Source organism: Rhododendron vialii, chromosome 8a, assembly GCF_030253575.1.
Source record: "Rhododendron vialii isolate Sample 1 chromosome 8a, ASM3025357v1".
Lineage (NCBI taxonomy): Eukaryota > Viridiplantae > Streptophyta > Magnoliopsida > Ericales > Ericaceae > Rhododendron > Rhododendron vialii.
In genome coordinates, this window is record NC_080564.1 from 33,694,110 (window position 1) to 33,830,605 (window position 136,496).

The 136,496-nt window shown below is 37.7% G+C and overlaps 6 protein-coding genes and 1 long non-coding RNA gene across 12 annotated transcripts; 1 reads left to right on the forward strand and 6 right to left on the reverse strand.

The window, feature by feature from the left end:
- Positions 1 to 6,023: 6,023 nt before the first annotated feature.
- On the reverse strand, positions 6,024 to 6,916 carry LOC131299284 (uncharacterized). Its single transcript, XR_009190672.1, has 2 exons — positions 6,561 to 6,916; positions 6,024 to 6,454 (listed from the first exon to the last, which is right to left on the reverse strand). It is a non-coding gene; the product is annotated as an uncharacterized LOC131299284 (long non-coding RNA).
- Positions 6,917 to 15,969: 9,053 nt separating this feature from the next.
- Positions 15,970 to 24,434, forward strand: LOC131299230 (putative leucine-rich repeat receptor-like serine/threonine-protein kinase At2g19230). 2 transcript variants are annotated; one of them, XM_058324862.1, is made up of 9 exons: positions 15,970 to 16,221; positions 17,451 to 17,544; positions 18,041 to 18,563; positions 19,722 to 20,308; positions 20,446 to 20,642; positions 20,739 to 20,865; positions 21,250 to 21,312; positions 21,400 to 21,589; positions 22,453 to 24,434. In XM_058324862.1, the coding sequence occupies exons 1-9, from the start codon at positions 16,105 to 16,107 to the stop codon at positions 22,868 to 22,870; spliced, it is 2,316 nt and encodes a 771-aa protein (XP_058180845.1). In that variant the 5' UTR covers positions 15,970 to 16,104; the 3' UTR covers positions 22,871 to 24,434. The 2 variants fall into 2 exon arrangements, with proteins under 2 accessions (XP_058180845.1, XP_058180846.1); XM_058324863.1 differs by having other exon boundaries at positions 16,088 to 16,221; positions 17,439 to 17,544.
- Positions 24,435 to 30,775: 6,341 nt separating this feature from the next.
- Positions 30,776 to 34,591, reverse strand: LOC131299261 (inositol oxygenase 1-like). 2 transcript variants are annotated; one of them, XM_058324905.1, is made up of 11 exons: positions 34,175 to 34,591; positions 33,869 to 33,977; positions 32,866 to 32,947; positions 32,555 to 32,759; positions 32,251 to 32,310; positions 32,088 to 32,140; positions 31,849 to 31,971; positions 31,672 to 31,741; positions 31,472 to 31,550; positions 31,254 to 31,335; positions 30,776 to 31,118 (listed from the first exon to the last, which is right to left on the reverse strand). In XM_058324905.1, the coding sequence occupies exons 1-11, from the start codon at positions 34,203 to 34,205 to the stop codon at positions 31,092 to 31,094; spliced, it is 921 nt and encodes a 306-aa protein (XP_058180888.1). In that variant the 5' UTR covers positions 34,206 to 34,591; the 3' UTR covers positions 30,776 to 31,091. The 2 variants fall into 2 exon arrangements, with proteins under 2 accessions (XP_058180888.1, XP_058180889.1); XM_058324906.1 differs by lacking the exons at positions 33,869 to 33,977; positions 34,175 to 34,591 and adding an exon at positions 33,101 to 33,288.
- A 9,062-nt stretch (positions 34,592 to 43,653) lies between these two features.
- LOC131299263 (mediator of RNA polymerase II transcription subunit 6) lies at positions 43,654 to 49,527 on the reverse strand. Its single transcript, XM_058324907.1, has 6 exons — positions 49,465 to 49,527; positions 49,058 to 49,427; positions 46,834 to 47,008; positions 45,142 to 45,211; positions 44,781 to 44,890; positions 43,654 to 44,109 (listed from the first exon to the last, which is right to left on the reverse strand). The coding sequence occupies exons 2-6, from the start codon at positions 49,315 to 49,317 to the stop codon at positions 43,948 to 43,950; spliced, it is 777 nt and encodes a 258-aa protein (XP_058180890.1). The 5' UTR covers positions 49,318 to 49,427; positions 49,465 to 49,527; the 3' UTR covers positions 43,654 to 43,947.
- A 1,063-nt stretch (positions 49,528 to 50,590) lies between these two features.
- On the reverse strand, positions 50,591 to 103,321 carry LOC131299227 (probable LRR receptor-like serine/threonine-protein kinase At1g05700). Of its 4 annotated transcripts, none has more exons than XM_058324858.1 (13): positions 103,184 to 103,276; positions 80,201 to 80,747; positions 75,102 to 75,592; positions 73,934 to 74,069; positions 73,783 to 73,854; positions 54,298 to 54,369; positions 54,119 to 54,199; positions 53,627 to 53,802; positions 53,297 to 53,523; positions 53,053 to 53,179; positions 52,407 to 52,469; positions 52,122 to 52,311; positions 50,591 to 51,305 (listed from the first exon to the last, which is right to left on the reverse strand). In XM_058324858.1, exons 1-13 carry the CDS (start codon positions 103,248 to 103,250, stop codon positions 50,870 to 50,872), a joined length of 2,685 nt encoding a protein of 894 aa, XP_058180841.1. In that variant the 5' UTR covers positions 103,251 to 103,276; the 3' UTR covers positions 50,591 to 50,869. The 4 variants fall into 4 exon arrangements, with proteins under 4 accessions (XP_058180841.1, XP_058180837.1, XP_058180839.1 ...); XM_058324854.1 differs by lacking the exon at positions 103,184 to 103,276 and adding an exon at positions 81,971 to 82,128; XM_058324857.1 differs by lacking the exons at positions 50,591 to 51,305; positions 52,122 to 52,311; positions 52,407 to 52,469; ... (7 more) ...; positions 75,102 to 75,592; positions 80,201 to 80,747 and adding exons at positions 91,838 to 92,557; positions 93,359 to 93,581; positions 93,680 to 93,742; ... (7 more) ...; positions 97,639 to 98,138; positions 102,365 to 102,917 and having other exon boundaries at positions 103,184 to 103,321.
- Positions 69,908 to 72,769, reverse strand: LOC131299260 (probable LRR receptor-like serine/threonine-protein kinase At4g29180). The gene is made up of 4 exons (XM_058324904.1): positions 72,356 to 72,769; positions 71,714 to 71,776; positions 71,429 to 71,618; positions 69,908 to 70,609 (listed from the first exon to the last, which is right to left on the reverse strand). The coding sequence occupies exons 1-4, from the start codon at positions 72,618 to 72,620 to the stop codon at positions 70,186 to 70,188; spliced, it is 942 nt and encodes a 313-aa protein (XP_058180887.1). The 5' UTR covers positions 72,621 to 72,769; the 3' UTR covers positions 69,908 to 70,185.
- A 9,156-nt stretch (positions 103,322 to 112,477) lies between the features above and the next one.
- Positions 112,478 to 123,553, reverse strand: LOC131299228 (putative leucine-rich repeat receptor-like serine/threonine-protein kinase At2g19230). The gene is made up of 13 exons (XM_058324859.1): positions 123,412 to 123,553; positions 122,563 to 123,121; positions 119,528 to 120,033; positions 116,474 to 116,609; positions 116,324 to 116,395; positions 116,119 to 116,190; positions 115,939 to 116,019; positions 115,469 to 115,621; positions 115,012 to 115,207; positions 114,789 to 114,915; positions 114,342 to 114,404; positions 114,065 to 114,254; positions 112,478 to 113,218 (listed from the first exon to the last, which is right to left on the reverse strand). The coding sequence occupies exons 1-13, from the start codon at positions 123,497 to 123,499 to the stop codon at positions 112,792 to 112,794; spliced, it is 2,670 nt and encodes an 889-aa protein (XP_058180842.1). The 5' UTR covers positions 123,500 to 123,553; the 3' UTR covers positions 112,478 to 112,791.
- Between the last annotated feature and the right edge of the window lie 12,943 nt (positions 123,554 to 136,496).

The following is a 136,496-nucleotide window of genomic DNA, read 5'->3' on the forward strand; positions in this document are numbered from 1 at the left end:
TAACATTTAAAAAAGAGCCGGGAAAGTGGTTGGGAAGATAATGAATGGTGGCATAGGGAGTTGCAGACACTGGATGGTCAGTTTTAATTATGGACATTGACATTTGAGTTGAGTTCATTACTCATTTACTACAAGAAGCATATGGTTCCATGCTAACTAAAGGGAAGCACTTATTCCTCTTACCCCATAACAGTTGGGTGATTGAAAGAAAATCTCAAGACCCTGCTCAGTGGTGTGAGCTTCATAAGGGAAAAAGGCCATTGATTGAAAGAGTTGGGCAGAGTTCTGCTCCATGAGAATCAAGATCTCTCGGTTAATCTTCATGTGATACGAAAATGAGACTCGGGTACGGTTTTACTTGAAGATCCAAGACGCTAATTTTGCGAGTCTAGATGGCTGTGCCAGCATGCAAAAAAAATCAGATTGATTGAATTTATGAGGAAAAAAGAAAGGTCTATTCTTATAGCAGTAGATTTTTTTTTATGGAGAATCCTCAAACACATTTAAAAGCCATTGTAGTAGTATGAGTAAAGAGTAATGTTATTCACACAATTTTTGGGCATAAAATCGGACACAAGTTTGTTTGGAACGGTCCTACTCATTCAATGCACGTGGAGCCGATACACATGTGTGCGCGTACGTGAGAGGGAGCGACGACGCGGCCATGAAAGCCTCTTTCAAAATTATCTCGAGCTACTAAATATTCGGGAGAGCAAGGTTCGAGAGTGCGAGTGCAAAACGAGGATATACAGCAACAAGAAAAGACATGGGAGATTAGGTTGAAAAAGAAAAGCAGAGGGTTCTACTGAAATTTATGTGGCTAATCCCAAGAACTTGTTCGAGGGAGAGCATGAAATTAAGGAACTTATTTCTAAGCTAAGTTGAACTCTCTCGCGAGCTGGAACTTTTTTGGGCTACTATATATAGGTTTACCCCATAAATAATTCAGAGTTTTGGAGAGCATGACATTGTGGGTTCTTGTAAACTTTTTTTTCTTCTTCTTCATTTTGTGTATTTTGGTCATCTTTTTTGAATTTTTTGTTACAATTGCGTTACATTTTTTGGATTAATTAACATTTCGACGAGAGGAGTCTAAAAAGTATAAAATTATAACCAAAAACAAAAAAAAAGTTCACTAAGGACGAAAAAAGTATCAAACAGCAGTCTATTTTTTGTCTAAGGTGTCGTCTTATATGAACTTTTTTCAACATCGATCCGTATTTTTATATTTTTCTGATTCTCATTAGACGAATGATTAACCCTAAAAATTACGACGAAAAGTTGACAAAAAATTACGAAAAGTAAAAAATACCGAAATAAGTTTACAAGAACGCAAGCAAGGAACTTGTTCTTCTAAGAGCATCCACAATGTAATAATCAAAACCAAAAGGTTGCTAAAGTTAGCAATATTTGCTAAAAAAAGGCTCACATTGTAATAACCAAATTTAGCAACCTCTTAGCAACTCATCAAATTTTGATCTTTGAATAACCAAACTTAACAACTTTTACCAATAACTAAAACTCAATAACCAAACCCAATAACTAAATTCATAACTAAAAAATTAAAAAACACCTCACATTAAAATCGTCTCATCGAGACGAATAAATTGGTGTGGTCGGGTGCGTGATTGGAACTCGTTTGCAATTGGATATAGGTGCATTGCGTATTGTGGGGGTTTTTTTTTATAGAGATACAAAAATAACCAATGTGGAGATCAAGTTTGTTAGGTTTGATTATGAATTAAATGGATAATCAAATGCTGACGTGGCACATTTTGGTTATCGATTTTGATTATTCCCATTGCGGATGCTCCAAGCTTGTAAGTTGAACTCTCACACGAGCAATAATTCAAAATTTCGGAATTAATTGAGGTGCACCTAAACTCACCTAACACCCGGTTATTGAAAAGGAAATTAGATCACCAAATTAATGGGCCATATCTATCTGCTGTCAACGTTGGGTTGGGGGAGGAATTAGTGCTGCTTGAGCTGTGAATTGGCTCTCCAAAGTCTAAACTGCACAAGAGAACATTAATGCCACTGCACCCTAAATTTATGCAACCCATCCTCGGAGAGAGAGAGAGAAAAATTTAGCCAGTTTTATGTTGTCTTTTCTGAAAATTTTAAAGTTTAACCAAACGTAAGAATTAAGACAATCTTAAAAAATAATTAATTCCATGTAATTATGCAAACATCTTGGAGTACTAATTTACTTTGACAATTAACCTTTGTCCTTCGAGACAAAATTTTTGGGTGCCAAGCGGGTACGCCACGATCTCAACCGTCCAAAAGTGTTTTAGACTGTCCAAATTTATTACCTCTCTCTCCCCTCACCCAACCACTCTCTCTCCTCCTTTTCTCTCTCTAAAATCCGGACTGTACAAAACACGTTTGGACGGCTGGAATCTTCGAAGCACCCAAAAACTTCTCGTCTTTCTAATGCCAAATCTGGTCCAAACCATCAGTACCAAAAAGAAACAAGCTTTATATCCAACTGAACGTACAATTTTTTTGTACAAAAGACAATCTCATGCTAATATAAAACAAAAAATTGTCCGGAGGTTACAAACGTCCAAATCCCCCGGAGCCCTTTGTTGGGTAACAAAATCACAACATTCGGATTATCCATGTGGGTTGGGTAGACACTTACCAAATACATGAAAATAAGTTACATGCAGGAAGAATACGGGAACGGTAACAAAAATGGCAGCGGTTATTTGAATTTACTAAATATGCACTCTAGGAAGCCCAACAATGAACCAGTTTAATATTCCAAAACCTTTTTAATTTCACAATGCTTCTATAGTGAACTGTAAAGTATATAACCAATGCTCCTCCTAGACAATTTTCACAATTTTTGGGCCCCGTCAATTACATGTCATAAACTCGATTATGGCAACAAATTACAAAAAAATCTCACTTCTCCTTCCCATTTGCATAACTCACACCTCGTACCATCGTCCGCCATTTCAAAATGCCCTTCCCATGTTTCGAACATTGTGACAACTGCTTTCGGATGGCGGCAAGAACTTATTCGCCGGTCAACAAAACGGTTGTTGATTTTTTTCCGGCATTCTTGGAATATATTGAAGCCGCGGCCGCCTGATTTTGAACTACTAGTATTAATCTTCTCCTTGGTGTTTAGAAGATTCAAACCATGCACGCTTGGTTTCCCACCCATACAAAGTAGGAGAATTCCATAGACGTATGTGGCTTCCGCTTGCTCTCCTCAAATTCTCAAGCCCTGATTGCGTATTTGTGGGAGTGAAATATTCAACCTATTACATAATGACAAGGTAAGCAACCAGTGGCTGAGTCAGAATCTCTAATCACGTGCTATTTTGTGAAATCTATTATATACAATTGTTATGTTTGTTTTATTTGCCAACTAGAATATTCTTATATCTATCTTCTATTACGTGTCATGTAAAGATTATGAAAAAACTTTATAAAGTAAGGTGTTTGAATTGAGGACAGAACTAAATTTGTTTAACTTTTTAGACATGATTTTACTAAAAATATCATAAAAATATTTGAAAACGTACATGATGTAAAAATAAAAAGAATGTAAAATTTGGAACCAAGATGAAAAGGGAAAAAATAAATTGAATTATCATTTCTTGTCTGTAGAGTGCCTCTGGGTTTCCAGAGCCCATGCAACGGTTCATGAACCAATTCACTTGGCAACTTCTAAGCCATTGATGTATCACTGGGAATTTCTCAATACACATTTGCTGAAGGATGCCATCTTCATCTGCTGCTCCCCTGAAATCTCTGCAGCTGCTCATGCAAAGCAACAAATAACTTTAGGAACACGTAACATGATAAATAAACATATATAGTAATATGTATGGAAGAAGTAACGTACAAGGTAGACACAGACCACTCACAAAAGGATGAACGTATAAGGTAGACACAGATCGGTTAATGAATAATTGCTTTGTTACTTACATTGAGAGTCATATTTGACTATTGATAATGAGGGTATTATATATGCAGCGGTTTCAAAATATGAAATCGCGTCGAAGAAAATTGTAATATAATCATTTGTCCCAAAAAGTTAGTCCACTACATGCAATATAGGTGCAATTTTTGGATAGAAAACAAAGTATTTCTATGCATAATTTTTCAAATTTCTACACACCAAAACAAATTTAATTCGGTACGAAAAATTCAAGGGCTTGTAAATGCAATTATAGATATATATATATATATATTGTAATAAAGAGTGTATACTTTCCTATTTTTTAGTGATATTATAGATTATTTTTTTATACACAGTTGTGATTTTTAGAGATAATAAAAATTTTAAACACCCTTCTTAGTTTTTCTGGAGCCACCACTAGAATTGGAGGAAGTGACTGACCATAATTTGGAATTGAAGAGGTCAGTGAAGGTAGAGGTGGCAACTCGAGCAAGAACATCGACCAGCAACTCATGAGGAAGAGAGATGATATTGGCAGAATCGTAGTCCATGATTCTTTCAAATTCTCGAAAGAAATTAAAAACCTCTCGAATTCGTGTTTATTGTATTAAGGCTAGCCAGCGCTGTTCGGTTTTTATACAAGTTAGATGTTTTTGTGGTGGCAGCTTCTAAATTTATTTGTTTCCGGAAATCTAAAACTGAGTTGGAAAAGGAAACATTAATTTACTGTACTAACTAGAACCTCCCAAGTCCTGAGGACATATATACCCGATCAAGGTATATATAGAAACTAGCAAAAACCTGCCATATGCACGAGACGAATCAGAGTGCACACGCTCGATGTGGTCTCTATTTTAAAAAGCCAGGGTAAATCGGAATAGGAAACATGACAGGAATTAGGAAGTCCCTTTTTTATGATGGGACTCCGATACTATTACAAATTTACAACCGACTGCTCCATAGGTGGTTAATCTTACTATGTAGAGAATTTAACCAATTTTTCTAATTGGGTCCTTCAGGTGGATAGTCCTTGGTTTCGCAGGCGGGGGCTTTTCGGTAAAACGACTTCGGTTGTTTAATCGGGTACGTACCGGATGTAGCTGTCAAAGGTTTTTTTTGGGTCCATTGAGAAGTACACAAAGCAAAGCAGTAGTTTGGTTTTGGTTTTGTTTTTGTTCCTGTTTTGGCGTATCCATATCCAAACACGTAGGGTATGTTTGTTCCAACTGGGCCCTTAAGATGTGTAGCTAGTTCCTGTTAGGGGTGAAAATATAATCGAGAAAACCGAATCGATGAAACAAACGATCGGAAAATTCAGGGTTCGAACTGTCTAGGTTTGGTCGCGATAGGGGTTTTGATATTTTCAGTCTTACAAAGGGGTTATGATATTTTTTGTAGTGTTCGATAGGATTTTGGTATTGGAGAAGTCTTGAAGCCCAACCCGAAAAATTTGAAATACCCGGCCAAACTAAATCATCTCGAGCCGATTTTGGACCTTCCTACATTTTGACTGGAGTTGGTTTTCATCATTTGTAGACAGAACCGATCGGTCGGTTCGATCCGCCATGTTCGATATTCCTGGCCAAACCGAACCGATCACGCCCGTAGTTACTAAATTTTTTTAGGAAAAATAATTGTCATATATGACACTAATAACTTTCTCAATCTCATTAGGAAAATATTATTCTCCTTTCAAACTTTGAATTCGAAAATAAAAAATCATCAAGATGAACTGGGCTTGATTTTTCCTAATTATTCACAGTTGAGTTTTGGATTGAGGCTGTGAGGTTAAATGATCCAGAGACAATTGTTTAGTAGGATCATATTAAAAAATTGGACTTTGTTTTGAAATTCTTAACACGGGCTAGGGAGCTAATCGGCCCAATTTTAGAAACCATACGCATTAATTTTTTTGGGGTACAAATGGAAGTGTAGGTACTAGGTATGGTACCAGTCACTTATGTCAGGAAGTACTTTCTCGTCACACTACACAACACCACTATTTGTAGGGACACCAGGGCCGAACTTGGCCCTTGCCCAATTAATTTGGTCCTGCCATGGCTTTTACATGGGAGATAGAAATAAAACGAAAATCATGAAAATTGACTTTCAAATGGTTCCAAACTTGCAATAGTACTAGAATTCATTTTCTCGAGAATCTGACGGTTATAAACATAACCCTGGTACAAAACAAACAAACAGAAAAAACCCAACTTTTCATCTCTCTCTCTCATGAACCCTCCTTAAAAGGACATGCTTTATTGGATGACATGCAAACATATATATTTACATGGAAGATGATCCTGATTTAAAACCAAACAACGTACTCTCCTTCTATTTGATTAATTATTATCCTCTCACTTTTTCGTTCTCATTCGGAGGATTCTTATTTCGAACGACCATCTTCAGGTCATGGTGACGCGTTATTAGGTTGACTGGTAGTGACAAAACAGGCGCAGTAGCAACATGGTGGCGGTGGTTCAACCTTACAACAATTGCAAGCAGGACAATAAGGTCTGTTCTTTGGCTCTGCATCATGAAACAAAACAAAAAAAGTTTAACATCAATAGCGAAAAATCAAATGCGAACTTGACAAGCTAAGCATCAGGTGATAGATTGTGTGATGAAATTCTACCTCGAGGGGTCGAGTTAGCTGCGTCACAGGGTAACGCCGGAGAGAGAACGATAGCGATGAGGAACAATGCAAGAAGAGAAAACCTTGGAGAGTAATAACTTGCCATTGCTTACAGTTTTTTATTTTTTCAATCTAAATAGATGTTGTTTTAAGGTGATGATTAAATTCCTGGACACAAATTGAAGCATATTTATAGGGACTCCTGGTGAGGCTTTTGGTCATGAATTTCCGTTACGCGTTGTTTGAATTGGAATTCCACTTGTGGAAAAAGAAACGAAGACTTTAAGAACTCCATTTTTCTCGCAATAAAGGTTGGGTTTTTGCTTTGAGTAAAACTTATTCACGGAGCTGCGGTAATCAAGCTGTTTACAGCGGGGGTGCATCTGAACCGTCCAAGAGTATTTTGTATGGTCCGGATTTTAAACAAACTTTTCCGGGGAAAGGTTTATAAGAAGAGTTAAACTTTTCCCTGGAGAAATTTTTTTGAAATCCGAACCGTCCAAAACACTTTTGGACGATCTGAATTTACGTCCGTAAAACTTATTTAAAGAACCATATGTAAATAACTTTTTCTCTTTTGCTTTTTGAGTTTCACGTTGAGACTCCACCAAATAGGGCAATTGACTGGAAGTTTGCTTGAGTCAATACGTCCTCTAGAATTAAACATTAATCCGATCCCAAGGCCTTTGCTTGAAGGTTTTGGCCCGGAACTTAGAAATTCGTTTTCTCTTAAAATTTCAAGTTCGATTTTTCTTGCGAGCAAATCTTTAAGGAATTGTAAGATATAAGTCCAAAGAGCCCGCAAGTTGATCCGGTACAACTTGCATTACCGAAAGAATAGTAATTCATTTGGTTTTTGAAAAACGATTTTTGCACCCTAAATTATTCCTTTAAGCTTACTCTACAAATGGTATTTTATTGCTTAAAATTAAGAAGAATACAATTCTCAAAGCCACTAAAGATAATTTTGGAATGTATTTATTATTACTACAAAAAAAAAAGAAGCAAAATCGCTTCCCTTTGCCTTTTATTTTTCCATTTTCGAGTGAGGAGGGGAATTGGAAAATGACCTTGAAAAATCCCGTGTTGATCAAGATTGGGCTTTTGCTTTCTGAGTTTGACGATGAGAGTCCACAAAACAGGGCCTGCAATTGCCTGGAAGTCTACTCGAGTCTATTCAAACCCAAGGGTTTGGCTCCATGGTCTTGGTCCGGGACCAGGACTGAGGAGTTTGCTCTTGTAAGGTCTCAGGTTTAATTTTTCGTTCTCAAGAATTAACATCAATTCGAACCCAAGGGTTTGGCTCGATGGTCTTGATCCGAGACCGAGACTGAGGGAGTTTGCTCTCGTAAGATCTCAGGTTCAATTTTTCTTCCCAAGGCACTTGCTTCATTATCAATCCTCACGAGTTTTGCGAGGTGGCCAATGGCCCCCACAACAAGTCAATTGACTGGAATTCACTTGTCTCTTCTAGTATTTTGTTACTTTTAATTTATTTTTGTATTTCTTATTTATATGTTTCCTCTTACCGCAACATAATTACTATAAGGCTCCGTTCTAGAAATCTTTTTAAAAAATATGCAGTTTATTTCACATTTTCAAACTAAAAAATAAAGCAAATGAAAAATAATTTTTCAAATTTTTTTTGCATCGTATAAAAGATCGCATCAAGATTTTCCAAACAAGATCCATATTGCATATTTTGTAGATTTCAATAAGACCATAATTTTTGAGCTTGAAATTGTCTTTTTAAAAAATAAGGACTTATTTTGGTTTCCGGAACGGAACCTAATTCCTTGTTCCCAAATTGTTTAAGTTTTTTTAGTTAAGGTATGCCCATAATCGATTTGAGACGTCATAGGTGATAGGTCCATTTGCTTCGGACTATTTCGGTCCATTTTGTGCATCCGAATCCTCCAAAAGTGTTTTAGACGGGTTAAATGAACAGGATCGAAGTCCTATAATTTAGCCATATAGGGGGGGTGTATTCAATGTGTGTGTTGATAGATATGCTGCATATGCATACTTGCATTTCCGTTTTTCGGGCCTGAAAAAAGAAAAAATGAAAATTGAGAACATCAAGTTTGACCATAGTTGTTAATCCCGTTCCGTACCGGCCGGTACCGGCCGGTGCGTACCGGTTTTGAAGAAAACCGGTACCCTAACACCCCAAAACCGGTTTTGTAGAGGTTTTTTTTTTTTCTGGAACGCTTTAAAAAATGTTTTTGTTTTTTTTGTTTTTTTTGGTTCTCTGGACTTAAGAAAATAATAATAATAAAAAAAAGTTGCTGGTTTCAGAATTTTAGCAAAACGTGGGCTTAATCATAGTACGTGTGCGAGGCTTAAATCTCGGATTTGCACCCCCTCTGCGCACGAATAACCCGTGACGCGCACCCGGTTAATTGGTTTCCGAATCAGTTTTTCCAAATTGCCTTCGGCCACGGCATATTTTTCCGAGCGCGCGAGACCTCTTATTGGGTTCTCATTCACAAGATCACTAGTGTGCAAAGTCATTTAAAGTGGAAAAGAATTTTGTAACTAAGCAATGTGGAGCTAGAGAATCTTTAGTAGAGATATTTTATGATGAATTGTATGATATGGGGGATTTTTTTGAATTATAATTATATATAATTATTATATATATTGTAGTTGCGGTAAATCCGAAATGGTACCCGGTACCGATACGTACCGTATCAGTAAGAAAACTGGTACCCTGTCCGAAACGGTATTCAGAACTATAAGTTTGACAATACAACGGGTACGGGTTCATCGTCATCGTCTTCATCACCAGTCAATGTCAACCCTTGGGCGGCTAATGACTAGATAATGCATTTGTGACCTTGCAGTACTATGTCACGGTGGTACCACACGGAGGTTCCGTTATTCTTTCTTTTTAAAAAGAAGTAATTTTAAGTTCAAATATAATGAAAATGAAAAATAATTTTTAAATTTTTTATACACCGTTTAACAGATCTCAATAAGATCTATCAAACAAGATCCACATTTATAAAAAAATTATTTGCGTAAACACATGATTTTTGAACTTGAAATTACCTTCTTTTTTTAAAACTTCATTTTCTTTCAAAACTGGAACGGCACCTGAATACATTTGTGACCGCGAATTTTCATAATGTTTACAATATGTTTGTGTTAGTCTTAGTCCTATTTATTAGATGTATCACCTAGTAAACTATGGTCGTCAGCCGCTTGATTCGAACCGACCCGAACCAGACCGAACCTTGCAATGTTATTCCACTACTACAACTTCCTTTAGCCCAATCCTACTCCTTTGAAAACCCAAATTTTAATCCCTGGCATTTGATAGCCCAAATTCAAGCCCATACCACTCTTATCTAATCCAATAACCCACTTGGCCCAAACTAGCTATGAACCACCCATGGCCTTTTTGTATGCATAAGAAACCCTGCAATCTGCGGATCAAAAAAAAAAAAAAAGAAACCCTGCAATCTTCGACAACGGGACAGAGCGGAGGAAGAGGTGTGACGGAGTGGAGGAGACGATGTGGTGGAGGTGGGACTGTGGGGGTGAAGGTGGGGCTGTGAGGAAAGGATGAGATGCTGCGTGTTTCATATTTGAAGTAAACTGAACTAGTCAACCCTATTTCAGTCTAGACCCTATATATAAGGGTATTTTCGGTAGTTTACTTAAAATGGGGTTTATGTGAGATGAGCTTGACATGCGGTGAATTTGGACGGGTAGGCAGTGACATAAGGGGACCGGCTTGGAAGAAGCCCATCTTGCGTGCAATGTTCAATGATCTCTCGACGTATTTATGTTTTACATTTTTAAAGTCATTATCTTATAGAAATATTTGAGATCAATCAAATAAGATTCATCGGGGCGGTTCCGGGGACACCTACAAAAACACCCCAAAGTTGCTGATCAAATTTTAATGATCCGAACCGTTCAATGTGTTTAAAACGTGTTTTTAAGGGTATCGGCAAGAAATCAGCTCATAATATGACCGAGAAGTGCTCGATCCAAACAATTTCCCAAAAAACAATAAATATATATAGACATTTTTGAAAAAAACTGTTTGGATCAAGTACTTTCCGGTCATAATTTGAACTGATTTCTAGTGGGTATTCTTAAAAACACTTTTTAATTTTTTATGTGTCCCCAAAACCGTCCCGAAAATTTATACTATATAGTTTTAACACTATACAGTGGGACATATAGGCAATTCCTAAATGACGCGAAGAACTGTAGTGGACATTTAAAAAGGAACGGACCCACATAGTCCAATGGGCTTTGCAGATCCAAGCCATACCATGTTTTTCTGTTCCTTTTATGGTTTGATTTTTGTGACTCGTTTGCGATAGGGCCTCAATCGTTCAAGTCAAGAAGTTTAAAGTTGTGTCTGATTAGAGCAAAATTCTGGCATTCTGCTGGAGACTTGAATGCCGGTGCTCCAAACAATTTGTAATTGTCCTAATAGTCGAGATTTCTGTTATTTTTCAGTTAAGGGATTCCTATTATCATTTTGTTTTCAATCTGGATAAGTAGTAATGTGCAATCCAATTTCCGGACTCCAGAGAACCTTGGTCCGTTTCGTATGTCATGAACTTTCTATTCAATGCCCCCGCGATTCATATGTACGTACTTTGCATCTATACTAAAGTCACGAGTACTTAAACGCGCCGTCAAAAAGGTTATACTAGATGACACCATAAACAGAAGTTCAAAATTGGTCTGAAGAACTTTAAACCATATATGCTTCTAATATATACTTGCCAAAGAAAGACCCGCAGTATTGCCTCATGATCCGTCAATTTTTCCTTCTTCTTCGAAATCTTTGGATTTTCTCATCTCATTCGGAAAATATTACTCACCGTTCATATTTTGAATTCGAAAAATAATAAATCATCAAGATGAACTGAGCTTTGATTTTTCCGAATTATTAACAGTCGAGTTTCGGATCGAGGCTATGAGGTCAAATGAGCCAGAGACAAACGTTTGGTAGGATCATATTCAAAAATTGGACTTCGTTTTGAAATTCTTAATCCGGTCCGGAGAGCTAATCGGCCCAATTTAGTAACCATACACATCCGTCAAGAAGTATTACTCCATCACACCACCACTATTAGAGGACATGCTTTATTGGATGACAAACATAGCTCTTTTCTTCCATTTATATTCTTACATATGATCTTGATTTAAAAACGAACAACTCTCCTTCTATTTGATTATTATCATCATCTCTCTTTTTCGTTCTCATTCAGTGGATTATGATTTTGAACGATCATCTTTAGGTCATGGTAACTCGTTATCATGCTAACTGATGACGACTAGACAAGCGTAGCAACAGGGTGGAACCTTACAACAATTGCAAGCAGGAGGACAATAAGGTGCATCACAAGGTAAAAAAAGTAGGACAATAATCAAATGCGTCAAAGGATCTGCATGGTTTTTTCTTTGGCTCTGCATCACGGGAAAAAGAAGAAGAAGGATAACATCAATAACGAAAATCATATGCGAACCGACAAACTAATAAGCACCGGGCGATAGATTGTGTGTTGAAATCCTACCTCGAGGTCGAGGAGCCGATTTAGTTGCATCACAAGGTAACGCCGGAGATAGAATGATAGCGATGAGGAACAATGCAAGAAGGAGAAACCTTGGAGAGTAACTTGCCATTGCTTACAGTTTCTGTTTTTATTTTTTGAAATCTAAATAGATGTTGTTGTTGGGTGATGAGTAGATTCCTGGACACACATTGAAGCATATTTATAGGGACTTGGTGAGAATTTTTTGGTCGTGAATTTCCGTTTCCGCGGTGTTTGAATTGGAAGAATTGGAAATTTGGAATTCCACTTGTGGGGTAAAAAAAGAAAGACTTTGAAAATAGGGCAATTGGTATTTACCAAAAAAATAAATAGATAAATAGTGCAATTGACTGGAAGTCTGCTTGAGTCAATACGTCCTCTAGAATGAATATTAATCCGATCCCAAGGACTTGGCTTGATGATGGTGTTGGCTCGAAACTTAGGAATTTATTTATTTTTTAAAATTTCAAGTTCGATTTTCTTTATTGACAATTCTTAAAGGAATTATAAGATATGAGTGCGAAGAGTTTGAAAGCAGGTTTGGTACCGCTCGCATTACCAAAAAAATATAATAGTAATTCGTTTGGTTTTGGAAAATGATTTTTGCACCCTAAATTCCCGTAAGTTCTACAAATTGTACTATCTTATTGCTTAAAATTTAAGAAGAATAGGATTCTAAAAGTCACTATATATAGATAATAAAGGAGTAATGCTACTGATACAGCAATCTGTGCACAGATTTTGTGGTGGGGCCCACCACGGGTCCCACACAAATGATTCGAGCCGTTCATTAAATGTAAAATATTTTTTCAAGAGTCCCCGTAGAAAATTCGCTCAATCTAATACCTATAAGTATGTTTATAGGTATTGGATCAAGCATTTATAGGTATTGGATTTATAGGTATTGAAAAGTTAGAAATTAGATCAAGCATTTATAGGTATTGGATTGAGCTGCTTTTTACAAGATATCTTGAAAAAATGTTTTACATTTAATGAACGACTCGAATAATTTGTGTGGGACCTGTGGTGGGCCCCACCACAAAATCTGTGCACAATCTGTGCACAGAGCATGGGTTGGAGATGCTCTAAAGGAGGGTGTTAAAACGATTTGGCTATTTTGATTATTTTTCCAATTTTACCCTCTAATTGGAGGAGGCTCTGCTGTGGGATCGTGGGTATTTTGATCATTTCGTCGGTTTGAGTGGTGGGTCAATGCTACTATTCACGATTATTTGCAATTTACTTTACAAGGTTTTCTGACTTTCCTTACCTCTCTCGCATGAAAAGTTAGGGTTTGATTCTTGTTAAGAGCATGAGTACTTGTAATGGTTGATGCCTTTTAGACTTGTTCCACCCGTATGTTACTTAGTGGTATTTTTTTTTATTCCATTAAAAATAAGCTAAACATTTATCGAGTGAAAAAAAGGAGAAGAAAAAAGAACGAAAGACTTCAAAATTCCGTGTTTCTCACGATCAAGATTGGGCTTGAGAGTCCCACAAAACAGGACAATTACCTGGAAATCTACTTGAGTTGATTCGTCCTCAAGGATTAACATTAAGTGAAAATGACAGCCAATGATGTGTTTTGATAATTAATACTATCCGTCAAGGACATGCTGAGAACATTTGTTAATGCTAAAAATGTCTTTAACGGGTATTAATTATTAAAACACGTCTTGGGTCGTCATTTTCCCTAACATTAATTCGAATGGCTTGGAAAGTATGATTTTCTCATTCTTCATCCACAGAAGGTTGAAAAATCACCAACTATTGGGCTCGAGTTTGAAAAATGTGAACTTCAACTATTGAGGGGTTAATTCAGTGCGGAAAATTCAGACTTGACAAGGCTCAGGTTTGAGCCCCTTATTCTAAAATAGGGTCGAACGACATTGTTCGTTTTGGATTTTGAAGGCGGTTTTAAAGAGTAATGAATGGAGAGAGATAAATAGAAAAAATTTATTAGAGATTGTGCATTGGGATTTTGAGTCACCCTAACGAACAAGGCCTTTCGAAGAAAAAAAGAAAGAGATGAGAGTAATACTTGAAGAGAGAGAGAGGGGTTGGTTTTGTAAAATTAAAAGCTAATTAAAGTTCAAGTTTTTTTTACGAAATTTTATTTTTAGGAACATTTGTTGAAGGACTGAGTTATAAATTTTGTCATGTAGAAGTATCTCCTAGTTCGTTAGGAAAATAAATTTGCATGTGGACTCCAACCATACTGCACAAATTTAAACGCAAGGTCGTCCCCACCGACCGTTGACGCGACAACCCGTTAGCTAACCTACTCTGAGGCTCCATTCTAAAACACTTTCTTAAAAAATATTCCTAAGTACTTATTTCATATTTTTAAATTTAAAACTAATATAAATGAAAAATAATTTTTTGATTTTTTTTACACCGTTCAAAATTTCAATGAGATCTACCAAATAAGAACAAGATTTATATTGCTAGAAAAATTATTTGCGTAAACATATTATTTTTTGAGTTTGAAATTACCTTTTTAAAAAATACTCCATTCGTCCCATTTTCATTGTTCATTTTTGAATTGCGTGTTATATTTTAATTGCTTATATCTTTCAATCTATAATATTTTTCATAATTTTGAAAACTTTGTATTATAAAATTAATTAAGATCTATCAAAAAGGATTTATATTGCATATTTTTCAAGATCCACACTAAAAGTTACAGACAAAAGACATAAAAGAGACAAACAAAATAATAGACAATTAAAATTGGACGGAGGGAGTAAGTATTTAAAATTGGTTCCGGAACACACCATACTTTTCTCAACTATTTTCCAACTTCCCAATGTGGGACTTTAGGGTCTCACAATCTCCCTAACCTTATGATGCAAGGTGAGCTCTTGTACCATATTCTTCCATCGTGTAGATCAGAATTGTGCTATGATATTCTAATTGTGATGGCTCGCGCTAACTAACCCCCATGTGGTGTACTAATCGTACTTTTCTACACAAAAAGACTTTGGAAATTTGAGGTTTTAGAGTTGAATAGTAGTAGGGGAAAGATTATAATACACCTCATTTATTTAAATGTGTATCATATGTACTCTCAAAATATTATGAATTATAGAGGAAATGTTACGAATCGTATTGCTAAAAAGTTACGAATCGTATAAAGGTTATAAGATATATCAAAATGTTGTGAATCATAATGAAAAATGTTATGAATCGTACTGTTGAAAAGTTATGAATTCTAAAACAAAAGTTATAAAACATGCTAAAATGTTATGAATGAACCATAAAATAAGTGCATATAGTACACCATTTTAAGGAGTGTATATTGTAGACTTCCCTAGTAGTACAGTATATCGGTAGGGGGAATGCTAAGGATACATCAATATGCCACAGTCCAATTACACCTCTCTCACATACATGTATGAAAATTACATAATAAATGCTAGGGACCCACATGTATGTTGCGGGAGCTAGTCGAACCCAAAATACTCAAATTTTCGAGGACGACTAGACTAATTTGAGGAAAGATCATTCACGAACCGGAGTAGAAAATATATCTCAATCCGTAATGGTCCCTTTCCTATAAAGGCGTTCGCACTCAGCAAAGTGCGGATGTCCCCTTTCCTGATCGAATTTCAATGATTTGAGCTGCTCAATGTGATCAGAATGTGATTTTAAAGGTCATTGCAAGAAATCAGGAAAAAAAAAAGACCGGGAAGGGCTTCATCCGAGCAGTTTTCATTGAACGGTTAAAAAAAAAACCTCTCGGATGGAGCTCTTCCCGGTCATTTTTTCTATCGATTTCAAAACTGTATCCTTAAAATCACGTTCTGAATATATTGAGCGACTCAGATTATTAAAATTCGATCAGAAAAGGGAGGTCCGCACTTTGTTGAGTGCGGACGCCCTTATAGAAAAAGGGGACTGACACACACATATATAGTGATTACTCGAGGTTATATTATATCTAATCTTTAATTGCTATAGAAATTTGCGTTTGCATGCTTATGTTACTACTACTACTAAAACAAAAATCGCCCGCGAAAAATCCCTGGTGTTTGCGAATTGCTGATCTGATCTCCACATTCAAGAAACCAACGACTGACGGATTGGATCAGGTAAGTAACCACTTATATATCTACTTCGAATCGACATTTTTCCCTCCTGATAAACTGCAGCTAGTTTATGAAGGCACAGTGTTAATTTGTGATATATGCGAGTTATTGAGTGGGTTGTGTGAATTGATTAGATGATGGGTAGGCTTGTTGTTCTGTTTTTTATTGTCCAAGGTTATTGTTCGATAAAATTCTCCAATGAGAAAAAAAAAAAAAAAACCATGTACCTATTTTTTTCCCTAACTCATGCTGTTTGGGATAGTTTACGAGCGCGTAGAAGACCAATCATGTTAGAACATGTGTGAATGTTGAGTCTCACATCGGATAAACAGAAAAAGAGTTGGACCTTAATATACAATTGGATGGCTCACCACTTATAAGGCTTAGCCTTTTAAGTGAATATGGGTCATTCAATGTATATTGGGCCCAAGTAATGTTGTGGACTCTTTGCCGTTACTCCCTCATAAAATTGGGCCTTGAGCACGCAGTGGCGGGTCGAGGCATCGGACAAACTCCCAACAAATCACGTGGCCAGGCCCAATTAAAGCCCGTACAAACTAACTGCATAAGAGTTGATAGCACTTGGTTGGTTTTGAAACTGAGACTTCAGATTGAAGCAAACACCAAGTCACAGTTGGTCGCCAGGCAACTCTTGAGGGGTTAAACCCCCCTATATAAATGGTTAATTGAGATCAATACAGGACCTAGTGGGTTTCATTTTTGGTGGATGTTGCCTTCAGTTCATCTGTTTCAACCATAGCCCAAATTAACTAACATGAAAACTGTGGGATTTTTGGCTCGATATGTGTGTTCTCTGTAAATCCCGCCCGGGCGGTCAAATCAGGTTTTGACTCCAGTGCTCTCCAAAAATCCCACCCAGGCGGAAATCACGCGGTTTGGCCGATTTTGGTTATATTCTGGAATTCCTAAATATTGGTTTTGGACTCCATATATAAAGGAAACATATTTTGGTTGATTTGCTAGACTGATGTATACTCCAATGGGCACACACAAAGATTCATCATTCAAGTGAAGTTTTCATCTGATAATCGTCCAGCTTAATTGCTTGGACAAGTTTTTCCTAATGGAGTTGTCAATTATTTGATTTCCGTATGCAATGGTTTGTGCTTTAATAATAGCTGTGATAAATGTAGGCTAACGTAGCATGCGCCTGACACAGTAAAATATTAATTCTGAAAAACAATATTCATTCATGTTAGGCTGATTATTAGGGCACAATGGCGATGGTAACGGGTCTCGTCTACTCTATGCTGCTTGCTTGTTTGTCTCTCACAACTCAGATTCATGGCCAGGAGGACAAATCAGGTAACTCACTTCTATATACACATGGTATTTTTCTTTCTACTTTTTTCACTACATTGAAACTTGAAATACTGTTGTGTGACCTTACGTGTACAATTTCATTATATTGCTGACAAAAAAGTTGAAAAAATTAAGATCTCCTCTGTTTACAACATTTGATGACTTCTTGCATTTTCTTCAAAGATTTTTCATCCACACTAAGCTGAATATACTTTATTTCGAAACTCGATGAAGTTTCAACCAACCTTTTCACAAACCGTACTTAGTCTTTGTCATCAGAAAAACCAAGGGGTTGGCCTTGAGGTTGAGGCTCTCCCGTATGCAATATCCTACCTACGATTGTTGTGTGTACCAACATATTTAAATTATCATGTTCGCCCATTCATGCGTATTCCCAAACATGCCTGAGTTTTTTAAAGTTGCTCCGTTAGATGTTTATCCTAATATTGTATATAATAGACATACTGAATGTCGTCATTCTGGTTGTTGAATTTGAAAGGTTTCATAAGCATAGATTGTGGGATGCCAGAAGGTCACGTTTACGAGAACACATACTACAGTTCTGATGACACGTTTGTTAACACGGGCATAAACAGAAACATATCAGCAGAGTACAAAGAAGAAAATCGACTTTTGGACAACCTAAGAAGCTTTCCTCAAGGAAAGAGGACCTGTTACACCTTGACACCAGAACAGGGAAAATACAATACCTACTTGATCAGAGTTTGGTTCTGGTATGGCAATTACGATGGGCTGAAGAACCCACCAAAGTTTGATCTTTATATTGGTGTCAATCTGTGGGAAGAATTAGATCTGTCTAACGACACAACTGCCAAAATGTCAGAAATCATGTATGTGGCATCCACGGATTGTATACATGTATGTCTCTTAGATAAGGGTGAGGGAACTCCTTTCATATCTGCGCTGGAGCTAAGGCATTTGAATGGTCCCATTTACAAGTCAGAAACTCGATGCTTGGCTTACTATGAACGGAATTTCATGGGTTCATCTCGGGAAAATTGGTAAGTCTCCTAAAATAATGATGGAGGATATTTGAGTTATAGACATGGATTTCTGTTCCCAATATTCTCATGTTTCCATGTCTCACTACAGCGAAAGGAACACAAACTTCATTAGGTATACAAATGATTTTACACGCACTTAATTGCACTTGCTAGTACATTGACAACACAACAGACGCTTGGATGGTACTCCCTCATTTTGGGTTCTCCCTACCTCACCAAAGGGACCACACGAATGAGGCCTTCCATCCTTTATAGAAGGCTCAATAATCTTCTTGAACTCTCTGGAATCTTCTAGCATCCTCAAGGCTCTTGTCACAGTATGGGATAGAGAGTGTTGGAACACTGAATCCCATGGTACCCAACAATCAATGTTCTCTTTTGTTCGATAACCTTAACCCCTTTTTTTTTCCCGAGGTGGAGCTTGGAAGTTGAATTGTTGGATTGTGTTATGACCAAACGCTGAGTAGCATCAACCTCGTTATGTTGTCAAATATTAGACCGGGAGTTGGACTGATCAAGGTGCATAGTCGCACAGAGGACATCCCAAGGAAATTTTGTTCGGATCTGCAGGTTCTTTTTAGGGTCCATGGCTGTAGTCACAGAGCATTGGATTGCATATCTAATTTTGGTTGAACCTATTAGTCGCATAGTATTAGAGCATCTCCAACCCACTCATTTAATTTTTTTTTTTTATGGTATATATCTTTGGTGACCTATGTGGCATTTTGATGACTCATTTTTGTAGTGTTTAAAATTGTGACTTCGACCCATCCTTCAAACTTTATTAATTCATTCCCCTTTTAAAATCTTTTTGCTATTGTACTCTTGAATTGATCATTTGAGGAGTCACTATATTTGAAGAGAGAGAAACTTCTGCAAAGAGTATGTAGGAGATTGGTTACGGGTTGGTAAGCAATCATCTTTGGTTCGGGTTGGTTTGGTTAATCATCCAGTCGGTCACCGAACCTAAATCAAAACCAAATTGATTGGTTCTTATGTTCTCGGACTCAGAATTAATCGAACCAATCCCTAATGGAAACTTAACAAATCCAACTCATGACAGTGAGTTAATTCCATTGGAGAGTCATACAGTTATTTTGTGCACTTCTAAGAGGAGCAGTACTGACACATCTTCTATGGTTGAAAAATCTTCAGGATCTTAGATGATCTTGGTCGCAGTTGGTCTCACAAAGCCGTGAATGACTCCAAGAATATCTCGACATCTCTCACGATTAACCCCGAGAGCAGCAAAGAATATCAATTGCCGTCGTCAATGATGAGAATAGGAGTTGAAGCACTCAATGCTTCCAAAATTTCCTTACAATACTCCCTGGACGTGGGCGGGGATGACTCTAAGTTCTACGTCTACTTGCACTTCTGTGACGTTGAGGAAACCGGGAATGACGAGTTGCGAGAATTTAACATCTTACTGAATGATGATCCCTGGCCAGAACCCGTTCGACCTAGTTACCTGACGACAACCACCGTTCCCGTTAACTTCTCTAGTAGGGGAGAGATTCGGCTGAGTCTTGTGAGGACAATAAGGTCAACCCTTCCTCCCATTCTTAATGCTGTGGAGATTTACGTGGAAAAAAAGCTCCCCCGATCAGACTCTTGTGAACGGATGAAGAAGAAGAAGAACCGGAACACTATTGCAATAATAGTAGCTTCTGTTGTTCCATCGATAATACTTTTAAGATCAATAGCTATCTTGTGGAGCTTAAAAAGGAGAAGACGCACAGGTTGTGTATCTCTTCATTGCCTGTATTACCTCATGCAGTTATTTGGGTTACATTCTAGAAATTATTTCCTCAAGTATGTAAATAAAGTTGTAGTAATTTCATCTTTGCCATTTGATTGGTTCTGCAAAATTTTTTAGAGGGAAGAACATTAAAGCCAAAAAACCGAAGATTCACGTACTCTGAAGTTGTGACTATCACAAATAACTTCGAAAGAGTCATCGGGAAAGGAGGATTTGGAACAGTCTATCTTGGATACTTAGAAGACGGCACTGAAGTTGCTGTGAAGATGTTCTCTCGACCGTTAAGCCAAGGATCTGAACAATTCTGGACTGAGGCAAAACTTCTCGTCGCCATAAGTTTAGTACTCTCTTTCCCGCATTATGAAAATAATCCTAATTGTCTCCCGCTGTGTTTCTTTTTTGGATTACAGGCTGAGCTCTTAACGACCGTTCATCATAGGAACGTGGCTTCTCTGATTGGGTATTGCGACCAAGGCTCAAATACAGCACTTCTATACGAGTATATGGGTAATGGGAACTTGAAAGAATGCTTACTAGGTGACTAAAAATCATGCCTTCTTTCCCGTATTTTGAGTTTGAATTATACCCACGCAGTTGAATCAAAGTCTCAAATAAAGGGAAAACAATTAAGAAAGGGACCAAAACAACTTACTAAATGAATTTAATTGCACAGTTCATGAGCCAAACGGGCCAAAGGCCAAAACCATAGCAGTTTCCATCTCTTTCTCTGCGCTTATTGCCATCTTCATGTAAGCAATATCCATACTATCAAGCTAAAAAGATTTCAGGCATAGGAAATTGTTTCCCAAGTATGAGGTGAATGTGTGTGAAAAGGTGGGACGGCGAATGTCGACAAAACAAATTCATCTTAATTTTTGTGACGAAGACAGAAAATTGAAGATCAGTAACTTGTAACTGCAGACCAAAATAGGGCTGTTCTAACGTGGAAGCAGAGACTTCAGATAGCAATAGATGCAGCACACGGTTAGTAACCAGCTGGACAGGAAGAGAATTTCATTTTGGTGAGCATTTTGACTGAGTAGCAATTTTTTTTGGGGACAAAATTTGCAGCATTGGAGTATCTGCATAATGGTTGCAAGCCACCCATAATCCACAGAGACATCAAGACTACCAACATCTTATTGACTGAAAATTTGCAAGCAAAAGTTGCAGATTTTGGATTGTCCAGAATCTTTCCTGCTGAAGATGGAAGTCATGTATCAACTGAAGTAGTCGGAACATTTGGATATCTTGATCCTGAGTAAGTCTCCATAACTGGTTTTTCCAAAGAGCTTCAAATGGTGCCATTTTGCCTTGCGTTTCCTCCATGTGGATGGTATAATGAAGAAAATGTTGTCTGCTTTCAAGTGGGGATTTTTCCTTGGGTCCTGAAGGGTAGTGGTCATTTGAAAGCAAACAACGTTTTCCTAATCAAATCCTCGAGAAGTAGAAAACTCAAAATATGTTATATATGTATTGGGCTTGAATTCCTGAAGATGCGCTTATGGATCTGCATCCATTATTCTGATTGTTTTCATAGGGATTACCTGTAATTTTCATCGATTTGGATTTTGCGAACATGCATATGATATCTACCTGGGAAGACTCACTATGCCATCATATTTACAACACAAAAATCTACTCATGTGACATAGTTAGTCTATAGCAATATAACTTTATAACTTTATATTTATTACGTCAGGGTTAATAACTCCTTTTGGAATATTGTTATCAGTACTAATTTCCTTTAGTTGAAGGTTTCATGTTGAATTATAGGGCTTCCTACTCCAATACGTATCTTGTTTATGGAAATTGGTTTAGTTCTTAATATTGTAATTACCTTTCCAGTGAACTCGTACTTTTTATTAGTATTCTCTCTCTCTGTGATATTGGTGGAGAATCAACCTTTTCTCCTGTATTGTGGCGGTCTTGCTACGCTGATCCCTGAAACTTCCTTCTGCATATGGCAATTTTCTTTGTGGGTTCTTCGCATTGCATTTGTAGCATACAAGTTACACTACAATTGGCAGTTTTTATAACCACATTTCTGGCCTTTCAGTTTGTGGTGAAACTTCTTTAATCCCCAAATAAAGACGAAGCTTCTCTTGGAATGTTTCCCTGCAGGTACTATTATACCAAGAGGTTAACTGAGAAAAGCGATGTTTACAGCTTTGGTGTCGTTCTATTGGAACTGATCACAGGCCAACCTGCAGTCATAAAAAGCGAAGAGAATGTTGACCACATAGTCCAATGGGTTATGCCGATGCTCGAAAGAGGGGAAATTAGCAGCATTGCAGATCCAAGGTTGCAAGGGGATTTTGAGAGTAACTCTGTCTGGAAAGCATTGGAGACTGCTATAGCATGTATACCATCAAGTGCCGTTCAAAGGCTATCCATGAGTCAAGTATTAGGGGAACTGAATGAGTGTTTGCAAATTTATCTAGCCAGTGAAGGACCTTTGGAAATTTCAGAGGGATCAAACAGTGGAATTGATTATTCGCGCAATCCGCTGGATCTTGAATCTTCCATGAGCGGTCCATAAGCAAGGTAGATGGTACACAAGCTAAACAACTAAGAAGATCCCTTGGTTTCACAAGCAAGGAAGTTGACTCCAACTTATTGGGACTTAAGGCTCGGTTTGGTTTGGTTTTGTTCGTGTTTTTCTCTCCTTTTTACCGTTAAAACTTTTGTGACTTGTTTGCAATAGTGCCTCGATCGATCAGGTCAAGAGTTTAAAGTTGTGGCAATTAATGTTTGAACTTTTTTCTGATTAGAGCAAAATTGCTGGAGACTTGAATGCTGGTCCTGCAAACAATTTGTAATTGTCTTAATAGTTGAGTTCTGTTATTAATACATCAGTCAAGGGATTCATTCCTCTCCATTTTGTTCTGAAAGTGGATAAAATGTATTGTACAATCCAATTTTCGGACCGCTGGGAACCTCAGTCCATTTCGTATTTACGAACTTTCTACTCAATGCTCTGACAATTCGTATCTACTTTGCGTCTGTACTAAAATCACAAGTACTTAAACACATCATCAATAAGTTTATTGATGACACCATAAACAGAAGTTGAAAACTGGTTTGTAGAACTTTAAACCATACGCTAATCCATCCTTGCCAAAGAAGACCCGAAGTATTGCCTCATGATCAGTCGATTTTTCCTTCTATGAAATCTTTTTTTTTTCTTTCTAAATAAGTACTTGTATGAAATCTTGGATTTTCTACATATGTTATCAAGGAATAGCACAGGCACAACGACAGCAAGAGGGCGGCGGTGGAGAGGTGGATGTTGGAGGGGCGCAGCATACACAATTAGGGCAAAAGGTTCTCTGAAGGAGTTCTGCCATGAGAAGAAACCAATGAGAAACAAAATCAGAATCTAGTAAGTATTGTTTTAGCCTTTCTGAAAATTCAAACTTATAAAGTAAGGACTGATAACTTAGAAAAAGTGAGTTGGGCAGTTGGCCGAATGATCTTGTAGGAACACGAACAGGTCTTTTGTTTGAGTCGATGGACACAGAGGTTTTCGTTATCCTTTCAACGAGTCTAATTTTTGCTAATCGACTATCATACCTATGACAGAAAGAATAACTCATTGTTGAGTTATTTTCCAATTTGGCAACCCTCCTCACCTTTCGCCGCCAATTTGCTCATTTCATCTATCCCATCTCTTCTCTCCAAAAGAAGTTTTGACAAACACCGGGTGTGCCTCGAACATGTTCTCTGTTTCTTGTGTTTTGAACAAATTAAACAAAAAGTTGCTTCCTTTCTAATGCAAAGCTGAAAATTGGAAACACGTGTGCCACGAAACTGGAATGTTAAGATTGTGACGAGAATTTACCTCGGCCACGATTCAATCGAGCAGCATCACATGGTAAAAGAGAAGACAGAAAGATGGCAAATATGATAATAATAAGTTTCACCATAACAGACCTCGGAGAGTAAGCTGCCATAGTGGGCACTGAACTCTATTGTTTGAATCTTCCTTGGGTGAAATCAGATTATGCATATTTATACAAGTTGTGTTAGGGTCTTTTGGTCCAGCGAATCACCAAATTACCCCAAAATTCTTGCTGTTTGGATCCGAAGATGCCATTCATAGTGAACTCATTGACCCAAGAAAACAAATTAAGGGTTTTGAAAGAAAATTAAAATTTAATTTCCAATTGCCATTGTTGACTACTATTATGTAAACAGGCTGGTACATGTACATTACACAAGTGGCTGATCAAAAGGACATCTTTGGACGTCTATTTCAACTGAAAGGTTGAATTTCGCGGTTGGGTTGAAAAAAAAAAAAGAGATTTGTTTGAATTCCAAACTTTCAGTTTTTTTATTTTTTATTTTTCCCCGTATGACAATTATGAAGGTTGAATTTGGGAGTTTGAAGTGAAGTCCTTTCTAGAAAGAAAATGAAGGGCGGCCATGCACTTAAACAGTGTTAGGTAAAAGCTAGACTTGCAAATGACCATAATCAAAAACTTTTCAGGTTGAAAGTATCAACAACGCTAGGGTATTCTATGAAAGTGTATAAAACCTTAAGGTACCCTATTAAAGTGCCTAAACCACTAAAGTTCTATAATAAGAAAGTGCACCCTAAAATACTATAAAAATGCCTAAACATGTTTTGGTCTTATGACTAAAAAACTCAAAAAGTTGAAGGACCTCCACTGAAAACTATTTTACTAACGTTCTTCTCCTAAATGAAAACTAGTTTACCATTCTTATGGCTAATTTTCCCATATAAGAATGTTGTCTCCCTACCCAACAAAATTCACAAAGTACTGTTGTGAGAGTACCATGTTGTCATTTTGTAAAATCTCGAAGGTTCACAGTCGTATAGTCCAACCGGCTCGTGCTCTAGCAAGCTGTTGATGCATGCTTTTATGGTTGCCGACAAGATATAAATTTAATGCACATTGCAATTTGCACATTTTGGTAATGGAACTATATGGATATGAATAGATATATTTAAAGGGATTTTTAGGTCCCACACGCAACAGAAACGCATATAAAATAAGCAAAAACACACATCACCCTCGAGCTCCTAACCCCAGGGGACATCCCCGCAGGTAATGGGGGCTAATTCGAGCATAGCATAACTTCTTGGTATCGGGTACGGGTATCCCAATACCCGCTCCATTATCATCCCTTGTTAACAAAATTTTATTGAAGTTCTTAAAGAGTTAACACCTCTTGAGCGTAGGGCTGTAAAAGAGCAGAGCTGAGTCAAACCTTCTCGAGTTCGAACTCGGCTCGTTTACTAAACAAGTCAAAAATTCGAGCTCGAGTTCGGTTCTAGCCTTAGCGAGCTGGGCTAAGTTTTTTACTTAACGAGCCTCTTTAATCGAGTCGAGCCACTCTTAATAAGCCGAGCTTTTACCGAATTAACCGAGCTGAAAAATTCAAACTCAGACTCGAGCTCGGTTCAATTCGTTTACCGCCCTACTTAACCACCACATAAATGCAAGTTGCCAAAACCAGTTCGATTTTCTACCTAACATGGACACTAATTGCTCCAGAAATGCTAACTTTGGCACACCATTCAAGCAAAGATTATTTCAGCGTGGACACATACACGAGCATGCAGGGTAGAAACTAAAAAGGAAATCCACTGGGCTTAGCAACTGGTGGGGACTAACTGCAATTTTGCAAACCGCAAACACTAGAATTCATCGAGAAACAAAGCAAGGAAAAGAGAGATTCTAACAGTAGGGCATACATACTTAATAAGACACAAAAGGTGCCATACAGTTTGCAAGGAGATCACCAAAAGTAAAGTCGTCGGTTTCAATTTCTACTTCAAAATAAAACTGCATATAAACTAAACCTCACTCACACAATTTATCGCCCCATCCCTTTTGAGTTTACCCTTGGCACTTTAAAACCAATATTGCAACCGCAACATCTGGGTATTTGGAGTGACGTTACCCTCCATCGCAGCTAAGGGTCATCATCGGGCCGGGCCGGGCCGGCCCAGCCCGCCAAATCGCTGCCTAAGTCCGCCCACGGGCCGGGCTGACCGGGCTTTTTCTTTTTGGCGGGCCGGGCTACCTACTATAAATTGAAGCCCAAGCTCGGCCCACGGGCTAGCCCAATTGGCAGGCCGGCGGGCCAAAAGCCGGGTAGGCTTAAATTTCCTTGGGCAAAACTAAACCAAGGGAAAAAAAGGGTTTTGTGGGATTTTGGGCTAATAGGCGGGCCCGTTGGCAGGCTTTTGGGCAGGTACCATAGGTGGGTTGTCAGGTGGGCTCACGGGCCGGGCCTACGGATGGGCCGAGTAAAAATTCATAGGCCCGAGCCCGCCCATTACAAACTACGGACCGGGCTAGCCCGCCCGTTTTACGGTCTCGGGCCGGGTAGGCTTTGAGCGGGTCGCGGGCCTTCGGACTAAAGGATGATTCTTAATCGCAGCAGCTTCGTTACCCTCCACCGCAGCTATGTTACCTTTTGGATTCGTAACACCCTTCAACAAAATGAAAGAGAGTGACTTCTCCGGTCTTAAAATCAAAAAAAGTTGGAGAAGTAGAGGCTCATGATGGATTCCCGAGATTCACTGGCAGCGGAGATTAGGCTTCTCTAGGGCGCTCCTGTCAAATCCCCACACGTTGCGAATGAATGTGAAGCACTACTCACTGTAGACACTCCATTCTGGACTGTCCAGATAACGTTATTTGTCGATCTTTTATTTCCCCAATGACGATTAATGGTCGAGAACAGTCTGAGTATGATGGTGTGTTTGAGCTTTGAGCATCCCGAGCCTTTTTCAAACCCTTCGAACCAGAGTCAAACAACCCGAGCAAAACCCAAACTGGCTTACTCCATTTTTACCCTGGCGCACGCCAGTTAACTGCCACGTGTTGGTCATCGGCCGTTGACTCAGTTTTTACTGGCGCACGCCGGTACATATGTGGCGCACGCCAGTCAATCCCAGTCAAATCAACTTTATTCAGCCACATGGACGAGACTTTTGTGCCACCCTGACGTCGGCTACAGTCTCCTTGATGATTATATCGTCCAGGCCCGTTCCCCCTCTCTCCTACACCCCCCACAAGGCAAGTGTCATGCATTTAATGCATGGGAGGCTCTCTTCTTGTTCCAACCAGCCAAACAGCCCTTAGCCCCAACTGATCTCAGTCCCTCTTTCCTCTATAAATACCCATATTGCATTCATTTGCAAGGGGTTAATCACATTGAAGAGTGCAACCCTTCTTCTTCTCCTCTCTCTTGCTCTCTACCTCTCCTCCTCCATTGAAAGAGAAATGAGAGAACCTCACACCATTACACAGCCATTCTTTCATCTCCCATCCATCAACACTCAAGTTCAAAGCTCAAATCCATCATCAAAACTCAATCCAAAGAGGTATACCACCTTTTTTGCTTACGTTCTGTTCTAACCCTTGAGGGGGGCTAGCAGGGTCAAGGCTGGTAATCAATACCAGTCCTAGCCCTAAAGCTGGCCTAAATTCAAGGATTGTAAAGAGTGAACAATGGCGCACGCCAGTAATATCAAGCCGTACGCCAGCCCTGGCGGTATGCGCACACTGGCGTGGGGATCATTGATCATCCATTTCTTGCTTATATTTTCTCTCATCACCTTATAGCATGCTAATAACCAGTTTTACAGCTTTCTGCATCCTAGAACTGTTTAGCTATAACATTCAATATTTGTTTTCATCTGCTTTAGAAGGCCTCCGGGATCCTTCTGGTCGTGTTCCAGAGAGCCCGGAAGATGCAAAGCCAAACATTGGACAAATGATGTTACTGGCGTACGTGGTCTCATGACTGGCGTATGGCAGTGATGTCACGACCCAGTGGTTGGCCCTTGTATCTCGCCTTGATCTTGGCCTCTTGCTATTTCCCCACTCTGTATATGGGGTTTCCTGTCTATTTTCATGGCTTCAAGCCATTTCATCTGTTTGTAATCTGTATATATGCTGCTATTAAGCTGTGTGATTTGTCCTGGGTGTGCACTGATCCATTCCAGAGCCCAGAGGTTTGAGAGATAGGAGCTGTGGGTTTAGACCTACCGGCGCACGCCAGTTTTGAAGTGGAGTACGCAGGTCATCTCCGTATGCAGTCGCCTGGCTAGTGCATACAGGTTTTCTCCTGCGTGCATCACGCTGGATCAGTGTGTTCCAGTTTGTTTAAAACACCCACAGGTCCTTGTTCTCAATCTATATTCGTTGTTTCAATCAATCATCCATAAACATTTTATCACATAAATGCAACTTGTTACAGTGCTTTAATCCCCATTATCTGCTCCCCCGCCCTAACTGGCTAAAAATAATCAATGAGAGAAAAATGCAAACACTTTACAAAAATGCCCGAGTAGAGACCGATCTCCGGATTGGGCGAGAGGGGGTGCCATAAAACCCTTCCCTTCTCGTAACATGGCTCCCGAACCTCAAATATCGAAGGTGACGACGGACCGGTCTACGCCTTTTTCAAAATCAAACAAACGTAGTAAACGTTTTCGAGTTCGGTTCCTTGGGTGGTTCACCGCTAAAATTCGAGTGGCGACTCTGAATCGAAGCGTTTCGCCGCGCTTTTCCAAAGAGGGCCGCACCCAAATTTTATAAGCGAAAATTTCCGGGGCGCGTGCCCACACTCACGGAACTGGTTAGAATCAAAATTTGTTCTCCCTAAAATGATCTGTCACCTCCCCAACAAAACACCACCAGCATCACCACCCATTCGCAGATTACAATTTCTTCAGTCCGGCTTGTAAAAAAAAATCGCAATAATTAGAAGTTGAGAAGAAGCAGAAAACGGTGGAATACCCACCACATTTTGCAAGTCTTCGAGCATATGAGCATGGTTAAGAGAGGGAATATGAGCAGTATTTTTTTATCAAGATACGTATTATGTACCTTTTTTCAATTGTATAGATTATATCGAGATATGTATCGCGTACCTTAAGATACAGTTATTGAAAGAATATGAGTTATTGTTTAGTTGGACAATATTTTTTGAAGAGGAAGAATAGTAAAGACAATAGTGGGAAAGAAGAGTATTTGTATTACACTTAACCTAAATTTTGTTTTTGGCTTGATATAAAATGGCTGGAATCCATCCTTATTTATACTACTCCGTGGTAGTAGGGGTAAGTATGGTCCGGATTGGTTTGGTTTTATAATAAACCAAGAACCAAATCAATACCTACAGATTTTAAATTTAGAGAATCAAACCAATCCACAAAAGGCATAGAACCAAACCAATCCAAACCATTAAAGTACGGTTCTGTTTCATTTTTAAACGACAGTTTGCTTTGAGTTAAGCTATCATTTTCAAAAAATATTTAAAGTACTTAAAATTACGAAGAAATTAAAAGAAAACTTATAATTAAAATCAATTCCATTCAAATTATCAAAATACACTAACATCAACCAACTAATTAAGAGTGGAATACCACAATTGCCTCAAGTCTTGGTAGGGAAGAAATTATAGGAATAGAATTTAGAGAAATTTAGGAATTGGGCAGTGCAAGTTGACTGATCTGGTGATCTCATGTGCTTTATGTGTATGATTAAATTAATAATCATAGGAAATTAAGAATGAGTTGTAATTTATAGAAGTTTAGTCTAAATTATCTTGGCAGAGAATGAAAACTAAATATTGTGGAGAATTTAATAGAATCAATAAATTAGGAAAATAGTTGACTAAGGCTCCCCATATTTATTTGGTGAATCATAATTAAATTATATGTATATATATATATATATGTATATATATATATATATGTATTCGGTTTGGAACCATAACCGTGAACGTGATCTACAAACCAAACCATGTAATGCGGTTTTTAATTTTTTTAAACTATGACCAAACCATACTACTAAAAACCCAAACCAAACCTTTCGGTTTAGATTAGTTTGGACTGGATTTTCGATTTGACAGATTATTTATCCACCCTGGAAGACTCTAGTACAAAGATTTTTTCTTAAAAAAAAAACTCTAGATATTTTACTAGGATATTCTAGAGTTTCTAAAGTTAGATATTTTAGAGTTTTTGAAAACTAGATATTTATATCTTCTTCGATAATATCTTCGATCTTTGGGTTTGGTCAATTGGACTTGTTTGAACTTAACTTTCTTGTGCCAAAATACTAAATTGCAATAAGGCTTTTTGTTCCCTCTGTTGGGAAAGAAAAGTCAGGCAAAACACAATCAAAGTATTGTTTTTTTCTTTTATATAAACCCTACACTGACCTTGAATTTCTAACAAATGGTTTGAAATATGCCATAATTACATCAAACGACTTAGATTAATGCATTTAAAATTCTACTTCTTGAAATAAGGTCTGAATTCTTGAGTGTTACAACAAATCTTCCACGCTCAGGGAATCTAATTTTCATTTGTTTTCGTATAAAAGGCTTGCCAATTTATTCACCTTTCCGAAGCTTTTCAAGTTTTTGGAATGTTGTTATGGCTGCCGAAAAATACAAATGAACGAGATTTTATTCCACGAGAACCATAATTACGATATTATTCCAAATGAAAGGATCATACTATCCAACATTGGGAGGAACAAAGCATACCATTCAACAAATGGAAAGAAACAGTAAATGAGAGAGAGAGAGAGAGAGAGAGAGAGAGAGTAGATGTGAGAACAACAAAATGAAAGAAATGCTTCCGAGTCTCCGAGGGGCACTTGATAACTATCAATTCATTCAGCTACCACTGGCACCTTCATCACCGATTCCCCAATCGATCCACCATGAAATTAACCCATTCGACTTTCACAACTCCAGATTTCTTACCACCTCAGCTTCTCGGGAAAATACTGCAACACCGACATTCCGGTGATTAAGTACGATTCCCATAAACATTTGAATAGAAAACAAAGGAGAAATTTACATGGTATGGAAACGACGAAGGCATAGAAAACAATAACTTGACCACAACAGAGGCTGCAAACCTTTTGAATGAGAGAAAGATAGTATGGCTTGACTTCTTCCACATCAACCCTAACTTTGCTCTTGCTGTACAGATCATACTTGCTGCACACCAGAAATTACAGGGGAAAAAAAAATGAACGTATTAGATTACTTGGGTTGTTTTAATAGCATACAGAGTTAAGAACAATTTCCGTATAATAGGAGTGTTAAACGCATATCAAGAACAGATTAGCCTTACTTAAACACTTGGAGCCACTTTAGGTTCTCATTGTCTTCCTCATTCATCAAGTGTTTGTATGCTCCTGACTTGTGCAAAGCTGAAATATGCAACAAAGCGATTCCGGTAAATATGTTGCTATGACCCTAAGATAAACGTTAAGAGTATTTGCAGAAGCTTTCTCCTCTCTTTTTTTCTTTCTTTTTTCTTCTGAAACTTACCGTAGAATGAATGGTATCTGATGATGAAAAGAGCTGCTGAAGGTAAAGTGGCATTATTCTCCTTAGCCACCTACAAATTGAGACACAAAAGTCAGGCTTTTAGTTTCCACAATCGCCAACAATCCATAAATCAAAAATGAAATATTTGCTCAATTTAGAAAGGATCGGAACAAGTACCAAATACATATAGTCGTCATGCCCCCATGACATCATGACATTGTTGAGTCCGCATCCCTCGGAGTAAACTCCGAATTTGGTGTTGTAAGCTGCATTGTCATAGTCCTCGTTTTGGGTGAAGTACTGCACCGACAATCCAAAAACATCTCGTAAATTTCAGAGACAATTATAGATAGATGTAGGCGTTTCACGTCGTAATTTTCCACCGGTGTGAGTATGGAATTTGTAAGGAGACCAACCTTGTGATGGACAATCGATTCGTCGAAAGCACACCCAACTGGAAATGTGTCACCTACATTAACATGATATTAATCTAGAATGCCAAGTATTATACAAATGATGTATAGAAGAGCACAAGTTTTTGACAATACAGAACCAAATAAATGAAATAATGATACCTACCCACAACAGCCCATTGAGGAAGCTCGCCGAAGCTAGGAAGAAGAAGAACCTTGCCGAGATCTAGAAAGCCATGCATATAGACCAAATTAGAACACCTTTGACATATACTTCGAAACAACTAAATGAAATTCTTATTCCAACTATTGGAGGCTTGCCTGCCTACACAGGCAATACTAATGGTTCTAAATCGCCCTAGAGAAACAAATAACAATAATGGGCCGATATTCAAAACCAAATTTCAAGGATTCTACTTCTACCATCAGTTCCCATAAACTGTAAGGCCAAGTGCAGGGGATTTACACACCATGGATAAGGGCAGTCAAGTGCAGCCAATCTTCATTGGGATAGTCTTTCCGAATAGCTTCAGCCGTTTGCAACAAGTGCTCAATCTGAGGTTCATCCAAATCAGGATCACTCTCGTCGACGACGTCGTTGAGAAGCTCACAACACTCCCAAATGCTCATCTCCACCTTGTCCACTTTCCCATATTCTTCTCTCATCCTCTTCACCTATAAATTCGTAACATTGCATTTATAGTAATTTATCAAGTCTAAAACAACAAGATGCAATTTCAGATTCAAAAAATGGAATTTCTCTGGCAATCATGCTTCTTACAAAGTCGAAGGTTTGGTTAATGTGATTGACCCTGTAAAAGTTCTCCACCCCTTCTTGCCTGACACTTTCAGCATCATAGTCCCTATTTTAACACCTGATGTGAGAACAAGTTTTGCTAGAAAAAGCTGAAAACATATGCAAAATAAACTGGTAAAAGAAAACAAAAATTGGAATTTTAAGGTGGGGGAGGATGGGAAAATACGACAGGTACACATAAAAGGCAAGAAAAGCTCACATGAAGTGGGATCCACATCAGTTTTTGACTCCACAATTCTGGGTATTTGGTTTTTACATGTGTGTAGGCCAAGGAGAGGGGTGAAAGGGCTCATTTCAAGAGCATAGGTTGGTCTCCCCAATGGCTCTGATTGAGAAAAAGATCTGGCTTAGGCTTGCCTTTCCTTTTGCCTTTTGTTTCAACCTCATTGAGCATTGCGGCACGTGGTTTTATTTTTTAATTTTTTTTAAGTAAAAGTGAGTTCAAGGCTACAAAAGAGAAGGCCCGGTATGGTTCACCACCACATTCAAGGAAGATCGATAATGAAAGGCCGTGAAGAACTCCATTCTATCTCTCCCTCGTTGCGAATCCCGGTTGTAAACTCGATCCCTTCGTTCTACCAACCCTTGTAGATTTTGAACTTCATTCGCAAAGGAACCGGACTTTTAAGGGATAAATCTTGTGCCGACATTTTTTCACATATGCATTAGAATGTTCGTGTTCCAATTGGAATTGATGCATATAATGTAGTCCTCAATTGAGCATCAGGATCAAATGTCGCCATTCAGTTTGGCAAAAACTATTTGAATCTCCGTATATCCCAATTGTGGGATAGAACAGCAAAAACAGAACAAATCTTGAAATGCTAGGGTCAATTTGGAATTCTGGCTATGGACGAATTAGACAATGAATCCAATCCATCATTTCGTCCAGCTCAATTTACCAAATAAATCTGGCTTATTCTCTGTTAGGTTCAAGCCTAACAACAGTAGAGAGAAAGAGTAAAACCTGAAGTTTTGGCCAAATGAATTGGTCTCCGGGACCAAAAATCCACCATCCAAAGTCAATTCATTTTCGTTGGCTGGGATCTTCTTCTCCTCAGCCTCAATTTCAACTCCTGCTTAAAAATAATCAAAAACCATAATACAATGAAAATCTAGTTTTTGGGTCTCAAGGGGATATTTCTAAAAAAAGAAAAAAAAGAAGAAACAAACAAATAATATTGGAAAAAAAGGAGGAGGAGGAACAGATCTGAGAGGAGTAATGAAAAATGAAGAATAATTAAGGGGAGGGGGGGAAAAAAAAAAGAATTACCAAACTCGGGTTGAGCGATGGGGATAGTCATCCTGAATCGAAATCCAACCTCAGAAACCCAACCACAAAGAAAGAGGAGAGAGAATCAAGGTGGGTGGGGAGTGATGGATTAGGGTTGGTTGACATTTTTGGGCTCTGGGGAAGATCCGTATTTATAATGGCCGGAGAGTCCTTCCCTGAGAATTCGGAGGAGTTGTGTCCTTCCCTGAAAATCTGAACTTTCTCCATCCCTTCTTTTACAATTATTATCTTTTTTTTTGACACCTAATACATACATCACCAGAATTGAAAATAGTAATTAGTGGGGATTACGTAGATTATCCCTTATAACACACAAACTGTTCTACAGAGAGAGAGAGAGAGAGAGAGAGCTGGACACAGCTAGCCAGCCATGCAAGTTGGCATTGAACCGAAGCAAGCGTAAAACCTCTCTCTGTCTCTCACTTTGGATATTTATCTGTTATGGGGTCCACGGCCTTATCAGATGTGACTCAGCTTAACGTTGGACGGTTCAGAGCCCCGTTGAAGTCAACATCGGATATGGCCCACTGACGTGGCATCTAGTCAAGGACGAACTCTCTCTCTCTCCCTCTCTTGTTTTGGACAAATTATAGTATATATTTTTTATAATCGAAAAGGGTGGGAACGAAGACTAGCGTAGCAACTTCTCTTGAGCGTGATCATGGGGGCTCCCTACCCGTCAATAGAATATTCGGTTTGAACCATAGCTACCGTTCAGGAGAACGTGCCGTCACCGCCGCACCACTTTAGTGCACAATTGGTGAAAACTCTCGCCCTTTGGTCCGCAGACAAGGTTCGAGTTCCTGCTGGGACTCGAACTCCTGCATGGGTTAAGGGAGGTAATGAGCCTCACCAATTAGGCTACCACCTCAGAGGTGACAAATTATTATTTGCTCCCTTCAATTTACATAAACTTGTAGGCCCTACTTCTAGACTTGTAAGCTTCTAAGCCACAGCTCTCGCCCACTCCTCAGACACTTCTCTCTCACAAAAAGTGTCTGGGGAGTGGTCGAGAGACGTGTCCCCAGCATTTTATCCTCAACTTTTGGATTATTGAGACCAATCATCCTGTTTTTTGATCCGCAAGACCAATCATACTGTTTGGTTAATTTGACTTCTCGGTTGAACATAGAGAATTTACTTGTTAAATTTGACTAATTGGTTTATTCATTTTTTAAAAGAAATTAAACTAGGCCTAATTGTGTGAATCGTATACAATTTTATGAGAGCGTGAAATAATAGTGTATGTTTGGGGCATAGATCAAAAGGGGTCGTACGTGGATCTACTATATAAATTAAAATGGTTTAACATACAAATTACTACAAGATAATCATATATCTCAATGGAAGTTGCTACGAGATAATGAAGGGTTCATTTATGTCGAAAGGTCGTGACAAGTATGTATCTGGATTTATACACATAAATATATGTACGAAGCATTTCTCACTTCTTGTATATTCATAAATAAATATCCAATTAATACACTTTATCTCGAATGAAATAAGTTAATTAGTACATCGGTCGAAAAATAAAATTTTCCCAAATTAAATACGTTGCGCTAATTGATATTTCCAAAGATATACAGTATAGTTTTAGCATGAGTAATATTTCTAATAAAATACAAAAATGAACAATTTTAATCAATATAAAAAAAAATATAGGTTTAGAAAGGACCAACAAAAGGCACTCAAAGGAGACCCTAGCTTCTAGAGGGGAAACCCGTATCCTCTATTCCTCTTTTGTGATCGGGCGATTTCTACTTCCACTCCATTTTTGGCAATTACCAAACCGCTGCCACGTGATGTATACGATCGTCGGTCGGCAATCATTGGGCGCTAGCTACACACGTGGGGCTTAAACAATCCAGTTTTCGCGTCGAGAGCATATTGCTTTTCGACACGTGCGTGTGTGTATGGAGAACTTGGGGAAACGAGTTTCGCTACAATCGAACACAAACACTTATATAAATTTCCTCGCATTACAAGTGAAATTTACACACATTACACACCTCCAATGTGTGTGGAGGCCCACACGTGATGTTGGTGAATTTGTTTAAGTGTTTATGTATTTTTTGTGTGGTTTTAGAATTAGTATTACGTAGTAATTTCTTCTTGAACCAGCCAGGGCTGGGTGGAAATACATTCAGTACGTGTTTGGACAAGGTTCAGGTTCGAGTCCCTATAAACACAGTAGTATCACCAACCATATGTAGTGTAGGACTTTAGCTTCAATTCTGACAAAGGTGGGATGGGCTCTCCTACAGGTAGTGTTGTTGCGTGACGAGACAAAATTTTGTGACGGAGTACACCATGCCTACACTTCTATTTTTTTGACCACAAAAATATACCCCTACAGGTAGTGTTGTTGCACGACGAGACAAAATTTTGTGACGGAGTACACCATGCCTGCACTTCTATTTTTTTAACCACAAAAATATAGTAATTTCTTTCCTAGGAGCCAATAAACTGTTGACAACTGGCAAATTTGTTAAAATCGGATTATAAGAAGTCCACGTAAAGAACATCCAATAATGCAAGAGTCCGTTCAAAAAATAATAATAATGCAAGGGGGACACAAACTTATACAGTACATGGTTAATTAAGAACTTTTTTTTTTTCGCTTGTGAATTTGCACAACTGCGGATAGACCTTTTTAATATAATAACTTCACATACTTCCTTTGTCTCTATTTAATTGTTCACTACGATTTTGTGTGCATTTTCAATAGCTTATAACACTTGACGTATATTATGTTTTTTGTTTTTGAAATCATTGACTTATAGAAAAAATTGAGATCGATCAAACAAGATCTATATTGCATATTTTTAACAATATACGTCGAGAGATATAAGTCGTTGAAAATACACGCAAAACCGTAGTGGACAATTAAATGGAAACGGAGGGAGTACAAAAGAACAAAAAAAGAAGTTAGAGAGGACACCTGGGTTAAACCTAGTGGGCAGTGAGATTGGACCGATTGGTCATCTAAGATTAATCGATGTAAATGTAAGTCGATTCGGAGACCTGAGTTGCAGTAAAAAAAAAAAAATCATCAACCACCATAGATGGTTAATTATCTCTCTCACCAGCAAGTCCTTTTCTTGACTGTACTCAATCATGGAAAATATCTTGGTATCACGTTAGAGCGAAGGATTAATCATTTTATGATTACATCTAATTAACTACTGCTAGACAGAATCCAATCCTTATGAAGTAAATTCTGATTAACTTCACACTTTAAAGACTTCTCTCATGTCTTGGCCCTTGCTACTAGTATTTCATTTAAAACCTAGTTTTCCAAAAAATCTGGACTTTTCTTTTTTGTTTTGTATTTATTCAAAAAAAAAAATCGCACCTGATTATTTTGCATTAAACTTTTGTGGAATATTAATTCATCTCGATAAGAAGAATCGTAAAAATAAAAAATTATAACTCTTACCGTTTTTTTGGAAATATCTATAATTTAGCACTTTTGGGCCATGATGCATATCAAAACAGCATCTTTTTAACGCACCACATGGTTTTCTGTTAATCATTTTTAAGTTTAATTTTACGACATGAACAAAAACAGAAGCTGAAGTTAATTCAAACACAATCGTAGGTTATTAAAAAAAAAAATCCAATTGTCATATGATTCTGATTATCTTGGTCCACTTTTAAGGTGAATGCAAAAAGAAAAAAAGGAAAAAGAAGAAGACAGGAGTCCGGAGATCATGTAGTGAGCAAAGTCATTACAGAATTGTAGTGAGCATCTCAGTTGTCTATCTCGGCAATCAACGGTCCGGATTTAAAGCAAACTCTTAGATGGAGGAGAAGAAGAGAATAACTTTTCCGTGAAAACACTTTTGAACAGATGCGATCTTCACGACAATCCTGTAGTGAGAAAGAAAAGGCATAAAAAACTATAATGACCCTTTTAATGTGCAAAGACGAGAGGAACCACTGCCTAGTGCAGTTGGAGCCCCTCCGTGGGCGGTTTGGGGTCAGGGCTATGGATAATTCCTGCATCCTCTGTGCTAACCTAACACACCCCGTTAACTCCTGGTAATTATATCGTGTGGCAAAAAAAAAAAAAAATTGTGCAAAGATGGAAAAGGTCGCTGCTCTTAAGTTTTGAAACAAAAAAGGACTTATAATAAATTTTCTTGTTTATAAATTTTAAAAATCATATAGGTTTTTCAATCCCAATAACATTTTTAAAAAATCCTACACATTTTTTTTAATCAAGAAAAAAACCCGACACTTCATCCTTGATTATATTCGCCCCTGTCAAGAACGAATCTTCTCCATGTGAATGTCACTCATAAATGGTAAGATGCTAATCCTGTTATGTAACTTATGTGTGCTCATTTCAAGAGGAGTTAGCACATCGATCTGACATAAAATTTTGAAATGCACATGGGGAAGCACCACCCCATCTTCCTAATGATGATTGAAATTGCGGAAGTTTTTTTCTCGGAGTATCACGGGTCAGCTTGTGTGCATTTTGAACTAATTCCTGCAGCAATTTTCATAGGAATTTCACATGCTTGCATATGATGTGAGACATTCCTAATATTCTTGGTAAGAAAAATCGAATCTGAGACTTTTGGATGAGAGAAAATTCCTCCATCCCAGCCAAGAAGACCAGGCCAACCCGGTTGGAATTGCAGAAGTCGCAACAAGTTGTACGTCCAACTTGTTCCTCTCTGGCACTGGCTGATACCATATATTCAAAGATAATATACCATTTCTTAATATATCATATTAGTCCAATGTCGTCGGTGGAGGTATGGAACGTAACAACTTAAGTTTTTTTTTTTATAAAATCTTTAAACTAAAATTTAACAGAAAGTCTACTGGCACAGCAAAACTGTGCACAGATTGTGCACAGATTTTTATGTGGGGTCTACTAAGGGTCCCACACAAGTCTATGATAAATTAGACGATTAGATCAAGCACTTATAGATATTGGATTGAGCTGATTTTTTGCGGAAGCCCTTGAAAAAATATTTTAAACATAATGAATGGCTCGGATCACTTGCGTGGGATCTTTAGTGGACCCCACATAAAAATCTGTGCACAGATTTGCTGTGCCAGTAGACTTGTTCAAAATTTAAAATGAGGTGCACATTACATGCAAGGTTGTAGTGCAAATAAGATAATTTTATTTTTAAAGAAAACTAACTAGGTGATAATTTGTGGGTTTAGACTACCTTAATTCGCTGGAGTATTTTATTCATCAGGATATTTGAGGGTTTTTTTTTTAAATTTAAAATATTATTATAACACGAATTGGACTTGAAAATAATCATTGAAAGACAAAATAAATAAGAAATGTCTTTGTTCTGGTTTATTCTTTGTCTTTAATAAACAATGCTTTAGCTTTTGATCATATTTTGTACTAATTTTTCGATTTTGTTTTGTCAAGATGTATTAAAATGTAAGAAGTAAAATCCAAGATTCCGTAAAAATTCAAATAAAGAAATCCCCCAAAAAAGTCGAAACTTCAATAAGTACTTAGGGCAACACAACTTAGCCTCATATTCCAAATTTCAAATCTTGGAGCCAGTCCCGAAGTTCAGGGTTTATTTGATTGTTAACTTCAATATCCTGAATTATTCGAAATGCGTGCAAGTTTGCTCGGTCTGGTTATACAAAAAGCACAAGATAGCCTTACTTGATCAATATATACGTTGACCTTTGGAACACAATTTTTTAATTTCTACTTATTTAATTGTTTCTACAACTATACAAGTTATGGCCACCATGTTAGTTGTAATTTTATAAATACATGCTTATGAATATAAAACAATTTACGAGGGAGAAGAAACGTACCTACTTCGGGTCGATGTCCAGGTTTTGGGAGTACTCCTCAAGGTTTGGAATTCGATTTCCCACAGGAGAAGTACCTTACAGTAAATGGGGGACCGTGACTGGTGTGGTCGCGCTAGCTCCCCCTAAGGCTTGGATATTGTGAATTGGCGGTAGAGTTGTTCCTCCGTTACTAAAAAAAAACTAATAAATATATCTTCACGTCATCGGATCAATTAAGTTGGTGAAGAAGATCCAAATAGGCATGGTGATGAGAATGTATATAGAACTTATGCACACTCTCATAAGCGGCCACTGGGTATTTATTTGGACTTTGTTGCTCAAATATGTGAGTTGCAAAACTTATGCATTTGGCCCCCCATATATTATTTGTAATTTTGCCTCTACGAATCAAAAAGTAATACTTACTGATGTTTGTTGGAGCTGATTTTTTACAGGAACCCATAAAATAATATTCAAAAATTTATGGATATTTTTTTAGATTTTTGTGGAACCCAAAATGGTCCCAAACGCGTTTTTCCTTGCGTCGTTCCTTGCAAATCTTTTTTTGCGAATAGCAGGACTCACAAGATTTATGTCTTACAGAAAAGAAAATAGATTATACATTGCCCGATCACACTTCTCTCGTAATGGGCGAGTTCCATTCATAGTGATCATGATCAGAATATATATAGAACTTATTATGCCCACTAGCTAGGCCACTATCTTGACACTTCTTCCATTTACCATACTATAGGAGTATATCTTTTGTTGCTCGTTGCCATACGAAGTAATTTTCACATTTTTATTTTTTATAACTTAATGTCGTTCTTTCAAATGTGAAAGAGTATACAAATGAAATGTTAACTTTAATTTGTAAATTCACATCCCAAGGGGACACAAAGAGAGCGTTGCCATAAATAAAAATAAAAAAAAGAAGTGTAAAAACCAATAACCTATATTCGTTGACAAGATTTACGCCTTATAGAAAATAAGATACATACACATTGCCTGCTTCTCTCGTCATGGGTGAGTTCCACCAACTTAAGCATGTAGACCTTAAAACTCACCCATATAAATGGGGTGTATTCAAAATTTTGTCTATTATTTACACAAAGGCCTGTCAATAGACCGGATTTGATCCAAAAAATCCGATCCGAATCCGATAACGTTGATCTGATAATCCGAATCTGGTAATTCAAATACGGATCGCATCGGATTAAATCCGTTATCAATCCAATCCGAATTTTTTTTATAAAAAAAATACTGTAAATTTTTTATTTTGAAAAAAAAAATGTTTAAGAAGTTGTATTTTATTTTAAATTTATTTTTGGAAAATAATTTTTTTTGCTAAAATTTTTGAAGTAAGAAAGTTTTCGGATCGGATTTGGATTACCACTATCGGATTCGAGTTTTATTAGATTCAGATCGGATTAGGATTTGTCGGATCGGGCTCATTGACAGGCCTATTTACACATAATTTCAATTTCATATGGGTGATTAGTCACCATACGATATCACATTAATTTCATGACACCTAAGTGCATGTGTGATCATCTCAGCATTCCTTTTAGGATTATTCTAACATCCGCCCAAATGATGTAGGATAATAGGTATAAAGTGCATTGATATTCCAGAAACAAAAATGCTAGGGGTACATATGAAATGTACATATTATGTACATATCAGTTTTGTGGGGCCCACCTCGGGTCCCACAAAAATGATTCAAACCACCCATTATTTTTCAAACATTTTTTTATGGAGCTCCGTAAACAATCAGCACAACCCAATATCGGTAAGGATTTTTTCTTAATTTGTGGAGGCGAAACTACTTAACTGCTTAGTTTCGCCCCTACAAATTTAGAAAAAATCCTTACCGATATCGGGTTGAGCTGATTTTTAACAGGGCTCCATAAAAAGATGTTTTAAAAATAATGAGCGGTTCGGATCATCTTTGTGGGACCTGGATTGGACCCCACAAAAATCTATATGTACATTGTATGTACATATTGTATGTACCAATAGTAGCACTCTTCGAGAAAAGTATAGTAATATTTGTGAAAGTGTATTAATATCTATAAGATATGCATTGATATCCGAACTTGTTTGAAATTATGTGTTTATTATCATCCGCCTAATGGGCAGAGGTTAACAAAATTGTTTACTAGTTTCTTATGATGCATGCCTTTCATACTCTTCTTCCATTATGTTGTAGGTTAGCTAGGTAGTGCTCATATAATCCAAAGTCCTTACCCTGGATCCAACCCAGCCCACCTAAATATATATCCTTTCCAAGGGGAGAGCAGCGGAACAAAGTGGATGACACACATAGACAAAGCTTTCTTATTATACCAGAAAAACAATATAGTGGGTTTTTGTCATACCCAATTCCAAATTTGTTTGAATGTGACCCTAGCTAGGCATGGCAACCAACAATTTTCCTGGCCAAACATGCAAATGGTATATATGTCAATGAGCATCATATCTAATTACTAAGATGTTTTTTTTTTTTACATAAAAGGGAAGTGCAAGCATGGTACCCGTCACCTCCGTCAGAAACTATTTTTCTGTCACGCCACATCACTATCTATAGGGGACCCATCGCATCTACGTCAAGACCGAAGCTTGACTCACCACTTGTGTGTCGTATTAGGAATATGTTTATTTATTTAGCACCAATAAGAGGCTATAGAGACTCGAATGCGGGCCTTGTCCAACCAAGTCCGAGTTTCCACCACTGAACCAACTCCTCGACTAATCAGTTTAGATATATCAAATACAAAGTAACTCAATTGCAAATACAAAGTAACTCAATTGCAATAGATATCTCATTCTAATTTTTGATTTAGTTCAAGAATCTTATCTAAGAAACATTTGTTAAAGATAGGAGTGTGTGTGTGTGTGTGTATATATATATATTTATAGACGCATATTGATATAACAATGTCTGCAATAATTTGCACAAAAAGTTGATGCGGCACTGAATTATTGACAATTGGAATTACCAATCCTGCAGTGTGCCACATTCTTAGTCGGGATCCCTAGTAAAAAATATCTGTTTCGTAATTATCTGGTATACACACTAAGGGATTTTTTGGGGGCACATTTAAAAAACAATTTTAGACAAAATAAACTGCTTGGATCATATATGTGAGACCTCGTCTCTTCTCGGACCGGGGGTGGCACATGTCACCTCCCCCGCTGAATAGCTTTGTCTCTTCTTGGTCGGGGGTGGCACGTGTCGCCTCCCCCCACTGAATAGCTCTACCCCTGAATGGAGTAGCTAACATAAGGTTGCTCCCCCACCAGTCTTGAGTTCGCTACTAGGGACCAAATGATTGGGAGAGCGGGCTCTAATCTAACTTGCACTTTGGTGGGGACTTGGTGACGAAGCCTGCGACGTGGTGACAACTTGGGACTTTGGAACTTTGACAATGTGGTGGCAACTTCGGAGATGGGGCTCTAATCTAACTTGCATTTTTCACCCAAGCCGGGTTAGTTACGACTTAAGTCCAAACATTCTGAGTCGGGTGGGTTCACCAATTAATTGGGAGGTCGTTATGCTGGTTCAATCCAACCCACCTTTTTTTCAAGGTGGCTGATGGTACTGCATGTTTGTGCCCAACCAAACACAAATCCAAACCTAAAACGTCAACACAACAAAAAGTACAACATCCACGAGCAGAATGTTACTTTCACAGGAAAAATATCCTCGAATAGCACCATTAATTAGATACATCCATCCATCATTTCCTATCTAACTTCCCGCAGCATAGACTTCAAGCTGCACCTCAACTGGTAAATGAGGAACATTAAAAAGCAGTCGAGACTATACATGAAAAGTACTGAAACAACAAAGGCCAGAAACTAAAATGGATAATTTCAATGAGTGAGGACTTTTTTCCTCCATCCATATAACCCACTCTATCGGGAAATGTCAGCGGCGTACGTATCTAATCTCAAACTTTCATTCTTTTAGGTGGGCCTTGGTCTATAATTGGATCAACTGGAGGGACTTGGGCCTCTGTTCCTTGCTGAGCTTCAGAGCTGTTCTCTCCTTCTACAGTAGGAGGAGGTGCATATCCTTCTGGAAAAGGTGGTGGCGGAGGGGCGGGTGGTAGCTGCACAAATGCACAAAATCATAATGTATACTGATATGGTACGATTAAATAACCCCCAAATCTTCAAAGAAGAAAATGATCAAATTCCATGAATTCCTTAGCTTCTGGAACCAAACTCGAGGATAAACCCACATCTTCAAAGTTTTTCCATAACTTTGGTCAAGCTTTACCCAAAATCTTAGATGAGTAGCGTCCCCTGCTGTAGCCCCAAGGGTTAGTCTGGTTGGTTGGTGGGTTTGCTCCCCACACAACTAACCAGGTTTGAACAAAAAAAAAAATTGCCCTACTCCGACACTTCATGCCCTATTGATTATTTCCCTTTTCAATGAAAGTAAGGTGTTAAACAAGTAAATCAAGATCCTTTTTCTTTCTTTTTTTCGCATGCCGCAGCACCCCATGCCACGCCTTCCCTTGTTACCTAAGTCATTGTAGTTTAAAAAGTTTTTTTTTTAATTTTTTGCTTTAAGCCTTAAATAAAAAGCGAATATTCTGGCCTCAATCCTAAAGAGAACAGGTGGTGGTATCAACAAAAGTAACTACATCATAACGGCTATATTGTGGTTGATCACAAAGCATCAGAATTCTCGTAAGGGTACAATTTCTGGAACAATTTATTGTGTGCAACTCTCAGCAATATAGAAGCATGGGAAAAACTTTGTTAGACAAGTTACCTTGCGCTGTAATGAAGCAAGAATAAGATCCATTCGCTTAACTTCCTTAAAGTCAATCGTCTCCTTTCCCACCTTAGATTCAAAGGATGCACCTTCATTGTCGGCATCTACTGTGTCAAAACATATGTAAAACTTTAAAAGAAGTATTAACGCCAACAATGCACTACACCCATTAATTAGCAGAAACATTATGAAGTGATTGTCCACATGCACAAACAATATGGTCTATACTTCGGTGGCACAGAAACTATTTACTTAAAGTTATCTACATTGTAATAAGTGCGCTTAACCATTTCAGTGTTAATCACTAATCATACTACTCTCATTATAACCAGGACAGGAATGGTCAAGATTCAGATACCATATCCAATCTTCTCTAGTTTTGAGGCTGCAGTATTGAAAGCCTTCGAGATATGATACAAAGCCCGACCCTGTCACAAGACAAAATACAATAGACTAAGTCCCTAGAATCATGAAAATATATGTATTAATGCTGTATTATCATCATCCAGCATTTACAATGACGCGCATTCTCAACTTGAAGTACAAACTCCACACACGCACACACACACAAAAATAAAAATAAAAAATTCAAATCAAATTACAGCTTCTATACAGTAGAGGGAAGCAGAAAGCATCAACTAGATCAATGAAACTATGGCATTAGTATTGTGTAACAAGCTTCTCCACTGGTTGTGTGTAGCACAAAAGGAAGAAAGAGCAGGGGCAATTAAGAAAATACCAGACTATCTCTATGTAACCCTGAGCAGTTAGATTGACTGATATACCCCACTTGTGAGTTGTAGTTGGACATTTATACGTCAGTCTATGTACCTACAATAAGATACCCACACACAAGAAGCACTACCTGTATTAAAAAACCAACACAAACTATGACAGGATCCACCCTTAATTCTCCAGAATAGTGCTTCAGACGGTTCTCTGACTAGACTCTAACCTTGTATTCTGTCCAAGCACTCCCAACTCCCAAGTATTAGAAAAGAGAACAAAAACCTTCCTAATCTTTGATTCTGTGCCCTTGGACACCTAAGGCCTCTTTACTCGAATTTGTACCGCCTATAAATGGGGGAGAAAGAGAAGACAAAACCAAACAAATCAAGCTCAAGGAGCCAGGAAAACATAACTCCAAACTCCAAAGCAAGAGCATATAGTGGAACAAGGTAAATTGCAGCGACTTATGAGGTGCACAATAGGCTACGATGTGGAAGAACAAAACCTATTCTATCAGGCTGGTAAAAATCAAAACAAAAAAATATGCAAATGAAAACAGAAAAGCACGCCTGGGCAACACTTTCAAGATTAAATACACAACCCAAAAGGGAACAATTGAGAAAAGTTTTAAAAATCAAATATTAACCAGGAAATCGCCCTTTGGATCCAGGCACCAATGGGGGTCCTCCCCTCCCTTTCAAAGAAGAGCAAAGGGACAACTCCGAGAGATCATGCACTCATCATGTTTCCCACAAATTCTTAAGGCAAAAAAATCAGAGGCATCATTTAAGATTTTGTTCGATCAACCATGCGGCAGTCTGTAACTCTGGATGTCCTGAATAAGCAAAACAAAGAAGACCTAATCCTTGAGGACCTCTGAAGATACCAATCAGACAAAAAATGCCTTTGCTCAACCTTACAAACCTAAATGCAGGTTAAGCTCTTCAAGTGTCCAACGAAGAAATAAAAGCAAAGGAAACATGATTCTGCATAACAAAAAATCATTTTCTATCAAACATCTCAAGTGGGAAAGGGATACCCAATGCGACTTCCTAGAAGAGCCCTATTAAGTAAGGCAGATGCTTAATCTCCACACTTTCAATTGTCAAATGGGCAAACCTCATATACGACATGAAAGAAGAATAACGAGCCTTTCCCGATGAAATTTGTGATCACGTATGCAAGTCTGACAAAACAAGGCATTGGTGCCATGACTACATTTTGCATTTATCTAAAATGTATGTCTCCGTGTTGCACAGTATTATTTAAAGGTAAAGTGGACAACAAATGAAAAAGATGCAAGGAGAAAAACAGAACTTACAACTCGGGCAGCAAAAACATTACAAAGTTGTGGTGCTTGGTATGTAGAACCATCCAAGACATAATATGTAAGCATTGGTGTGACTTTCTCAGGACTATCCCTCTTCTGCTTACGAAAGACGAAGAGGTGGGGCTCCATAACTTCGCTCAGCATGAATTCCGTGCCTGTCATTTTCCTGCAGAACTACCAATCATATCATATGCAATGCCTTTCCAAACTATACGGCGAATCAGCGATAGGAATTATCTCCACTGTGAAATGACATGTGTTTAGTTAAAGATAGAGATGTAGTCTATGGCATTCATAGCCTAAAGAAATACAACGATTCCAATTCAAAGGAGGCGATCGGGCAGGTCTTTACAATAGAAGTGATACAAACTTCCAGTTGCAGCACTGGGGTTGGAGGAGATGGGTGATTCAATTCTCTATATAGCAGTGTTCTAAAAGTCAGCCGCCTAGGACTATTAGTCCCTGCCTAGGCACTAGGCGGTGGTCCAACGCCTAGATTAGGCAGCTGACTAGTCGGGCGCCTAGGTGCTAGGCACCGACTAGGCTCTCTTTTTCCGCCCGAGTAGCACCTAGCCTTTTTTAGAACATTACTATATAGTAACCTGATGGTTCTGTTCGAGGGACAGAGAAAGCCTAGTTGGAAAATAAACCGTTATCTGTTGGAGGGTTGGGATATATGGGGTAGCGGGGATTCCGAGATTGAGGAGTTTGGGAATTTGGAGAGGGGGGTGGGGAAACAAATGAACACTGCATGGAAGGATGCATGTCCATCAATGGCAGAGAGATTGAGGAGAAGGTGGAAAATGACATTTGTTTTGCTTGAAGTTTTAAAGAAGCCAACTTTCCTTTTGTGTAGCTTTCATACCAGTATGGTTCCCCCCTTCGTAGTAGGATCCTTCTAAAATGGGCGCGCTTCCAAAATGGGAGCTCAAATCAGCGCTCCTTGACAGGAACTCGCACCTAACTAAGATGAGAGCTTATAAGGCAGATATTCTCCTACTTTTAAGGGAGTTATGCCATTGTGGAAATAAGAATATGAAAATCATATTAGTAAGAAGTTTTGCAAATTGAAAATATCTAACTTCCAATAATTACCCTTTAAGATCAGGAAAATGCTCAATGAGTATCACTTTTCCTTCAATGATTAAGTAGTTGAAGAAAATTACATACACATTTATGGATTATCTATACTCCTTGGCCACTCCCAACCTAAGGAGCTTCTAAGTGCCTCCGCTCCCCCGCCCCTGCTTCGTCCTACTAAGGTTTCCCCTAAAGGAACTTTTTTTTTTCCGCTCCTCATCTCAACTCAATGTGAGGGGAAAAAACCCCCCGACATCCTCATCTCTAACTTTCTTCAACTAGTGAGTTGCGAAAACTATTCTCAATCACAGATCTAAAAGATTTAGCTCTGACTGAAAAACCTACTTTTTCATCTCGCACGATTACGAGTCAACACCTTTTTCTTCGTAAGTCCCCAACTTTTAAAACAAACCCTATCACCCTTTAACTTCTAAATTAGCCCCCACTCTAGTAGTCGCCTAAAAAAATGCCGAAATTGCCTAAACATAGTGTTCTTGATCAACTTTTTCATTTTTAAGCTGAAATCCGCCCTTCATCATGCAAACCGCATACTCTTCATTAATAATCTATGGATGGAAGGCCAAGGAGAATAACCTACATTTCAATTACAGCTGTCCTGCAAACTCAATGACAAAACTAGCTGAAGAGCTTCGTTATATGTGTGCATTTGGACACCAAACTTTGTCACATTGAGGCAACTTGCAATCAATCTATGTTACAAATATACATACATCTATATATCACATATATCTCTATCACTGTCATAAGGTAACACCCCTTTTGGTGTGAACATCAGTTATGAGGCTGGCTCACAATATAGTTTTCCAAATTACCCCCTTAACTGCCTAAGAAACTGCAAACAGAAAAAGAACAGCCATCCTAATTTGCTTCTCCCCTCTTTTTTACACGATGAATGTGCGAGTAGATTGTTTTCATGACAATTACATCAATCTGAATATTTCAAATAATGAGAAAAATCCAACTATATCTTTCACAAGCACTACAATAAGTCCAACTATTAGATTACTACTACAAAAATAACTCTGAATAAAAAGGCAAAGCCTTCAACCATAGGTATACAAACATATACGTAGAGAGAGAGAGAGAGAGAGAGAGAGAGAGAGAGAGAGAGTACGAGAGGTGAGAGATGTCGAGAGGATGAATGGAGCGCATGCGGAGGAGCTCGTTATTGCAAGAGAAGTCGTAGAAAGGAGAGAGGGCGAAGTAGTCGAACACCAGGTTTCGGTCGAGCGGATACGAGTTGAGCCAAAGTTGATCCCTGAAGCATATTCCGGTCATGTCCGTTCCCGGAGGTGGTGGCGCCGCCGCTTGATTCCCCTCGAAGTTAGGGTTTCCGGCCGCCGCGTTCGGCGGCACCATCGGCGTCGTCGCCATCTTCGACCGCCCCACAGTTCGATTCGGCGACTTTAGAGAGGTTTCAGTAATTGGCCATGGTTGACCACATTCAGGGTTAGCCTGGACCGAACCCGACCTAATAGGGCTTCGGTTTCGACCGAACTGGGCTTCGGGTTGGGCGGGGTGGGCTACCCAGTGCTACTGACGGGCAAGCAAGCCCGGGTAATTTCCAGTTTCCACCTTTTGAGCAGGCCCATTGGCCCTCCATTTCTTATCTCTCTTGTAAAAAAAAAAAAAAGATAAGAAAATCTAGGAATTGATATTCACACCCCTTTTTTTTTTTATCCACATTCCCTTTTTTATGTTTTAATATTGAAAGTGCATTTATTTTTTTTGCTACAAGACAAAAAAGGAGGATAAATATCAATTCCTAAACTTTAATGCGATAACACACATTTAAATGTATGTAGATTGAGTAAAACCTCTATTTGGGCATAATGGTAGTTTTTTTTTTTTAATCATCGAAAGGGTGGGAGGGGGCAACAAGCGTAACAATCCCCCTTGGGCGTGACCATAAGGGCTCTTTGCTCGCCGATGGAATGTCAGGTTCGAGCCATAACTACCGTCAGGGAGGACGAACAAGTCACCATGGCACAACCTGGTACACAGTTGGCATAAGCTTCTCCCATCAATGGTCCAAAGACTCATTTGCAGACGTGAGGCCAAGCCACCTGCCAGGACTTGAACCCACGTCTTTGTCGAGGAGGATAGTGAACCCTGTCAACTGGGCTACCACCTCAGTGGTGGCATAATGATAGTTCATAAAATGGTTTTCCAGTATTTGAGCAGAAAAAGGGAGTATTGACACAATTTCCACTCTAGTAGATCGAGATACATCACATGTATCCAATGGTTTGCCACACTACTTAATACCACCCCTAGGTAGTACATAAGATAGTCTCTCATATGGGTAACCTAATGAGTCGGATTAGCATGTCTGGAATCAAACATGTCGTTTGGCTACAATTAAGTTCAAAAGACTATTCCTATATAGCTTAGGTATTTGAGCCAGCTTTTGCGCACCTCGAATAATTCTGAGGCCAATTCTACTGTTCATTTACGAGGGATCCCGATTAAGTTCATCAAATAGTTCTACGGATTCCAAAGTAAAATCATATGAGCGGTCGAACATGGCTTTATATGCAATCAGCCGAACATGCAAAATACAGGTCCGAAATATAAGCTCATCCAGTCCAAAATTAGTTAACAGAGTACTATCAATTTGGAACCTAACATTTGTTGCAGGGTACAGAGAAGAATCATTCACACTCGACTCTGATTTCATTAATCTTTAACAAAATCCATACAAATACAACTTATATTCAACCCTAGCCACACAAATAAACCAACTCTCAACCCAAAAACTTAAAACACCAGACAACCCAACTCTCCTCCAGCCTTGGCTTCCATCTCCTTTGCTCTCACCTTCTCGTATCTCTCCAATCAATCACACACAAGCCCCACAAACAATAATCAAGATTATTGCTCGACAACATTCTCTAACACAAATTCACAGACTACTCTTAATATTCTACCTTGCAGAAGGACCACCAACCGAACTCCCAAGTGTACTAACATAAACTGTATTGCCGGACTCAGAATTGTGCACTTCATTCTCCTTCCAAACCTTAACACGGGCTTTCTCCATCTCCAAACAATCTCTTAAATTTGCCACAACTTGTCTCATCACCAGCCTTTGACTTAAATTGCATTCCACACATGCCATTGCTGTCTCCAAGGCCTTCCGAGCGGAGTTGGTGTCAAAATCACTATTCAATCTCAAATCCATGATTTCTTTGATTTCAGCTCTCTCAACCATAGGCTCGACCATAGGCACAATCCAGTCGACCAAAAGAATGTTTTCAGGGGTTCTTAGTATTGCAGGTTTCCCTGTGATTAATTCCAATAGCACAACTCCAAAGCTGTAAACGTCACTTTTCTTATTCAGCTTACTGGATGCTATATACCTACAACAAGAATGATATATACTTATAACCTTCAGTTGCGAATTTCCATTTGACCGGGAAAAAAATAACCTTCAGTTGCTGAAAAGTATATAGATGATTATGGAAACTTTTATCTTTGGTTTCTTTCTAATCTTTAAATGGGTTGCAAGTCAATGATATGTTACTTATGTTATTGTTGTTTGAAATCCAATACCACCCATTGAGATGCTTCTTAAAATGTTCAAAGTATCCATATAGAGTTTCTCTTGAACTTCGCTTCTCTGTAGACTGCAGAGAGTAGTCCATGCAATCTTAGCTGTTCAAAAGTATTTTTGATGGTTCAGAATTCAAATTTGTTAAGAGACTCTGACAAATTGTTGTAGTTTTATCGGTCAGAGTTTTCAAAAAATTTGGACCATTAATTGTTGAGATGTGCGGCCGAGATGCAACTACTTCCAGCAGTCTGGGTTTGAGCTGCATGAAGTCGGGTCTTTTCTCTTTTAGCAAGATTCTCAAAGAGTAACACTAAACCTTTTTGACAAGAATAAAAGCAACATATCAACCTGCAACCCATTTAAACATATACGAAACAAGCAAGTATACGGGTATTGTATCGGCCCATTTCTTTTAGTATCATGAAGTCAACAGAAAGACTGAGATCTAATGGAAACAAGCAAGTATACAAATATTGTATCGGCCCATTTCTTGCAAGAAATCTAGGTAAGTTTAGTTTTGTCAAATAAAGGTCGTGGTCCAATAGTACCGCAAAATAATATGGATATCACCATGTTGGAAAAGCGGCATATGTGAACCGAACTGGAAAACACAAAAACTTACTTAGGGTCCATGTATCCTCGTGTGCCAGCTACTGAAGTTGAGACATGAGTCCCGCCGTCAGAGGGCATTAATCTGGATAACCCAAAATCAGAAATCTTTGCTTGCATATTTTCATTCAACAGTATGTTAGAAGTCTTGATGTCTCTGTGAATTATTGGCGGCTTGCAGTCATCATGCAAGTATTCCAATGCTGCAAATTCAATATTGTACTGTGTTAGCTTAAAGGGATTCTAGAATAAGGAAACTCAAACACAACCACTAAGATATGAGAATTAGTTTACCCACCTCGTGCTGCATCACATGCAATTTGTAGTCTCTTTTCCCAACTCAAGATATTTGGATTTTTCTCTGTACAAGATAGAAATTGCCATCGAAGTTAAACTGGAAAATGTCGAAAGTAAAGCATACGATAATCTAGATTGGCATAATACCTATTTTAGTGAAGAAAAATTAGCCACATTACAATATCTTTTAAAGCTTTTTTCACCATCAATCTCCTTAGAAGTTCCTAGGAAGGACAGAGACAACGTATGTACCGTGTCCGACATGCCCATATATGTTTATGCATACAACATTTTTCTATGTTGTTCTAGTTGAACACAGCAGGGACACGTGAGGCTAATTTTAAAACGTTAGGGTAGGTTAAACCTGCCATCCATGAACACTTACTGACTTTTTTTTCTTGATGTCAATGTTATTTTTGTTTGTTGCTCCACTTGATATGACTAATATTTTTAACATGAATTTATAAAACCAAAACCATATATTTGTCATATTCAACGTGTACCCAATGTATGAGTCCTAGTTTTCAAACAAATATATTGTTTTTGTCCTTGTCTCGTGTCTTATCTGTACCCTTGCTTCTTAGGTGGTTACTTTAAATTATGGTCATGAAATCAAGATGAACACATAAATTTAAAACAATTCATACCTGATAAACGGTCTTTTATGGTTCCATTAGCCATGTATTCGTATATTAACCCCATGTGTTCGCCTTCATTGCAGTATCCCATTATAGCAACCAAGTTTCCGTGATGGACTTTTGTCAACAACCTAGCCTGCATTTTCCAATGCACATCACCTTATTGCAAAATACAACAATTGCTGTAGTGTGACTGTGTGACACCAGCATCGATATGAAACTAGAATCATTGAAACGGGTAATCGACACTTGCCTCTGTTTGAAATTGCATACGCCCAACATGAGTTGTCGGTAGGGAAAACATCTTCACTGCAACGTCTTTAGTATCAGCAGTCAAATGCCCAGCGTAAACTGATCCAGAAGCTCCATTTCCAAGTAGTTTTTCGAAGTTGTTAGTGATGGTCATAAGCTCAGAATACGTAAACTGTCTTCTCTTCTCCTCCACCATTTCATATTCAGGGTTGGACTTTACAATGTGTGCTGATAAGCAAGATCAGAAAAAATTTCACGTATAAGCATACACTATACCAAAATAATTTCAATGGAATTTGCCATTTAACTCAAATCATCCACAGATAAGTACCTTCTTGTTTCCTTCTTTTCAAACACCACCAGATGGCAAGAATCACGGCCATGATGACTAGACACGAAGCAATAGATGCAATCGCAGGTACAACAAAATTTTTCTTCCTAGTACACGAGTCTGCATGGCATTTGGATGATTTTTCTGCCTGGAAAAGATGTAGATTCCCTTCCATTCTATTTGGAGACAATCGGAATAATATCAGATGGCTTCATTATATTTAACTTATTCCCAATAATCTAGGACATATCATCAGATAAGAAACGGAATGCAAGGGAAGTGGAAGATTACTAAATTTTTTTTTCATTGCAGCTCATCTATGGATAAATCTATTTCTTCTGCATTTCTAGATTTTATATACATACATAATTGACTTTACACCATCTTTAGTAACTTAAGCGTTTAGATGAATGTGTTAGCCACCAATCACCATACTTTTTGAAATATGGTTTTCATTTGGATCCATTTTAAAAACTAAAAAACTGAACTGACCTCAGTGTAAGGGATCCACTTTTTGATTTTTCAATGAGGGCCGGTGGAATTGAACCTGTGAAATTATTCCGTGACAAGTTTCTGCAAAAGGCACGTCGATTCCAGATAGCTTGTACCTTGTCAGTAACCAATAAATTTGCATTGGTATTGAAAGAAAAAAAATTGTTCTATAGACTCACAAAGTCTTCAAGGAAGGAAGTTCAATAAGAAAATCGGGCACTGGTCCATTTAAATTGTTGTTTGACAAATCTCTGTAGCATTAATAAACAATCATCAGTTACTTAAGGGGATACAAAATAAACTCTACAAAACGTAAACCACATTTAACAAAGCAGCAAGTTCCATATGGTAATATTTCTCTACCATATAGTTATACTTACAAGGACTCTAAGGATGTGAGATTGGAGAAGGAAAAATCCATGTTGCCAGATAATGAGCTCGACGAGAGGTTCCTAATTTATAAGTTGGCAAGAGTCAAGAAAAATAGACAGTAAAATAGCCAACAGTTTTTCCAATGCAGACACTCACAGTGAAATGATTCTAGCGGAGTTTCCATCATAGTTGCATTGAAGGTTATCCCATGAGTAATTCATTGGGACACATGGATCTCCTTGCCAGTTCCTCTCCACCCTGTATGCCGATTTGATATTCCTGATAGCCTCAACTACCATAGCCAGAAGTAAAGGGAAGTCATCCTTAACCGTCTTGAAACAACTATGGCAAGAACTAGTTCAAATAGTAATCTTTATGATGGCAACAACAATAGAGAAACAGAAACAAAGACACAAAAACACAAGGATTTACGAGGTTCCAATTTTGCCGGGCAAAGATCATCATAGAAATCCCACATGTCCCGAATCTATCATAAAAAGATTCGGCTCCCTTCCGTACCCCGTCTTTCCTTGCTCCTCTAAATTCTACTTTATGTGCCCACATGTCCTAAGCTCTCATCAGAAGGTTAAGCTCCCAAGGTATCTTCTTCCCTTGCTCCTCCAAACTTTACCCATCAAGGGCCCACGTTGATCATTCGAACACTACAATTTATACAACCCGCAAAGAATATTTGGAAACAAATGATCTTGATCGGCCATCAATACACACCTGAATATTTGTGTTTTACTTTATGCTATGCTGCACCGACACGGATACGGACACCGAAACCGACACCAGGACACGGAAATTCTAAAACAATGGAGACACGGACACGGCGGGGGACACGCAACGTGTATATTTATTTATTTATTTATATATAAAAATAATTAATTAATTATAGTTTAACACCCAAAAATTTTAAAAAAATTATAATTTGGCCCCAAATTTTTTTTAAAAAATTACAGTTCGACCCCCAATTTTTTCAAAAATTACAGTTTGGCCCCTAAAATTTTAAAAAAATTACAGTTTGGCCCATGCTGTGTCCCCATCGGTGTCCCGCCGTGTCCCCCTCAAAATTTAATATTAAAATATGGGACACGCCACGTGGCGTGTCTCGTACGTATCTCCGAGGTGTCCCCGTGTCCCTGTGTCCTGACACTGTGATTCTTCGACGTCTAGAGGTGTCGGTGCTTCATAGACTTTATGCGATATTCAAAAGTAAACTGTTGACACAGCTATCGATGTCCGATTGAGGTAACTTTTTACAGGGATGTACTTCTATACGGGACCTATCATATGAACCTTTCGAATAACTGGAGTGGGCTCACAATGAATCAAGCTGGCCAAACTGGAGGGAGTAAAATTGGACTTGAGCTTGGTCCCTTTACTTTGCTCCTCCAAACACTGCTTTCTGAGACCACATGTTCCTAAGCTCTCATCATAAGCGTTACACTCCTCTCCATGCCTCATCTTTCCTTGCTCCTCCAAACTTCACTTTTTGAGCTCATCAAGGACCCACATCTATGATTCAAATTGCTCTGTGCCTCATAGAGAAGAACATATCTGAAAATAATGATATTGATCGGTCATCCATAAACACATGAATAACTCGTGTTTGCTTCATGCAATACCATAAAGCAAAATACGAGTTGTTCATGTGCTCATCCTTCTTCGATCAAGCTAATTTCTTGCATAAATGTTCTTCAATGGAAGGTCTATGAGTGTTTGGATTATTGATATGGGCATGCGATATGGCTTACAAAGTAAAATTTGGAGGAACAAAGGAAGATGAGGTATGGAGGAAACTGTTGGGTGGGTCCCTCACTTGGTAACACGTGGACCTATTTTATTGGGTCAAGAAAGTTGTGGAGTTATCTTGTTATTAGACAGTAGCAAAAGGGATGAACTTGTGATTTATCACAAAAGAGACTCACAGTTCCTTTCCTGCTGCTGCTGGAGAGACTTCGAGAGTTTTTGAAAAAGGGGCAAGGATTTTGGTCCAAGTTCAAGCCAAGATCGGATGTTCGTCTCTATTTCGATTTGTTTATGCAATATATAGAGAACGGAGAGACTTTTCAGAAAAGGGGCAAGGGTTTTTGTCCAAGTTCGAGCCAAGATCGGGTGTTCGTCTCTACTCCGATTTTGATGGAATTTTAGCACCTGCTTCACTCTGACAAGCTCTATGCGTTTATTGGAGCGGATTGGCAAGTTTCTCTCGGGATCTTCGAGTTTGAAAAATCCACTTGGTGAGACCTAAACTTGTAACTTTTGTTGATATATTGTTGAAATCCCTCTTAATGTGATATTTGTGCCATGGCCATTATCGTTTTGCTTGCTAGGGAAGAACTCTTGCAACCCTATTATCGCGTGAATGTACCTTTAATTTAGGGGAAAATGGGAGCTTGGTCCCCTTGTGCAGAGCCAAAATCAATCCCACCGATTTGATACCATTTGCAAGAGCATCTTCAATTCTTACTCAATTTATTACTCATACCCCAATTTATTACTCATTCCCAAAATTGGAGTAAAAAACTTAAAACTCATCTCCAATATCATTACTCATTTGCCTACCCATTCTGAGTTCTATCCATTTCTTCGTCTAAACTTGGAAAGACTCAAACCCATACCTATTTTTTTCAAACCCTTTGTTCACTCTTATTAATTACAAATGTATCACTCATTAATTACAAGCGTGTCATTCAATAATAGATTTGGGTAAAAATATGAGTTTAGCATTCGGAGATGTCTTATCCAAATTAAGCTTTTGACTCAAATCTCTACCCAAAATTAGATTAAAAATGAGTAAGGTTTGGAGATGCTCTTGACCCGTCTTGCTTAAAGTCTACCTAGCTAAGAAGTTCAGAATTAAGTTGAAAAGACAGATAAATAGATACTCACATTCACTTTGGTGAGTTGGAGTCGGAGATCGTAACTCAAGGACCTCGTAAAATTCAACGGCGTTGAGAATCGGGGGAAGAGTGGACTCGTCGGTAGCACGGATAGAGAAATTCAGTTGCAAATCTGCGCTCATGGAATACGTGCTAAAGATGGTGACCGGTCGCATGTAGTTAGTAACAACACCCGGGGACCAGGACGCATCGTTGATGTAGATGTCGAATTCTCTTCGGACCGTGTCAATCTCTGCAAAATGCATGTACACGTACAGCTGCTGTCTCGGATAATCTAATTTAACCCAAAAGTCCAACGAGTTACGTCCATTGACGGGTTTGATGGCGGTGGCCATGACCGGGTACGGAGGTTTGTAGTCGTTGGCGCTCAAGGCGTCGGTATTATAAGATGAACGGAACGCTTCCCATGCAGATGAAGTAAACCCCTCGAGGGTATCTGGAATCCAAATCCTATCGTAGACATCATCATAATACCTGAAAATTTGTAAAGACACAAATTAAAATGCCTGCCCTTTTTATGGAGCGCTCCTACTCAATGAAGTAAATCTGAACCATATGATGTGGAGTAACTTTTACCTCAAAAATAAAAATGCTTCTGGGAAAAAAATTTACAGCATTCAAAAGATGTCAGTGACTACTTTATGCTTCTCCTACCAAAGCTTTTATATCAAAATTTGTTCACTGTTTAGTTATTCGTGTTTTTTCACCGTTAGTACTTTTTATATCATATTTTTATTTATTTATTTTGCTTTTTAGATGTATATAGCTTATCTAGCCATCAAGCCAAGAAGTAATTTCACTTACCTCCCCTAAGGTTTTTGACAATTACAAACACCTCATCTCAAATTTCTAAAATTGCACTTATCTCCCCTCTGCTTTAGTTGTCGGCTGCAGTTTTTACCCTCCGTCAGTTGACCATCACTAAGTATGACAGGAAATTGCTGACATCATTAATTAAAACTATAATATTACCCATTTTACCCTTGAGTCATCAATTTTATTTAAGCCATTTCAAAATATAATTTAATATTGTATAAAATTACTCTTATCTTCAAACTAAACTTAAACTTAACTTAAAATAACATTTTTGCTCTAAAAAGTGGTTATTTCTCAAAATACTTGTGTAAAAGTGTCAAAATTTTACTTTTCCTCATTTCTCTCGTCTAGACGAATCAATAACCAAAAAAAATTTGACGCAAAACTAAAAAATGGAAAAAAAAATTCAAATAAGGACAATTTTCAGATTTAAGCAAAGTTCAAGTTAAGTCCAAGAGAACGCAGCCTAAACCAAGACAACATAAATATTTTATTAAATATGAGGGGAGGTATCTATTATTATTAGAAACCCTAGGGGAGGTCAACGAAGGGGTAAAAAAGTAAATTCACTTTTCACGTTAAAGTCTGTTAGCTCCTAACTCTGACAGGGGAGGTAAGTGCAATTTTAAAAATTTGAGAGGAAGTATCTGTAATTGTCAGAAACTTCATGGGAGGTAAGTGAATTTATCCTAAAAATTAACTAGAATTGAAAAAATACATAAACTTATAGAACTTTTTTTTTTTTTTATCTCACAATTGACAAACAACTAAGGTGATCTGCAAGTCTTGGGTGTCCTAATTCTATGATTCTACAAGAACTGAGTCGTTTTCTTGTCTATTCTTCAAAACTGACAACTTGCGAAATATTGGAAAAGTGCGTTACCTGACTGCCTCATCTGTAGTTGAGCCGACGTCGATCCGATTGAAGAGTTTCAATGATCCAGAATTCGTTTGGTATATGGAATTATTCAATTGCCTTAGTTCAAGTCCTGATATAAAAGGTGTTCCATGTCCAGTATCCACAAGGCAGACATGGATGTAAGCCGTTGTTGCAGGAACATTGTGTATGATTTCTAAGCGTACGACATGCGATGCATCATCAAACCTTACTGTATGCCACTGATCCCCATCGAGGTAGAGCGCAAATTCTGGTGGCTGATTCTTGGAGTCATAGTTACCATACATAAATAATGCCCTGATCAAGCACTTGTTGCCTGTGTCTTGCGGTAGGGTGTAACAATTCCTGATTCCTTGGGGAAAACTTCTCAAGTTTGAGAGCCTCGGAGAGTTGGACTTAATATACGCTGAAGGGATGTTGTAATTTGTCCCGGCATCTGTGTACGCCGCATCAGAAGTGTAAGATATGGTTGTTCTTTTATCTTTGTAGTCTGAACCCTCAGAAATTCCACAATCAATACTTAAGAAGCCTGCAAAATTTAGTGTTTGAAATTAATCCCTAATTTGTAAAATACTACAAAATAGATCTAGTTGAAAATCAGACGATGTGAAACTCGCTTCGTGTAACGCTCCGTCCCACATCGGAAGTCTACATGGATGATCTTGGGCATATAACAAACCTTGTGGGCTACTACTAGTACCTTGTGCTTAAACTTTTAGGCCATGTGGTGTGACTTGTGGATTAAAATCAAGGTGTTGGGCTAGTGGTCTACTTGGGGCGTTACAGGTGGTATCAGAGTCATTCATGTGCACGACCATGTGGGCCTTTGGAGTTTGGTTGGATTTGGTTGTTGGTTTGATTAGTATCGGTGATTATAGTGCTCAACCCCTCGCGGTTATAAAGTTGAGGAGATTGAAACATCCCGTCCCACATCAGAAGTCTATATAGATGATCTTGTGCATATAACAAATCTTGTGGGGGCTACTACTAGTACCTTGTGCAAATCAACGTATTGGATCAGTGGTCTACTTGGGGCGTTACACTTTCGAGCAGGGGAAAAGAAAAACCATTTTTTTTTTGGGTGAATAAGAAAAACCATTTTACTCGTTACAAAACTTGCCTTTTCAGTCCTAAAATCCCCGTTTTTTTTTTGGCTTGTGTCATTTCCACAGGAGTCCGTTTTGTAAGAAATATTTTTAAGGGCCCACCTAGTTACATGGGTTATTAAGTTTTGCCCACTTCCATTATGAGATAAGTGGCGGCTAAGAAATACTCTTTACTAATCCACTTTCTCAATTATGTTAACTTAGTTTTCACGATGGAGGAAGATTGCCTATGATATCCATTATTCTAGTCACTCAAATCTTGCATAGGTTTTTTTTTTTTTGAAAAGCAAGTTTTGTATAGGTTAAAAGACACCTTTATCTAATGAGTGTGAGGGTTGGTGTTCCATGACTTGAACAACAATGACTAGAGGTTAATTATATTTTTCTTGCTAATTAAACGGATCCTTAATATCCAGACATGGAAAACTAGCTCATTTCTAACGTAGGTGAAGTACTAATATTTGGTGCCTTTAGGGCAGTTTTTGAAAATCAGAAAACACAAAGAAGAAGAAAAGAACTAATATGCAGTTTTAGTTTTTAGAATTAGGCTAAGTTCTGCTAAGGTTTTTTTGGGCCTTTTGAGTCCATAAAAATTCAGTGCAAAACTAACTAATGCAATTTTTTTTTAATAAGAACAAAACTCGATCCCAAAAAGCCCAAAAATCTTAGCTAGCAGAACTTCAGCCTTAATTTTGCAAGGCAGTTCTTGTAGTAAAATAGGTATGGGTGATGAATTCCAAAATTTGTTTCTGTAGAATTCTTTCGGAGAAGTACACTATAGTTTTTTTGCCTAGTTGTTTGTCTATTATTTCATCTTAAAATGTCCTAAATTAATGTTTGTTCTCTTCATAAAAATAACAGTAAAGATACAAGTACAGCAAATGATGCACAACAGTCACACACAGATCGCTTTTGTGCCCGGCTAAATTTTGAAGCAAAGTTGGAAGATTCATAAACGCTCTTCTTGATATTGGATTGAGGTGATTTTTTACAAGGATCCTAAATGAAGTATTTTGAACAAATTGAGTGGTTCCGATCATCTTTGGGGGACCCGAGATGGGCACAAAAGCAATCTATGCGTGGTTGTTGTGCATCATTTGTTGTACCTGTAGTAGCGTTCTAAAAATAAACTATAAACTCATTGGAATCTGCTCAAAGGAGTAAGACTGAAAATGGAAATTGATGGAAAGGAATTTTCTTAATTTGAATTCAAGTGTCAATACTATATTTGTAACGCCCCGATTTTTCAAGGAATTTCGGAAATATTAACCCTAAAATACACTGAATTTTACAAACTATTATGCCCCTATTTATCCTTATACAAAAATTACAATTTCAAAATAATACAAAAATCTATGTACATTTATTTAACAAAAGCAACTCCAGAGCGACTCTAGTTTTGACAAGAATTCCAAGCAACGTTGGCCCAGACTCCGTTTTAGGGGTCCCATCTGTATCAACTGCTCCACTGTGGAATCCTACACACTCTAACAAATTGAACGCCGAAGCAAACGATTTGCCAGGATACAAACGTATCCTGAGTGATAATTCACTAAGTAGAAATCTTAAAACCCAATATCACAATATGCAAATCAACAATATAATAATTCATAATACACGGAAGGTACAAAATAATAACACATCATCTTTTTTTTTACTATCCATCATCTTACATGTAATCTAAGGATTTCCTCCGCGAAATCCTTTCCTCCCACATCCATTAACTACAATCGTCTCATGGGTCCACCATTCCTCTTGCCTATCCTGCACCAGGGTCCTAGGTGAGCTCACCTAAGTTCTGTACCGAGTATGTTCTCACTTAAGACCATAACAGGAGGATCGAGTCATCCCATGATGTATCGTACATTAGGGTCGAACATCCACTACCCCACGCTAACTATAACCGTCTCATGGGACCCATTCCCTTCCCCAAAGAGAAATTTCCCATGACGTATCATACATTAACATCTCATTAACTATAACCGTCTTATGGGACCCATTCTCTTCCTCGAAGAGAAACTTTCCATAACGTATCATACGTTAGCGTCTCACTAACTATAACCGTCTCATGGGACTCATTCTCTTCCTTGAAGAGAAACTTTCCATGACATATCATACGTTAGTGTCACAACACTAGGCCCCGTAGGTAACCCATTTCAACACAAGGCCCCATAGGTTACACTTGCCATCGCCATGGCTCAATTCACAATCCACACAGTACTCACACTTTCAACACTTTACCATTTTCTATTTACTTATCATCGTCTATATGATTCACTACTCGTAACCACCTCAGGAATCTATTTGTCCAATCTACAACCATAACAAAATACCATATGGTTCAATATTTCAACTAAAAGTACTAACATGCTAACAACACATAACCATGCGATAAAATTTATCCTGCCATAGAATTAATCATACGAGTAACAAAATAATATTCAGTCAAACAATTAATTACTACACTTAAAATTAAGTCTATTTCTCTCGTTTAGAAATTTTATAAAATATTTTTACTATTTAAACATTATCTTTAACTCTCATATTATTCATAGATTTTATAAATTAATTTTTTATTGAAAAATACTTATTGCTAAATTTAGTATTTACTAACTATATTAAATATTAATATGAAATTTTTATAACAACAAAATTATGAGAGGCTATTCTAGTCAATATTTATTAGAGTTAAAGATTAACTAATATATAATCTAAAATATTTTTTCTTTACAATCTAAATAAATTTTTACTAGTAACATATTCTTGTTAATATTTCATAAACATTTATCTACCCCAATAATTTATTAAACACGTAAACGTCCACTCAAATACAAATCAACAATGCATCATCAATAGTAATTTCACAATCAAACACTTGTTAAATGATCATAAATTTTCACAGGGTATAACACTAATCATTCCAGAACAACTGGACTCAATTTTAATATAAACAGGACTAAAAATAAATTAACAATTTAATAGCAGGTCATCATCTTCAATAAACTTTAAATCTAAGTAACTCTATTCAAATGCAGATAAAGGTTTCGGATTTCCGAAAAACTATCTCAAACGCGATTCTAAGTCCGAATAAGTATTGTACGGTGTCCGCAGATCGCCGTGGTGGTTTTGAAATCTCGAGGCACATCCGGCGGCACTCCGACAGGGCCCGCAGCGACGGTGTGTCAACGAAACTCACGGTGTGCATACACCTACGGCCACAACTCTCTCTCTCTCTCTCTCTCTCTATTCTAGACTCAACAATAGAATTGGGAGTGAAATAATATACTGGTGTTCAATTTTCGGATTTATGTGGGTATGTATAATGAGAGAGAATAAGGTAGTAAGATGATGAGAGGATAAGTGTAGAAGTGGTGGAATGAGGAAGGAGAGTGAATGATAGGGATACTGATAATGATAAAAGGATAGGAAACAAGTGCCACATTTGGAGGGTTTTCAATTCTAATGTATGTAGACGCATATATGTACAGGGTAAGAATATATCTGGACGCGTGTATGTATAGGATGAGAGAGAGAGAAGCGGAGAGTTAATTTGAATAGAGTTCTACCTAGGGCTTAGATAGGAAAGATAAGAGATGAATATGAATTCCTGATTCCCTGTATATCTAAAATTTAAATACATATCTTATACAATAGTGCAAATAATATCAATTGTACACATAATTTTTAATTATTCAATCTAATTAATTATTGAATTAAAAATTTAACAATATAAATTTGTATTAAAAAAAATTGGGTCGAAAATCCGAATCGTGACAATATTTCTCCTGAATAGGTTAAAACACTAAAGAAACCAACATTAGTGGATGAAGGGAGAGTTCATCTATATAAAAAAAGGGTGCTGCTAAATACAACTGTGAATTTACTACAGGTAGCTAATTCATAAAAGAAAATTTTTGAATTCCTTTTTATGAATTAACTACATGTAGTAAATTCGCAATTGTATTTAGCCGGGCCCTAAAAAAAAGAGGAAGAATGGAGTATTCTCGAAAAAATTGCATGAGATTTCGAACTAGTGTTTAGTAGTAGCTTTGAAAACAAAGCTGTTCATTTCTAAGAGCAAGTTTATCAGTTATTTTGTAAAATTGCTAGTAAACAGTGTATTTTTTTCATTTTACCTACTCACATATCTCTCAACACTACACCAATATAATCTATTTAACCTATTCTCTATTAAAATACTATTACTTTTATTATCCTTTTTCTTTTTTTTGGGGAGAGTGAGAGTCAGAGTGAGAGAGAGAAAAAGTAATAAAGAAATGAAAAGCCTTATGTACAGGACTCCGGTATATTTACTGAACCATTTCAGCAAAGTCAATTTACCTCTTTTTTTAGCTTCTCTACTGTTGCTTGTTTTTAGTGTTTTCCTTATGTAAAATAGCTATAAAACCATTTTACCTGATGTACTTGCTCTAAGGAATAAGAAAGCATTATAAACATCATGAGAGAGAGAGAGAGAGAGAGAGAGAGAGAGAGAGAGAGAGAGAGAGACCTGATTGGGCTTGTACATGAACCAGCAATACGAAAGCCAAACACCCACAAACCATGAATAACGACTTCATTGTTCTGCTTAATTGGCTCATCTTCGGTTCCGGGATTTGTGAATATATAATAGAGATGGATGAAGACTCACTATTCTCGTCAACTTTAATTTTGGTCTTTTTCGTATTGTGTATTTTGTTCGTCTTTTTTGAATTTTTGTTGATTTGCATTATATTTTATGAATTAATCATTCATCTCGACGAGAGGAGTCTAACAAGTTACTCCAAAAATTATGTCCAAAGGGGAAAAAAAGTTCACTAAAGATCGAAACAGTTATTTTTTTCTTTTTGAACAGCAAAAAAATTTCATAAACTGGAAATTGTTACATGACAAGCAAGGAAATAACGTCTTGTTTAGAGGAACAATCAATCCAATCTGAGACCCAATACCTAAATTGGAAAGAATCCAATTGAGAACACTCAATGGGACAAAACCCCACTAAAGGCCGAACAACTGTCTTTTTTGTCCAAAGAGTTGTCTTGTATGAATTTTTTTCAACATCGGATTACATTATTATACTTTTTTGATTCATCGAATATATAATGAACCCTAGAAATTACGACGAAAAACTAAACATAAAATTAAAATTACTGTAAAAAGTTAGTTTTAGACAAAGAAGTTTAGACTAATAGACGCGTTTAACCATATGTCCCGTAAACAAGACGCACGCGGTTATTTACGTAATGTAATTATATGGTAGATTTTCAAAGCTGGATCGATTTGCTTTATGTGATTTTCAAACTTTTTTACCATTCCCACTGAAAGTTCCTCGGCCAAACTGTCGTGTTCACTTTTCTTGTACAGAATATGCAGAAAAATGGTTCTCTAGAAAACTTTACTGAAGTGATCATGTGAAGAAAAATAAAAAGAATTTCTTACATGGGTTCATTTTTTTTTTTTTTTTGATCCGCTACATGTGTTCATTTGATAAATTAAAGAAAGTTGTGGGAAAATTAAAATGCTAATTGTTTATTCAATTAATTCCAGGCATCAAACACATGCATAATCCACCATATGAAAAAATACACGTTACAGTGCAGAAGCACTTAAAAATAATAATAGCAATATTTATAAGTGTATGTGCATTTTTATATCAACCGGATATGCTGCAAGAAAGGGATAATGTGCAATTTCAAGTTGCTAATTAATACTGTATTATAGGTATCTCGATCTGTCTTTTTTTCCTCGGGTTCTGCTTCGAGTTGCCTTTCTATGAGGGTATCCATCCAAGTTTCTGTGAGAAAGTCAATCGAGCTTTCCGGCATCCTCCCATTTCGAGGACTCACAGAAATACTTTGGACAGTATCACAACTTATTCAACATACAACAATATGTTGAACTACTCCAACAAGTCTGAACGTGAGATATCCAGCATCGGCTGTTTGTACAACAGTATGAATTTTCTTAGAGCTTGCTTTTCAATATCCTATCTGGAATATATTGTTGTAGAATTTAAGTTTTGCAATGAACACCCTGACCAAAATTTGTGCAGATGCCACTGCTGAAATTTAATACTCTGTGTGATTTTTTACTTATTTCACGCAATTATACACTGTTTCGGTCAGTTACGAGGGTAGTGGCATAATTATTATTTTTACCACACCCACCCCGTTTTTTGAAACGGACGACTCATGGTGCACAGCACGGTGCTGTGCACTCCTTGCTCACCACCCACCCCGCTTCCTGGCAATTTGGTACCCATCGAGTTGCACAGCATTGCCGTTAAACTTTATTTAATCTATACTTTTTTTTTTTGACAATCATCGATATTTTATACTACTTTCATTCAGAGTAAAAGTCTTTACAAAAAGGCCTCTTCTTTTGTTATGGGTTTTCATTAGGTTCACTCATCTGAGGGCAAATAGGGAACATTGACACCCCACCGACCTCTTTTGTCTTATCAGATTACTTTTTAGAAATCTAGACTAGAGAAAGTGTGTGAGAGAAATGGCCAATCCAAGTAATTGGCCCATATTTTCAAGAATTTCATCTCAATCTAAAAATGCATCATCATGAAAATGTTTATACTTTCCTACGTAGACTTGCAAGTAAATAAAAATGGGTCATACTCAATAAAAATTAAGGGGCAATTTTTGGACCTGCCCGTAATTTATTTACTTTTACATTTTGTAATTTGAATTTTGAGTTATTGATTTTGAATTGTGATCATAATAGATAATGAATATGGTACAGTAGTTGGAAAAAATGTACAGAATAAATTTTGTAACAAAATAGTGTTTGGGAGGATAATGCTCAATATGGTTATGAATTGGCATAAATAATCCAAAATGAGAATGTAAAAGCTCCTCCAAGACTGATTCTCAAATTGCCAATGTGCTTCCGAATATATTTACCCTCATAAAAAAGGGTGAACAATTTTCCCACTCTATTCGTTCTTACCATTTTATGGGCTCCACACTAATCCACTCTAACCATAACCATATTTAACCTTTAAAAAAGGAAGAAAAAATAAGAGAGAAAGTTAGAGACAAAATAGGAGGAAAGTTTAATGCATTAATGCATTTTGTTAATAAAGATAGAAAGCTATATATGTTTTCTCGTCATCTACCTCTTCATCAGTCACAGACCCTTCAGTCCCCCAAAAAAAATTGCAAGAAAGAAGGAGCCCTAGATGTGAGAAATCAAAAATACTTTTGCTTAAGAATCAAAATTACCAACAAGAAAAAAATAAACACGAATGTAGAGAGAGGGGTAATCCAAAAAAAAAAAAAAAAATGTAGAGAGAGGAGAGAGAAAGTAACTGTAGTAGTTGTCGTCAAAACTGCTCTTCCTCCTATTCATGTTATGATTTTGAGGTGGTTATGTATGCACGATCCTGATATCACGAACATTTTAACTAAACCTCTTATAATGACGAAAGCGTAAACACACCGTGATAGGATCAAAAATGGGAATAACGTACTAGAGGAAGAAAAATTCAATTTCTGATGCTAAAATAATGAGAAATGATATTGGTACTAAAATAATGGCACAGTCGCCGCAAAGGAGCATGCGGCCGAGTCTTACGACCTCAACTTGTCGCAGCCGTGTGATGAACGACACAGGGCCGCAGCTTCAAAGAAACGCTCGTGGCATTGTATATGCTGCACCAGAAACGATCATTCTATTACCACACCTAACTACATACCCAATTACACACCTACACTCACAATAGAGATGAAGCCCGCATATACTACACATCCAATGTATGTAAGATCCATCCCTATTGTGAATGTGGATGTGTGTTTAGATATGTAATTTGGTGTGACGTTAGAATTATTGAAAAAGTTAAAGTCAAGTCGTCAGTCATCCTGATTCCTGAACGCGGGACCATCCCACACAGGGCTGCAGTGTTCCTAGCAAGCTGCCAAAAAGTAAAAAGCATAGGGTTTGAGTGTTGGTTTTCTGCCAAAAAGTAAAAAGCATACGGAGCCTTAGTTTGATCAAGCAAGAACATTTTCAACCCACACATCTCTTCTTTTGTTTGTTTTTTTTTTTGTTTATAAAGAAACTACTATCATAAATAGAAGAGATTATATTGTCCTGGGGTATTCAACACCCCTTGCATCATCGAATGCTTGATTACTAATACAACTTGGAATAGAGATAAAAGAGAAAATCCTACGACAAGTTTCTAGCTTCTCGCACCAAGATGTACGTCCGCGCATTTGTTGCCCTCCCTTTGGATACGCTTCAATGGAGGGGACTCTAATTGACGAAGCATTGACCCGCACTTACGGATGAAAAGTGTGAGATAGTGATTGTCATTATCCAAGCCTGGAATTAATTGGACAACCTGGAAAGCATCAACTTCAATTTCCACATTAGTAATTAATATTCCTTGCTAAAAGAAATTTCAAGCCCTCCTTAAAGTGCATACATCTCTGCACATAGGAATTGGAGAAAACCTAATTTGCAGCACAAATCGCCAATCCATTTACCAAAAGAATTGCGAATACTGCCTCCTGCCGCCCGTTGTGGCCTCCGAGTTGTAGCTCGAGCCACTGCCATCTAGTGTTGGGTTTAAAGGTACCATGTGGAGGGCAGGGTAGGTGAACTGAAAAGGGTGTTGAGAGGTTGGAACGGTGTTGGTTGACTGCTAGGGTGGACAAGGAATAGCCGTTTAAAGCTTTTCCTTTATGACTCACGCTCACGTTCCCTTTATGATATTAATAATAATAGAGATATATTCCGAAGTATCAAGCCATAACTACCGTCCGGGAGAACGGACCGTCACCATGGCACCATCTGATACACAGTTGTCATAAGCTTCCCCATCAATGGTCCAAAGACTCGTCCGCAAAGGTGAAGCGAAGCCCTTGCCAGAACCCGAACCCACGTCTTTGTCGAGTAGGATAGTGAACCCTGCTAACTGGGCTACCACATTAGTGATGGCATAATGGTAGTTCATGAAATGGTTTTCGAGTATTTGAGCAGAAAAAGGGAGTATTGACACAATTTCCACACTATGGTTTTTAGCCCAGGACATCTACCGCCCCCTCATGCTTGTCATGCCAACCCATCTTTTTTTCTCAGTAAAAAAAAAAAAAGAAAAGGAAAACATAATTAGATAATGGGTGGAGAACATTTTTGACCATTGGATACAGAGGAAAATAATTCCGAAGGGCCGCACTACATAATACCACCCCTAGGTAGTACATAAGATAGTCTCTCATATGGGTAACCTAATGAGTCGGATTAGCATGTCTGGGAATCAAACATGTTGTTTGGCTACAATTAAGTTCAAAAGACTATTCCTATATAGCTCAGGCGTTCGAGCTAGCTTTTCCGCACCTCGAATAATTCTGAGGCCAATCCCCCCGTCCATTAACAAGGGATCTCGATTAAGTTCATCACATAGTTCTACGGATTGCAAAGTAAAATCATATGACCAGTCGAATATGGCTTTATATGCAATCAGCTGAACATGAAAGAGGGAAGCAAGTATAGATGGATAGGAAAACAGCATGGAAAGCAGTCAGTCCCACCAGTAGGCAGGAAAGAGCATAGGCTAGTCCTGATTTTCAGCAGTAAAGTAGTCCGGTAAGAAACGTAAGCTCATCCAGTCCAAAATTAGTTAACAGAGTAGTATCAATTTGGAACCTAACATTTGTTGCTGGGTACAGAGAGAAGAATCATTCACACTCGACTCTGATTTCATTAATCTTTAACAAAATACGTGCACATACAACATATATTCAACCCTAGCCACACAAATAAACCAACTCTCAACACAAAAACTTAAACACCAGACAACCCAACTCTCCTCCAGCCTTGGCTTCCATCTCCTTTGCTCTCATCTTCTCGTATCTCTCCAATCAATCACACACAAGCCCCACAAATAATAATCAAGATTATCGCTCGACAACATTCTCTAACACAAATTCACAGACTACTCTTAATATTCTACCTTGCAGAAGGACCACCAACCGAACTCCCAAGTGTACTAACATAAACTGTATTGCCGGACGCAGAATTGTGCACTTCATTCTCCTTCCAAACCTTAACACGGGCTTTCTCCATCTCCAAACATTCTCTTAAATTTGCCACAACTTGTCTCATCACCAGCCTTTGACTTAAATTGCATTCAACACATGCCATTGCTGTCTCCAAGGCCTTTCGAGCGGAGTTGGTGTCAAAATCACTATTCAACCTCAAATCCATGATTTCCTTGATTTCAGCTCTCTCAATCATAGGCACAATCCAATTGACCAAAAGAGTGTTTTCAGGGGTTTCTAGTACTGCAGGTTTCCCTGTGATTAATTCCAATAGCACAACTCCAAAGCTGTAAACGTCACTTTTCTCATTCAGCTTACTGGATGCTATATACCTACAACAAGAATGATATATAGTTATAACCTTCAGTTGCAAATTTTCGTTTGACCGGAAAAAAAATAACCTTCAGTTGCTGAAAAGTATAGAGATGATTATGGAAACTTTTATCTTTGGTTTCTCTCTAATCTTTAAATGGGTTGCAAGTCAATGATATGTTACTTATGTTATTGTTGTTTGAAATCCAATACCACCCATTGAGATGCTTCTTAAAATGTTCAAAGTATCCATAGAGAGTTTCTCTTGAACTTCGCTTCTCTGTAGACTGCAGGGAGCAGTCCATGCAATCTTGGCTATTCAAAAGTATTTTTGATGGTTCAGAATCCAGATTTGTTAAGAGACTCTGACAAATTGTTGTATTTCTATCGGTCAGAGTTTTCAAAAAATCTGGACCATTAATTGCTAAGCGGCTGAGATGCAACTACTTCCGGCAGTCTGGGTTTGAGCTGCATGAAGTCGGGCCTTTTCTCTTTTAGCAAGATTCTCAAAGAGTAACACTAAACCTTTTTTACAAGAATAAAAGCAACATATCAACTTGCAAACCATTTAAACATATATGAAACAAGAAAGTATACAGGTATTGTATCGGCCCATTTCTTAAGATTTAGTATCATGAAGTCAACAGAAAGACTGGGATCTAATGGAAACAAGAAAGTATACAGATATTGTATCGGCCCATTTCTTGCAAGAAATCCAAGTAAGTTTAGTTTAGTTTTGTCAAATAAAGGTCGTGGTCCAATAGTGCTGCAAAATAATATGAATATCACCATGTTGGAAAAGTGGTATGTGAACCGAACTGGAAAACACAAAAACTTACTTAGGGTCCATGTATCCTGGTGTGCCAGCTACTGCAGTTAAGACATGAGTCCTGCCGTCAGAGGGCATTAATCTGGATAACCCAAAATCACAAATCTTTGCTCGCATATTTTCAGTCAACAATATGTTAGAAGTCTTGATGTCTCTGTGAATTATTGGCGGCTTGCAGTCATCATGCAAGTATTCCAATGCTGCAAATTCAATATTGTACTGTGTTAGCTTAAAGGGAATCTAGAATAAGGAAACTCAAACACAAACGCTAAGATATGAGAATTAGTTTACCCACCTCGTGCTGCATCACATGCAATTTGTAGTCTCTTTTCCCAACTCAAGATATTTGGATTTTTCTCTGTACAAGATAGAAATTAACATCGAAGTTAAACTGGAAAATGTCGAAAGTAAAGCATACGATAATCTAGGTTGGCATAATACCTATTTTAGTGAAGAAAAATTAGCCATATTACAATATCTTTTGAAGCTTTTTTCACCATCAATCTCCTTAGCGGTTCCTAGGAAGGACAGAGACAACGTATGTACCGTGTCCGACATGCCCATATATGTTTATGCATACAACATTTTTCTATGTTGTTCTAGTCAAACACAGCAAGGACATTTGAGGCTAATTTTAAAACGTTAGGGCAGGTAAAAACGGCCATCCTTGAACACTTATTGACTTTTTTCCCTTGATGTCAACGTTATTTTTGTTTGTTGTACCACTTTGATATGACTAATATTTTTTAACATGAATTTATAAAACCAAAACCATATATTTGTCATATTCAACGTGAACCCAATGTATGAGTCCTAGTTTTCAAACAAATATATTGTTTTTGTCCTTGTCGCGTGTCTTATCTGTACCCTTGCTTCTTAGTTGGTTACTCTAAGTCATGAAATCAAGATGAACACAGAAACTTAATACAATTCATACCTGATAAATGCTCTTTTATGGTTCCATTAGCCATGTATTCGTATATTAACCCCATGTGTCCACCTTCATTGCAGTATCCCATTATAGAAACCAAGTTTCCGTGATGGACTTTTGTCAACAATCGAGCCTGTATTTTCCAATGCACATCAACTTGTTGCAAAATACAACAATTGCTGTAGTGTGACACCAGCACCGAAGTGAAACTAGAATCATTGAAACGGGTAATCGAGACTTGCCTCTGTTCGAAATTGCTTAGACCCTTCATGAGTTGACGGTAGGGAAAGCATCTTCACTGCAACGACTTTAGTGTCGTCAGTCAAATGCCCAGCATAAACTGATCCAAACGCTCCTTTTCCAAGTAGTTTTTGGAAGTTGTTAGTGATGGTCACAAGCTCAGAATACGTAAACTGTCTTTTCTTCTCCTCCACCATTTCAGCTTCAGGGTTGGACTTTACAATGTGCGCTGATAAGCAATATCAGAACAAATTTCATGTATAAGCATACACTATACCAAAATAATTTCAATGGAATTTGCCATTTAAGTCAAATCATCCACAGATAAGTACCTTGTTGTTTCCTTCTTTTCAACCTCCACCAGATGGCAAGAATCACAACCATGATGACTAGACATGAAGCAATAGATGCAATCACGGGTGCAAAAAAAGTTTTCTTCCTAGCACATGAGTCTACCTGGCATTTGGATGAATTTTCTGCCTGGAAAAGATATAGATTCCCCTCCATTCTATTTGGAGACATTTGGTAATATCAGAAGGCTTCGGTATAGTTAACTTATTCCCAACAATCTAGGACATAACATGAGATAAGAAAAGGAATGCAAGGGAAGTGAAAGATTACTATATTTTGTTTCATTGCAGTTCATCAATGGATAAATCTATTTCTTCTGCATTTCTAGATTTTATATACATGCATAATTGACTTTACACCATCTTTAGTAACCTATTCGTTTAGATGAATGTGTTAGCCATCATAGTTTTTGAATTATGGTTTTCCTTTGGATCCATTTTAAAAACTAAAAACCGAACTGACCTCAGTGTAAGAGATCCAATTTTTGATTTTTCAATGAGGGCTGGTGGAACTGAACCTGTGAAATTATTCCATGACAAGTTTCTGCAAAAGGCACGTCGATTCCGAATAGTTTGTACCTTGTCAGTAACCAATAAATTTGCATTGGTATTGAAAGAAAAAAAAATGTTCCATAGACTCACAAAGTCTTCAAGGAAGAAAGTTCATTAAGAAAATCGGGCACTTGTCCAGTTAAATTGTTGTTTGACAAATCTCTGTAGCATTAAGAAACAATCATCAACCACTTAAGGGGATACAAAATAAACTCTGCAGAAAGTAAACCACATTTAACAAAGCAGCAAGTTCCGTATGGTAATATTTCTCAACCACGTAGTTATACTTACAAGGACTCCAAGGATGTGAGACCGGAGAAGGATAAATCCATGTTGCCAGTTAATGAGCTCGACGAGAGGTTCCTAGTTTATAAGTTGGCAAGAATCAAAAGAAAAATAGCCAGTAAAATAGCCTAACAGTTTTTCCAATGCAGAAACTCACAGTGAAATGATTCTAGTAGAATTTCTGTCATAGTTGCATTGAAGGTTATCCCATGAGTAATTCATTGGGACACATGGATCTCCTTGCCAGTTCCTCTCCACCTTGTATGCCGATTTGATATTCCTGATAGCCTCAACTACCATAGCCAGAAGTAAAGGGAAGTCATCCTTAACCGTCTTGAAACAAATATGGCAAGAACTAGTTCAAATAGTAATCTTTATGACGGCAACAACAATAGAGAAACAAAAACAAAGACACAAAAACACAAAGATTTACGAGGTTCCAATTCTGCCGGGCAAAGATCATCATAGTATTCTCACATGTCCCGAACCTCTCATAAAAAAGATTCAGCTCCCTCCCGTACCCCGTCTCTCCTTACTCCTCTAAATTCTACTTTGTGTGCCGGGCACTGCCAGCTTTGGGCTAAGGCTCAAGAGGCGTGGGCCTTAAGCTCTCCAAAAATGTCAAAAAAATAGGGCCCTCACTTATTTTTAGGACCTAGTATATATGTGTTGTTTTAGGGACCAATTTTAAACCCAATAAGACATTTTATACTTAAGCCCCAATGGCCCAAAAAAATGGAACACATAATGCAGGAAAAAACAAACAAAAAGGAGTAAAAGGTCACGGGATGGCCAAAAATCTCTGTGGCCCTTCAAAATTATTCAGCGTGGTGGGTGTATGGATACATCTTTTGCCCCCTTAAACGCTACTACTCCGGTACTTCTCATTACAAACAAATACTATATCCGAATCAAAATTATTCAATGTGATTGACTTTTTATTTGATTTTCGTTTACAATTATTAAGGGCCTCACTTTCGAAGATCGTCTTAGGCCTTCAAAATCTCAGAGCCGGCCCTGGCGCCGGGCCTACATATCCTAAGCTCCCATCAAAAGGTTAAGCTATCTTCTTCCCTTGCTCCTCCAAACTTCGCTCATCAAGGGCCCACATTTATCATTCGAAGTACACTTCAACTTATACAACCCGCAAAGAAGAACATATTGGAAACGGATGATCTTGATCTTTTCGTGATCTATTACTACATCTAATACCATTTGTAATGAGCCTAAAGTCTACCTTAGCTAAGAAGCGGTTGAGAATTAAGTTGAAAAGGCAGATATATAAATAGATAAGAGTATGAGTTTATTAATTAATGGGAGCTCACATTCACTTTGGTGAGTTGGAGTCGGAGATTGTAACCCAAGGACCTCGTAAATCTCAAGGGCATTGAGAATCGGGGGAAGAGTGGACTGAGAGGTCGCACGGATAGAGAAATTCAGGTTCCGCGAATCTGCGCTAATAGAATACGTGCTATTGACGGTGACCGGTCGCGAGTAGTCAGTAGCAACACCCAGGTACCAGGGGGCGTCATTGATGTAGATGTCGAGTTCTCTTTCTTGTTCAGCCGTGCCAATCTCGGCAAAATACATGTACACGTTGTAGAGCTGCTGTTTCGGATAATCTACTTCGAACCAAAAGTTCAACGAATTACTTCCATTGACGGGCCTGACGGCGGTGGCCATGACCGGATACGGGGGTTTGTAGTCGTTGGCGCTCAAGGCATCGGTGTTACGAGAAGAAGATGCACTGAACGCTTCCCGTGTAGATGAAGGGTTATCTGGAATCCAAATCCGATCATAGACATCTGCAGAATACCTGCAAATCAAGAGACGAATTGAAATCCCTTTTTAACACTCCCACTCAATGAGTAATCTCATGAACCGTTGTGTGCTGCAAAAATGCTACACGAACAATCGTTGTGTTGATTGTACGCGTAATTTTGATCATTCAGACGTATTTGGACGGTCTAGATTTTAAAAATACACTTCTGGGGGAAAAGTTTGAGTGAATTCTGACCATTTATTACAGCAATGGACAGTTAGAGATAGATTATATGTTATATTTTACACAACCGTCGTGTGTTTTATACTCCTCTGGCCATTTTTAAGGAGAAATATTTGGGTACTAGATGGGTACCATGTGGTCGTGTCTAAGTGTTACCCGAGCAGCTCATTCGGACCTTTCAAAATGTGTTAGACGGTCCAGATTGAAACTTCCCCCCCCCCCCCCTCTCACCCCGCTGCTCTCTTTCATTTTTCTCTTTCCAAATTTGAGCGGTCTAAAACCGAAATAGATGGTCCAGATGCGTCGAGCGGGCAACACATGGAACCCACATGCCACTGAAAAATTTATTCTTTTTAAGTATCCAGTTTCGTAACTTTAACTTGTTAAGATCATCAGCAATGGTAATAATCAAAATCAATAACCAAAATGTGTCACGTCAGCATTTTGATTATCGTTAATCAAACTTAACAATCTCTACCTCCACATTGATTATTTTTACATCCCTAACCAAAAAACTCCCACAAAACATAATGCACATTTATCCAATCGCAAACGAGTTCCAATCACGCGCGCACCCGACTACACCAAATTATTCCAATGTGAGGTATTTTTGAGTTATTGAGTTTTTGTTATTGGTAAAAGTTGTTAAGTTTGGTTATGAAATGAGTTAAATTTGGTTATTTGCTAAAAGACTTGTAACTTTGCTTATTACAATGTGTGGTGTTTTTTGAGTATTGTTGTTAAATTTGTTTATCTACACCTATTTGCTTATTATAATGAGAATGCTCTAAGGAGACATTATCATTACATGTTTTACATCAACTTTTACCTCAATTTTTCCTACTTATCTTCTATGAATGTATCATCATTACAAATTTACTCACTAACTTTTCAAATCGAAATTTACTTTAGGATGCCGCTATTCGCAGCCCTCTATTTTCTCCCATAACCCGTTAAAAATTTTCAATTATACTCGACAGTTAGTTACCAAAATTGAGATATATTTTCAGTATCCAATTACCGAAATATAATATTTTTTTCAACAGCTATTTACCGAAAATGCATGTTTGGCAGTTATTTACCGAAAGTTGAACATATTTTCGACATGTAGTTACCGAAATATAATCTTGTTTTCAACAGCAATTTACCGAAATGTTATTTATAATTTTCAACAACCATTTACCAAAATATAGTAAGCTATGGGAGAAAATAAAGGGTTGCGAATAACGGCGCCCTTTACTTTAAAGGGTAAAATGAAAAATGTACTTTTACCAAATAATAGATCAGGTACTTTCTTAACAAAAATCCTAACTCCACGCCCATATACACATTCATACTCACAATAGAGGTGGGACCCACACACACTGAATGTGTAGTGTGTGCGGGCTCCACCTCTATTGTGAGTATGTGTGTGTAAATGAATGTGTAAGTAGAATGATTGCTTTCTTAATGCACAGCCCGACATTGTTGATTTATGACTTTTCTTCTGAATGCAGGAATGTGATGTAGACGTAGAATCGCTAACTTCAGCTTTCAATTCTAACTCAATTCTAGTTACGGGAAAAAGACCTAAATGTTAAGTCGGAAACACTTCCCCTGCTTGCTATTCTATCACCGTTCGCTACTAGTTTTATAAAATAGACACTTATTAAAGGACAATTCAAATGACATACTAAACTCTAAAAAAAGGACAGAGGGAGTATCAAAATTTGTTCACTGTTTTGTCATTCGTACGTGTTTTTCGCCTTTAGTAATTACTTTTTATCTATTTTGCTTTTTAGATGTATATAGCATACCTCTATCCAACCAAAAGTATATTTTTTACGTTAAAATGTTTTAAAAATTGACTAAAAATGAAAAAAATACAAAAACTTATACTCCAGTACTTTTTTATCTCAAAATTGACAATCAAACAAAGTGAAGTCCAAGTCTTAAGTGTAAATGAGGTATCTAAGACAAGAGTAATTAAATATTCAAATATTCAAAAGAGATTTCCTAAATTGTGTTTTTCTATTAAGTCTACGATGAGTGTTCTCATTGGGATTGCCAGCTATCGATCGCATGGTTGTAAACCCAAGTTTAGTGTACTAGTCTTTGAAATTAATTAATACAAGTATACTTATTTGTTGTGTTTGACTTTTATGAAGAATGTCTAAATATGCATGTGAGACACACACTATTACTCATTAATGGTCCAGAATTCAACACAGACATTTAATTAACACATTTTATGATAGTCGACGTAAATAATTCTGTGTTGTTTTATATGCATGGAACAATGCTCAATTTGTTTTACGAAAAATGTAAGTACGAAAACCACTAAATCGATCATTATCATGCTGACCCAATATAATTTATTTCGAGTATGTGTGGCACATATATCTAACCTTGTAATAAAAGAACGTTAAAAGGGTTGGAAACTTTTGGTCCAATTTTTCCAATCAAGCCCCTGAATTGGAGGAGTTGCTAGCTAGCCTTCAGGGGTATTTATGTCCAAGGCAACAGAAGAATGTTGTCCTCATCTCAACCGTAGATTTTTCTCATGGAGCAGCAGATGCAGCAACGTGCCGAGTCTTAAAAAGGGCAACACCAGAGTCTTTTCTCTCTCTGTTCATCTGCGGTTCTTCCCACCACGCCATGGCCATTCGCTTGGCCCTTCCTTCCATGCTTCGGTAATCCATCTCATCTCTGTAGAAGACGGAGGAGAGAGAGGGAGAGAATGGGTGAGAGGGGTCTGGCATGGATGAAAGCTGTTTGGATCTGACCCTCGCGAGATCGCCGTGCTGTGCTCCACCACCTCCTCAACCAACCTCTCTCTCGGAGGAGCCACCTCCTCTGACATCAGCGTTTTAAAAAAAAAAAACAGCCTCGTACAGTGGGTTTCACACCCTAGGCGCCGCCGCGGGCCCCGCCGGAGTGCCGCCGGATGCCGCCTCGAGATTTTGGAACTACCATAGCAATCTACGGACACCGTGCAACACTTACCCAAGCTTAGAATCGCGTTTGAGTTAGTTTTCCGGAAACCCGAAACCTTAATCTCCATTTTAATGGAAATAGGACCAAAACTTAATTTTTGATGTAGATGGTGACCTGAATTTAATTTATTAATTAATGTTTAGTCCTCTTTTCATTAACTTTTAGTCATATTTGTATTGAAATGTTTTTAGCAGGCCTTGCATTAAATTGGATGGTTTATGGTAGATTGTGGTATTGAAATTCATGTGTAGGTGAAGAATTATGCGATTAATAAATTTATCTGAATAATCGTAGTTTATGTAATAATTAAATACGTAAGGATTTGGATTTAAAATGTAAATGAGGAGATATTTTCTTTTAGCAAAAAAAAAAAAAAAAAGTTACTACTTATAGGCTAATCCCAAAATATATTATTGACCTTATTAGTCTCGTATCACCGCATTATAAAGATCTAATATTAAACATTTATTGTATTTTGTTTTAAAAAAAATAAAGTTAAGTAAATACTAAATTTAGTAATATGCACTTTCGAATAAAAATTAGTTTGGAAAATCTATGAATAATAATATGGTAGTTAAAGATAATATTTTAAATAGAAATATAGTGAAAATATTTTATAAATTCTAAATGTGAGAAATAGACTTAATTTTAAGTATAATAATTAATTATTTGACTAAATATTTATTTTGTGATAATAAAGAAAAAAAATTTCAAGAATACTATATAAGTTGATAATAGCAGTTTGGTAAAAGAAAAAGTAAAAACATTATCTTTTAAGATAATGATTTTATTCAAACCGCCGTATGCTTATTTTGACTTATTCATCAATTAATATTTAATAAATTAGAATATTATTATGTCAAATATTGTATTTGTAAGTTTTGTATGCTGTTGATTGTTACGTGGATTATTGTAATTTAAATTACTACGTAAACATAGAAATTGGACTATAGGTACCCTGGGTGTATTCGTGGCCGAATTGAAACTATAGACATTAATAAAGAATTGTCACAAAAGTGATAAGTGATTGGAAATTGTGTGTTGTGTCATGGTTGGAAATTATTAGGAGAAAAAAATTCTTGATGGAGGAGAATCGTAGTAACTATTAAATACAAGATAAATTCATAAAAGGCTACATGTGACTGCGTGTCGAGATTGTTGTATAATTTTGTGTTATTTCATTAAAATTGCAAATTGTGGTATATAAAGCACTTCCACGGGCACGAAATATTCGTGCTTGCACGACGGAAAAAACCTAGTACTATATATATAAAAGATGAATCTGAGCTACTTTTTGCGTGTGTCCTAATTCTCTATGATTCTAGCCTTTCAAGAACTGAGTCGTTTTCCTGCCTGAACCACTCATTTTAACCACATACTAAGTCGTTTATTTGTCTATTCCTTAGAACTGATAACTCGCGAAATATTGAAAAGGTGCCTTACCTGACTCTCTCATCTTCGGTTAACCCAAAATCTTTCCGACTGAAGAGTTTCAATGATCCAGACTGCGTTTGGTATATGGAATTATTCAACTGCCTTAGTTCAAGTGCTGATATAAAGGGCGTTCCACGTCCAGTATCTACAAGGCAGACATGAATGTAAGCCGTCGTTGTAGGAACATTGTGTATGATTTCTACGTGCACGACATCTGATGCATCATCAAACATTATTGTATCCCACTGATCCCCATCGAGGTAGAGCGCAAATTCTGGTGGCTGATTCTTGGAGTCATAGTTACCATACATAAATAATGCCCTGATCAAGCACTTGTTGCCTTTGTCTTGTGGTAGGGTGTAACAATTCCTGATTCCTTGGGGAAAACTTCTCACGTCTGAGAGCCGCATCGAAGTGCCGGTGTTATAATACGCTGAAGAGATGTTGTAATTTGTCCCGGCGTCTGTGTACGCCGCATCGGAAGTGTAAGATATTGTTGTGCTTTCATCCTTGTAGTCTGAACCCTCAGGAATTCCACAATCAATACTTATGAAGCCTGCAAAATTTAGTGTTTGAAATTAATCCCTAATTTGCAAAATACTACAAAATAGATCTAGTTGAAAATCAGCCGATGTGAAACTCGCTTCGGGCAGGGGAAAAGAAAAACCATTTTACTCGTTGCAAAACTTGCCTTTTCAGTCCCAAAATCCCCGCCCTTTTTTTTTTGGTCTTGTGTCATTTCCTCAGGAGTCCGGTAAGACATATTTTTAGGAGCCCACCTAGTCACATAGGTGATTAAGTTTTGCCCACTTCCATTATGAGATAAGTGGCAGCTACTCTTTACTAATCCACTTTCTCAATTATGTTAACTTAGTTTTCATGATGGAGGAGGATTAAGAGTTCCTAATCTAGTATCTATATAAGCCTATGATATCCATCATTTCAGTCACTCAAGTCTTGCATAGGTTAGAAGACAAATATATCTAATGAGTGTGAGGGTTGGTGTTCCACTTGAACAACAATGACTAGAGATTAATTATATTTTTCTCGCTAATCAAACGAACCCTTAATTTCCAGACATGGAAAACTAGTTCATTTCTAACGGAGGTGAAGTACTAATATTTGGTGCCTTTAGGGCAGTTTTTGAAAATCAGAAAACACAAAGAAGAAGAAAAGAACTAATATGCGGTTTTAGTTTTTAGAATTAGGCTAAGTTCTGCTAAGTTTTTTTGGGCTTTTTGAGTCCACAAAAATTCAGCGCAAAACTAACTAACTCGATTTTTTTTGAATAAGAACAAAACTCGATCTCAAAAAGCCCAAAAAGCTTAGCTAGCCGAACTTTAGCCTTAATTTTGCAAGGCAGTTCTTGTAGTAAAAAATAGGCCGGTATGGGTGATGAATTAATTTCAAAATTTGTTTCTGTAGAATTCTTTCGGAGAAGTACACTAAAGTTTTTTGCCTAGTTGTTTGTCTATTATTTCATCTTAAAATGTCCTAAATTAATGTTTGTTCTCTCCATAAAAATAAACTATAAACTCATTGGAATCTGCTCAAAGGAGAAAGACTGAAAATGGAAAATGATGGAAAGGAATTTCTTAATTTGAATTCAAGTGTCAATACTATATTTCTCCTTAAAAGGTTAAAACTCTAAAGAAACCAACATTAGTGGATGAAGAGAGAGAGAGAGAGTTCTCCTTAAAAGGTTAAAACTCTAAAGAAACCAACATTAGCGGATGAAGAGAGAGAGAGAGAGAGAGAGAGAGAGAGAGAGAGAGAGACCTGATTGGGCTTGTACATGAACCAGCAATACGAAAGCTAAACACCCACAAACCATGAATAACGACTTCATTGTTCTGCTTGATTGGCTCATCTTCGGTTCCGGGATATGTGAATATATAATAGAGATGGATGAAGACTCACTATTCTCGTCAACTTTAATTTTGGTCTTTTTCATATTGTGTGTTTTGTTCGTCTTTTTTGAATTTTTGTTGATTTGCATTATATTTTATCAATTAATCATCCGTCTCGACGAGAGGAGTTTAACAAGTTACTCCAAAAATTATGTCCAAAGGGGAAAAAAAGTTCACTAAAGATGAAAAAAATACGAAACATCTGTCTTTTTCTTTTTGAACAGCAAAAAAATTTCATAAACTTGAAATTGTTACAAGACTAGGAGCAAGGAAATAACATCTTGTTCAGAGGAACAATCAGTCCAATCCGAGACCCAATACCTAAATTGGCAAGAAGCCAATTCAGAACACTCAATAGGACAAAACCCCACTAAAGGCCGAACAATTGTCTTTTTTGTCTAAAGAGTTGTCTTGTATGAACTTTTTTTAACATTGAATTACATTATTATACTTTGCATTATTATACTTTTCTGATTCATCTCATCGAGATCAATAACGAACCCTAAAAATTACGACAAAAAACTAGACATAATAAAGTTAAATTAAGGTAAAAAGTTTTTGACAAAGACGTTTCGACTAATAGACGCGTTTAAGTACCATATGTCCCGTAAACAAGACGCACGCGGTTATTTATGTAAAATTGTATGGTAGATTTTCAAAGCTAGATTTGCTTTATGTGATTTTGAAACTTTTTACTATTCCCACTGAAAGTTCCTCGGCCAAACGGTCACGTACTGTTCACTTTTCTTGTACAGATAAATATACAGAAAAATGGTTCTCAACTCTCATGTAAGAAACTAGCATGCATAAAATTAAACAAGATTTTCTTGCAAAATCTTGTAAGTTTTTTTAAGATGAGTTTTGAGAGAACATCAATCCTAGTAGAAATGTTAGAGACGTGCCTCCCAACTTTCCAACTAGTTGAACACCCTAATAATGCAGAAAAGTCTGACATTTCTCATACTACTTTCCTTTTCTTTTCTTGCACCTTAACGGGGCTTTGTCCTCAACTCTCAGACTCTCGTACGTACGCTAACAAATAAGTCATTTTAGGGTCATCTCAATTCACGCGTACAAATGTATAAGAGTTGTGAGAGGAACTGCACGATTTGTTTTGAAGTACACATAAGTTGCGCTTGAACACCCTTTGGGAGAAAACCTATATAGGTAATACTAAAAAGTTTTAGGCTCACGTACTCTATAGCATCAAACACATGTATAATCCACCATATGAAAAAATACACGTTACAACGCAGAAGCACTTAAAAATAATAATAGCAATATTTATACGTGTACGTGCATTTTTATATCAACCGGATATGCTGGAAGAAAGGGATAATATGCAACTTCAAATTGTTAATTAATATTATAGGTATCTTGATCTGTCTTTTTTTCCTTGTGTTCTGCTTCGAGTTGCCTTTCTATGAGGGTATCCATCCAAGTTTCTGTGAGAAAGTCAATCAAGCTTTCCGGCATCTTTCCATTTCGAGGACTCACAGAAATACTTCGGACAGTATCACAACTTGTTCAACGTACAATAATATGTTGAACTACTCCAACATTTTTTCAAAGGTTCCTGTAAAAAATCAGCTCATTCCAATATCTATAGGTACTTGATCTAATCATCTAACTTTTCATTACCTGAAAATCTGAATGAAAATTTAGATAATTGGATCGAGTACTTATAGGTATTAGATTGAGCTGATTTTTTACGGGGACTCTTGAAAAAATATTTTACATTTAATGAATGGCTCGGATTATTTGTATGGGATCTGTGGTGGGCCCTATCACAAAATCCGTGCACAGATTATCTGTACTAGTAGCATGATTTGTATTTAGGTGTGTAATTGAGCAGTAATTGAGTGTGGTGATAAAATTATTGGAAAAGTTAAGTCAAGTCGTCAGTCATCCTGATTCCTGAACATGGGACCATCCCACACAGGGCTGCGGTTTTCCTAGCAGCTGCCAAAAGTAAAAAGCATAGGGTTTGATTATTGGTTTTCTGCTAAAAAGTAAGAGGGCGACTATTGGCAGACAGTGTTTTCTCCATTAATCCGTAAATGTTTTTTAGTTATACTCGGCAGTTAGTTACTGAAATTGAGATATATTTTTAGCATATAATTACCGAAATATTATATTTTTTTTAACAACTATTTATCGAAAATGTATGTTTGGCAGTTGTTTACCGAAGGTTGAACATATTTTCGATATGTAGTTACCGAAATATAATATTATTTTTAATAGCTATTTACTCCGTTATGTATGATTTTCAACAACTATTTACTGAAATATAGTGGGCTAAGAGAGAAAATACGGAACTGCGAATAGTCGCCTCCAAAAGTAAAAAGCATACGCAGCCTAGTTTGATCAAGCAAGAACATTTTCGACCCACACATCTCTTCTTTTGTTTTTTGTTTTTTTTGTTTATAAAGAAACTACTATCATAAATAGAAGAGATTATAAAGTCCTGGGGTATTCAACACCCCTTGCATCATCGAATGCTTGATTACTAATACAACTTGGAATAGAGATAAAAGAGAAAATCCTACGACAAGTTTCTAGCTTCTCGCACCAAGATGTACGTCCGCGCATTTGTTGCCCTCCCTTTGGATACGCTTCAATGGAAAGGGACCCTAATTGACGAAGGATTGACCCGCGTTCACGGATGGAAAGTGTGAGATGGTGATTGTCATTATCCGAGAGCCTGGAATTAATTGGACAACCATGGAAAGCATCAACTTCAATTTCCACTTTAGTAATATTCCTTACTTAAAGAAATTTCAAGCCCTCCTTAAAGTGCATACATCTCTGCACATAGGAATTGGAGAAAACCTAATTTGCAGCACAAATCGCCAATCCATTTACCAAAAGAATTGCGAATACTGCCTCCCGCCGCCCGTTGTGGCCTCCGAGTTGTAGCTCGAGCCACTGCCATCTAGTGTTGGGTTTAAAGGTACCATGTGGAGGGCAGGGGTAGGCGAACCGAAAAGGGTGTTGAGAGGTTGGGACGGTGTTGGTTGACTGCTAGGGTGGACGAGGAATAGCCGTTTAAAGCTTTCCCTATATGACTCACGCTCACGTTCCCTTTATGATATTAATAATAATTGAGATATATTTCGAAGTATCAAAAAAAATGTAATAATAATAGATGCATATGTGATGTGTGTGTGTGTGTGAGATTTTGATTAATTGCAAGTTGCGCGCCTCAATGTGACTCATTACAGTTTGGCGTCCAGATGCGCACATATAACGAAACTCTTGAGCTAGTTTTGCCAGTGAGTTGGCAGGATATATTAGCCATAATTGAAACGTAGGTGATACTCCTTGGCCTTCCATAGATTATTAATGAAGAGCATGCGATTTGCATAATGAAGGGCTGATTTCAGCTTGAGAATTGAATAAAAGTTGATCAAGAAAACTACAGTTAATAAAGGCAATTTGAGCCTAGAGTGGAGGCTAATGTAGAAGTTGAACGGTGATATATGAGCGGGTTTTTAAATGGGGACTTTGAAGAAAAAGGTGTTAGGCTCGTGATAAAAAAAAAAAAGTGAAAAAATCTGTGTGCGAGCCTTCATCAACTCAGCGAATTTGAATTTCTCAGGTATAATTGGTTGAATTCATGGAGCCGCCGCTGTTATTGTGTGATTGCTTGTTAGTTTGTTTTTTCTTTTCTTCGTTATTGTCATAATAGCTTTGTTTTTCTTGTGATAGACCAACCAAAAATAATTAACCGTGGCCATTCGAGTTTCTTTAAATTATGGTAGACGTACAGCCAAAAGCTACCTTTCCATTTTAGCTTTATTTTTCGTGTTGTATTATTCCCGTAAACCTTCGTATTTTCTATTGACGTTTATTCTTGCACCATAAAGAAAGAAAGAAATAAAATAGAAAACAGGAAAAAGTAAAAAAGGATGGAAATGGACTTTTCCTCCACGCAAAGTGCCAATATTTCTTGACCTGTAAATAAAAAGTTGGTAAGTCTTCTCATATGCTAACAAACTGAACACTTTTTTTTTTTTTTGGGTCGTCTTTTACATTAGTGGTGCTGGGGAGTTAGTAATTAGTATGTTAGTTGACAGTGGGTTCAGAGGCTATTCAAATCCATAGATACCGGTCGTGCCTCCCGTGGGGTTCGAACTCGCGCCTCCACTTTGGAGGAAAATGAGCTAACCAACTAGGACAAGCTTAATTTCTCTAACAAACTGGACTTCAGGACCACGTAGTCACGTACCGGTAGCCCAGGAAAGAATCTTTCATGGAGAATGTCTGATAATCTTTCTTTCTTTCTTTTTTATCCGAATGTCTGATAATCATCAACATAAATATATGTGACGGTTCAACAAAGAGGGGAGAGATGGGGCTTAGTTGGTAGAGGTTTCAGCTTAGCTACCTCGTATCTCAAGAAATTTGACGAGATATACAGACACGAATATGGAGATAGAGTCGGTGCATGTCACTAGTTAAAAAAATCACAACGACACGGGACTCAATGCACGACCGCACGTTAATAAAAAAAGATTTTGCGTAATTAGCGTAAGTTATATATTCTTAGGACACATATTTACAAACATTGAGAAATGCTTTCAGAACAGAGCTTTTAGAATTTAGAATTCAAATGGACGAGGTGAGTATAGTAACATCCTCTAAATACACTTTCGAGTTTTGAATTGAAAATGAAGATCGAGATTAAAAAACAGAGACACGCCAAAACTGTGCAACAGAGTGGCGCTAAATGGTCAAGTATTTCCCCTTTGAATGTGCCGCCTGCCATATTTGGCTTCAAGGCAATCAAAAAACCTTTTAACGCCTCGAACCACATCCCATCCCCACTCCTTGACACCACTATCATTCCAATAGGTCTACAGCGCCCGAATCCAGCCCCCGACCCAACTCACGACGCCCGTGACGGGTGGGCCCATGTCAGCTGCAACACCATTAAAAATAAATAAATAAATGCACTGGAAAAAATAACACTCTCCTCTCCTCATGCTAACCTCTTTTTGCGCGTCCTACCACCACTACCACAACCAACCCCATGCCGACGCCCACCACTACCACAACCAACCCCATGCCGACGCCCACCGCCGCGCCATCAACTCTGGTCAGACACTACCAGCTCCATTGTCGCTAGACCAAACACACCAAGATGCCACTGTCTCCATTGTCGCCAAACCAAACACACTACCCAACACCAACCACCTACTCGACCGCGACCACTGATGCCGCCACCAACAATTGCCGACATCGCCCCTTGTCTCACCAACGATTGCTGACAATGCGTTGTGTGAGACTCACACGGGTCCCACATACATGATTAATTAGAGAGTCGCTCAATTAGTTTGTATACCTAGGGCGATGTTTGTATACCTCTAGTTGCTTGCTAGGGAAGATTAACTCTTGTAACCCTATTATCGTTTATAATGGAAGATTTGGTAGCGATTACGCTCCCGTGTACCTCTAATGTAGGATTAACAATGTGAATGTAAATGCTTAAGAGGGTCAACTATGCTGGTCATCCGACCCATCTTTTTTCCTCAGTAAAAATAAAGGAATAAATAATGAGATAATAATGGGTGGAGGAATCATTTTTTCCCTCATAAAATTAAAGGAATAAATAATGAGATAATAATGGGTGGAGGAACATTTTTTACTAAGGGCAACACTACAGTTTAGATAGTCTCTCATATGCATATGGGTACCTAATGAGCACGCAAATAGTCCAACCCTAATCCAGTCGCATGTTTAATGGGTGTTTGAGCCAATTTTCACATACCTCGATTAATTCTGGGGCTAATTCCACAGCCCATTTGCGAGGGGTCTCGATTAAGTACAAAAGACTGTTTCATCACATAGTAATTTTACGGATTTCCAAAGTAAAATCATAAGAGCGATCGAACATGGCTTTATCAGCAATCAGCCAAACATGCAAAATATAGGTCTGAAATTATAAGCTCATCCAGTCCAAAATCACTTATCGATTTGGAACCTCACATTTGTTACTGGGTATACAGAGAAAAAATCATTCACTCAACTCTGATTTCATTAATCTTTAAACAAAATACTACATACAAGGAAAAAAAAATATACATACAAGGAAAATTTTCTTTTATATCCCTTCAATTTTTACACGAATTTCACTTCAGTCATTTTGTTTTCAATTTGGATAATATTATCCTTGCAATTTCAATTGAGTTTCAATGTGACCCCTTCGTACATTTCTGTCCAATTTTTTGACGGAAAATAGCCACGTGCGGTACACGTGACTAGTTTACAAGGGTGTATTGGTCATTCCATTCTACCCATCCCCCATGAAATACCCAGCCTTGGCAAAATCGCAAAAAAAAATAAAATGAAATCCTGTAACGCCCCGAAAATTCGGAGACATTAAAAAATATTGAAAAGAGATTCCAAAGATATTTTTCTTTTTCTAGGCTTTAAAATTTCTAAAGACAATTTTCCAAAGAGAAATTCATAAATTTACTACATCATTGGTCCAAAAGCCCGTGTCACCATATTACAACCATATTGAATGTAGTTTAAGTATTTTGAATTTGTCAAAATATTACAATTTCCAATAAACCAGAAAGCTCTCAAAATAAGGTCGATTTAAATTAGTCAGAGCAACTAAAGGACATAATTCAAAGTCGACAATCTCTTCATTGGTCGTCATCAAATCATTCTTTGCCCATGGCCCTTCTGCTATCGGTCAACGTCACTTCACTTTCTCATACGACCCTTCTGCCCCATCTTCAGTTGCTGGCGTTCGAGTTATCAGGACAACATAGTACCGTGAGCGATGACGCTCAGTAGCCAAAATCCACCCGAATTCGTAACTTAGAAGCAATATAATATAGTTGAAATGCATTGATATAACATGAAAGAGAACAATTAATCATTTTATTACTATTCTTCAACCTAAGTGAAATCTCGGATCTTATCTACAGATCCGTTCCTACCCTTAACCTCCAGCGTAAGGCAACCCAGTGTGATTCAGACAGCTCCTTGTTGTGTCCCGCTGATAGCTACCAAATTATTTACTCAGATCTACAGTCGACGCAACCACACAAGGAAGGAATCAAACCTGTTCTCGCAGCCAATCACCACTGTGCCCTACCTAGGGTTACGTTTCTCAAACAACTTGGGCCCCTGTTAGCACCCATTAACACAAGACTGGGCCCCTATTAGCACCCATCTTACTACAAGACTGGGCCCCTGTTAGCACCTATCTTAAAACCATGACTCAATCACTTTCTCATTTATCCTTTACTTATCAACGTCTATGTGATCCTCTAATCGTATACCACCCCGGGAACCTATTTGTCCATTCTACAAGTACAGTAAAGGATCATGCAATCCAACATTTTAAATAAACATAATTATCATGCTAACAACATTTAATCATGTGATAAAAGAAATCATGCGGTAAAATTAATCATTCGATAAAACCAAATCAAGTACTTCTTTTTATTCTCTCTTTTCCTTTCCAACTAAAATCTACGTTTACTCATAATCATCTCGGGTGTATTGTCAGTACCAAAATAATTCATGATCGCAAAAACTAGGATTTAGTCGAAACTGGTAATTACCTTTGGGACTTATAATATTAGTTTTTAATACCCATGGGTTTGATTTATAAGCTAATCTAAATTGAAGGACTAATCTGCAATTATTACATTTCCATTTCAAATTCCAGGGCCGTTATGTTTTTCGGAAAAACAAACCGGGTTTCGGCCGGACTTCGACCCACGACGTCGGGTTCGATTATTTTCATACCAAAACATGAAACAATCAATACAGAATATAATATATATTTAGGGAGGTGAGTTCGGATTACCTCTCATCCAGCAAGATGGTTTTTCGGAGAGGTTTCGGTGGCGGGTCGGAGTAGTGGCGGAGCTCGGCTGCGACGGTATGGACTGATTTTAAGGCGGGAACGGTGACTGATTAGGAGTTGATTTCTGGACAGTCTTTGGAGCTGAAATGCAGCTGATTTTGAGCGGTTTCGGAGCCCGAACGGAACTCGAGTCGAGGCTGATTTTTCCGGGCTGTTTTGGAGGCGATTTGAGGTGGGTTCGGATTGCTTCGGAGCTGATTTTGGTGGCGAGCTTGGTGAGCTACGGTGGTAATGATGGTGGCTCCGGTTGGTGGTGGTGCTCGGCAATGATGGTGGAAACCGGCGCCAGTGACCGGAGGAGAGGAGGAGTCCGGGCCGGGCTACCTTCTCTCTCTCTCTCTGCCGAGAAAATAGTCGCTGGGAAATAAGAAAAGAAATGGAATAGGGGGAGTATAAAGATGGGTTCTGGTTTCTTGCATGGGGGATATTAACCCATGGGCATAGATGATGTGTCTCATTTTGAGGGAATGTAGGAAAAGATTAAGGGATCTTGCTCCCTCGGCTGCCGAAATAAAAGAACGGGAAAAGGTTGGGAAAAAATCTGGTGGTTAATGGAATGTATGAGGGAGGGCAAAAACCACTGGTTCACTGGGTAAGAAAATTGTAGTAAAATTGGGAGGATGAGTAATTTGTTTTCTTTTTTTAGCCGAAAGTATGAAATGAAGAAGGGTAAAATGATCCAGTGTACACACATACACACAATAAGGAATTTACTCGCCGGATACGCACGCACACGATCGATTACGGAAATAAAATTGGTATGACATAAATAATTTTTCGCATTAAGTAAACTAACGAGCACAATAATATTTTTGTTTTGGAAATTATTATTATTTATTAAAAAATACCGGGTCTTTACAAATCCAATTGGAAAATGATGTGAGTTGTTGTCGGTTTCTGAAGCAATTTGAGAACAAAGAAACTTGGTTCCGATGTCAATGACGGCATTGATAGAGCAAAAGCTAATGAACGAGCCGTTTGTGTTGACGCGGTGCAAGTCCAAGCTGTTGAGGATGACGGCGGTAGACACTTGTTTTTGAAAGAATAGGAAACTCAAGCCACACCGCCGCGCCACATTATTTTGCAATACTCCGTAATTTTATTGAGTTTTCAGAAATGGACATTTTAGAAAGTCAGTAAATGTTGTTCCTCACATTAAAATACGTGTATTGCTTCCATGGCGTTCTTCAACTAAAAGCTTTAAAATTACAGACAACTAAAGCAACTAAGACTGGATTGTTCCTCACAAAAAAACACCCAATTCCTATTTAAACCACAATCGTTTTTAACCATGTTCACTACATCTAAATCCACAATTTGGTTTTGCTCAACTAACTTGATATTCTGTACATTTACTTGGGTCAAGAACATGATCGACTTTAAAAATGGAAAGAGAAATAGTTCATTTGGATCTCAAAACAGGGGCGTTTTTTTTGGTACATTAAACAGAGGTATAGGACTACGGACGGAGAGAGAGAGAGAGAGAGAGAGAGAGAGAGAGAGAGAGAGAGAGAGAGCCGATTTTGAGGGAACATATATAGAATTCATACGTGTTTGTAAAGGCTGGAGTTTTTCAAAGACTAGGGTTTTTCAAAGGGAAGGAGGTGGAAGAGAATGGCCAATATAACATTGTAAAGTTGTCACTTGTATCTCACATGACTATTTTCCGTCCAAAAATTGGACGGAAAGGTATGAAGGATTCACATTGAAACTCAATTGAAATTGCAAGGATAATATTGTCCAAATTTAAAAAAGAAGGACTGAAGTGAAATTCGGGAAAAAAAGTCGAAAGGATATAAAAGAAATTCCCCGCGCCCCCCCCCCCCCCCCCCCAAACAAAAAAAAAAAAAAATCCATAATTTCACTCCTCTCAATCACACACACTTATCCCCAAATTCAATACATACACATACATCTTATACACAATCATGTTCAGCCCTAGCCACCCAAATAAACCAACTCTCAACGCAAAAACTAAATACCAAACAATCCAACTCTCCTCCAGCCTTGGCTCCCATCTCCTTTGCTCTCATCTTCTCCTGTACGTCTCTCCAATCAATCACACATAAGCCCCACAAATAATAATCAAGATTATCGCTCGACAAACATTCTCTAACACAAATTCACAGACTACTCTTAATCTACCTTGCAAAAGGACCACCAACCAAACTTTTAGCCATGACATAATCTTTATTGTCGAATGCAAAATTGTGCTCTTCATTCTCCTTCCGAGCCCTAACACGGGCTTTCTCCATCTCCAAACACTCTCTTAAATTTACCACAACTTGTCTCATCTCTGGCCTTCGATTTGAACTGAGTTCCACACATGGCATTGCTGTCTCCAAGGCCTTCAAAGCAGAGTTGGTGTCAAAATCACTATTCAACCTCGAATCCAAGATTTCCTTGATTTGAGCTCTCTCAACCATAGACACAATCCACTTGACCAAAGGAGTGTTTTCAGGGGGTTTTAGTACTGCAGGTTTCCCTGTGATTAATTCCAATAGCACAACTCCAAAGCTGTAAACGTCGCTTTTCTCATTCAGCTTACTGGATGCTATATACCTACAAGAAGCATGATATATAGTTATAACCTTTAGTTGCTGAAAAGTTTAGAGATGATCATGGAAACTTTTATCTTTGGTTTCTCTCTAATCTTTAAATGGGTTGCATGTCAATGATTTGTTACTTATGTTATTGTTGTTTAATTAAAATTCAATACCACCCGTTGAGATGCTTCTTAAAATGTCCAAAGTATCCATAGAGAGTTTCTCTTGAACTTGGCTTCTTTGTAGACTGCAGAGAGTAGTTCATGCAATCTTGGCTGTTCAAAAGTATTTTTAATGGTTCAGAATCCAAATTTGTCAAGAGACTCAAACATATTGTTGTCTTTTTATCAGTCAGAGTTTTCAAAAAATCTGGACTATTGATTGCTGAGATGTGAGACCGAGATGCAATTACTTCATGCAATCCGAATTTCAGCTGCTTGAAGACGGGTCCTTTCTCTATTAGCAAGAATCTCAATTAGAGTAACACTAAACCTTTTTGACAAGAATAAAAGCATCACATCATCAACTTGCAGCCCAGATAAACATAAACGAAACATGATTTACTGAACAAAAAAAAAAACATTTAAGATTTAGTCTTACAAAGTCAACATAAAGACTGGGATCTAATGGAAACAAGCAAGTATACGGGTATTGTATCGGCCCATTTCTTGCCAGAAATCCAAGTGAGTTTAGTTTTGTCAAATAAAGTAAAGGTCATGGTCCAATAGTGCCGCAAAATAATATGAATTGGCTATCAGCCTATCACCATGTTGAAAAAGCGGCATATGTGAACCAAAATCGGAAAACACAAACTTACTCAGGGTCCATGTATCCTGGTGTGCCAACTATGTAATCTTGTGTGCCAACAGCTAAAGTTGAGACATGAGTCCCGCAGTCAGAGGGCACGTCATAGGGCATTAATCTGGATAACCCAAAATCAGAAACCTTTGCTCGCATATTTTCAGTCAACAGTATGTTAGCAGGCTTAATGTCTCTGTGAATTATTGGCGGCTTGCAGCCATCATGCAAGTATTCCAATGCTGCAAATTCAATATTGTACTGTGTTAGCTTAAAAGGAATCTAGAATAAGGAAACTCAGAACACAAACGCCAAGATATAAGAGAATTAGTTTACCCACCTTGTGCTGCATCACATGCAATTTGTAGTCTCTTTTCCCAACTCAAGATCTTTGGATTTTTATCTGTACAAGATAGAAATTGTGATGCAACGGAATTCACGAGAGACTAGTTGCGTACTAATCGAACGAATGATAAACTCGAGTCCACGAGAGAAAGAGACAAAGTCTGAATATTATTGATGTAAAAGTTGCATAAACATTAGGTTACAACCCCTTTTATAGGATAAAGGCATACCCTAGCAAAACCCTAACTCAAAAATGAAAATTCTCAAAATTTGGGAAAAATAATAAAATTGGAAAAAGAAAAGAAAAACATGACTTTTCCAAAAAGAATCAACTTCTACGGAATTATACGCTAAAAGTTATTAACGAAACAAATATTTCCTAAAACGGCAAAAAAGTCCAATTGGAGGCCTAAACGAAGGAATTAGGCTGAAAAACACCATTGGTCACGAACTAGGGTGGTGAGTATTAATCATAGTGCGAAAATAAGTCAGCCCACCAAGTTTGGGCCCGATCCGAGCTCGTCAGAAAGTTGCCAAATCGGGGGTAATTTGCAATTAAACAACGTTTGGACTTTCGAGGCTTTGACCGGTCCAATTGATCATGAAATTGGGCCTCCTCGTGTTCTACATCAAATTGCCATACTTATAAGAAAAAAAAAGAAGAAGATAGAAATTGCCATAGAAGTCAAACTGGAAAATGTCGAAAGTAAAGCATACGATAATCTGGATTGGCATAATACCAATTTTAATTAGTGAAGAAAAATTAGCCAGATTACAATATCTTTTGAAGCATTTTTCACCATCAATCTCATTAGCGGTTCCTAAGAAGAACAGAGACATGGTCTGGTCCGACACGGGTATGGGAGAGACTGAAACATGTCGGACACGGTCCGGACACTTGTCCGACACATCCATATATGTTTATGCATACGACATTTTTCTATGTTGTTCTTGTCGAACACCGGGGACACTTGAGGCCAATTTTAAAACGTCAGGACAGGTAAAAACGGCCATCCATGAACACTTATTGACTTTTTTTCCTTGATGTCAAGGTTATTTTTGTTTTCTGTTCCACTTTGATAGGACTAATTTTTTTTTTATATGAAACCAAAAGCATATTTTTTTTTTTTTATATGAAACCAAAAGCATATATTTGTCATATTCAATGTGTACCCAACATGTATGTGTTCTAGTTTTAGAAAAAAATCGTGTTTGTGTCCTTGTCTTCTTGTCTTATCCGTACCCATTGCTTCTTAGGTGGTTACTCTAAATTATGGTCATGAAATCAAGATGAACACAGAAACTTAATACAATTCATACCTGATAAATGATCTTTTAAGGTTCCATTAGCCATGTATTCGTACACTAACCCCATGTGTTGGCCTTCATTGCAGTATCCAATTATAGAAACCAAATTTCGGTGACGGACTTTTGTCAACAACCGAGCCTGTATTTTCCAATGCACATCACCTTATTGCAAAATACAACGATTGTTGTAGTGTGACACCAGCATCGAAGTGAAACTAGAATCATTGAAACGGGTAATCAACACTTGCCTCTGTTTGAAATTGCTTACACCCATCTCGAAATTGCTTAGACCCTTCATGAGTTGACGATAGGGAAAGCATCTTCACTGCAACGACTTTAGTGTTGTCAGTCAAATGCCCAGCATAAACTGATCCAAACGCTCCTTTTCCAAGTAGTTCTTCGAAGTTGTTAGTGATGGTCATAAGCTCAGAACACGTAAACTGTCTTTTCTTCTCCTCCACCATTTCATATTCAGGGTTGGACTTTACAATGTGCGCTGATAAGCAAGATCGGAAAAAATTTCACGTATAAGCATACACTATACCAAAATAATTTCAATGGAATTTGCCATTTAAGTCAAATCATCCACAGATAAGTACCTTGTTGTTTCCTTCTTTTCAAACTCCACCAGATGGCAAGAATCACGGCCACGATGACTAGACAAGAAGCAATAGATGCAATCGCAGCAGGTACAACAAAATTTTTCTTCCCAGTACACGAGTCTGCCTGGCATTTGGATGATTTTTCTGCCGGGAAAAGATGTAGATTCCCTTCCGTTCTATTTGGAGACATTTGGAATAATATCAGATGGCTTCATTATATTTAACTTATTCCCAATAATCTAGGACATAACATCAGATAAGAAAAGGAATGCAAGGGAAGTGGAGGATTACTAAAATTTTGTTTCATTGCAGCTCATCAATGGATAAATCTATTTCTTCTGCACTTCTAGATTCTATATGCATGCATAATTGACTTTACACCATACTTTTTGAAATATTGTTTTCATTTGGATCCATTTTAAAAACTAAAAAACTGAACTGACCTCAGTGTAAGGGATCCAATTTTTGATTTTTCAATGAGGGCTGGTGGAATTGAACCTGTGAAATTATTCCGTGACAAGTTTCTGCAAAAGGCACGTCGATTCCAGATAGTTTGTACCTTGTCAGTAACCAATAAATTTGCATTGGTATTGAAAGAAAAAAATTTGTTCTATAGACTCACAAAGTCTTCAAGGAAGGAAGTTCGCTAAGAAAATGGGGCACTGGTCCAGTTAAATTGTTGTTTGACAAATCTCTGTAGCATTAATAAACAATCATCAGTTACTTAAGGGGATACAAAATAAACTCTGCAGAAAGTAAACCACATTTAACAAAGCAGCAAGTTCCGTATGGTAATATTTCTCAACCACGTAGTTATACTTACAAGGACTCCAAGGATGTGAGACCGGAAAAGGAAACATCCATGTTGCCAGATAATGAGCTCGATGAGAGGTTCCTAGTTTATAAGTTGGCAAGAATCAAAAGAAAAATAGCCAGTAAAATAGTCAACATTTTTTCCAATGCAGAAACTCACAGAGAAATGATTCTAGTGGAATTTCTATCATAGTTGCATTGAAGGTCTTCCCATTTGTACTCTTCTGGGACACATGGATCTCCTTGCCAGTTCCTCTCCACCCCGTATACCGATTTGACATTCCTGATAGCATCAACTACCATATCCAGAAGTAAAGGGAAGTCATCCTTACCGTTTTGAAACAAATATGGCAGGAACTAGTTCAAATTGTAATCGTTATGATGGCAACAGTAGATGAAAAACAAAACAGAGACACAAAAACACAGGAATTTACGAGGTTCCAATTCTGCCGGGCAAAGATCATCATAGAAATCTCACATGTTCCGAACCTCTCATAAAAAAGATTCAGCACCCTTCCATACCCCGTCTTTCCTTACTCCTCTAAATTCTACTTTGTGTGCCCACATGTCCTAAGCTCTCATCAAAAGGATAAGCTCCCCAAATAAAACCCCAATATATCTTCTTCCTGTTTGGGAAAAAAAAACCCGTTCTGATACCACTTGTTGAGATTATATCCCAAGCCATGGAAGCGTATCAACCAGTTGGTGGTACGGAGGGCTTCAATTAAGTCTTTTATGACATTCGACATCACACCCGCAAGTCTATTTTTAGAGTGGTCGCAGGGAGTTACATTGTATAACCAAATCTATGGAGGCACTCCGGGCCTAACAATGGTGGAGAGATTGTGAGACCCCAAGGTCCCAAAGTCTCACATCAGGGAGTTGGGAAAAAGAAAAAGAATATATAACGAATTCCGACCTGCTACTGTATAACCTGAAGTTAACCTTTTGAGCCACATGGTTAGGCTAAGGCTAAGCAAATCAGCTAACGCGGATTGTTACATGGGCAGCCCACAACGGTCCAAAACTGGATCAAACTAGGGATGGGAGCTTGGTTCTCTTGTGTGGAGCAAAGATCTATCCTAACATTTTCCGTGTTGTATTAGATCTGATACCATTTGCAATGACCCGTCCTGCCTAACGTCTGCCTAGGAAGTTGTTGAGAAGTAGAAAAGGCAGATAGATAGATATATCAATTATTATACTACGAGTTATGAGTTGCCCTGATCACCTTCACTTTGGTTAGTTGGAGTCGGAGACAGTAACTCAAGGACCTCGTAAACCTCGATGGCATTGAGAATCGGGGGAAGAGTGGACTCCTCGGTAGCACGGATAGAGAAATTCAGCTGCAAATCTGCGCTCACAGCACACGTGTTAAAGATTGTGTATGGTTGCAAAAAGTCAGTAGTAATATTCTGGTACCAAAGCCCATCGTTGATATAGATGTCGAATTCTCTTTTTTGGTCAGCTGCAAGTGTTTCAATCTCAGCAAAATGCATGTACACGTAGAGCCTCAGCTGTCTCTGATAAGCGGAGTCAACCGAAAAGTTCAACGATTTAAGTCCATTGACGGGTCTAACGGCAGTGGCCATGACCGGGTACGGAAGTTTGTAGATGTTGGAACTCAAGGTATCGCTGTTATAAGTTGCACGGAACGGTTCCCATGCAGATGGAGTAAACCCCACAATGGTATCTGGTAACCAAATCCGATCATAGACATCATCAGAATACCTGCAGAAAATTAAGAGACAAATTAAAAATCCGTTTTTAAAGAGACCACTCCCCTCCATATATACTTCATTCCCTCAATTCCGCCAGCTCAAGAGCAAATGAGTGGAAAAAAAAAACGAACTTCTTTGAACATAGACACTGCACTGAATATTCATAATTTTAATTTTTTGTCAAAGACTATGGGGCGGTCAGTTTTATATACTAGAAACATTCTATTATCTTCTTAATCAAAACACTTTTATTTTTAGTGTACACATTCGATGAATTTTTTTTGGTGAAAGTACATAAACACCCACTCAACTATCAGTTTTTCTCATAAACACCCCCTCACATTTAAAAGCGCTCATGGAGACCCCATCAACTTCTCCCGTTACCCAAGTGACACCCTTCCGTCTCAAAACCATTTGTTGGAAGGTCACATTGGCTTTTTCTGTAAAAAAATGCCCAACTATATACCTCTCTCTCTCTCTCTCTCTCTCTCTCTCTCTCTCTCTCCTCTGCAACTCCCCACTCTCGCCTTCCTCCTCCTCCTCTCAACCACCGCCTCAACCCTCCCTCCATCACCATCATGCTACCAAGATCAAACTCACCATTTCCTCCTCTTCGACATCGTCCTCGCCTCCATCGGCTTCAATACTTCGCCACCGCCGCTCCCTCCCTCTCCAACTCCACCGTTTGGCACGGCCCAGTCACCTTCTTTGCCCCCTCTGACTCCTCCCTCCTCACCTGCGGTCTTTCTTGCTTCGTCCCCCTCCTCCTTTGAGAACACACCATCCCAAGCCTCTTCTCCCTCCGCTACCTCCACATCCTCCCCTTCGCCATCAAGATTAAAACCCAAGCCCCCGCCCGCTGCCTCACTGTCACCTCATTTGCTCCTAACGCCTCTAAGGTCTTCGTCGGCAACGTCGAGATCACCCACCCCAACCTCTTCGACGATGGCCTCCCCGCTCGCGACGTCGTTGTCTTCCTCGCCTTCGATCTGGTTTCTTTGCTGTTCTTGTTGTTGGATGTTCATGGCGTTGGCGTCGTACATCGAAGGGAGGGTTGAGGCGGTGGTGGAAAGCAATTTTCTTTGCTGCTGTTGTTGGTGTTGAATCTGGAGAAAATTGGATAGTTTCTAAAAGATTTGGGCGTTTTTTGTGTGTTTGGATTTGGCTGCGTCGGAGAAAGGGGTTTGTTCGGTCATGAGAGGGAGAGAGACATCAGCATGAGAAGTAAAAAGGGTATATTTGTCATTTCATTCATTCTGTTAACGGAGTTAGCGATTAATTCAATTTCCAGTAGTTGAGAGGGTCTCCATGAATGTGAGGGGGTGTTTATGAGAAAAAGTGATAGTTGAAGAAGTGTTTATGTACTTTTACCCCTTTTTTTTTTGTGCACGTACAAATGTTTGTCTCCACATGGTGTACAATGTGAAAGATTTAACTTTGGATCATCGTCGGGGATCCCATGAGGCCCGCAAAATGAAGTCTTTGAAAGGAATGGGGGGATGAAGTATGAAAGGGAGCTCATCATGAGTCATCCCCGTCTACAAACCCCTGTGCCTCTACCGAAATCTTCCTGTGGAATCTTTTGAGCTTCGTCGATTGAAAGCTTCTAAAAGTATGGAGTTGTATCTAATCTCTAGAATCATCCAATATATACTCCCTCCATTCCATTGTACCCTAAAGGAGACCATATAACTTTGACTTTAAAAAATAAATTATTTTTGTCAGTAATTTAAAGTTTTTTATATTGTTCAAAAGTAGTCATTGAGGTCTTTTGAACAGTAAAAAAATGTTTGAAAAAATAATTTCAAGAATACAATAGTTTCACATTCCAAGTCTTGAGTGTGAATGTGGTATCCAACACAACTAATTAAATGTTCAAATTAAATAGATTTCCTTAATTGTTTTTTTTAATTAAGTCTATGCACGAGTGTTCTCATTAGTTATCGTGGTGTTGTAGCACAAGTTTAGTGTACAAGTCTTTGACATTAATGCAAGTATATTTGTTTGTTGTACCTTCGATTCTTCTAAAGAATCTCTAAAGGGAAAAAAACCCAAAATGGTCCTTATAGTTTAGTATTTGTGTCAATTTGGTCCCTGCAATTTGAATTGGCTCGATTTGCACTCTGCAGTTTCCATTTTGTTCCAACTTGGTCCAATTACTAACTGCTGTTAGCCTCCGTTAACCCCAGACACAAATGGATCCCTTTTCTAGTGAATTACCGAACCCTTTCTTCTCTAACCTCATAGACCTAAAGCTTTTTCCTAAAAAGCAAAATAGAGTCAATCTTTTCTAAAAATCGGTTCTCTGGCCCGTGTTCTTTTTTCTAAAATACTTGAATTATTCTTCCGATATTCAAGAGGTGACCAGGCACACCTAAACTCTATACCCGGTGGAGACTCTAAGTTTTTTTCTAAACCCTTTTTGTTGCCCGAACCACCGCTGGACTTGATTCTCCTTTACCCGGAGATATGTAGGCAACTTGATGAATTCTTGGTCCCTTTTCAAAATAAAACCCACTTCATTTTCTAAAATTCAAACATTTTTCAAAAATATCCAAAGCCCTTTTATAGAACACAAAACTCCTCATTTTTCCTTTCTTTTCAAGAACCACATTGCAATCCATGGGAATCGGATTACTTATCCAGGCCCTAATCCTCCCTCTCGCTCCTTCCCTTCGAAGGCGAACGAGACACGTTTTGGTCAAAGGTAAAATCCTAGGCGTGACAAATGGAGAATGGAAGCCATGGGAAAAAAATGAAGAATGGTTCAGAGATATATTAGGGCAAGAGGAGAATGACAAATTACAATTTTAACCCTCAAAAAAGAGCCATTCCTGTTTGGGGTTAACGGAGTCTAACGGCAGTTAGTAATTGGACCGAGTTGGAATAAAATGCAAACTGCAGAGTGTAAATCGAGCCAATTCAAACTGCAGAGACCAAATTGGCACAAATACTAAACTACAAGAACCATTTCGGTTTTTTTCCCATCTCTAAATAAATGCATGTGAGACACACACGATATATTCCTCAAGGGTCCACACGGACATGCTCTGAATTAATTGATGACCTTTTGGCATATGGCAATCAGAACCAACTTGAACTACATTTTTCTAGCCGTAGCACTTGGATTTGTTTATTGGGATAAAATAAATAGTCCGGTTTGTGTAATCGAACCTTTTAACTAGTTCGACATGTTTATTTTGTTTGTTTTCTTTTAACTTTTTATTTCCTATGTGTCAAACTGTTTCACAAACACAAAAAGAATCATGTTTTGTGGATTGTTTGAATTTCGAATACCAGTTTCATCGATTGTTGCAATCTTGCATTTATGATAAATTTATCGTATATAGAAAATTTTATTATATACAATTAATTTACCATGAGAGTAAGATGATAATCGTTTACAATAAGTTTACTGTAGAACGCAAGATGAAAACATTGAAAAGGGATAAATTTACCATAAAGGTAAAATTGACCATAAATTTTGGTTGGATGGTTTCAAAATATACCATGATCACACCTATATATTGTCAAATGCTTGAGTTATCTAATCAATCATGAATCATCATGCTTTGGTAATTAAATCAATCATGAATCATGTTTATTTTGGTTCAGGTAAATTTGGCATATGTAAGTAATCAATCATGTAAAATTCTTAATGAAGGCCTCTTCAAATTTACTATGAAAATACTATTCACAAATCTATCAAAGAAGCATTCATGGTGTATTTAATTAAGCACATTTCATGGTAAATTTTCCACTTTACCAATCTATCAAAAATCCCAAAATGGTTGATCATGGCAAATTTCAGATGAACTATGGAAAATTAGCTATGAATTATGAACTAATTTAGCCTGACTATTGAACATGAATCTACCATGAATCAATAATATGTAAAATTAATATAAATCACTATGGAATGCTAAATTTACCATGAGTGCTAAATGGAAACCAAATCAGCAGGATTAGGTTATTTTGAATATTTGAAAATTAATTTGAACTCTTCCCTTGGTGTATCCCGTAGTTATTGTGATTGAATATAGGCTCAATCCCACTAATTTAGGAAGACAAAATATGGATGCACTTATGTACATATGGATATCTGATTAAAGGGTATCTATATTAATAGGCAATTCATACTCTAAAATGATGAAAACATAAGTTTGAAACGTGGGGTGACTGATTTAGGATGATTAATATTTAATTAACTCTTTCAAGAATCGATAGATGCCTTACCTGACTATCTCATTTGTAGTTGAGCCGATGTCAATCCGATTGAAGAGTTTCAATGATCCAGAATTTGTTTTGTATATAGAAGTATCCAACCGCCTTAGTTCAAGTCCTGATATAAAGGGTGTTCCAAGTCCAGTATTCACAAGGCAGACATGGATATAAGTCGACGTTGCAGGAACATTATGTATGATTTCTGCTCGTACGACATCTGATGCATCGTCAATCATTATTGTATCCCATTGATCCCCATCAAGGTAGAGTTCAAATTCTGGTGGTTGATTCTTGGAATCATAGTTACCATACATAAAAAATGCTCTGATCAAGTACTTGTCACCTCCAGCTTGCGCTTGATGAATGGTGTAACAATTCTTGATTCCATCGGGAAAACTTCTCAAGCTTGACAGCCGCCTTGAAAAATCAGCAGACATATAATCTGAAGAGATATTGTGATTTATCCCGGTATCTATGTATCCCGCATCAGAAGTGTAAGATATGGTTGTTTTTGGATTCTTGTAGTCTGAACCCTCGGAAATTCCACAATCAATACTTATGAAGCCTGAAAAGTGTTTGAAATTGTTCCATGTAGCTAGAATATTAATGGAGTTGAAAAATCAGCCAACATAAAGGATGAAGAAGAGTGAATTAATTTCTCGAAAACAATTTCCACTAAAATTGAATGACATGTGAAATTAGTGGTTTAGTTCTAAAAAAATAGCTGTTCATTCCTAATTCCAACAGATCGATACTAAAGGAATAAGAGAACATTATAAACATCGCCCCAGAAATGTTGAGAGAGAGAGAGAGAGAGAGAGAGAGAGAGACCTGATTGGTCTTGTCCATGTACCAGCAATACAAGAGTTAAACAACCATAAAGCATGAATAACTTCATTGTTCTGCTTGATTGGGTCTTCTGCGGTTCCGAGAGATATGAATTTATAATACCGACCTAGAGGTTAATACGGCTTCTTCTTGAATTTTTTGTCTATTTTGTTTTGTTCATATTTTTTGAATTTTTGTTTAATTCACGTCATATTTTTTGGATTAATTATCCATCTCAATGAGATAGGTCTACAATATACAAAATTATGACAAAAAGTAAAAAAAGAATCATTAAAAATTAAAAAATATCAAACAGCTGGGTTTTTTTGTCCAAAGTGATGTCTTGTATGAACTTTTATTAATATCGGTCCACATTTTATTCATTTCTGATTCTTTTCATGGAGACGAATGATTAACCCCAAAAATTATTAAAATAAGCTTAAAAAACTTTTAAAAAATAAAATAAAATACCAGAAAAATTTTAGAAAAAAATTTAGGAGCCTACATGGGGTTGCGACTAATTAGAAGCACATACACGTTAGACACGTCTGACGTCTCGTACCTGAGTTGGACACGTCCAATTATGTGTTAAATGTTCAAAAAAAAAAAATCATTTTAGTCGGGATATTACTCAATTTACAGCACGGAGACAAGCTAGCTAGGAGGGTTAATTAAAAATTATGGAGGGTTAAATTGCAAGATATGCTTAGTCTTTCGGTACTTATATGGTGACTTTTGTTTCTTTTCATGTACATTTATATAATAAAACAGCTCAGTATTTGAATCTTATATACATAAATTTAACATTCCAAACTTATTCCTCTTAAATTCTACTGCTGAAAAGAGTCCTAGGGCGGAAAAATCATATTTTCAATCTTCTCTAACATTTCCTATTCTGACTCTCTTTTGTTATGGAAAAATACAAAGCAATAAAATTTTATTGCAAAAAAAAAAAAAGAGCCGGATTTTGAAATAGGAAAGGGAAGTAATTTTTGAAGCCTAAGTTGCGTTTTGTTCACCCTCCATTTAAGAGGGTGAACATTACCCTCCTCCCTATTGGTTGAAATGGTGTGAATCCTACCATAAAGTGATGTCATACTTGCCAAAAAGTGTATTGCATGCTAAGCATAAAATCACTTTGTAGTGAGATCTACACTATTTCAACGAATAGGAAGGAAGGTAACGTTCATCCTCTTTTAAGGAGGGTGAACAAAATTGCACTCATTAATAAATTATAATTTTTTTGGTGTGTGTGTGTGTGTGTGTGTTTTTTTTTTTTTGTAAACTAAACAAAAGAGTAAGAAAAAAATATGTTTGATCCTAATTTAAGAAAAAATCTTCTCGTATAAGTCAGTTTCATTGGCGGGGGTGGTCAATAGTTTTGCAATTCATTTCAGTTGTGTTCAAAACGCGTGGCACCGTGCCTTCAGGCATGGGCAAATTCTAGGATGTAATATCTAAGGAGGAAGCCATATTTTTGTGTGTTCTAATCACATAGAATTTAGACTTATTATGTAAAAAAGTTTTATATTAATAGTGTTCTGTGTCCCGTGTCCTGATTTTTTAAACAAATACTAACAAGCATTGAGTCATATGTTCGTATTCGTGCGTTTCTGAAGTATTTTGGCTCGATTTCGGAGTTGTTCGGAGCTGTTTGAGAATTCCATCCAAAAGGTTCATACAATTTTTTTTTTGATAGGCAACAAAATTTTATTAAAAACTCGACAAGAGTCCGTACAATCTTGTTATCTGGTTTCGATCCTCGCTCTTTGAATATTCTGTTCGGATGGTCAATACTCGATTTGGTCAATTATGTTATGTTTTGGACTCTTTCTTTTCTTTTTCTTTTTTTTGGTAACGCAGAGTATCCCCAAGTCAGCTTATATCACTTTTTTAGTGAGAGATTTCAATTGAGTATTTTGGTGAGAGAACTTGGATTTATTTTGGAGTTGGTGAGTACCTCTTTGTGAGAGTTTTGTTTGTTTGTTACCATTGTAACGCTCTTCTATGTTATGTTCTCGTCACATAGTGGGAATTGTGTCTTATTTGTTTGTCCATAGGATAAGTTTACAGTTGTAAGTCAAATCACGTATACCTTGGTCTCAATATCCTATTAATTCGTTTTGAATTATTATTTGGTTTCTCCGTTTATTTATTTTTTTGCATACGTTTGGTTTGCTATTTTTCCTCAAATATCATGATCATTAACGATGGTCGGTTATACTCCACTACTACGTGCACAACTTTCTCAATTCTTCTCCCCAATTGCTACCAGGTTTGCCTTTTACGTACGTACCTGCAATTCTTCTTCAACTCCGATTCCCGGCCAAGGCACGATCGACCATCTCTCCCCTCCGTGTACGTTGAACTGTCTTCTTCACCGATAGTTACATTGATAATCACCATTTTGACACTTTCTGTGGAAGATTCTTGGGTACCGATCGTCATTTTTGACGTTTAAGTTCTAGCTGGTTTTGTTTGAACGACCATAAGATATTTTAGCATATGAGAAGACTTCCAACTTCTTCTTCTTCTTCGAAATTAAAATATTTTTTTTTATAATTTTTTATAAATTAGTATAATTATGAAAGTGTTCTAATATATAAACACACACACACTTGCATATATCTCAAAAATACACATATAAAATTAGTTTTATGCCTGCATTTCATCATATAGTGCATTTATACTTCTTGTTTTACGAGTTATTTGTCTATTTGGAGTTATTATTTCTTAATTATATTCTCTTTATTTTTAATCGTCTGGGAAGTTTGGTGTAAGAGCACAGCTATCCATCCTATCAAGTTTTCATTCAATGGCGTTAACGTTTGAAGATTAAAAAAAAATGTTAGAAGCAATTTTTTCGTATGAAGATTCTACAGTTTCACAACTACAAGTAGATTGGAATTTGCCTACAATCTATGACGAATACATTGAAGATGGGTTCTTGATTTTGCATGATATGCACGTAAAGAATCTTGTTTATGTGGCTAGTGACGCTATGGGTCCCGATGATGGTGAAATTGATAATTTATTCGTGGCCAACGATAATATTCAAGATGGCAATAGACAAAAACAAATTCTGCAATTATCTAATATTATGGTGAGTGCTATTCACGTCAATAATATTGAAGAGGGTGAGTTTAAGTAAAATATAGTCTTTGGCAGCTGAGAAGAATTATCTTCTTGTTCATCGTTTATGTATTTCTTAGGTGGATTCCTTTGAGTGGTGAGCGATCCCTACGCCATGTATCCCTAGTTAAATCTTAAGTGATGATATTTGTATCCCATTGATTTCCTAACTCGGGTGGTGAGCGTTTATCTCTTTATTCCTTTGTTTTTCTTCCGTCCCATCTGTAAAATTACCAATAAGAAAAAAACAAACACGAACGTAGAGAGAGGAGAGAGAAAGTAACTGTTGTAGACTTGTAGCTGTCGCCAAAGCTGCTCAAAGTCCTATCCAATTAAGTTATGATTTTGAGGTGGTTATGCATGTACACCTAATCCTCATATCGCGAACATTTTAATTAAACCTCTTATAATGACGAAAGGGGCAAACACATCGAGATAGGAGGATAGGAGGGATAGGATAAAAAACGGGAATAACTAGAAGAAGACAAATACAATTTCAGATGCAAAAATTGCGCGGTCGCCATAAAGGAACTTGCGGCCGAGTCTTACGACCGTAACGACGTCACAAGACTCACAACCGAGTCTTACGACTCTAAAGACATCGCAGCCGAGTATATTTTTAAAATTAAACAATGATAGACATGTTTCTTTATATTACTATTTTAGACCTTTATAATGCATGTTAATTGCTTTGTCACCAATGGCCAAAATGGTTTGCTTGAATTCTACTTGACTTGGTTTCAAAACTTGGTAGTTACAATAACATTATTTTTGGGGAAAAAAATATTTCAAAAGAAAAAGCTGCCCAGAAAACTTGAACTCAAACACTTCACATGGACTAAATCAACTTACTACTGAGTTAGCAAAGACATTAGTTTTATAAAACGAACAAATAATATATATATTAATTTACATATAATATTTGAGTGCCCCTAAAATTTTAAATTTTTTGGATACCCGAGGCCCAGGCTCATTGGGCCAGGGCCGGTGCAGTTTTCCTAGCAGCTGCGAAAATGTAAAACTCAATAGGGTGTAATTGTTGATTTTCTACTTTAATCAAGTGTGAAAACGAAATTCACCTTTGCGTTGGAGTTATATATTACTCATATGAAATTCCCTTTTGGCCTAGGATGCTTTTCGATCTTAGGTCCCATTCCGTTAGTTTTTTTTAATTAAAAGTGATATATTATGAGAGAATAACTTGTCTTGTAAAATAAAAAATAAGTATTTAAAAAATAAGAATCTTGACAGAACGGGATCTTAGTTTGATAAAGCAAAAACATTTTCAAACCACACGTCTCTTCTTTTGTTTATTGGTTATATATAAAAAGAAACTATCACAAATAGAAGAGATTGCATAGTCCTGGGGTAATTTAACACATCATCAAACGCTTGATTAATTACTACTCCTACAACTTGGAATAGAGATAAAAGAGAACATCTTCCGGCAAGTTTCTAGCTAGCTTCTCGCGTCAAGATGTCCACTTATTTGTTGTCCTCCCTACGGATATGCATCAATGGAGGGGATCCTAATTGATGAAGCATTGACCCGCGCTCACGGATGGACTTTGCAAAGTGCCAATATTTCTTGACCCGTGAATAAAACGTTGGAAAGTCTTTCTCATATGCTAACAAACTGGACTTGAGGGACATGGAAATGGACTTTGCAAAGTGCCAATATTTCTTAACCCGTGAATAAAAAGTTGGAAAGTCTTTCTCATATGCTAACAAACTGGACTTGAGGGCCACTGAAAGCCCAGACCAGGAATCTTTCATGGAGAATGTCGAAATCGAAATGATAATCGTCAACATAACATAGAGGTAGGCCTGTCAATGGGCCGGATCCGGATCCGATAAGATCAAATCCGATCTGGATCCGATAAGACTCAAATCCGATAGTGGTAATCCGGATCCGAAAAATTCGGACCCGATCCGAAAATCTGAATCCGATCCGGAAACTTTTTTTACTTCAAAAATTTTGGCAAAAAAAAATACAATTCTTTTTTTCAAAAAAAAATATTTTCCAAAAAAATATTTAAAAAATTAAAAAATAAAAATAAAAATAAAAATACAACTTCTTAAACATTTTTTTTTTGCAAAATAAAAAATTTACTATTTTTAAAAAAAAATTTAAAAAAATAAAGTTCGGATTCGGATTGATTAACAGATTTAATCCGATCTGATCCGAATCCGTATTGAATTACCGGATTGGGATTATCGGATCGACGTTATCGGATTCGGATTCGGATCCGGATCCGGTCCATTGACAGGCCTACATAAAGGGGTGAGATGGGGCTTAATTGGTAGAGGTTAGCTTAGCTACCTAATATCTCAGGAATTTGACAAGATATGGATACAGACACGAATACGGACATAGAGTCAATGCACGTTACTAGTTTAAAAACATGGGACTCAATGTACGATTGCACGTTCATATAAAAGTTTTTGCGTAATTGGCATTAAGTTATATATTCTCAAGACACATATTTACAAACGTTGAGAAATGCTTTCAGAATAGAGCTTCGAGAATTTTGGATTAAAATGGATGACGTGAGTAGTAACATCCTCTAAATACACTTTCGAACAGAAAATAACGATCGAGACTCTGAAACAGAGACTCCAAAACAGTGTAACACAGTGGTGCTGAATCGTCGATTATTTTCCCCTTTGATGTGCTGCCTGCCATATTTGGCTTCAACGCAATCCAAAAACCCTTTGAACGCCTCGAACCACATCCCATCCCCACCCCATGACACCACTATCGTTCCTATAAGTTTACGTCGCCCGAATCCAACCCCGACCCAACCCATGATGATAACGTGACTGGTGCGACCCATGTCAGCTACAACACCATTAAAAATAATAATAATAATAACGCACTGGAAAAAATAAAACCCTCCCCTTCTCATGCTAACCTCTCTCTGCGCGTCCTACCACCACCACCACCACCACAACCCCCATGCCGATGCCCACCGCCACGCCATCAACGCTGGTCAAACACTATCGTCTCCATTTTCGCCAGACCAAACACACCAAGACGCCATCCAACGCCAACCCCTTTTGGCTTGTACTACCTGACCGGCGACCATTGATGCAGCCACCAACGATTGCCAACAATGCGTTGTGTGGGACTCATCTCGGGGTCCCACATACATGATTAGAGAGATGCTCAATTAGTTTTTATACATGTTTGTATACCTCTAGTTGCTTGCTAGGGAAGAACTCTTGTAATCCTATTATCGTATATAGTAGACGATTTTGTAGTGATTACGCTCCTGTGCACCTCTAATGTAGGATTAACAATGTGAATGTGGACGCTTAAGAGGGTCAACTATGCTGGTCAACCGGACACATCTTTTTCCCTCATTAAAAATAAAGAAATAAATAATGAGATAATAATGGGTGGGGGAACATTTTTTTCCCTCAATAAAATAAAGTAATAAATAATGAGATAATAATGGGTGGAGGAACGTTTTTTCCGAAGGGCAACACTACAGTATTAGATAGTGTCTCATATGCATATGGGTACCTAATGAGCACGCAAATAGTCCAACCCTAATCCAGTCGCAATGTTTAATGGATGTCTGAGTCAGTTTTCACGCACCTCAACTAATTCTGGGGCCAATCCCACTGTCAGTTGCGAGAGGTCTCGATTAAGTACAAAAGACCGTTTCATCACATAGTTTTACAGATTCCAAAGTAAAATCATATGAGCGGTCGAACATGACTTTATCGGCAATCAGCCAAACATGCAAAATACAGGTCCGAAGTTATAAGCTCATCCAGTCCAAAATCCGTTATCGATTTGGAACCTAGCATTTGCTACTGGGTATAGAGAGAAAAAATCATTCACTCAATTCTGATTTCATTAATCTTTAAACAAAGATGATTGAACAGGAAGCTAAGGATCTGGAACTTCTACGGAGAGACAATTCTTTCGCTCCTCTCAAAGGAATAAGCACCAAAGTAACGAGTCCTGGTTTCGGTAGAGGTCCTGTTCTGCTTTCTAATGGGTTTGGGGTGTAGGAGGTGGTGTGTGGGGTGTTCTGATATTTTGTTGAGCTAGCTCTGTATGTGTGTGTGTGTGTGCGTGTGTTGTTGTCGGTGGTGGTGTGATGGTGGCTGCTCTATTTTTTTTGGAGGCGGTGATTAGGGTTGCTTGGATTAGAATTTGGTTTTGGTTCTTAGGCTGGACATATTATTTCAGTTGTGGGCATTTTGAGACCTTTAGGTGTTCGGGCTTTTGCTCCTAAGGTGTTTGGACCTCGGTCCACTGTTCTTTTTTTTGTGATTTTTTTTTATCCAACCTTGGTTGGATTCCCCTCCCCTACCCCCAACTTGATATACCATTTGTCAAGTTTTCATAATAAAACTTGTATTGCCTATCAAAAAAAAATCGTTAAACAAAATACATACAAGGAAAATTTTCTTTTATATCCCTTCGATTTTTAAGTGAATTTCACTTCAGTCATTCTGTTTTCAATTTGGAAAATATTATCCTTGCAATTTCAATTGAGTTTCAATGTGACCCCTCCGTACCTTTGTGTCTTTTGAAGGAAAATAGCCAAGTGCGGTATACATAACTAGTTTACAAGGGTGTATTGATCATTCCATTCCACCCATCCCCCATGAAATACCCAGCCAAGGCAAAATCCCCAAAACAAAAACAAAAAATCCAATTGGAAAATGATGTGATTTGTTGTCAGTTTCTGAAGCAATTTGAGAACAAAGAAACTTGGTTCCGATGTCAATGGCGGCATTGATAGAGCAGAAGCTAGTGAACGAGCCGTTGTGTTGACGCGGTGCAAGTCGAAGCCGTTGAGGACGGCGGCGGCAGAGACTTATTTTTGGAAGAATAGGACGCTCAAGCCACACCGCCGCGCCACGTTATTTTGCAATACTCCGTAATTTTATTGAGTTTTCAAAAATAGACATTTTAGAAAGTCAGTAAATGTTGTTCCTCACATTAAAATACATGTATTGCTTCTATGGCATTCAGTGCCGGCCCCGACATTTGGGTTGCCCAAGCCCGACCTTCTGCTTGGTTGTCCACTCTAAAATTCTAATCGCAAGGAAGATTTGCAGGGAACTATGCAAGGAAAAATGCGTTTGGGCTCATTCTGGGTCTCACAAAAATCTAAAAAAATATCCAAAAATTTTTGAATATTATTTTATGGGGCCCTGTAAAAAATCGGCTCTAAGGGATATCGATCGATAAGTATTACACTTTTGGATTCGTTGGGGCGAAACTGCTCAATTCGCCCATATGAATTCAAAAGTAACACTTACTGATGTTCGTTGGAGCTGATTTTTTACAGGGCCCCATAAAATAATATTAAAAAAATTTATGGATATTTTTCTAGATTTTTGTGGGAATTGGAAAGGGCCCAAACGAGTTTTTCCTTATGTGGTTATCTGCAAATCTTTATTGCGAATAACAGGGCTCGTTGCCCACTAATGTTAAGTATAAAAAAAAGACATACAAGCAACAAAAAAAAAGGACAAAAACAAGATTATATTGTCCATTTAGCTTGAATTACAACATCCGTCCCTTCTCGTTTTGGCTATAGCATCCCTTTTCTTTTTTTCTTCTTATCTGATAGCCCTCCTAATTTTCTCTCTCAATAATTTGCCCTCTTAATTTTTTTTTATTTGTTATTTACCCCAGGTATGTAAAAACCTCTCTTTTACCCTCCTAATTTTCTCAAGTATCATAATTTTTTAAAGTAGGTGGAAACTATACATATTTACTTTTTTTTTAAAATTTGTACAAAATTTTTTGGATGATGCCCCTAAATATATTTTTTGCTGGATTTCTATTTTTTTTTTTTTTTTTTGTTGCCTCTTGCCGGGGGTTGCCCAAGCCGGCCGGCTTGCGGGGCTTACCCCTGGCCGGCCCTGATGGCATTCTTCAACTAAAAGCTTTAAAATTACAGAGAACTAAAGCAACTAGGATTAGTACCCCCCCCCCCCCCCCCCCCCCCCCCGCTACACACATTATACTATACTATGTTATACTATATTTTCATGTCAGGAAGTTTCAATAAGGCCGAAATGCATGTCATCATTTTCCTGAAACTTTATTTATTAAGTAAATGTCAGGATTCTAAACTCTATTTTGTCCACTTGCAGAAAAAAAATGGAGAGGAATCCGTTGACTGATGCAGTAATAACAGAAATATCAACTATTAAGACAATTACAAATTGTTTGGAGGACCAGCATTCAATTCTCCAGCAATTTTGCTCTAATCAGAAAAAAGTTCAAACATTAATCGCCACAACTTTATCCTCGTGACCTCAACGATCAAGGCACTATTGCAAACAAGTCACAAAAGTTTAACGGTAAAAAGAAGAGAAAAACACAAACAAAACCAAACCAAACCAAACCAAACCGAGCCTTAAGTCTCAATAAGTTGGAGTTGACTTCTTTGTTTGTGAAACCAAGGGATCTTCTTTTAGTTATTTAGCTTGTGTACCATCTACCTTGCTTGTGGAGTGCTCATGGAAGATTCAAGATCCAGCGCATCGCGCGAATAATCAATTCCACTGCATGATCTCTCTGAAATTTCCAAAGTTCCTCCACTGGCTAGATAAATTTCCAAACACGCATTCAGTTCCCCTAATACTTGACTCATGGATAGCCTTTGAATGGCCCTTGATGGTACACATGCTATAGCAGTCTCCAATGCTTTCCAGACAGAGTTACTGTCAAAATCCCCTTGTAACCTTGGATCTGCAATGCTGTTAATTTCCCCTCTTTCAAGCATCGGCATAACCCATTGGACTATGTGGTCAGGATTCTCTTCGCTTTTTATGACTGCAGGTTGGCCTGTGATCAGTTCCAATAGAACGACACCAAAACTGTAAACATCGCTTTTCTCAGTTAACCTGCTGGTAATATAGTACCTGCAGGAAAACATTCCAATAGAAGTTTCGTCTTTATTTGCATTAAAGAAGTTTCGCCACAAACTGAAAGGCAAGAAATGTGGTTATAAAACCTGCCGTAACTTGTATGCTACAAATGCAGTGTGAATAACCTACAAAGAAAATTGCCATATGCAGAAGGAAGTTTCAGGGATCTGCGTAGCAAGACCGCCACAACACAGGAGAAAAGGTTGATTCTCCACCAATATCACAGAGAATACTAATAAAAAGTACGAGTTCACAGGAAAGGTAATTACAATATTAAGAACTAAACCAAATTCCATAAAACAAGGTACGTATTGGAGTAGGAAGCCCTATAATTCAACATGAAACCTTCAACTACAGGAAATTAGTACTGATATCAATATTCCAAAAGGAGTTACTAACCCTGACGTAATAAATATAAAGTTATACATTACTATAGAGTAACTATGCCACATGAGGAGATTTTTGTGTTGTAAACATGATGGCATAGTGAGTCTTCCCAGGTAGATATGCATGTTTGCAAAATCCAAATCGATGAATATTACAGGTAATCCCTATGAAAACAATCAGAATAATGGATGCAGAATCGCAGATCCATAAGCTCATCTTCAGGAATTCAAGCCCAATACATATATATAACATATTTTGAGTTTTCTCCTTCTTGAGGATTTGATTAGGAAAACATTGTTTGATTTCAAATGACCACTACCCTTCAGGCCCCAAGTCAAAATCCCCACTTGAAAGCAGACAACATTTTCTTCATTATACCATCCACATGGGGGAAACATAAGGCAAAATGGCACCATTTGAAGCTCTTTGGAAAAATCAGTAATGGAGACTTACTCCGGATCAAGATATCCAAATGTTCCGACTACTCCAGTTGATACATGACTTCCATCTTCAACGGGAAAGATTCTGGACAATCCAAAATCTGCAACTTTTGCTTGCAAATTTTCAGTCAATAAGATGTTGGTAGTCTTGATGTCTCTGTGGATTATGGGTGGCTTGCAACCATTATGTAGATACTCCAATGCTGCAAATTTTGTCCCCAAAAAAAATTGTTACTCAGTCAAAATGCTCACCAAACTGAAATTATCTTCCTGTCCAGCTGGTTACTAACCTTGCGCTGCATCTATTGCTATCTGAAGTCTCTGCTTCCACGTTAGAACAGCCCTATTTTGGTCTGCAGTTACAAGTTACTGATCTTCAATTTTCTTTCTTCGTCACAAAAATTAAGATGAATTTGTTTTGTCAACATTCGTCGTCCCTCCTTGTCACACAAATTCACCTCATACTTGGGAAACAATTTCACATGCCTGAAATCTATTTAGCTTGATAGTATGGATATTGCTTACGTGAAGATGGCAATAAGCGCAGAGAAAGAGATGGAAACTGCTATGGTTTTGGCCTTTGGCCCTTTTGGCTCATGAACTGTGCAATTAAATTCATTTAGTAAGTTGTTTCGGTCCCTTTCTTAATTGTTTTCCCTTTATTTGGGACTTTGATTCTACCGCGTGGGTATAATTCAAACTCAAAATACGGGAAAGAAGGCATGATTGTTAATTACCTAGTAAACATTCTTTCAAGTTCCCATTAGACATATACTCGTATAGAAGTGCTGTATTTGTGCCTTGGTCGCAATACCCAATCAGAGAAGCCACGTTCCTATGATGAATGGTCGTTAAGAGCTCAGCCTGTAATCCGAAAAAGAATAACAGCGGGAGACAATTAGGATTATTTTCATAATGCGGGAAAGAGTATACTAAACTTATGGTGACGAGAAGTTTTGCCTCAGTCCAGAATTGTTCAGATCCTTGGCTTAACGGTCGAGACAACATCTTCACAGCAACTTCAGTGCCGTCTTCTAAGTGTCCAAGATAGACTGTTCCAAATCCTCCTTTCCCGATGACCCTTTCGAAGTTATTTGTGATAGTCACAACTTCAGAGTACGTGAATCTTTGGTTTTTTGGCTTTAATGTTCTTCCCTCTAAAAAATTTTGCAGAACCAATCAAATGGCAAAGATACAATTACTACAGCTTTAAGTATTTACATACTTAAGGAAATAATTTCTAGAATGTAACCCAAATAACTGCATGAGGTAATACAGGCAATGAAGAAATACACAACCTGTGCGTCTTCTCCTTTTCAAGCTCCACAAGATAGCTATTGCAATTAAAAGTATTACCCAAAATAATTTCAATGGAATTTGCCATTTAAGTCAAATCATCCACAGATAAGTACCTTGTTCTTGTTGTTTCCTTCTTTTCAAACTCCACCAGATGGCAAGAATCACAGCCACGATGACTAGACACGAAGCAATAGATGCAATCGTGGGTACAACAAAATTTTTCTTCTTAGCACATGAGTCCACCTGGCAAAGATGTGGATTCCCTTCCGTACTAGTTGGAGACATTCAGAATAATATCAGATGGCTTCGTTATATTTAACTTATTCCCAATAATCTAGGACATAACATCAGATAAGAAAAGGAATGCAAGGGAAGTGGAAGATTACTAAAAATTTTGTTTCATTGCAGCTCATCAATGGATAAATCTATTTCTTCTGCATTTCTAGATTTTATATGCATGCATAATTGACTTTACACCATCTCTAGTAACTTACGTGTTTAGATGAATGTGTTAGCCACCAATCACCATACTTTTTGAAATATGGTTTTCATTTGGATCCATTTTAAAAACTAAAAAACTGAACTGACCTCAGTGTAAGGGATCCAATTTTTGATTTTTCAACAAGGGCTGGTGGAATTGAACCTGTAAAATTATTCCGTGACAAGTTTCTGCAAAAGGCACGTCGATTCCAAATAGTTTGTACCTTGTCAGAAACCAATAAATTTGCATTGGTATTGAAAGAAAAGAAAATTATTCCATAGACTCACAAAGTCTTCAAGGAAGGAAGTTCGCTAAGAAAATCGGGCACTGGTCCAATTAAATTGTTGTTTGACAAATCTCTGTAGCATTAATAAACAATCATCAGTTACTTAAGGCCAGGGATACAAAATAAACTCTGAAGAAAGAAAACCGCATTTAGCAAAGCAGCAAGTTCCGTACGGTAATTTTTCTCAACCACGTAGTTATACTTACAAGGACTCCAAGGATGTGAGACCGGAGAAGGAAAAATTCATGTTGCCAGATAATGAGCTCGACGAGAGGTTCCTAGTTTATAAGTTGGCAAGAATCAAAAGAAAAATAGCCAGTAAAATAGTCAACATTTTTTCCAATGCAGAAACTCACAGTGAAATGATTCTAGTAGAATTTCTATCATAGTTGCATTGAAGGTTATCCCATGAGTAATTCATTGGGACACATGGATCTCCTTGCCAGTTCCTCTCCACCCCGTATGCCGATTTGATATTCCTGATGGCCTCAACTACCATAGCCAGAAGTAAAGGGAAGTCATCCTTAACCGTCTTGAAACAAATATGGCAAGAACTAGTTCAAATAGTAATCTTTATGACGACAACAACAATAGAGAAACAAAAACAAAGACACAAAAACACAAGGATTTACGAGGTTCCAATTCTGCCGGGCAAAGATCATCATAGAAATCTCACATGTCCCGAATCTCTCATAAAAAAGATTGGGCTCCCTTCCGTACCCCGTTTTTCCTTACTCTTCTAAATTCTACTTTATGTGCCCACATGTCCTAAGCTCTCAGCAAAAGGTTAAGCTCCCAAGGTATCTTCTTCCCTTGCTCCTCCAAACTTCACCCATCAAGAGCCCACATTGATCATTCGAACACTTCAACTTATACAACCCTCAAAGAAGAACATATTTGGAAACAAATGATCATCTTGATCAGCCATCAATACACACGTGAATATTGGTGTTTAATTTACACAATATTCAAAAGTAAACTGTTGACATAGCTATTGATATTTGATTGAGGTAACTTTTTACAGGATGTACTACTCTACGGGACCTATCATATGAACCTTTTGTAGAATAACCGGAGTGGGCTCACAATGACTCAAACTAACCAAACTGGAGGGAGTAAAATTGGACTAGAGCTTGGTCCCTTTCCTTTGCTCCCTCCAAACTCCACTTTGTGGGACCACATGTCCCTAAGCTCTCATCAAAAGCGTTACGCTCCTCTCCATACCTCATCTTTCCTTGCTCCTCCAAACTTCACTTTTTGAGCTCATCAAGGACCTACATGGATGATTCAAATTGCTCTCCATGCGCACCTCACAAAGAAAGAACATATCTGAAAATGATGATATTGTTTGGTCATCCATAAACACATGAATAACTCGTGTTTGCTTTCTGCAATATTATAAAGCAAAATACGAGTAGTTCATGTGCCTATCCTTCTTCGATCAAGCAAATTTCTTGCATAAATGTTCTTCAGTGGAAGGGCTATAAGTGTTTCGATTATTGATATGGGCCCGCGACCTGGCTTACCAAGTAAAATTTGGAGGAACAAAGTAAGATGAGGTATGAAGGAAACTGTTGGGTCGGTTCCTCCTTTGTTGGTGGGTTCCGTGTGGACCTATTTTATTGGATCAAGAAAGTTGTGGGGTTATCTTGTTATTAGACAGTAGCAAAAGGGGTGAACTCGTGATTTATCACAAATGACAAAGACACTTCTTTCCTCCCGCTGCTGCTTGAGAGTTTTCGAAAAAGGGGCAAGGGTTTTTGCCCAAGCCAAGATCGGGTTTTCGTGTCTACTCCAATTTGTTTAATGTAATATACAGAGAACGGAGAGACTTCGAGAGTTTCCAATAAAGGGACAAGGGTTTTTGTCCAAGTTCAAGTATTCGTCTCTACTCCAATTTTAATGGAATTTTAGTACGTTCTTCACTTTGATGAGCTTAACGTGTTTATCGGAGCAGATCTGTAAGTTTCCCTCGAGATCTACCGATTTGGGAAGTCCACTTGGTGAGACTTAAACATGCAACCTTTGTTCGTATGGTTGAAATTCAACTTAGGTGATGTTTGTATAGAAAAGGCTGCACGATGATAGGACCCAAAAGTGGCCACACGTGACAGATTTCAAACGCGGCCGCACGTGAGGAGGGATGTTAAGGAAATAGAATCCAACATTGCTTGGGAGTGGAATGGATGATCACTTAATAAGGAATGGATGATCACTTTTATAACATCTGGGACCTCTCCACTCATTGCCAATTGGTTTTGAGATGGACATAAAATTTTCACATGGTATCAAAACGGGGCCCGTTTCACCCCACATTTTAAAAATTAACAATCCACACCCCACGATGACAGACCAGAAAAAAAGCTGCACGATGATAGGACCCAAAAGTGGCCACACGTGACAGACCTCAAATGTGGCTGCACGTGAGGGTTGATGTTAAGAAAATAGGATCTCATATTGCTTGGGAGTGGAATGGGTGATCACTTAATAACATCTGGGACCTCTCCACTCATTATCAATTGGTTTTGAGATGGATATAAAGTTTCCACATGGTATCAAAGTGGGGCCCGTTTCACCCCACATTTTAAAAATTAACAATCCACACCCCACGATGACAGACCAGAAAAAAAGCTGCACGATGATAGGACCCAAAAGTGGCCACACATGACAGACCTCAAATGTGGCTGCACGTGAGGGTTGATGTTAAGAAAATAGGATCTCATATTGCTTGGGAGTGGAATGGGTGATCACTTAATAACATTTGGGACCTCTCCACTCATTATCAATTGGTTTTGAGATGGATATAAAGTTTCCATATGGTATCAGAGCGGGGCCCGTTCCGCCCCACATTTTATAAAATTAACAATTCACACCCCGCGATGACAGACCAGTGAAAAGGCTGCACGATGATAGGACCCAAAAGTGACCACACGTGATAGACCTCAAACGCGGCTGCACGTGAGGGGAGATGTTAAGGAAATAGAATCCCACATTGCTTAGAAGTGGAATGGATAATCACTTAATAACATCTGGGACCTCTCCACTCATTGCAAATTGATTTTGAGATGGATATAAAGTTTCCACAGTTTGTATACCTCTAGTTGCTTACTAAGGTAGAACTCTTATAACCCCATTATCGTTTCACTTGCTAGGGAAGAAGTGATGACGCTCGCGTGGATGTACCTCTAATTTCAAGTCAACCGGGGTCGAGAACTTGGTCTATCCCACTTTTTTCGTGGGTGGTCTATTATTGGAGATGGTGTCTATTATTAGATCTGATACCATCCCTAACGACGCCTAAAATCTAAACCCCAAATACACTGCAGGTGAGTGTGTGTGGGGGCCATTCCCTTTGTGAGTGTTTGTTTGTGGTTATAAAATTATTGTAATTAGATATGGACCTCACTCACCTTCACTTTGGTTAGTTGGAGTCGGAGATGTTAACTCAAGGACCTCGTAAAGCTCGAAGGCATTGAGAATCGGGGGAAGAGTGGACTCCTCGGTAGCACGGATAGAGAAATTCATCTGCCGCAAATCTGCGTCCAGAACATACGTGCTAAAGTTGGTGGTTGGTTGCAAAAAGTCAGTAGTAACATTCAGGATCCAAGGATCATCGTTGATATAGATGTCGAATTCTCTTTTTTGGTCAGCTGCAATTGTTTCAATCTCAGCAAAATGCATGTACACGTAGAGCTGTTGTGTCGGATAATCTATGTCAACCGAAAAGTTCAACGAATTACGTCCGTTGACGGGTCTGACGGCGGTGGCCATGACCGGGTACGGAGGTTTGTAGTCGTTGGAGCTCAAGGCATCGCTTTTATCATGAGATGCATTGAACACTTCCCATGCAGATGATGCAAACTCCTGATCAACGGTATCTGGTAACCAAATCCGATCATAGACATCATCAGTGTACCTGCAGAAAATTAAGAGACAAATTAAAATCCCTTGTTAAAGAGACGACTCTCCTCCATACTTCATTCCCTCAATTCCGCCAGCTCAAGAGCAAATGAGCGGGGAAAAAAAATACTAACTTCTTTGGACATAAACACTGCACTGAATATTCATAATTGTAATTTTTTGTCAAAGACTATGGGGCGGTCAGTTTTATATACTAAAACATTCTATTATCTTCTTAATCAAAACATTGTTATTTAGTGTATGTATAATATATGTTCAATGAATTTTTTTTTGGTGAAAGTACATAAACATCCCCTCAACTATCATTTTTTCTCAAACACTTCCTCACATTTAAAAGCATCCATGGAGACCTCTTCAACTTCTCCCGTTATCCAAGTGACACCCTTCCGTCTCAAAACCGTTTGTTGGAAGGTCACATTGGCCTTTTCTGTACAAAAATGCCTTTTTACAACTCTCTCTCTCTCTCTCTCTCTCTCTCTCTCTCTCGCCTTCCTTCTCCTCTCAACCACCGTCTCAACCCTCCCTCCATCACCATCATACTACCAAGACCAAACTCACCCTTTCTTCCTCTTCGGCCTCGTCCTCTCCTCCCTCGGCTTCAAAAACTTCGCCGCCGCCGCAGCCTCCCTTTCCAACTCCACCATCTAGCGCGGCCCTGTCACCTTTTTTGCCCCCTCCGACTCCTCCCTCCTCACCTGCGGCCTTTCCTGCTCCCTCCCCCTCCTCCTCTGAGAATACACTGTCCCAAGCCTCTTCTCCCTCTGCTACCTCCGCACCCTCCCCTTCGCCACCAAGATCAAAACCCTAGCCCTTGCCCGCTGCCTCACTATCACCTCCTCCACTCCTAACGCCTCTAAGGTCTTCGTCGGCAACGTCGAGATCACCCACCTTAACCTTTTCAAAGATGGCTTCCCCGCTCGCAACGTCGTCGTCTTCCTCGCCTTCGATCTGGTTTCTTTGCTATTGGATGTTCATGGCGTTGGCATTGAAGTCATACATCGGAGGGAGGGTTAAGGTGGTGGTGGAAAGCAATTTTCTTTGTTGCTATTTTTGGTGTTGAATCTAGAGAAAATTGAATAGTTTCTTAAAAGATTTGGGCACTTTTTGTGGGGTTTGGATTTGGCTGCGTCAGAGAAAAGGGTGTGTTCGGTCAGGAGAGGGAGAGAGACGTCAGTATGAGACGTAAAAAGGGTATATTTGTCATTTCATTCATTCCGTTAACGGAGTTAGCGATTAATTCAATTTTCAGTAGTTGAGGGGGTCTCCATGGGCGCTTTTAAATGTGTGGAGGTGTTTATGATAAAAAGTGATAGTTAAGGAGGTGTTTATGTACTTATACCATTTTTTTTTTTTTTTTTGCACGTACAAATGTTTGTCTCCACATGGTGTACAATGTGAAAGATTTAAATTTGGATCATCGTCGGGGATCCCATGAAGCCCGCAAAATGAAGTCTTTGAGAGGAATGGGGGGATGAAGTATGAAAGGGAGCTCATCATGAGTCATCCCCATCTACAAACCCCTGTGCCTCTACCGGAATCATCCTGTGGAATCTTTTGAGCTTTGTCGATTGAAAGCTTCTAAAAGTATGGAGTTGTATCTAATCTCTAAAATCATCCAAAAAGGTCTGACAATGGACCGGATTTGATCCGAATCCGATAACGTAGATCCGATAATCTGGTAATCCAAATACGGATCGGATCGGATTAAATCCGTTATCAATCCAATTTGAAATTTTTTTTAAAAACTGTTAATTTTTTATTTTGAAAAAAAAAAAGTTTAAGAAGTTGTATTTTTATTATAAATTTTTTCTGCTAAAATGTTTGAAGTAAAAAAGTTTTCGGATCAAATCCGGATTACCACTATCGGATTCGTGTTTTATCGGACCCGAATCTGTCGGATCCGGCCCATTGACAGGCCTAATCCAAATATATACTCCCTCCATCCCATTGTACCCTAAAGGAGACCATGTAACTTTGACTTTAAAAAATAAATTATTTTTGCCAATAATTTAAAGTTTTTTATATCGTTCAAAAGTAGTCATTGAGGTCTTTTTGAACAGTGAAAAAAAGTTTGAAAAAATAATTTCAAGAATACAATCGTTTCACATTCCAAGTCTTGAGTGTGAATGTGGTATCCAACACAACTAATTAAATGTTCAAATTAAAGAGATTTCTTTAATTGTTTTTTTTATCAAGACAATCGTTTCTCATTTGCAGTGTTAGTTATCGTGGTGTTGTAGACGACACAAGTTTAGCGTACAAGTTTTTGACATTAATTGAAGTATATTTGTTTGTTGTACCTTCGATTCTTCTGAAGAATCTCTAATTATATATATATATATATATATATATATATATATATATATATATATATATATATGCATGTGAGACACATACGATATATTCCTCAAGGGTCCACACAGACATGCTCTAAAATGATGAAAACATAAGTTCGAAACGTGGGGTGACTGATTAGGATGATTAATATTTAATTAACTCTTTCAAGAATCGATAGATGGCTTACCTGACTGTCTTTTTTGTAGTTGAGCCAACGTCGATCCGATTGAAGAGTTTCAATGATCCAGAATTCGTTTGGTATATGAAATTATTCAACTGCCTTAGTTCAAGTGCTGATATAAAGGGTGTTCCAAGTCTAATATTCACAAGGCAGACATGGATATAAGCCGTCGTTGCAGGAACATTGTGTATGATTTCGACACGTACATAATCATCTGATGGATAATATTTAAACCTGATTGTATGCCAATGATCCCCATCAAGGTAGAGTGCAAATTCTGGTGGCTGATTATTGGAGTCATAGTTACCGTACTTAAAAGATGCTCTGATCAAGTACTTGTCACCTCCAGCTTGCGCTAGATAAAAGGTGTAACAATTCTTGATTCCGTCGGGAAAACTTCTCAAGCTCGACAGCCGCCTGTAAGAATCGGCAGATATATAATCTGAAGAGATCATGCGATTTGTCCCGGTATCTATGTATCCCGCATCAGAAATATAAAATATGGTTGTTTCTTTATCCTTGTAGTCTGAACCCTCAGAAATTCCACAATCAATACTTTTGAAGCCTGCAAAATGTTTGAAATTGTTCCATGTAGAATATTAATGGAGTTGAAAAATCAGCCAACATAAAGGATGAAGAAGAGTGAATTAAATTTCTCGAAAACGATTTCCACTAAAATTGGAATGACACGTGAAATTAGTGGTTTAGTTCTAGAAAAAAATTGTTGTTCATTCCTTATTCCAACAGATCGATACTAAAGGAACATTATAAACATCGCCCTAGAGATGTTGACGGGCTTTTATTTTCCTGCATTGCACAACGTAGAGCTCCATGGATGGAGAGAGAGAGAGAGACCTGATTGGTCTTGTCCATGTACCAGCAATACAAGAGTTAAACAACCATAAAGCATGAATAACTTCATTGTTCTGCTTAATTGGGTCATCTTCGGTTCCGAGAGATGTGAATTTTTAATAGATGAGATTGATACGGCTCCATTCTTCTTAATACAGTTCGGTTCACAGTTTTGGGATAAAATCTGGTGCTACTTACTTCACCTAACACCTATTTACTACCCCCTTTACAACGGCAAATTGCTTTTCGCCCCTCTCCCGTGACACCACAGCACACACACACCCCGGCCCCCCCCCGCTTTTTCCCGGACCCCACCCCCCCCCCCCCCCCCCCCCCCCGCACTTTTTAATTTTTTTTCTTTCTTTAATTACTTTTATCTTATTTATTTAATTTCTATAAATACACCATTTCTATATTAAAAACTATAATTTAAAAGTTAAGTGCTTCAATTTCCAATTTAGTTTAACAGGGGCGAAAATCGTATTTTTTAAATTATTTTATTCTAAATGGTTATAATAAATTTTTTGCTCTAAGGTCTTTGAATGAGTACCCTAAGACTCATTATTTAGTTTTAGAACTCTCTTAGGGTATCCATTGAAAGGCCTTGGAGCCAAAAATTTATTAAGACCATTTAGGATGAAATGATCAGAAAAATAACATCTTTGCACCTTTTCAAATTGATTGAAAATTGAAACACTTATTTTTTTAACTATTTTTTAATATATAAACGGTGTAAAAAAATAAGTGTTTCAATTTTCAATTCGTTTGAACCAGTACAAAGATGTTATTTTTCTGATCATTTCATCCTAAATGGTCGTAGTAAAATTTTTTCTCTAAGGCCATTCAACGAGCACCTTAAGACTCCTTATTTAGTTTTAGAGCAGGGTGCACATTGGAAGACCTTATAGTCAAAAATTTACTACGACCATTGATGATGAAATGATTAGAAAAATAACATCTTTTCACCAATTCAAACGGATTGAAAATTGAAACATTTATTTTTTTTACACTGCTCATAAATTAAAAAAATAGTTAAAAAAATAAGTGTTTCAATTTGTAAAATAAATAAGTGTTTCAATTTTCAATCCATTTAAACTGGGGCAAAGATATTATTTTTCTAATCATTTCATCGTAAATGGTCGTGATAAAATTTTGGCTCTAAGGCCCCGTTCCGCAACGCGAAATAAGAGCTTATTTTTTAAGAAGACAATTTCAAGCTCAAAAATGATAAGTTTATTGAAATCTAAAAATATGCAATATGTATCTTGTTTAAAAGATCTCATTGAGATCTTTAATACAGTGCAAAAAAAATTAAAAAATTATTTTTCATTTGCATTATTTTTTAGTGTGAAAATGTGAAATAAGTACTTATTTTTTAAGAAGGTGTTCTGGAACGGGCTCTAAGGCCTTCCAATTGACATCCTGCTCTAAAACTAAATAAGGAGTCTTAGGAATTCTGAAGTGATTTTGGTTGTTTTGTTAACTCCTCTAACGATATTGAACGAAGCTCATTTTTTACAAAGACCTTAAACAACATATTTTAAACAAAATAAGCGGCTCCGATCATCTTTGTGCGACCCAAGGCGGGAGAAAACGGAATCTGTGCACAGCCCATATATATGTGTGTGTGTGAGAGGTACAAAGGGTTGTGCGGCTATAAATTAACAAAAATTCTACAACTTGTGCAGTGTGTGTGGGACCCTTGTATTTTATGAGAGGGTGTGTATTTGGGTGTGTGATTTTGGGGATGGTGGTAAAATTTCTCATAAATTAAAGCAGATGTAATTGGTACGGCCGTATGGTCAATTACTGACAGGTCATATCTCAAATAAAGGATGGGGCCTCGTCGTCAATAATTATTGTAGGGTCATGAAAGAATCGTAGTCTCCCAAACACCACCATTGCTGTAAATTTAATGTTGGTCCCAAGTCTTCTTCGTAAACCTACGATAATTTAACTTTGAGAAATACTAAATGCAAAAAAAAATAGACAAAGAAAAGATTCTTAAAGTGTACATGAACGGTTTATATACACTTTAAGGGTTTTTTCTTTACTAATTTTTTTTGTCCCTAACACTTCTCTCGTAACTTTACAATCAGCCTACTAGTGCGACCCCCACGCCGTTAAGCAAACACCAGTAACCTACCAACAAAGCAACCGGCGACCAAATGACCTCCTCCTACAAGCCCTCCCAAACAAAATGCCACCCAGGATCACCCAACAATGAAACCTAGCGGCAGGGCAGACGGCCAGAGGACAAAAATCGAAATCAAAGGCCAAAACGGTGCACAAGAGACGCAGAAGATCTAACGATCAAAGGCAGGGGAGAAAGAGTGAGAACTGTATAAAAGTTCGGAGGTTCTATTAGCGTGCACTTCGATGAGGTTAGACAGAGGATTATTTGATTTCGGATTTTCATTAGGACATACAGTGACTTTTTGGTCTATTTTGTTTTGTTCATATTTTTTGAATTTTTGTTTGATTCATGTCATATTTTTTTGGATTAATTATTCATCTCAACGAGATAAGTCTATAAAATACAAAATTATGACAAAAAGTATAAAAAAAAAATCATTAAAGATGAAAAAATATCAAACAGCTTGAAATTTTTGTCCGAAGTGTTGTCTTATATAAACTTTTATTAATATCAGTTCACATTTTATTCATTTATGATTCTTCTTATTGAGACGAATGATTAACCTCCAAAATTACAAGAAAAACTCAAAAAAAAACTTTAAAAAAATAAAAAAAAATACTAGAAAAATTTTAGAAAAAAATTTAGGACAATAGAGCTTATATTGGGTTGCGACTAATTAGAAGCACATGCATGTTAGAAGATGAAAAAATATCAAACAGCTTGAAATTTTTGTCCGAAGTGTTGTCTTATATAAACTTTTATTAATATCAGTTCACATTTTATTCATTTATGATTCTTCGTATTGAGACGAATGATTAACCTCCAAAATTACAAGAAAAACTCAAAAAAAAAACTTTAAAAATAAAAAAAAAATACCAGAAAAATTTTAGAAAAAAATTTAGGACAATAGAGCCTACATTGGGTTGCGACTAATTAGAAGCACATACACGTTAGACACGTCTCGTACCTGAGTCGTTCACTTCCAATTATGTGTTAAATTTTCAAAAAAAAGAAAATTTCATTTTAGTCGGGATATTACTCAATTTACAGCACGGAGACAAGCTAGCTAGGAGGGTTAATTAAAAATTATGGAGGGTTAAATTGCAAGATATGTTAGTCTTTCGGTACTTATATAGTGACTTTTGTTTCTTGTCATGTACATATGTACTATCTAAGAAGGAAGCCATATTTTTGTGTGTTCTAATCACATAGAACTTACACTTATTATGTAAAAAAGTTTTATATCCCGTGTCCTGATTTTTTAAACAAATACTAACAAGCATTGAGTCATATGTTCATATTCGTGTGTATCTGAAGTATTTTGGCTCGATTTCGAAGTTGTTAGGAGCTGTTTGAGGATTCCGTCCAAAAGGTCCATATAATCTTGTTATCTGGTTTCGATCCTACTCTTTGAATATTCTATTTGTTCGGATGGTCAATACTCGATTTGGTCGATTATGTTATGTTTTGGACTCTTTTTTTTTTGGGTAACGCAAAGTATCCCAAAACCAGCTTATATCATTTTTTTAGTGAGAGATTTCAATTGAGTATTTTGGTGAGAGAACTTAGATTTATTTTGAAGTTGATGAGTATCTCTTTGTGAGAGTTTTGTTTGTTTGTCATCATTGTAGCATAGTGAGAATTGTGTCTTATTTGTTTGTCCATAGGATAAGTAACAGTTGTAAGCCAAATCACAAATACCTTGGTCTCAATCTCCTATTAATTCGTTTTGATTTATTATTTGGTTTCTCCGTTTATTTATTTTTTCGCATTCGTTTGATTAGTATTTTTCCTTGAATATCATGATCATTAACGATGGTCGGTTATACCCCACCACGTGCACAACTTTCACAATTCTTCTCCCCAATTGCTACCAGGTTTCCCTTTTACGTACGTACCTGCAATTCTTCTTCAACTCGATTCCCAAGGTACGTACGATCGACCATCTCTCCCCGCCGTGTACGTTGAACTGTCTTCTTCACCGATAGTTACATTGATAATCACCATTTTGACACTTTCTGTGGAAAATTCTTGGGCACCGATCGTCATTTTTGACGTTTAAGTTCTAGCTGGTTTTGTTTGAACGACCATAAGATATTTTAGCACATGAGAAGACTTCCAACTTCTTCTTCTACCTCGAAATTAATTTTTTTTTTTATAATTTTGTATAAATTAGTATAATTATGAAAGTGTTCTAATATATAAACATATACACTTGCATATATCTCAAAAATACACATATAGAATTAGTTTTATGTCTGCATTTCATCATATAGTGCATTTATACTTGTTTACGAGTTATTTGTCTATTTGAAATTATTCTTTCTTAATTATATTCTCTTTATTTTTAACCGTTTGAGAGTTTGGTGTCAGAGCACAGCTATCCATCCTATCGAGTTTTCATTCAATGGCGTTTGGAGGTAAAAAAAAAAACAAATGTTAGAAGGAATTTTTTTCGTATGAAGATTCTACGGTTTCACAACCACAAATAGATTGAAATTTGCCTCCAATCTATGACGAATACACTGAAGATGGGTTCTTAATTTTGCATGGTGTGCACATAAAGAATTTTGTTTATGTGGCTAGTCAAGCTATGGGTCCCGTTGATGGCGAAATTGATAATTTATTTGTAGCCAACAATGATATTCAAGATGGCAATAGACAAAAGCAAATTTTGCACTTATCTAGTAACACGGTGAGTGTTATTCACGTCAATCATATTAAAGAGGGTGAGTTTAAGTAAAATACAATCTTTGGCGGCTGAGAAGAATTATCTTCTTGTTCATCGTTTCTATATCTCTTACGTGGATTCTTTTGAGTGGTGAGCAATCCCTACGCCCTGTACCCGTAGTTAAATCTTTAGGTGATGATATTTGTATCCCGTTGATTTTCTGTAACACCCCGATTTTTCGGAAGCAATATAAAATAAAATTTTAAGAAAATTTGCTAAATAAATATAATTTTTCAAAATAAAGTTTAGCTATTACAGTCACAAGATAAATTTACTGATTCAAAATACATTAACTTCAAAACTGACTCTAGGCTTGATACAAATCCGAAGCATACTTGATCTTCGTTCCTGATATTCTTTCCGTGTCGAACTGCACCATTTTGAATCCTCTCCATAGAATCTTGCGTCGTCTGGCAAATTGATCACCGAAGCAAACGATTTGCCAGAATACAAACGTATCCGTGAGTGATAAATCACCCAGAGAATAATCCAACCCAACCACCCCTCTTACTTTACAGCTAGCAAGTAATAGGATAATAAAGATGCGAAAAGCAGAATAAGGATTTACAAACACCAATTTATTACTATTCATTATTCTAATGTGAAATTTAAGATCGCTCCACGAGATCTTTCCTCCCCCAATCGCTAGTCATGTTTGGTCCCATGAGGTCACTTCCCTTTGCTGTCGCAGATACACTTAAGTTATATACCGAGTGTGCACTACAATAACTACAACAAGGGGAAAGCTTATCATGCCTGAATCACAACTAGGGTTCGCCTATCTTATATACCACTTCACAAATCACTTCACAATCATCACTGGACTCCCGCCAGTCTATCAATTCATCATTGGACTCCCGCCAGTTTCAATCTCATCACAAATCTCATCACATCTCAAAATCACGCCTGCAGACAATCTAAAAATAAAACTTTCCAATTCATCCATTACTTAGCATCGTCTAGGTGAATTCTATTCGCATACCACCCTATGTCTCTAGGGTCCAATCTAGCATAATAATCATGATTTCGAAACAAGATAAATAAGGCAAGATTTTATTGAAACAATAATAACAAGATATTATCAAATAAAATCCACGTAACATTTTATGAGTGGACTGTTGCCCTTAATCTTGTATGGCCAAGAAGTAAATTTTATTAACGAAAATCTTTATTTATAAAAAAAAAATAATTTTATACAATTACTAGTAAGTCTAGACTTGTTTTAGTACTCCCTCCGTCCCAAATTGGATGTCAATTTTTGATATCCGTGTCAATTTCAACTCCTTATATCTTTCAATATGAATCTCAAAAAATATGCAATATGGATCTTGTTTGATAGTTCTCGATTAATTTTATTATACAAAGTTTTCAAACTTATGAAAAATATTATAGATTGAAAGATATAACTGATGAAAAATGACGCGGATTTCAAAAATTGTCATTCTTTTTGGGATGGTTAGAGTATCTTTTTAGAATACTTTCTTATAATACTAATATAATAGATAAGGGTCAAGTAATACTTTGTATTATAATGACATTATCATTTTGTTTTTTTTTTCTTTTGTAACAACATAACGCCTAGGTAAAACAATATGAACACATGTGTATAGGGTTTGAAACATAAACTTAGATACCACTAGGGATTAAATTGTGATTTCTCAAAACCTTCCTTATTTCTTATTTGGGCCACAATATGGTACATAAATACATAAGGGGGTAAACTGTAATTTAAGTGTCAAATTTTTTAAAAAAATCCAACGGCTATGCACAGTGAAGTTGCCGAGTAATGGGTTTCGACTGTTTTGGAGAATTTTCGTCCACGGCTCGATTCTTTTTACCACCAAACATCAAATTAACATTTTAGAACATTAATATACTTAGGGAGAGGTAAGGTAGAAATTAATCTATCTTGAATTTGGTCAGAATTTATGGTGAACGGTTTGGGTGGGTTTCGGCAATCGGAGAAGGAGACCGGAATTGGCGGACTTCGGGACTGACTTTGGACAAGTGGTGGACGTTTCTGGGATATTTGGGAACTTGATGAATGATGTGTGTAGGGAGCCGAAATATCCGAAGGTTCATAGGGTTCACAAGGTCCAATGGGGGGAACAGGTCCACACGCTATTTAAACCGTCGTTCAGTTGTCTCAGTTCATCTGTAAATAAAGATGAGCTTAGGCGTGATGTATCGTTAATCTTCCGAGGGATAGATGGATCCCCGGGTGCTTCACCGAACGCTGTACGTCTATTCGAACGCACATAAACTCGAGTTCGCTCGGTGATCTTATCTTCTGCCCGGGGACGTCCTCTCGTTCAGCGAAGTTGTTCTTCGGAGAGCACATCAAATGCTCGGAGCAGCTTCGTCCATCAGGAGGGAGTTCCACCGAGTACCATCGTTTATGGAACCTTCCAGAAGTCTCTATTAATAAGTAAGCTGTCTTTTCTGATATTCGATGATATTCGAAGTGACATCTCTGAGCGATGTGACCTTTCTGACATCGACCCATGTGACTCTGTAAGATCTGGGGAAACGGCGCTAATTAAATGGCTCTGCTGCATGACGTCATCCGAGTGATCGGAACTCCTTCTCAACTGCACTCTCTCCTCTCTACTAGCCTATTTCTTACCAAATTTCTTCTAGTCTTCTTCACTTACCGACAAGTTCGTCGGAGCTTCTTCCCGGAGGAACAACTTCCTCCGGTTCTGCAGGTACTCCAAGTTCAACGCCGTCTTCCACGGTCCAGCAAACGGAGAAAGGAACACAGGAAAGATCACGAAGAAAGCGATCCCCACAATGTGTGAACCGAATTTGTGTTCAGTTGAATGCAAAATAAAAACCCACCTCACTTTCTCTCTCTAGACATCCATGAGAGGAACTCAAATTTTCTCTCCTTCTTTCTTGTTTCTGGGTGCAGCGGAGGGTCTCTGTGCGTGCGCTGTGATTTTTGGATGGAGAGAGAGTGCTATTTATAGAGGGAAGTGGAGTAAGAGGAGGTGGTGCCGTGGGGTTCAAGAATGGAAGGAAGGGGGGGATGATTGGTTCTAGGAGAGATGTTTTGCAATTGTAACACACTAGTTTTCAAAGGATAATTATGGCAGAGGATAAGGTGATAAGCGGAGGTGATGTGGTTCGGTTGGAAACTTGGAGTGGGGAAGAAGAAAGTTGCGTGGAAAGAGAGAGATACGGCTGCAAGGGGAAGAACACATCCCTTAATTTGTGGGATTCATAAATGGTGAATATGCATGTATATATATGTCAGTACATATATATACATAATTATATTAGACATAAAATTATAAGAATACTAATTATATTCTCAACTAATAAAATACTAAATAAGACATAACTATAATTAGTCCAATTGGTCCAATTTTGAATTTATAAAGAGTATTATTATTATTATTATTATAAAAAATATAAAAAAATACGGGTCATTACATTTTCTAACTTGGATGGTGAGCGTTTATCCCTTTATTCTTTTGTTTTTCTTCTGTCCCATCTGCAAAATTACCAATAAGAATAAAACAAACACAAACGTAGAGAGAGGAGAGAGAAAGTAACTATTGTAGATTTGTAGTCGTCGCCAAAGCTACTCAAAGTCCTATCCAAGTTATGATTTTGAGGTGGTGATGTACGCCTGATCCTCATATTGCGAACATTTTAATTAATTTTAAGAGACCTGCTATCAGCCAGCTCTGCTAACAGCAGAGACAATTCGCAGAGAACCACGCAGAGACAAACGCGTTTGGTTCCATTTCGGGTCCCAAAAAAATCTAGAAAAATATCCATAAATTTTTGAATATTATTTTATGGGGCCCTGTAAAAAATCAGCTCTAGTGGATATCGGTAAGTATTATTTTTTGATTCGTAGGGGCGAAACTGGAGTTGATTTTTTACAGGGCCCCATAAAATAATATTCAAAAATTTATGGATATTTTTCTAGATTTTTTTGGGACCCGAAATGGGGCCAAACGCGTTTGTCTCTGAATGGTTCTCTACGAATTGTCTTTGCTCATAGTTTTTTTGGCGATCAGCAGAGACAATTTACAGAGAACCACGTAGAGAAAAACACGTTTGGTCCCATTTTGGATTCCAAAAAAATCTAGATCAGTTCGCCCGTACGAATCCAAAAGTAATATTTACCGATATTCGCTAGAGCTAATTTTTTACATTGCCCCATAAAATAATATTCAAAAATTTATGAATATTTTTCTAGATTTTTTCGGGATCCGAAATGGGGCCAAACGCATTTTTCTCTGCGTGGTTCTCGGCAAATTGTCTCTGCTGTTAAAATTTTTGTTTAATTAAACCTCTCATAACGATGAAAGCGGCAAACACATCGGGATAGGAGGATAGGAGGGATAGGATAAAAAACGGGAATAACTAGAAGAAGAAAAATACAAATTTGAATGCTAAAAAAATTGCGCGGTCACCATAAAGGAACTTGCGGCCGAGTCTTACGACCCTAACGACGTCGCGGCCGTGTGATGAACAACACACGGCCGCCGCAGCTTCAAAGAAATGCTCGTGGCATTGTATGTCGCACAGCCTGCACAAGAAACATCTCAGAAATCTCAAAACAGAGAAGAAAAGCAACAAAAGTTAAGTCAAGTTCACAGTCATCCTGATTCCTGAATGCAGAGCTAGCCCAAAAGATTTGGATGTTCAAAGTTAAATTGTGAGATGGTGCCGTGTATATTTTTAAAATTAAACAATGATAGAAATATTTCTTTATATTACTACTTTAGATCTTATAATACATGGTAATTGCTTTATCACCAACGGTCAAAGTGGTTGACTTGAATTCTACTTGACTTGATTTCAAAACTTGACAGTTACAATAGCATTATATTTTTGGGGGGAAAATATTTCAAAAGTTAAAGCTCAAACACTCCACGTGGACTAAAATCAACTTACCACTGGGTTAGCAAAGACATTTGTTTTATAAAACGTACAAATAATATATATACTAATTTATAAATAATATTGAAGTGCTCCTAAAATTTAAAATTTTTTAGATGCCTGAGGCCGCCTGAGCCTGGGCCGGCCCTGGTTGGGGCCGGCCTTGGTTGGGTGCAGTTTCCCTAGCGGCTGCCAAAATGTAAAAAGCAATAGGGTTTGATCGTTGATTTTCTACTTTAATCAAGTGTGAAAACGAAATTCACCTTTGCATTGGAGTTATATATTACTCATATGAAATTCCCCTTTGGCCTAGGATGCTTTTCGATCTTAGGTCCTGTTCTGCTAATTTTTTAATTAAAAGTGATATATTATGAGAGAATAATTTGTCTCGTAAAACAAAAAATAAGTATTTAAAAAATAAGAACCTTGACAGAACGGGGTTTTAGCTAGTTTGATCAAGCAAAAACATTTTCAAACCACACATCTCTTCTTTTGTTTATTGGTTAAAAAGAAACTATCATAAATAGAAGAGATTGCATAGTCCTGGGGTATTTAACACATCATCAAATGCTTGATTAATTACTACTCCTACAACTTGGAATAGAGATAAAAGATAACATCTTCCGGCAAGTTTCTAGCTAGCTTCTCGCGTCAAGATGTCCGCGTATTTGTTGTCCTCCCTATGGATATGCATCAATGGAGGGGATCCTAATTGATGAAGCATTGACCCGCGCTCACGGATGGACTTTGCAAAGTGCCAATATTTCTTGACCCGTGAATAACAAGTTGGAAAGTCTTTCTCATATGCTAACAGACTGGACTTGAGGGACATGGAAATGGACTTTGCAAAGTGCCAATATTTCTTAACCCGTGAATAAAAAGTTGGAAAGTCTTTCTCATATGTTAACAAACTGGACTTGAGGGCCACCGGAAGCCCAGGCCAGGAATCTTTCATGGAGAATGTCGAAATCGAAATGATAATCGTCAACATAACATAGAGGGGTGAGATGGGGCTTGATTGGTAGAGGTTAGCTTAGCTACCTAATATCTCAGGAATTTGACAAGATATGGATACAAACACGAATACGGAAATAGAGTCAATGCACGTTACTAGTTTAAAAAATCACGACGACATGGGACTCAATGTACGATTGCACGTTCATATAAAAGTTTTTGCGTAATTGGCGTTAAGTTATATATTCTCAAGACACATATTTACAAACGTTGAGAAATGCTTTCAAACAGAACTTCGAGAATTTTGGATTAAAATGGATGACGTGAGTAGTAACATCCTCTAAATACACTTTCAAATAGAAAATAATGATCGAGACTCTGAAATAGAGACTCCAAAACTGTGCAACACAGTGGCGCTGAATCGTCAATTATTTTCCCCTTTGATGTGCTGCCTGCCATATTTGGCTTCAACGCAATCCAAAAACCCTTTTAACGCCTCGAACCACATCCCATCCCCACCCCATGACACCACTATTGTTCCTATAAGTTTACGTCGCCCGAATCCAACCCCCGACCCAACCCACGATGATAACGTGACGGGTGCGACCCATGTCAGCTACAACACCATTAAAAATAATAATAATAACGCACTGGAAAAAATAAAACCCTCCTCTCCGCATGCTAACCTCTCTCTGCGCGTCCTACCACCACCACCACAACCAACCCCCATGCCGACGCCCACCGCCACGCCATCAATGATGGTCAGACACTACCGTCTCCATTTTCGCCAGACCAAACACACCAAGACGCCACCCAACGCCAACCCCTTCTGGCTTGTCCTACCCGACCGGCAACCACCGATGCCGCCACCAACAATTGCCGACATCGCCCCTTGTCTCACCAACGATTGCCGACAATGCGTTGTGTGGGACAAGTCTTGGGGTCCCACAATCATGATTAGAGAGTCGCTCAATTAGTTTGTATACATATTTGTATACCTCTAGTTGCTTGCTAGGGAAGAACTCTTGTAATCCTATTATCATTTATAGTAGAAGATTTGGTAGCGATTACGCTCCCCTGTACCTCTAACGTAGGATTAACAATGTAAATGTGGACGCTTAAGAGGATCAACTATGCTGGTCATCCCGACCCATCTTTTTCCCTCAGTAAAAATAAAGGAATAAATAATGAGATAAAAATGGGTGGAGGAACATTTTTTTCCCTCGGTAAAAATAAAGTAATAAATAATGAGATAATAATGGGTGGAGGAACATTTTTTCCGAAGGGCAACACTAATCCAATCGCATGTTTAATGGGTACGTGTTCGAGCTAGTTTTCGCACACCTCGATTAATTTTGGGGCCAATCCCACCGCCCATTTGCGAGAAGTCTCGATTAAATACAAAAGACCGTTTCATCACATAGTTTTATGAATTCCAAAGTAAAATCATATGAGCGGTCGAACATGACTTTATCGGCAATCTGCCAAACATGCAAAATACAGGTCCGAAGTTATAAGCTCATCCAGTCCAAAATCAGTTATCGATTTGGAACCCAACATTTGCTGCTGGGTATAGAGAGAAAAAATCATTCACTCAACTCTGATTTCATTAATCTTTAAACAAAATACATACTAGGAAAAAAAAAATTTATATCCCTTTGATTTTTACGTGAATTTCACTTCAGTTATTCTGTTTTCAATTTGGACAATAGTATCCTTGCAATAGTTCAATGTGACCCCTTAATTTGTACCTTTGTGTCTTTTGACGGAAAATAGCCACGTGCAGAACACGTGACTAGTTTATAAGGGTGTATTGGTCATTCCATTCCACCCATCCCCCATGAAATACCCAGCCTTGGCAAAATCCCCAAAAAAAAAAAACCAATTGAAAAATGATGTGAGTTGTCGGTTTCTGAAGCAATTTGGGAACGAAGAAACTTGGTTCCGATGTCAATGGCTGGCATTGATAGAGCAGAAGCTAGTGAACGAGCCGTTTGTGTTGATGCGGTGCAAGTCGAAACCGTTGAGAACGACGGCGGTAGAGACTTGTTTTTGGAAGAATAGGAAGCTCAAGCCACACTGCTGCGTCATGTTATTTTGCAGTACTCCGTAATTAATTTTATTGAGTTTTCAGAAATAGACATTTTAGAAAGTCAGTAAATGTTGTTCCTCACATTAAAATACATGTATTGCTTTTATGGCGTTCTTCAACTAAAAGCTCAAAAATTACAGAGAACTAAAGCAACTAAGAGTACTGGATTGTTCTTCACAAATAACATACCCAATTCCTATTTAAACCACAATCGTTTTTAACCATCTTCACTAGATTTGAATCCACAATTTGGTTTTGCTCAACTAACTTGA

Coding starts and splice junctions, on each gene's coding strand:
- LOC131299230 (XM_058324862.1), top strand. CDS start 16,105: ATGCTTATGTTACTACTACTACTAAAACAAAAATCGCCCGCGAAAAAT. Junction 16,222..17,450: donor CGACTGACGGATTGGATCAG/GTAAGTAACCAC, acceptor GCTGATTATTAG/GGCACAATGGCGATGGTAAC. Junction 21,590..22,452: donor TTTGGATATCTTGATCCTGA/GTAAGTCTCCAT, acceptor GTTTCCCTGCAG/GTACTATTATACCAAGAGGT.
- LOC131299228 (XM_058324859.1), bottom strand. CDS start 123,499: ATGACCCAATTAAGCAGAACAATGAAGTTATTCATGCTTTATGGTTGT. Junction 116,020..116,118: donor CTTCCTTCCTTGAAGACTTT/GTGAGTCTATGG, acceptor TGCCTTTTGCAG/AAACTTGTCACGGAATAATT. Junction 113,219..114,064: donor TTTGGATATCTTGATCCGGA/GTAAGTCTCCAT, acceptor GTTTTCCTGCAG/GTACTATATTACCAGCAGGT.
- LOC131299260 (XM_058324904.1), bottom strand. CDS start 72,620: ATGAAGGGTCTAAGCAATTTCGAACAGAGGCAAGTCTCGATTACCCGT. Junction 71,777..72,355: donor CATAAAAGAGCATTTATCAG/GTATGAATTGTA, acceptor TATCTTGTACAG/AGAAAAATCCAAATATCTTG. Junction 71,619..71,713: donor TGCATGTGATGCAGCACGAG/GTGGGTAAACTA, acceptor TTGAATTTGCAG/CATTGGAATACTTGCATGAT.
- LOC131299227 (XM_058324857.1), bottom strand. CDS start 103,250: ATGAAGTTATTCATGCTTTATGGTTGTTTAACTCTTGTATTGCTGGTA. Junction 98,139..102,364: donor ACTACAAATGAGATAGTCAG/GTAAGGCATCTA, acceptor AATTTTCTGCAG/GTATTCTGATGATGTCTATG. Junction 93,582..93,679: donor TGCATGTGATGCAGCACAAG/GTGGGTAAACTA, acceptor TTGAATTTGCAG/CATTGGAATACTTGCATGAT.
- LOC131299261 (XM_058324905.1), bottom strand. CDS start 34,205: ATGACTATCCCCATCGCTCAACCCGAGTTTG. Junction 32,311..32,554: donor CTTGACTGCCCTTATCCATG/GTGTGTAAATCC, acceptor ATGGCTTTCTAG/ATCTCGGCAAGGTTCTTCTT. Junction 31,551..31,671: donor CAGATACCATTCATTCTACG/GTAAGTTTCAGA, acceptor TGCATATTTCAG/CTTTGCACAAGTCAGGAGCA.
- LOC131299263 (XM_058324907.1), bottom strand. CDS start 49,317: ATGGCGACGACGCCGATGGTGCCGCCGAACGCGGCGGCCGGAAACCCT. Junction 45,212..46,833: donor ATGTTTTTGCTGCCCGAGTT/GTAAGTTCTGTT, acceptor GTCTTGTGACAG/GGTCGGGCTTTGTATCATAT. Junction 44,891..45,141: donor ACTAGAGAAGATTGGATATG/GTATCTGAATCT, acceptor GTTTTGACACAG/TAGATGCCGACAATGAAGGT.